At 46.4% G+C, this 137252-nt stretch overlaps 1 protein-coding gene, 2 long non-coding RNA genes and 1 pseudogene across 9 annotated transcripts; 3 read left to right on the forward strand and 1 right to left on the reverse strand.

The window, feature by feature from the left end:
• Positions 1 to 19678: 19678 nt before the first annotated feature.
• Positions 19679 to 50357, forward strand: LOC309668324. Its single transcript, XR_014268187.1, has 3 exons — positions 19679 to 19971; positions 22439 to 22518; positions 44805 to 50357. It is a non-coding gene; the product is annotated as an uncharacterized lncRNA (long non-coding RNA).
• A 2955-nt stretch (positions 50358 to 53312) lies between these two features.
• LOC309668323 lies at positions 53313 to 89731 on the reverse strand. Of its 2 annotated transcripts, none has more exons than XR_014268185.1 (3): positions 83894 to 89731; positions 75705 to 75884; positions 53313 to 55732 (listed from the first exon to the last, which is right to left on the reverse strand). It is a non-coding gene; the product is annotated as an uncharacterized lncRNA (long non-coding RNA). The 2 variants fall into 2 exon arrangements; XR_014268186.1 differs by having other exon boundaries at positions 53313 to 56277; positions 83894 to 89730.
• On the forward strand, positions 56293 to 59875 carry LOC309668317 (SKA complex subunit 2 pseudogene; annotated as a pseudogene). The gene has a single exon. The product of its transcript is annotated as an SKA complex subunit 2 pseudogene (transcript).
• On the forward strand, positions 89710 to 116693 carry INCENP (inner centromere protein). Of its 5 annotated transcripts, none has more exons than XM_082477894.1 (19): positions 89762 to 89868; positions 91047 to 91250; positions 92985 to 93135; positions 93519 to 93632; positions 94465 to 95261; positions 99341 to 99392; positions 100235 to 100292; positions 100374 to 100491; positions 101584 to 101635; positions 102096 to 102213; positions 102283 to 102417; positions 108839 to 109050; positions 109216 to 109336; positions 109693 to 109815; positions 111127 to 111257; positions 112904 to 112982; positions 113162 to 113269; positions 114533 to 114683; positions 116164 to 116693. In XM_082477894.1, exons 2-19 carry the CDS (start codon positions 91247 to 91249, stop codon positions 116376 to 116378), a joined length of 2739 nt encoding a protein of 912 aa, XP_082334020.1. In that variant the 5' UTR covers positions 89762 to 89868; positions 91047 to 91246; the 3' UTR covers positions 116379 to 116693. The 5 variants fall into 5 exon arrangements, with proteins under 5 accessions (XP_082334023.1, XP_082334020.1, XP_082334022.1 ...); XM_082477896.1 differs by having other exon boundaries at positions 108941 to 109050; XM_082477895.1 differs by having other exon boundaries at positions 94468 to 95261.
• Positions 116694 to 137252: the final 20559 nt, after the last annotated feature.

The raw sequence follows: 137252 nt of genomic DNA on the forward strand, positions 1-137252 counted from the left end.
CCAAAATCCGAGGATGCTCCAGTCCCTTGTATAAAATGGTGTAGTATTTGCATATAACCTATGCACATCCTCCTGTATTCTTTAAATTGTCTCTAGGTTACTTATAATACCTAATACAATGTAAATGCTATGTAAATATTGCGAGGCACACGACAAATTCATTTTGCTTTTCAGAACTTTCTAGATTTTTTTTTTTTTAATATTTTCAATCCAGTTGGTTGAATCTGTGGACATGGAACCCACAGATATGGAGGGACGATTGTAGTCTCTTTTCTGCTTGTCCCAGCTTTATGAAATGCAAAGGTAGGCACTTCACTCCTCCGCTTAAAACTCCTCCCAGGCTCTCCTCTGCCCTTGGGATAAAAGTCCAGGTCTACCGTGCAGTGAGAGGCCCTGCTCATCTGCCAGCCACTCTCCTCCTGGGCCTCCTCTTCAGCTATTCCCCGCAGCCCAGTGGCGGTCCCCTTGGACTTGGTACATCTGGTCCCTCTGCCCGGACTGCCCTGCCCTGACTTTTCTGCCTGAAAACAACCCAGCCTTCGACACCCAGCTCACATATACTCTGTGAGGCTTCCCTCAGCTACCCCTGCAGAGGTGAGAATTTCCATTCTTGGTGCCCTCCAGTGCTCTGAACATTTCTCTGTGGCCACAAGTACTGCAGTGACTTGTTTTGTATTTGTGCCCGCCTCCCGCACCAGAAGGGGAGCTCCTGCCCTATTCATCTTGGCAGTGCCTCCCCTTCCCCACCTCGGTACCCACAAAGCGCCAGGCTCCCAGACTACCGAGAACTGTATGTTGGATTCATTTAAGAGCCCAGCTCTTACTCACCTTTCCTGTTATTGATGGATAGGCCTCCCCACCCCTTGCCTCATAGGTTTGCTTTTTCCATCTTTAGTTAGGTAAGACTAGCTCTTCCTACTTCCCACAAGGAAGACACAGAGAATACTTGAGCTTCTCTGTGGTCTGAGGACACTGAGAACACTACAAGGCAGAGTGGTCTGTGACCAGCTGGGCCATGGAAATAGTGACACCATGGTCACAGGCTCCCTGCTCTGCTGACCGGTTCCCTTTGCCTGCGTTGGTGGCCACAGAGTGTATCCTTGACTGGAGGAACTTGTGGGAGGTCACAAGGGGCCAGGGAGGAAGAGTAGAAGGATGGATTCTCTCTACTAAAAAATGTGCCACGCAATTTTGTATGGAAATGCAAAAGACCCGGAAAAGCCAAAGCAATCTTGAGAAAGAAAAACGGAGCTGCAGGAATCAGGTTCCTGGACTTCAGACTATACTACAAAGCTACAGTAATCAAGACAGTATGGTACTGGCACAAAAACAGAAATATAGATCAATGGAACAGGATAGAAAGCCCAGAGATAAACCCACGCACATATGGTTACCTTATCTTTGATAAAGGAGGCAAGAGTATACAATGGAGAAAAGACATCCTCTTCAATAAGTGGTGCTGGGAAAACTGGACAGCTACATGTAAAAGGATGAAATTAGGGGCTTCCCTGGTGGCACAGTGGTTAAGAATCCGCCTGCCAATGCAGGGGACACAGGTTCGAGCCCTGGTCCAGGAACGTCCCACATGCCGCGGAGCAACTAAGCCTGTGAGCCACAACTACTGAGCCTGTGTGCCACAACTACTGAAGCCCACGCACCTAGAGCCCGTGCTCTGCAACAAGAGAAGCCACTGCAACGAGAAGCCCGTGCATCGCAACGAAGAGTAGCCCTTGCTCGCCGCAACTAGAGAAAGCCCGCACACAGCAACGATGGCCCAACGCAGCCAAAAATAGATAAATAAATTTATAATAAATAAATAAAAGGATGAAATTAGAACACTTCCTAACACCATACACAAAAATAAACTCAAAATGGATCAAAGACCTAAATGTAAGGCCAGACACTATAAAACTCTTAGAGGAAAACATAGGCAGAACACTCTATGACATAAATCACAGCAAGATCCTTTTTGACCTACCTCCTAGAGTAACGGAAATAAAAACAAAAATAAACAAATGGGACCTAATGAAACTTAAAAGCTTTTGCACAGCAAAGGAAACCATACACAAGATGCAAAGACAACCCTCAAAATGGGAGAAAATATTTGCAAACGAAGCTACTGACAAAGGATTAATCTCCAAAATATACAAGCAGCTCATGCAGCTCAATATCACAAAAACAAACAGCTCAATCCAAAAATGGGCAGAAGACCTAAATAGACATTCCTCCAAAGAAAACATACAGATTGCCAACAAACACATGAAAAGATGCTCAACATCACTAATCATTAGAGAAATGCAAATCAAAACCGCAATGAGGTGTCCCCCTTTCAGACATCCCTGCCTTTTGTAATTCTTTGGAATCACTAGCTGGAATTCAGCAGCTCTAATTTTTTTCCAGCTTGCTCATCTGTCCAACTGTCCTTTCAGTACTGTGGGTGTGTATGTGGTGGTAGTGACAGGAATCCAGAAATTTTGCGTTTTCTGGAATTGGTGATTTCTCTAAGAGCCACACCTACTTCCTCACATCCATCCCCCCGCCCCCCCACCCCACTTCTGAGTACTGGATCCAGATTTTCCTCTTGGGAGACGTCTCCTCCCCTTCAGCCCCTGCCCTGTACTATGGTTAGAACAGCCTCTGCCCCCCACATTCAGAGGGAGACACATATTCTGTCACTTGCAACACATTTTCCAGTCAATTTACCTTTTAAATCACCTAAAGGGCAACTAATTCCTTCATGGGTCACAGAATTTTCAAGCCAGGAAGTTGGTTTTGAGACTATCTAATCTAATACTTTCATTCAGCCACTCAAGCAACATTTTAAAATGCCGGCTTTGGGCCAGGCCCTAGATGAAGAGACTGAGACCTGGAGAGAGGAGGGGCCTGACTCAGGGTTTCACAGGAAGTTTGTGGCTGAGTCAAGGACCAGAACCTAGGCCTTCTGACCCCCAAGCCAGCATTCTCTAATTATGCTCCTCTGCTTCCCGAGATTAAATCCCAGTGGCAGTGTTTGCACATGGATGTGTGAGTTTGAAAAAGATGGAGGACTATATGCTAAGCAGTGGTCACTGCTTTCCGGGCAAAGCAGAGGCGGTAAAGCCTGCAGAGAAAGGGACAGAGATGAAGGAGAAAGGAGAAAATAAAGAGCTGTCCATGATCAAAACTACATTTATGGGGGGCTTCCCTGGTGGCGCAGTGGTTGAGAATCTGCCTGCCAATGCAGGGGACACGGGTTCGAGCCCTGGTCTGGGAAGATCCCACATGCCGCGGAGCAACTAGGCCCGTGAGCCACAATTACTGAGCCTGCACGTCTGAAGCCCGTGCTCCGCAACAAGAGAGGCCGTGATAATGAGAGGCCCGCGCACCACGTTCAAGAGTGGCCCCACTTGCCGCAACTAGAGAAAGCCCTAGCACAGAAACGAAGACCCAACACAGCCATAAATAAATAAATAAATAAATAAAAAATTTTGAAAACCCACTACATTTATGAAAAATTCAGCACACATATGTACATGAAAATTACACACACACACATACATGAAAATCACACACATGAAAATCACACACACACACACACACCCCTTGCCTTGTAGAGAATGACTAAAGGAAACTACTGAACAATTCACTTATGCTTTCAGTACTGGGCTGAGCCGTGGCAATACAGTGACAAGTGGGACTCCGTGTCTGCCCTCAGGAGCTCCAGCTGTGTCTGACAACGTTCCCTGTGAATGTCTGTAATGACCACCTTGCCTGCCATACCTGCTGGCTGCAAGGGCTGCAATGAGCCCAGATGTCACCTCCCCGTGGGGCCCCGGGGCAAGCAAGCAGCAATTAGTAGCTGTGGAATGGGGCCTGTTGAAACATTGCCCAGAACTGATCAGAGCAGATTCCAGATGCCCTGTGTTTCTATCCAGGAGTCAGAGGGAAAGGGAAGCTGTTATCAAACCAATTAGGCACCTGTGGAGGGGCCGTCAAGGATCCTTGCCCCCGACTCCCCACTCTGGTTCACCGTTGTGTTTCTTTTTTTTTTGGCCGCACCTTGTGGCATGCGGGATCCTAGTTCCCTGACCAGGGATCGAACCAGTGCCCCCCGCAGGAGAAGCGTAAGGTCTTAACCACTGGACCGCCAGGGAAGTCCCTCACTCTTGTCTTTCTGAGCTTTACTAACCTTTCACAGCATTTACTACCAGCAGCTGCCCTGCGTGCCAGGCACAGTTGCCTGACAGGTGGCAGAGCAGGCTGAGGCTGCGAGAGGTCTCAGTCCCTGCTGGCGTCCCTCCTGCTGGTCCCATCAGCTCTCTGCCTCATCCACACCCGGCCCTGCAGTGCCCCACAGGTCCTGTGTGGGCCCCACCTCTGTGCCTTTGCTTATGTCTTTCCTTCCAAAGCTGTGCCCTTCGAGTTATGAAAGACCTACCCTTCCTCCAAACAGCGGTCCAAATCCTGCTTCTGCCGAGGAGTCTTCCAGGATTCGGAGCTAATCTCTTTCTTCCTCTGACATTGGTCCCTTCAGCTTTTACTGAGTGACAGTAGGCACTTGTGCCATTGCATCACCATCCCTCCATGGCCACTGGGAGACCGAGGGCTCAGTGGACACAGGAACTTTGTTTCTTCCGTGCTCCCGGTACACAGGCCCGTGCTCTGGCACACTGCAGGTGCTCAGTGTAAACTCTGGTTGGATGTAGTTGAATTGTTGTGAAAAGGAGGAATCCTTGCCCCAGGAGCATCCTTCATTCCCTCAGACATGGTTCTTTGCACTTAACTAAGGGTTAGGGAGGACCCCTCCTGCATTTTCTCCTTAGGAGCCCACAATGGGAACCTCAGAGGTGGAATTGGAATTGGTCTCTGGAATTTGCTTGAACCCACCCTCCCTCTTTTTATTTTGGCTGCTCCACGAGGCGTGCAAGATCTTAGTTCCGCAGGGATCAAACCTGTGCCCCCTGCAGTGTAAGTGCGGAGTCCTAACCACTGGACCACCAGGGACGTCCCTGCCTGAAGCCCTTTAGCTGAAAACTCCTGTGTTCCAAGGTAAGGGGTCCTCAGGCCCAAGCTCCACCCAGCCAGGTGGGTTAAAGTCAATTCCTTGTCTTAAAATGAATCCAATAATAATAAAAATTAATGCTCAATAATAAAAACAAATAATAATAAAAGCTAATACTTTTGAGCCCTTACTAGATATGCCAGGCATGCCATTTGCCAGATGAGAAAACTGAGGCACCGAACTACACAGTAACTCGCCCAAGGACACCTGCAGTTCGGTTCCAGAGCCCACACCCTTTTTAAAAATTTTTTTTGGGCACACAACTTGCAGGATCTTAGTTCCCCGACCAGGGATTGAACTCGGGCCCCGGCAGTGAAAGCGCTGAGTCTTAACCACGGGACCGCCAGGGAAGTCCCAGACACACTCTTAACCGCTCCTCATCCCCCTTCCACGGCCCAGATCACTCATCCCTCTGCTCCAGCTCGTCCTCTGCTCATCACTCCACTCTGTTTGTCCGGGGTCCATCATGGGGTGTCTCACCCGGGGGTTTAGTAAGTGCTTATGTAACAGGTGAATGGAGTTTGGGAATTCTGTCTGCTTACCCAGGTTATCCCTAGGAGGGTATGGAGGGCATGAGAGGGAAGAACAAAAATGCTGGGTCCCACAGCACAAACACTCCCACCCCAAGCCCAGCTTCCTGGACACCCTGATACTCTCTGCCACATCTAGGGAAAGGAAAGTTTCTGAAAAGTTCCCAGATTTTAGATAGGCTCTCGTCACTGTTAGTGTAAGATCAGAGGGCATGAGTACAGTTGCCTCTTGGCCAGCCCCTATGAAAGTACTCCAGGGAAAAACACTCTGGAGGCTTCCGAGGTTATACCTGAGGTAGGATATAGATGGGCCCCTGGGCTGGACAGCTGGTGTTTGTCAAGTGGAGTAAAACTTAAGTTTGTTCTCCCCCAGACACTCTAAGGACAAAGCTAGTGGCAGAAGCTGAGCTCTGCTGGAATAAAGAGATAAAGTGACCACTCTTGAGGTCAAGGAAAACTTCCCTGTCTGCACACGCACAGGAAGGCTCCGTGGGGGTCAAAAAGGGATGGGGCGCCACCCCATAATAAGTGTGGACATACCCCCATAGGCCTCTGCAGTGGGATCCATCTTAGCGGAAAGTTGCGCACGCATGTTGGGGAGAGTCCTAGGACAGGTCAGGTGTGAAAAAAGAAACAAGATAATTGGCCAAAGGTAAACAAAGACCAGAAGGACTGTCCTATGTGAGTGATTTCAATCACTCCTTTACTGTGCTCCTCATTCAGGACACCAGCTCTACTCTCTGGTGTGTATTTCTGCCTAGCTTCTGACTTAAATAAATAAACTGCTTCTCTGTGTGCTCTCCCATACTTTGTGCTGTGTCTAATAATAAACTTTGTACCTGGTTTTTACATTTTTTGCCTCCTTGCAACATTCTTTCAAACCGAGGAAAGAGCCAGAGCTACTTTGCTCCTAGCCTCTAGCCCCCGGTGGTCTAGTGGCTAGGAGTCCTGGTTTTCATCCAGGCTACCCAGGTTCAATTTCTGGGCAGGGAATTGAGATCTCTCTTCAGGACTGCTCACTGCTGTCTCTCCGAGATCAGATGGATGAAAAAGCTGGGAGGTCTACATCAGTCAGGATGATTTTGATTTAAGGCAATAAAACCCAAGACACACTAGCTTAGCAACAAAAGGGATTTGTTGGCTCTTGTAGCTGTGAGAGATCAAGAGAAGATGGGTTTCAGGCATGGTTCCATCAGGGCTCTGCCCCTATTTCTCTGTGATTCTCTCTGGGATCTGCTCCCATCTGTGGAGCTTCATCCTCAGGCTATCTTCCAATAGCATCCAGTGTTGCAGATCTTCTTCTTCTTCCAGAGGTAATGTTAGACATGCCACACACACACACTCCGCACCCCCCTCCCCGCCCCCCACAGCCCTTCCATTTCACAAGCATTGTCTGATCGGGTCTCACCTGAGTCAGTTGGAGTGTCTGATTCTAAATAGCTGCTTAAGTAAACCTAGAAGATGGAGTTGATGAGTGTTTTTAAGTGGGATTTTGGCCCCAGGGCTCACTGGAGACAGGAGGAGTTTCTGCCAAGTGCTCTCTTGTCTGGCTTGCTGGTATCATTTTACCAAATAATACAGTTATCTTAGAGGCAGGACATTGGAGCTGGCGCACCCAGGCCTGTGCCCTACAGAGTTCTACCACCATGTGTCTGTTTGAAGACCTATGAGGGGCCTAGCACTCTGATTTTGCATACCACTGCATACCACAGCAAATACATTAAAATGTACCTACACGCCTCATTCAACTTAATGGAAAAGTAACTTAAAAAATAGTTGCGCTCAATTGCAATTGAATAGGTGACAGTGTCACAGTTTATAAACATTTACTTTTATTTTTTTATTTTTTATTTTTTTGGCCGTGCCACGTGGCTTGCGGGATCTTCGTTCCCCTACTAGGGATTGAACCTGGGCCCTCGGCAGTGAAAGCACGGAGTCCTAACCACTGGACCACTAGGGGATTTCCAACATTTACTTTTACTGATTTTGCTATTTTCTTTTTGAATTTAGGAACCAACACATTTTCTTGGGCCTTTGCAAAGCTCATGAGCACTAGGCCCGGGGCCTGTGGTGCTTATTATGGAGAACCGACTGGGTGGAGGCTAGTGATGGTGATTTGTGTGCATGTGCCTGAAAGGACACCAGGCCTGGAGCCAGACCAGCGGAAGTTGGTCCCAGCTCTGCGACTAACTAGCTACATGACCTTGGGCAAGCTGCCAACCTCTCTGGGCCTCCGTGTGGTCAATTGTCAATTGGAGATAAGGATGCTTGCATTTCTTCACTGTGTACTTCCTGGAGGAGCATTCCTTCCAGCTGCAAGAGCAGAGGGGATGAACTGAGAGTTACTTTAGAGCCACGTAAACCCAGTTCCTTTGGGATCCGATTAACAGACACAAGTTCACTGTCCTCTCTAAGCCAAGCTCCCAACAGGTTCTGAAGGGGTGAGCTTGCTGAGTTCACAGCTGTGTTCCCAGTGGTCCAGGCACATGACTTAGCATCAGCAGAGACATGAGATAAGGGATGGTGGGATTCAGGAGAGCGGGCTGAGAGCCTGAGAGCCATGTAAGAGCCCAAGAATGGAAGTGCCCTTTGCTTGTGGAGGAAGGTAATAGATCCACACGGAGTTAATTCTGCAATAACTGGGGAAGGCCTGGGACTGCAGAGGTGAAAGGGCAGGGCTGCACCAGCATCTTAACCCCAGGGCAGTCACTCCCTTCTTTCTTGGATTTGCCCCTGGCTGCTTTCACTGTGCACCAAGGGTACCATGCGTGGCCTGGGGCAGAACAGGGTGGGATCCCCTTTGGAGTTCAGGTGTGGGGAAGGTTAGGTTAACCAAGGCTAAGGATCAGCCTCTTCACCATAGGAATCACTTTAAAAAAATTGTGGTAAAAAACACATGACATAGAATATCTTTTTCCATCCCTTCACTTTCAGCCTGTATGCGTCCCTAGGTCTGAAGTGGGAAAAAGATATTCCATGCAAATGGAAATCAAAAGAAAGCAGGAGTAGCAATACTCGTATCAGATAAAATAGACTTTAAAATAAAGACTGTTACAAGAGATAAGGAGGGACACTACGTAATGATCAAAGGATCAATCCAAGAAGATATAACAATTATAAATGTTTATGCACCCAACATAGGAGCACCTCAATACATAAGGCAAATGCTAACAACCATGAAAGGGGAAATCAACTAACACAATAATAGTAGGGGACTTTAACACCCCACTTACACCAATGGACAGATCATCCAAACAGAAAATAAATAAGGAAGCACAAGCTTTAAATGACACAATAGACCAGATAGATTTAATTGATATTTATAGAACATTCTACCCAAAAGTGGCAGAATACACTTTCCTCTCAAGTGCACACGGAACATTCTATAGATCACATCTTGGTCACAAATCAAGTCTCAGAAAATTTAAGAAAATTGAAATCATATCAAGCATCTTTTCCAACCACAACGCTATGAGATTGGAAATCAGTTACAGGGAAAAAACTGTAAAAAACACAAATACATGGAGACTAAACAGTGCTCTACTAATAACCAAGAGATCACTGAAGAAATCAAAGAAGAAATTAAAAACTACATAGAAACAAATGACAACAAAAACACGACGACCCAAAACCTATGGGACACAGCAAAAGCAGTTCTAAGAGGGAAGTTTATAGCAATTCAACCTCATCTCAAGAAAAAGAAAAATCTCAAATAAACAATCTAACCCTACATGTAAAACAACTAGAGAGAGAAGAACAAAGAAAACCCAAAGTCAGTAGAAGGAAAGAAATCATAAAGATCAGAGCAGAAATAAATGAAATAGAAACGAAGAAAACAACAGCAAAGATCAATAAAACTAAAAGCTGGTTCTTTGAGAAGATAAACGAAATTGATAAACCCTTAGTCAGACTCATCAAGAAAAAAAGGGAGAGGACGCAAATCAATAAAATTAGAAATGAAAAAGGAGAAATCACAACTGACACCGCAGAAATACAAAGGATTATAAGAGACTACTACAAACAACTATATGCCAGTAAAATGAACAACCACAAAGAGATGAACAAATTCTTGGAAAGGTACAATTTTCCAAGACTGAACCAGGAAGAATTAGAAAATATAAACAAACCTATCACAAGTAATGAAATTGAAACCAGAATTAAAAATCTTCCAACAAACAAAAGCCCAAGACCAGATGGCTTCACAGGCGAATTCTATCAAACATTTAGAGAAGAGCTAACACCCATCCTTCTCAAACTCTTCCAAAAAATTGCAGAGGGAGAAACACTCCCAAATTCATTCTATGAAGCTACCATCACCCTGATACCAAAACCAGAAAAAGATATCACAAAAAAAGAAAATTATAGACCAATATCACTGATGAACATAGATGCAAAAATCCTCAACAAAATACTAGCAAACAGAATCCAGCAGCACATTAAAAGGCTCAAACACCATGATCAAGTGGGATTTATCCCAGGGATGCAAGGATTCTACAATATATGCAAATCAATCAATGTAACACACCACATTAACAAATTAAGGAATAAAAGCCATATGATCATTTCAATAGATGCAGAAAAAGATTTTGACAAAATTCAACCCGATTTATGACAAAAACTCTCCAGAAAATGGGCATAGAGGGAACCTACCTCAACATAATAAAGGCCATATATGGCAAACCCACAGCAAGCATGATACTCAGTGGTGAAAAACTGAAAGCATTTCCACTATATCAGAAACAAGACAAGGATGTCCACTCTCGCCACTCTTATTCAACATAGTTTTGGAAGTCCTAGCCACAGCAATCAGAGAAGAAAAAGAAATAAAAGGAATACAGATTGGAAAAGAAGTAAAACTGTCACTGTTTGCCAATGACAGGATACTATACATAGAAAATGCTAAAGATGCCACCAGAAAACTACTAGAACTGGGCTTCCCTGGTGGCGCAGTGGTTAAGAATCCACCTACCAGTGCAGGGGACATGGGTTCAAACCCTGGTCTGGGAAGATCCTACATGCTGTGGAACAACAAAGCCTGTGCACCACAACTGCTGAGCCCGCGTGCCACAACTACTGAAGCTCACACACCTAGAGCCTGTGCTCTAGCAACAAGAGAAGCCACTTCAATAAGAAGCTCGCACACTGCTACGAAGAATAGCACCCACTCGCCGCAACTAGAGAAAGCCCGCGTGCAGCAATGAAGACCCAACGCAGCCAAATATAAATAAATTAATTAATTAAAAAAAAGAAAACTACTAGAACTAATCAATGAATTTGGTAAGGTTTCAGGATACAAAATTAATGCACAGAAATCTCTGGCATTCCCATACACCATCAATGAAAAATCAGAAAGAGAAATTAAGGAAACACTCCCATCTACCACTGCAACATAAAGAATAAAATACCTAGGAATAAACCTGCCTAAGGAGGTGAAAGACTTGTACTCAGAAAGCTATGTAACACTGATGAGAGAAATCAAAGATGACATAAACAGATGGAGAAATATACCATGTTCTTGGATTGGAAGAATCAATATCGTGAAAATGACTATACTACCCAAAGCAAGCTACAGATTCAGTGCAATCCCTGTCAAACTACCAATGGCATTCTTCACAGAATTAGAACAAAAAATTTTACAATTCATATGGAAACACAAAAGACCCTGAATAGCCAAAGCAATCTTGAGAAAGAAAAACGGAGTTGGAGGAATCAGGCTCCCCGACTTCAAACTATACCACAAAGCTACAGTAATCAAGACTGTATGGTATTGGCACAAAAACAGAAATATAGATTAATGGTACAAGATAGAATGCCCAGAGGTAAACCTACGCATATATGGGTACCTAATTTACGAAAAGGAGGCAAGAACATACAATGGAGAAAAGACAGCCTCTTCAATAAGTGGTGCTGGGAAAACTGGACAGCCACATGTAAAAGAATAAAATTAGAGCACTACCTAACACCATAAACAAAAATAAACTCCAAATGGATTAGACTTAAATGTAAGACCAGACACTATAAAACTCTTAGAGGAAAACATAGGAAAACACTCTTTTATATAAACCACAGCAAGATATTTTTGACCCAACTCCTAGAGTAAAAGAAATAAAAACAAAAATAAATAAATGGGACTTAATTAAAAGTAAAAGCTTTTGCACAGCAAAGGAAACCATAAATAAGACAAAAAGACAACCCTCAGAATGGGAGAAAATATTTGCAAATGAAACAACAGACAAAGGATTAATCTCCAAAATATACAAACAGCTCATGGAGCTCAATATCAAAAAAACAAACAATCCAGTTAAAAAATGGGTGGAAGACCTAAATAGACATTTCACCAAGGAAGACATACAGATGGCCAAGAGGCACATGAAAAGATGCTCAACATCACTACTTTTAGAGAAATGCCAATCAAAACTACAATGAGGTATCACCTCACACCGGTTAGAATGGCCATTATCAAAAAATCTAGAAACAGTAAATGCTGGAAAAGGTGTGGTGAAAAGGGAACCCTCCTGCACTGTTGGTGGGAATGTAAATTGATACAATCACTATGGAAAACAGTATGGAGGTTCCTTAAAAAACTAAAAATAGAACTACCATATGACCCAGAAATCCCACTACTGGGCATATACCCTGAGAAAACCATAATTCAAAAAGAGTCATGTACCACAATGTCCATTGCAGCACTATTTACAATAGCCAGGACATGGAAACAACCTAAGTGTCCATCGACAGATGAATGGATAAAGAAGATGTGGCACCTATATACAATGGAATATTACTCAGCCATAAAAATAAAAGAAATTGAGTTATTTGTAGTGAGGTGGATGGACCTAGAGTCTGTCATACAGAGTGAAGTAAGTCAGAAAGAGAAAAACAAATACTGTATGTTAACACATATATATGGAATCTAAAAACAAAAAAAAATGGTTCTGATGAACCTAGTTGCAGGGCAGGAATAAAGAGGTAGACATAGAGAATGGACTTGAGGACATGGGGTGGGAGGGGAAAGCTGGGGCGAAGTGAGAGTAGCATCAACATATATACACTACCAAATGTAAAATAGTTGGATGGTGGGAAGCAGCAGCATAGCACAGGGAGATAGGCTCGGTGCTTTGTGATGACCTAGAGGGGTGGGATAGGGAGGATGGGAGGGAGGCTCAAGAGGGAGGGCATATGGGGACATGTGTATGCATATGGCTGACTCGCTTTGTTGTGCAACAGAAACTAACACGGTATTTTTTTTTAATTAATTAATTTATTTTTGGCTGCATTGGGTCTTCGTTGCTGTGCACGGGCTTTCTCTAGTTGAGGCAAGCAGCGGCTACTCTTCATTGCGGTGCGCTGGCTTCTCATTGCAGTGGCTTCTCTTGTTGCAGAGCACAGGCTCTAGGCGTTCGGGCTTCAGCAGTTGTGGTTCACGGGCTCTAAAGCGCAGGCTCAGTAGCTGTGGCGCACAGGCTTAGTTGCTCTGCAGCATGTGGCATCTTCCCAGACCAGGGCTCGAACCCGTGTCCCCTGCATTGGCAGGCGGATTCTTAACCACTGTGCCACCAGGGAAGTCCCACTAACACAGTATTGTGAAGCAATTATATTCCAATAAAGATCTGTTAAAATAAAAAAATTTTTAAAAAACGACATGAATTTATCGTTGTTTAAAGTATACGTGAAAATACTGTTACCTAAATGCACATGGTTATACAACAGATCTCATGAACTTTTCATCTTAAATGACTGAAACTTTACACCCATTGAATAGCTCCCTGTTTCCCCTTCCCCCCAGACCCTGGCACCCACCGTTCTACTTTCTGTTTCTATGAGTTTGATTACTCTAGGTACACCACATAAGTGGAATCATGCAGAAATTGTCTTTTTGTGACTGGCTTATTTCACTTAGTATAGCATCTTCCAGGTTCATCCAGGTTGTGCAGATGAGAGGGTTTTCTGCTTTTTTTAAGGCTGAATAATATCCCATTGTGTGTCTATGACACATTTTCTTTATCCATTCATCTATTGATAGGCATTTAGGTTGCTTCTATTTCAGGGCTATTGTGAATAATGCTGCACTGAACATGGGAGTGCAGATATCTCTTTTTTTTTTTAATATTCTTAATTGTATTTATTTATTTAGACTGAGCTAGGTCTTCGTTGCGGCGTGCGGGCTTCTCTATTTACGGTGCGTGGGCTTAGTTGCCGTATGTGGGATCTTAGTTCCTCGACCAGGGATTGAACCCAGGCCCCCTGCATTGGGAGCGTGGAGTCTTAACCACTGGACTACCAGGGAAGTCCCGCAGATATCTCTTTGAGATCCTGTATTTCATGTAGCATAATGTCCTCAAGGTTCATCCATGTAGCATATTGCAGATTTTCCTTTGCTTTTAAGGCTGAATAATATTCCATTGTATGTATAGACCACATTTTGCTTATCCATTCATCCATCAGTGGACACTTCGGTTGCTTCCGTGTTTTAGCTATTGCGAATAATGCTGCTGTGAACACAGGGTCCCTTCGAGACCCTGCTTTCAATTCTTTTTAGTATATACCCAGAAGTGAAATTGCTGGGTCATATGGTCATTCTATTTTTAATTTTTTGAGGAACATTCCTCATTCCTTTTATGGCTCCAAAGTATTCCATTGTGTGGATATACTATTGTTTATTCTGCTGGGACTTATTGATGGGCATTTGGCTTTTTTTCCAGGCTTAGGCTATTACAAATAGAGCTGTAATAAATAACCTTGTCCCTGTGCCTTTTTGTATTGTTTGCAGTGAATCTTTAAGACAGATTCCTAGAAGTGGGATTGCAGGATCAAAGGGCAAATACACATGTAGGTATTACCAAATTCCCTTCCATCAGGACGGTTACACTCCCACCAGCAAAGTGTGAGAATGCCTGTTTTCTCACAGACTAGAGAAGAGAGTATTTGTTAAACTTTTGGATTTTTGCCAATCTGATCAGCAAGAAATAGTTCCTTGGAGCAATTTGCATTTCTTTAACTACAAGTGTGGTTGAACATCTTTTCGTATAGTTTTGAAATATTTATTTGCTTTTCTTTTTCTGTAAACTGTTTATATTTTTAGTGCATCTTTCTCACAGATAGTTGGCCTTTTAATTTGTATTAGAAGCACTTTATATTTATTCTAAGAATGTTAACTCTTTTGTGTTGTAGTTGTGAATCTTTTTTTTTTACCAGTCTGTCATTTGTCTTTTAGATTTTTGTTTATTTATTTATTTAAATTAAATTTTTTTTTTTTTGGCCATACAAAAATGTCAATTCCATGAAACTTACTAATCTTTCCCCTATTGCTTCTGGATGTTGAGTCAGAATTAGGAAAGATTTCTCTGGTCCCAAATTATAGAAGGATTTACCCATGTTTCCCTTTAGTGCTTGGATGGTTTCATTTTTATACTGAAATCTCCAGTTTTTTTGGAATGTGTCCTGGTAATACAAGAGGAATGCCACCAACTGTTTCTGATTCCACAAGGCTCTCTAGTTATCCTAACACTAACTGTTTTTGTGTGTGTGTGTGTGTTTGTTTTGTTTTGTTTTTTTTAGGCCGCACTGTGCAGAATACGGGATCTTAGTTCCCTGACCAGGGATGGAACCCATGCGCCCTGCGTTGGGAGCGTGGAGTCTTAACCACTGGACTGCCAGGGAAGTCCCTCCTAACACTAACTGTTAAGTCACCCATTCTTTCCCCACAATTTGTGATGCTGCCTTTATCATATACAAGCTTTCCATAGGCAATGGGGGCTGTTTCTGGATTTTGTACTTTGTTGTCAAGGGGAATCACTTTATCTCATTCACCACTGCTCAGGACCCTCCTTGCCAAGATCATCCTTGGGGAAGGCTCCCACCTGACAACAAAGCCCTTTTCTCCAGGCTCAGAGGTCAAGCTTTGGAGGCAAATGCTCTGAGAGGGAGATCTATGGGAGCCAAATTCACACTAACCCAGCCTCTGCAGATAAAGAGGTGTTTCTGGAGAATGACCTTCAGAGAGGAGAGCTCTCTGGAAGTAGGTGGTCCCTATTCTGCCCCTGGGGAAGGGGTGGGTGGGACCAAATATTCTATCTTTACTACAGAGCTGGGGCCGGGAGAGAATCTAGTGCTTGGCTAATGGTGGCCCTTGAAGGATCATTTCTTTAAACAAAAGACAGAACGACCATTTATCACCTATCCACCCACTCATCTTATCGATATTTACTTAACTTCTACTTCATAGCAAATACCATGCTCTGTGCTGGGGGAGAAGAGAATCAACACACTGTTCTTGCTTCTTTGGGGAATAAAGAACAGATGTTCTGAGAGCTAAAAGCATCACGAAAAGAAGCGTGGGTCTTGTTTTCTGAGCAGTGGTCAACACATCTGCTTCAGTAAACCAATGTCTCTTGTCAAAACTCTGCTGGCCAGAAATACAAGTTCTAGGAGGAGGAGAGGACCAGGGGACAAGCCTTTAATGATAAGTTAAGCTCTCACCTTTTTTTTTTTTTAAATTATTTATTATTTATTTATTTATTTTTGGCTGCATTGGGTCTTCGTTGCTGCACGCGGGCTTTCTCTAGTTGCGGCGAGCGGGGGCTACTCTTCATTGCGGTGTGCGGGCTTCTCATTGCGGTGGCTTCTCTTGTTGCAGAGCACGGGCTCTAGGCACGCGGGCTTCAGCAGTTGTGGCACACGGGCTCAGTAGTTGTGGCTCGCGGGCTCTAGAGCGCAGGGTAGGGCCACAGGAAGTGGAAGCCATGGTACACCTCCTCCCACACCCGGACACCTGCATGACGTCATACCTGCTCCACTCACTGCACAGGGTCTCTGGGAGGGTTGATGTGTGTGTTGACACCGTATAAAGTGACTTATAGGCAAGTGTCCCACAATATTGTTATTGTTCATATGCCCTAGATTTTGCGACCTCTCTCCCCACCATCAAACAGCCATTCCTGGCTTAGTAGCTCTGACTCCTGTGTTTCCCTTAGCCCTCCAAGTTGACCTTGAAGTCCCAGGTTCATAGAATCAGACATTGTTTAAGAGTTAAAGTAAAAAAAAAAAAAAAAAAAAAGAGTTAAAGTGACCCTAGAAATCCTGGTATCCAGTGATTCTCAGTGTTGGAAGCACTTTGGTTTAGTAAAGAACAATGGCGGCAGTGGGTCCTGTTTGCAGCTCTTGTTGAGATTTACTTTCATGGGAAGTGGGGGATGCTACGGAAGTATGTCCCGCCCTCAGATGTGTGTGGAGGGCGGATTTGCCCAGCCTGCCCCGAGTATGGGCCTCCTCCAGGTCCAGGACCACCGGCTCTCCTGGATGGCCTGGTCGGGCCTGAGAACCTGAGGCTCAGCGATGTTGAGGGGTGGACCTGGCCACCTGGGGTAGCCCCTTCCTCTGCTGGGCTGCAGCAGAATCAGGCTGTTCCTTATTACAATAAAATGACTTCTGCCCACTCCTGGAGCCCCGGGAAGTTGCGCCCACGTCATCTGAGTGCCCCCTGATCTGACGCCCGCCCACTCCCACTCTCTCCATCTCCTTCTCCTGAACACTGCTCCCTGTGTCCCACATGCCACGCTTTCCAGCCTCCTCTGTGTCCTGGCCCCTCACCAGCCCCCTCCCCTGCCTGCCAGAGGGGTGCCAGGTGCAGAAGAACAGAGGGACAGGTGTCTCGCTGACGTGGGGTCTGGGCCTCTCTTCATGTTGCCCATGGTGGCTGGAGGAGAATGGCCTTTGAAGGACCCTAAAGAGAAAATGTCAAAAATCTCCACAAAATGGTGAAGCCAAGTAGACATCACGCTGTGACTTGGGAGGGGTTCGAATGATTCTCCCTCCCCCTCCATGTAATTATTATGATTATTTTCATAAAGAAAACCAAGCCTATGGGATCAGATCTCATAGTCCTGATGTCTGGAGTTAATTCAGGGGCCATTAGCTAAAGGGACGAGAGGGTGACACTGGGGCTCGAAGTTCCTAAGCCCATCTGACCTGCCGAGACCCCTGAGCATCTTCCTGACCATATAATAAAATAAATTGTCATGAGGCAAGCCAGTGACCAAGCAGCCCAGAGGCCAGTGGAGGAAGGAAGCCAGCTTTGGGGCCCAGCTGACCCATTAGGGAAGCATGCCTTCGGGGGAAGGCTTGGCCGGGAGTCTGGTGGGAGGTTAATCAGTACGTTGTCTGGCTCCACATCTCCTGGGAGAAGAGATGGGGGCCCCTGTTCCCTCGGCTCTAAGAGGTGTTTTGGACCTACCTTGCCGATAGGACAGTTTCAGTTCGTAAGTTTGCCATGTGTTTGTGTGTCCGAAGAGAAGGAAGTTGAAGCCTTTGCATCCAGACAGGAAGTTTCATCATCCCTGGCACATGGGAGTCAGCGGTCCAGTACAGGGAGTGACCAGGATGTCCGACTCCACGAGGCACTAAAAAGAGAACGCAAGGCTGTGCTCCATCCTGAAAGCCTTGGGTTACTATTGAAAACCCAGCTCACTGTCTGGAAGAGGAGAGGATACCCCAGCAGAGAGCTCTGCTTGGTCAGAATGCCACTCAGTGTAAAGGTGTAGAAACTTCAGGCAGATAAATTCGATTTGCTCCCTCCATGATCATCCTTGCAAGGACCAGACGAAAGGGAGAACAACCTGAGATTCCCCAGAGATCCCCCTGGCCCTCCCAGCTCCGTCGTATTCAGTGCACACCAGGACCTCCTTACTTGCTGTTCGCCCTGCCTGGTTGTTCTTCCCCCAGATCTTTGCTGGACCAACACCTTCTCAGCACTGATGGCTTAGCTCCTAGAGGCCCTCCCTGACCCCTACCCAAGGTGGCCCATCCCCCTAGGAGCCAGCCTCTCTCTAAGCCATTGCTGTATATTCTTTATAGTCGTTAATACTATTTCTGTTTAATATACTTCCCTTTTCCAGCCTCCACTGACTAGAATGTGAAGTCTCTGAGAGCAGGCCCTCACTGTGGTGATCACTGCCGTATCCCAGTGCCGAGAACTGTGCCTGGCACCTGGTGGATGTTTAGTTGAATTGGTGGGTGGTACTTGGAATAGATGGGGAAAGGAAGGAGGTGGCTTGGAGACAGAAGGGGTCATGTAGGGGGGCGATGGCCTTTCCTTTCTATTGGCTTTCTTCTTCATATGCCTCCTGAGGGGCTGATCATGTGAAGAAAGAAACACCTCACCAGTCTCTCTCCCTTTAAGCGCCTTCACCAACAAGGAGGCTGACACTCTTCCTTGGGCTGGGGTCTGGCAGATGGACCACCCCCCAACAGAGGTGTTTCTGGGGCAGCAGGATCACACCTGCCCCTGTTCTTTAGCTAAACCAAAGAACTTCCAGCACCATGAGCAAATCCATTAGAAATTCTTCTCTGTGTGGGGCGGGCACTGAAGATAAAGTGGGGTGGGCCACTTTGACTTGCTGAACTTTAAAAGTAAGTGGCACAGGTGGGAACAGGTTGAAGGAGCCAGGTTTCCTTCTATTTGGTCTGCCTACAAACCAAACCTTCAAGCATCCAAGGACCCCTTAACTCTGCCTTGTGCTGATCCCAGCTGGTGGGTTCCTTAGAGGCAGCGTCTGAGATCGGGGTTTTTGCACAGATGATGTGTTGTGGGAGAACCCACGGGATGGAAACTGGTAAGGGAGTGGGGGAAGCAGCATAGGGCAGGTGAAGAAGCCAAGCAGAGTTGTTTTTGGCTCAAGTCTGACTTCAGCCTGATCCCATGGGGGCCCTGGAGTGTGAATGGCCCCACAGAGCTGTTCCACCTGAACGCGAGGGGGCGGGCCTTCGTAACTGTGCATCACCCCGTCATCGGCTGCCGGCCACCCCTTGGGGGTGTGATGACCAGGTGGCTCCTGGTCAGCCAAAGGCGATTCTCTGGGGAAGGGTGCAGCTATGGGGCGGCAGCAGTCGACATTCACAGCTCTGGGGAGTGGGTGATGGGGATCTGGGTGGGGCATCTGTAGAGTCTCCTACGGCCTCCAACCGTGCCTCCTACTGCCCTGGATGAACCACACCCCTCCCCCCAGGTGCCTTGGCCTCTGCCACCTCCCCTGCCTCCAAGGTCCCCTTCCTGCTCCTCTGAAAGTCCTCCTCAAATACCAACATCACACCCTTTGATTCTTACAGCGCTTATTGACCTGAATCACATCCTCATCTTCTACACTCCCGTCTTATCTAGTGTGTGGGCCACGTCTCCGCATGCCCTTGGAAGCAAGGACCACCCCCATCTTCCCCTCTGTGTCTCTAACGGGGCCTCACACAGACCTGGGCATCTATGAAGTGACTCAGAATGAACAACAGGACTCAGAGGACCCTAAGCTCAGGAGCCCGCAGTCCAGGGTCTGTCCAAGGTCTCCGGGCTGTCTGCAGAGCTGGGATTCGAGCCTGTGACACCACGCGAATCTCCCCTGATGCCAAGTCCAGGTGAGAGGACATAGTTTCTAACTCACACACCTGGCCTCAGTGTTTTGTGTTTCTGGGTGCTAGGCTTCTCGGGATTGTAACCTTTGCTCTCCTGGGTCAGAAAGCTCTAACTTTGTGTGTCATCTTACTGAAGTTGATCCATTGCTCAGAAAAACCCGTCAACCAAAACTCCCAGGGGAATTTAGGGTCTATGCATATTGGGGAAACCTCAGAGGCCAAGTGTGTGGGATTTCCAAAGGAAGTGAAAGCTGGCCTTCAGCACCAATTGGGACATCCAGACCAGCTGGCCACAGCCCAACCCCAAAGCTAACTTTTTGCCCTGGAACCCAGAACAAGCTCATTTTCCCTGAGCCAAGGCTCACAAGCCTCCCAGAAGACAACGGAACGGGGTCACTTGTCAGTGGCACTGCCACAGTGTGTCCCCTAAGGGTCTGGGAGGCGTTGGAAAGACTCTGGCCATGGACTTTGCACTTTGAAATCAAAGACTCTCTCTCCCCCCCACCTCCTCTAATGAGCAGTTGCCCTAGGACCCTGCCCTAGGCCACCCAGGAATGGACAGAAGGATAGACAAAAGACAAAAAAGACACTCCTAGGACAACTCAGAGGCCAGTGTTGTATCTGTTCCCTAATGGTGCTAAGAAAGGATGTGCCCTTTAATAATAATTTTTAAAAATATTTATTATTTGGCTGCGTCGGGTCTTAGTTGGGGCACGCATGATCTTCATTGCGGCATGTGGGATCTTTCATTGCGGCGCGCAGGCTTCTGTCTAGTTGTGGTGCATGGGCTCTAGAGTGCGCGGGCTCAGTAGTTGAGGCGCACGGGCTTAGTTGCCCCACGGCATGTGGGATATTAGTTTCCCGACCCGGGATGGAACCTGCATCCCCTGTATTGGAAGGCTGATTCTTAACCACTGGACCACCAGGGAAGTCCCTCAATAATAATTTTGAACAACAGAGAAGGCAGCAGCTGGGGTGTCCCTCTAAGCCAATCTGGAGAAACAAAATAGTGCAAAGAAGGATGTTATTCAGAGCCACAAACGGCCTCTTCTGCTCGGTCTCCCCATTGGTCTCTGGAATTCTTCTTCCCACCCTCAGGCACCAGCCTTTCTGCCCTGCAATTGTGTATGAGGGCAATAGTATAACTGGCCGCCTGACCGTGCCTGGCCAATTGGCTGCAAATTGTAGGTCACGGAGCACAAGGGGCTCGAGGCTCAGAGTGATATTCCCCAGACCCTTTGTGGTCTTCCATTTGTTACCATCCAGGGGACCAAAGATTTTTCTTTCCCTCAAACCATAAATTTAGACTCAGGGTCTTTCTTTCAGGAGGGCTTATGGGAGGTTGATGGGAAGAGGACCTGACAAAATATGGGGTTACCAGCTTCCCCAGGGAAAGCGACTCCTAGATCAAGACCTATAGAGTCTATTTGTGTTTATCTGACTTGGACAGTTGGTTGGGATGAAAAAAGAGAAAGCCATTTTCAGCAAGTGTATACTCCTGGGCAATAAAAAGGAAGAAACCATTGATACGCACAACTTGGATGAGTCGCAATGGTGTTTATGCCAAGCGAGAGAAGCCAGTCTCAGATGTTTATATACTGTGAGATTCCACTTATAGGACATTCTTGAGGATAGAACTATAGGGAGGGAGGACAGGTCAGTGGTTGTCAGGGAGTTATGAGTGGGGCAGGGTACTGGATAGCAGGAGAGCAGTTTGGTTGTTTTCGGGAGGGTGGGATAATGGAACTGTTGTGTATCTGACTATGGTGACGGTTACGTGAATCTATACAGGCGCAAAAATTCAAAGAATCGTACACCAAAATAAGTCAATCTTACTGTAGTGATACTTTTTAAAATAAAAACTTAAAAAGTTAATGATGATAGTGGTTGACATTTGCTTCCCATGTACCTGATTCTGTGCTAAGTGCGGTATATACATTGTCTCATTTTTTTCTTCTCAATAAACCCATTTGGCACCAGGTTATGCAACTTGCTCAAGGTCATGTAGTAAGTGGAAACTTGAACGCACGTTTGTCTGACTCAAGAGCCCGTGATCAAACCACTGTGTGGTGGTGCCTCTTTTGGGGGGTAAGAGTGGGAAATGATCACACGGTGTCTGAGACCCCAGTCTGGGGAGAACACCAGCAAGAATCAGGTTCTCTTATTTTTTTATAGTTTTTTTTTGGCTGCGCTGGGTCTTAGTTGCGGCCTGCGGACTTCTTAGATGTGGCGTGCATGCGGGATCTAGTTCCCCAACCAGGGATCGAACCGGGGCCCCCTGCATGGGGAGGGCAGAATCTTACCCACTGGACCACCAGGGAAGTCCCAGGTTCTCTTCTAATGGAGGGAAACTGTTGGGGGGTGGGGAGGGTTAGCCCTGGTTAAAGACGGGGCCACGGGGTTGAATCTACATCCATCTGCTTCAGATGGCTCTTCCAGACCCAACCCCATTTCTCTGGTTCTCCCCCAGGGTCGGGGGCTGGGAAGCTGAGTGGAACCACTGTCCACTGGAAGCCACACCCACCGTGAAGGAAAAATGAGATTGGAGAGGTTAGAGCCCTCTGCCCAGGGCCAGGGATGGAGAAGCAGGGATTGGGAGATGAGGGGTATTTTTTGTTTTCTTTGTATTTATACGTTCCCTAAACTGACTTCTTTTCCTATTTTGTTAAAGAATGTTTCATTTGTTGAACCACACAGGTGGGTGTGGGACAGTGGGTAGATAGGCTATCTGTAAATTGCTGAAATTGTTCTATGGGAATCAATGGTACTATAGAGCCCTGTAGGATGAGTGGGAGTTACTCAGCGCAGGCCAGGTATGAAGTATTCTAAGAAGAGGAGACACAGATGCAGAGGCCCGAAGTGGAACAGCATGTATGTAGCAAACTGAAGAGTTCAGTATATTTCAGGAGAGCCCAGCATCAAGCTGAGCATGGAAGCCAAGCCGGGGGTGGAGGTGGGGTGCTGGGCCATGCAGGACTCCTGGGCTGACCAGAGGACTTTGAACAATTCCAGCTGGATACTGTGGCCTGCTTTCTTTGTTTGAAAAGGAGATTCTCAAATGTTAGTCGTGCTTGCAAGACATACCCACACACCCAACTGAGACTTGCTCCTGGAAGAAATCAGGATTGGGAGAGAGCTGAAAAGGGAATGACGTGCTTGCTGACACCTAAAATCAGCTCAGATCTCACCTACAATCAGTGCACTTGGCACCAGTGGGAGCCACGCCCTTTGTTTAAAGCAGGGGTCCTCAAACTTTTTCGGTAAATGACCAGAGAGGAGATATTTTAGACTTTGAGGGCCACTTGCATCCCTGTGGCATATTCCTCACCCCTTCCTTCTTCTTTTCTTGCAATCCTTTAAAATCATTCTCAGTTCTGGGTTGTATAAAAAGAGGCCCAGGGCTGGATTTGGTGCACAGGCCGTAGGAGAGAAGAGCAGACCCCAAGAGAGATAGGAGCCTGTGATGTCTCAAGGGGTTCCTTGGTGCTCAACTTCTTCTTCTTTTTCTTTTTTTTTAAATTTTCTATTTTACGTTGGAGTATAGTCGATTAACAATGTTGTGTTAGTTTCAGGTGTACAGCAAAGTGATTCAGTTATACATATACAAGTATCTGTTTTTTTTCAAGTTCTTTTCCCATTTAGGTTATTACAGATTATTGAGCAGAGTTCCCTGTGCTGTAGAGTACGTCCTTGTTGGTTATCTATTTTAAATATAGCACTGTGTACATGTCAATTCCAAACTCCCAATCTCTGCCCTCCCCCACCCTTCCCCCTGTAACCATAAGTTAGTTCTCTAAGCACTTAGCTTCTGAACACAAATAATCATCCCCTTCCCAGCCATGAATGGCCCTTCACCACCTCTGTTTTTAGGCTCCTCCCACAGCATAATTCCTTATCCCCCATGATTCCGGGGGGAGATTTGGCCACACCTCCTTTGCTGATAGTTTCACAGCATCAGAGACTCTCAGAACCCGTTGTTCAGGGACCCACGCTTGGGGTAACCCTTTGGGCTGGGTCAGCATTTCAGCGCCAACATCTCCCTCTGGACCCCACAAGTTCCTCTTCTGATGTCACTCCTTCCCTTCAGGGCCTCTCCGTGCCTTAGCCTAAGGCCTCACTGTCCCTCCTTCCCCACTGAAGAGTAGCCACATTGAGATCACCTTATGACCCCTGATCTCCGAGGGCTGCCATCAAGCCTTCCCTCCCTCATGTCAGGAGATGGAGTTCAATGACCCCTCTTCCACCTTGGGTGTGAGTGGCTCTTTCATCTGAGGTGGAAGGGGTGTTCTAGGTCTTCTAGGGCAAGGCTGTAAGAAGCCTTGCAGGTTCTGATGGAACCTGTTTTTTCTTTTTGGCTGCACCGGGTCTTAGTTGTGGCACACAGGATCTTCATTGTGACATGCGGACTCTTAGTTGCGGCATGCGTGCAGGATCTAGTTCCTTGACCAGGTATTGAACCCGGGCCCCCTGCATTGGGACCGTGGAGTCTTACCCACTGGACCACCAGGGAAGTCCCAAAACCTGTCTTTGGACACTTGTTTAGAGTGGGGCCAGCTGCCTTGAAAGAAGTTCGACAATCCCAGGACCACCATGCTGTGAGGAAGCCCAAGCTAGTCAAGCAGAGAGAACACATGGAAAGAGAGATGCTCGATATCCTCCAGCTGTCTTATTTATTTCTCCAAAATAGATCACTTTTTTAATATAAAAATACCGCCAAAAATTCATGAAATGTGTGTTAGGGGACAAAATCAATATAATTTTAATACTATAACCATGTATTCAACTTCACAATGTCTCTGGTGGTTAGGTTTTGGCACACATGTTGTGATAAGTGTTATACTTAAATCCATATTGTAACAAACTGGGTTACAATGGAGTCCTATCGTAACAACCTGGAATGCTGCAGAGTCAAGGTGAATTGTCCATGCAATGGCACAAATGCAATTTCGGTACGCCTTGTTAGCATACATGTCAGCTCTGTTTGGGGTTTTCCTTTTCATCCGGTTATTACCATCTAGGAGAGACATATGGTATGCCAATGGTACAGCTTATTAAGGTGTTTGAGGAGAAAATATTAAGAATGTGCACAGATGGTATTTAACTCCATAAGAGCACAAATTATTACCAGGTAGTTGCTATTGTCTTTTCCCCTTGATAATCATATATAACTCATAGTATTTGTGGAAACAACATTTAAAAAATACCAATGTATTATCTTTTTTATTTTTATTTTTAAAAAATTTTTATTAGAGTATAGTTGATTTAAAATGTTGTGTTAGTTTCAGGTGTACAGCAAAGTGAATCTGTTATACATATATATGTATCCACTCTTTTTTAGGTTCTTTTCCCATGTAGGCCATTACAGAATATTGAGTAGAGCTCCCTGTGCTATACAGTAGGTCCTTATTGGTTACCTATTTTATATAAAGTAGTGTGTATATGTCAATCCCAATCTCTCAATTTATCCCTCCCCTCCTTACCCCCTGGTAACCATAAGTTTATTGTCTACATCTGTAACTCTATTTCTGTTTTGTAGATAAGTTCATCTGTAGCCTTTTTTTTTAGATTCCACATATAAGTGATATCATATGATATTTGTCTTTCTCTGTCTGACTTACTTCACTCAGTATGACAATCTCTGTGTCCATCCATGTTGCTGCAAATCTTTTTTAATGTAGTTTTTTTAGTTTGTTTTTATTTTTTTTTACTGAAGTATAATTGACCAACAACACTATGTTAGTTCCAGGAGCACAACATAGTGATTTGCTATTTCTATACATTTCAAAATGATCACCACAATAAACCTAGTTACCATCCATCACCATACAAAGATATTACATAATTATTGACTTTATTCCCCACACCATACATTTCATACCTGTAACTCATTTATTTTGCAACTGGAAGTTTATATCTCTATTCTCCCTCACCTATTTCTTTTCTTTCCTCACCTCCCGCCCTTCTAGCAACCACCTGTTTGTCCTCTGTATCTATGACTCTTTCTGTTTTGTTATGTTTGTTCATTTGTTTTGTTTTTGGATTCCACACATAAGTGAAATCATATGGTATTTTGTCTTTCTCTGTCTGACTTATTTCACTTTGCATAATACCCTCTAGGTCCATCCATGTTGTCACAAATGGCAAGATTTCATTGTGTTTTGTTTTTTTTTTCCACCGCACCACGCTGCTTGTGGGGTCTTAGTTCCCCAACCAGGGATGGAACCTGGGCCCTCGGCAGTGAGAGCACAGAGTCCTAACCACTGGACCGCCAGGGAATTCCCCCAAGATTTCATTCATTTTTCTGGATGAGTAATATTCCACTGTATACCTTCTTTATCCATTCATCTGTTGATGGGCACTTAGGTTGCTTCAGCCTCTATGTCTTTTGATTGGAGGATTTAGTCCATTTACACTTGAAGTAATTATTAATTGGTATGTCCTTATGGCCATTTTGGTAACTGTTTTCTGGTTGTTTTTGAAGTTCTTTTTTGTTCCCTTCTTCTTCTTTTGCTCTCTTCCCTTGTGATTTGATAACTATCTTTAGTGCTATGTTTGGATTCCTTTCTCTTTTTTGTATATCTATTATACTTATAGATTTTTTTTGGTTTGTGGTTATCATGAGGTTTATATATAACAACCTATATGTATGTGATTATTTTAAGTTGATAGTTTCTTAAGTTTGAACACGTTGTAGCAACGCTGCATTATCACTACCCCCCACCGCTGTGTTTTTTTGGTTGTTGTTGTTGTTGTTAATTAATTAATTAATTAATTTATGTATTTATATTTGGCTGCGTTGGGTCTTTGTTGCTGCGCGCGGGCTTCCTCTAGTTGCAGTGAGTGGGGGCTACTCATCGCGGTGCACAGCCTTCTCACTTTGGTGGCTTCTCTTGTTGCGGAGCATGAGCTCTAGGCACGTGGGCTTCAGCACTTGTGGCACACAGGGTCAGTAGTTGTGGCTCACGGGCTCTAGTGCACAGGCTCAGTAGTTGTGGCTCACGGGCTTAGTTGCTCCACAGCATGTGGGATCTTCCCGGACCAGGGATCAAACCCGTGTCCCCTGTATTGGCAGGCGGATTCTTAACCACTGCGCCACCAGGGAAGTCCCTAATGTTTTTGACATCATGTTTTACACCTTTTTGTTTTGTGTATTTCTTAACTACTTACTGTGGATATAGATGATTCTTCTAGCGCTTTTAGCTATCCCAGCCCAGGAATCAGACATTTAAGTAAAGACAACTTCGGATGGCTCCAGCCCACACTGTGATGTCAAGAGATCCTGAGTAAGAACTGCCCTGCTGAGCCCAGTCAACTCCCAGATCATGAGAGATAATAAAAAGTTATCCTTTTAAACCTCTACATTTTGGGGTGGTTTGTTACACAGCAATTGGCAACTGAAACACCACCTGAAAGTGATGTGTCATCAGGAAATTTTCTGTCTCACTCAGGGATAGGGTTTAAATTCTCTCTTCTCTAGTCCAAACTGGAAGATTTTTCCTTAGCTTTGCAGGTCAATCTCTGGTCCTCTCACCAGAAAACCGTAAGAATTTTTCACCTAAGTCTAGTTACTCAAAACCAGGAGTCCTCGAGCTAGTCAGCTGTGGCAGGTACTTTTTGTTGCCTAACCCAGAGTCATTGCCCAAACCTTTCTTCCTGTCCTCCTCTCACTGTAAAGCCTGGGACGGCCAGATACACAGTCTGGGTTTTCTGGGGAGCACTTTATAACCCCTCTTTGGCCAATAATGTGAGGTCAGCTGTTGGGTTCTTGAAAACAGTCTTTGCTTGCTGATAAGGGGGAAGCTGGGGGAAGAAGCTGCCTGATATCACCACCTGCTTCCTGCTTCTGAACATGGTGTGAGGATGTGATGTGATGTGTGGGGCTCCTGCAAACATCTTGAAACCATGAGGGGAAAGCTAAGAACCCAGAGCCCTGTCGTCTTCTTTATGAGAAAAATAAACAACTCTTTCGTTAAAACATTGTTGGTCAGGTTTTTTATTTTTTGCAGCTGAATGCTTTCCTAACTGTGACATCAGTCATGTCCACTTTAGAGACCAAAAGATCTCATTTTTCCCTATAAAGGGGCTCTCCCTTTGGAGTCCCCCAAGTTGAGTTTTTGTCTCCCGGAGCTGAAGACTTGGGGTGCGGCTGATGTGTATTCTCCCCACTGCAGAGCTTAACGGCCTTCCCTAGCCTTAAGACGGGGCTCTGGTCCCAGCTCTGCTACTAACTGCCTTTGTGTCCCTGTACCTCAACCAACTCCCTGAGGGCAAGTGCTCAGAGCCCTCATCCGTGAATAGGACGCTGTGTTCATAGGGACCCCGCTGTCCCCAGGCCCCTGGTCTCTGAGCATCTCAGAAGCACAAGTAATCCTGGGCCATGAGGGGCCCACATCCAACAGCAAGTGCCATTCTGGGAGCGTCCAACTTAACGGGTCTTTGGGAAGGGAAACCCGAGCCCCTGTTGGGCTGAGAGCTGCTCAAAGCCACGTGGCTTCCTGAGAGCCAGGTGCAGTGCGGGGAGGGGGCAAGATGAATCAGAGGAAGAGCCTGACTTGAGCCACACAGAGTGAGGGAAGGATCCAAATTCCTAAGCTCCCAGATCTGCTGCCGGCTCTCTCCGGCTTGCTTCCTGCTGCTGGGCCGGGGCGACGGGGGCCAGGCTACACAGTGGGGACGCCGATGGTGAGCTGGAAAGCTGGAGTCCTGGCCTCTGGAACGGCATGGTTCAGGGTTTCTCTTTGGCTCCCTAGGAGGCTGAGCTGCCGGGGAGTTCCCACCACCCACCATGCTTCCCGGCTTTCCTGGAACCTTCTGTGGAGTCAGCCAGGAAAGGATCTGCCTGTGGGCCCCTGGAGCTGCAAATCCTCTCTCCTCCCTGCACCCGGGGAGACTCTCCCACCTGGGTGAATGCCTTCAATTACAATACAGCAAATAGGAGGATGATTGTGGCTCAGTGAAGGCTGTCAGGGTTCCAGGCAATTTTTCCAAACCTTATCTCATTTAGTTCTCTCAACAAGTCTAGGAAGTGCTCTGTTGGTATTATAGATGAGGAAACAGGAGCAAAGAGGCTGAGTGACCTCCAAGGGGTCACACCAGCCAAGCGACGACAGGGTCACAATTCCCACTCGGGCTTGTTGACCTTAACCCCCACTTCAGGCTGACCGTCCATCACCTGGAGAGTAAAACCCATGCAGCTGGGCGCACAGGGCCCTACGGGGTGATCCCCACAGGCTGTCATCTCTTGAAGCAAGGAAGACATCGGGGAGAGCTACCCAAGGGGCTTCAACTGAATCTGCAATGTTTTAACATTTTATTACTTAAAAACATAAGAAGCAAATACGATACAATGTCAAGATTGGACAAAGCTGGGTGGTGGGTACATGGGTCTCTTTAACATTGTCTGTGCTTTCCTGTAAGCTTGAAATATTTCATAATTAAAACTGTCCTCCTGTGGGGCATTGTGGTGGGGTGAATAATGTTCCCCCAAAGATGTTCCATTCCTTATCCCAGGACCTGTGAATATGTGACCTTACATGGCAAAAGGGGCCTTGCAGATATGATTGAGTTAAGGATTTGGGGATGGCGGGATATCCGAGTGGGCCTGCTGGAATCACAAGGTCATTCTTTGTGAGAGGGAGGCAGGAGCCTCAGAGTCAGAGGAGACATGAAAATGGAGGCAGAAGTTGGAGTGATGTGGTCACAACGAGCTGATGAACACGGGCAGCCTTTAGAAACGGAAAAGTCAAGGAACTGATTCTCCCCTAGAGTCTCCAGGAGGATCGTTTCTAGCCCCTGTAAGACTCCTTTGAGACTTCTGACCTCCAGAGCTGTGAGGTAATGAACTTGTGTTCTTTGAAGCCACGAAGTTTGTGGCAATTTGTTGCAGCAGCAAAAGGAAATGAATCTGGGCATGGTCAGCAATGACGTGAATTGGTGGTAATACAGTTTCTCAAAGCAGGAACAAGAAGTCCAGGAAGGGCCCCCTTCCCACCCAGGATGGCACAGCTGGCCTTCCTGAGTCCTGAATCCCCAGTCCTGGGCTTCCCCTAGAGTCCAGTCAGCTCTATGGAACTTCAGCAGGAAAGCAAGGAGGCCAAAGGCTCATGGAACCAAGAGCCCTGACCTGAGTGGTCAACATCAACACTCTCATGGCCTCAAGTACCCAATTCCTCCCGGGCTCCCGGTGCCAAGGTACAAGATACTCCTGGTCTGGGGTTTAACTGCCTAGGCCTTCTCTTCTGGGTCTTGCAAATGAAAAGACTGATTTTTCAGCAGGTGGACACCCAAGTATTTCTGATCCCTCCCCCTGTCCCCTTAACTTCCTTGTTCTCCTGCAGCCCTAGAGGTCACTGGGCAGAGAACTGTGTCTTCTGACCTCCATGCCAATTTGACAACTTTTGGTGAATGCTCAGTCTGCAGTGGTGCCGAGTTCTGGGGGGAGATGGGATGAGGTCCTTTTGGAGACACCCCGCTCCAATCACCTTAGGAGCTTACAGTCTAGTGGGGGAAACTATAACATATAACTGGACAGCCGTAGACCAAGGTGGCCTGTGAGTATAGCAGGAGGGAAGGGTCCGAGATTCCACATCTGTTCATTCAGATACTTGTTAAGGACCCAAAATCATTCCCCATCTGCCCATCTGGACTCTAAACACCGAAAATGTCATCCTTTGCCTCGAAGGCGCAAAGAATCTTACTAGAGAGACAAAAACACAGACAAATAAAAAATGTCCTAGCAATACCAGGTAGTATCAGTAAGGATGTGAGTGCCCTTACATTGCTGGGACGACTATGGGCACTCAGACAGCAGAGAGCCGGGAGGGCTCTTCAGGGGAGGTGGGACTCAAGTCGGGTCCTGGAAGACCCTCAGGACTTGTGCTGGGAAAGGCCTAGAGGCAGTCTCAGCCGTGGGGATGAAGTGGGAGAGCTGAGGGGAAAAAGGACAGAATGAGCAAAGGGACGAAAGTGCTGACAGCAAAAGGTGTTCACATTTGCGAGGGGGTCAGGACTGGCTGGCGTTAGCTGTTGGCAGAGGTCAGGTTTTGTGTCGGGAGATAAGCTGTGTACATTAGAATAAGCCCATGTCCAACCCACGTGCGCCTTTAATAGCATATCAGTGCCCCTGAAGGACCTTCACGGGTGAGTCTGTTGGGGCAATGCAGGACCTCAGGTATCCCAGAACACCTGGCAAGAGCAGGTGCCCTGGACAAACAGGATGAGGAGGACATGTCTGATAAGGTGGGACAGTCTTATACTTAAATGTGCTCAAAGACATAGTCGGGGACGGTGGGGGACGAATTAGAGGTCAGACAGGAGGGGCTGAAGTGACAGGGTTAACTGGAAAAGCTGAGTAAAGGAGACTGTTCCCAGGAAATGAAAGCGATACCAACAAGGATTCATGCCCCATCACCTTCCCTGCAGAAGAGAAATTGATCAGAGCTCCAGCAAGGAGCAGCCAGATCTGTCTCGTTGCTTACATTCAAATCTGACCAAAGGACAATTTAGAGCCACTGTCGCACAGTCGGGGGGTGGGGGCTGCCCTCGGAGTGGCTGAGCTTGCCCGGAGGATGGGGGGCTCAGGAGTCAGTGTGGAGGAAGGAGGTGAGGACAGGGAGGGAAGCAGAAGAAGTGACTGCACAGAACCAGCTCCAAGGTGGGTTTAGGATGAAAGGGTTAGAGAAAAAAGAAGGGCAAAGAAAGGACAGGTAGATAAGATGTCTTTTTGAACATGAGACGGAAAGAGGTAGAGAGAAGTGATAAAAGCTGGAGGCAAGAGCGAAGGATGGAAGAAAACATGATGACGATGAACAGAACCAAGATGGGCTAAAAACAAGATGATAATGCAGAAAGCAAAGGATCTGAGAACAATGGGTCACGGGAGAGGAGAACAGAGCCCAGGACAGAGCCAGCACAGGCTGGGAAGCGGTCATACTGACGCCCCCCTGATTCCGTTACACAAAGAGGACTAAGAGATTCTGCCAAAAACAGTGACAAGCGCCATGCTGTGTGGCTGGGCTGGGAACTGCAGCTCTACAGTTAGCGGAATGCTCACTTAATAAAAAGTTGTGCTGCACAGCAAGCCCTAATGAATCAGGTGGGCTTTCTTGCAGAGCAAGATGTTTGAGGTCTTTCGCTCCAGCAGGGATGTGAGGTAAACAGGCCACCGCGATGACTGCAAGTCTTCATCCAGGCGATTCTGGATGCTGGAATGTCAAATTGCAGCGTTTGTTACAAAGATGCTCGAAATGAAAGTCACAGCCTTATTCAGGTACCTGTATTTTATAGTTTCTGGAGTTGTACTTGATCTGGATAGGCTGGTAATGTACCTTACAAGAGACAGTATGATGCAGTGGTTGGGAGTGCAGGCTCCATGCTCGGTGGCTTGGGTTTATATCCCCGCTCTGCTACTTATTAAAAGTGAGAACCGTGGCCTTGATTTTATGATCTGCAAAATGGGTACAATGATAATACCCACCTCATAGGGTACTTATGAATAGTAAATGAGTGTCTACACCTTAAGTGTGTAGAACAGTGCCTGGCACTTGGAAAATACTCTCTATATCTTAGAGTTTCTTAGATTTCTTAGCGTTCATAAGCACAAATTACAAGGACAGGAAGTAGAAGGAGACCTTAAGCTGAGGGAGGAGAAGCTACTTTGGAGTAGGCTGCGTGTGTGGCCTACGTGGTGCAGGGGTCAGAGAGATGGGAAGGGGCTTCCTACTGAAGCTGGGGGTTTGAGTGTGCCCCTTCCTGGGGGTTTGTTGGTATTTCTGATTGAACTAAGTCCAAGAGACCAAACTGAGGGCCTCATCCATCCACCAAGTAATGAATAATGCCTATTCTAGGTGAATTGTGTTCTGGGTCGCAGGCTTCATTGCTCCCCTGCCCCGGAACTCTGTAATACAGTCCAGCTACTTGACATTTGAAGAAACAAAATCAGATTTGGATTTTGCCACTTGCTAGCATTTTGACCTTCCTTGCCCTCAGTTTCTTCCTCTACCTCAGAGAGCTGTTATAAAGGTCCACTGAGTAGGGTAAGCAAAGACAAACACAAGTGGATCCCTGATAAACATCATTTACAGAGCTGCTGTGCAGATGAACTGCAGCCCTACCTGTGAAATACTAACTCTGCTGGTAATAGAAGAACTGTAAATAGTGTCTTTACGGACTAGAGGCAAAGAAGGACTTCTTTAAAAAAAGTCGAAAAGCACAATCATAAGACTCAAGGTTAATGTGATCCCTCCAAATACAGGATTTCTGTAAAACAAAGGGCACAGTGGTCAACGATAATGACCAGATAACAGATTGGGCAAAGATACTGCAATATCAAGCCAAAAAGTGACTAGTATCTAGAATAGACAGGACGTCCTGCACATCAACAAGAAAGAGAGAAGAACCCAGTGGAAAAATAGGCCAAGAATAGGAACAGGTCATTTTGAGAATAGGAAACCAAAAGGACTAAACAACTATATGGAGAGATGTTCTTTGGTTATAAGGTAAATGCAAATTAGACCAACCAGATATTACTTGCCACCTATCTGGCAAAAATTGAAAAGCTGAGTAATGTCAAGTGGGTTAGGATGGGGGGCTATAAGCTTCCTACATTACTGCAGGTAGGAGGTAGGTGGTGTAAGCCATTCTACAGGCAATCCGCCTTCCTTAGCCTGACCACCTGTATGTGTACCACATAACCAATAATCCACTCCTGGGAATATATATATAGATAGATAGATATATCCTGAAGTGTCTCACACAGGGGCCTAAGGACACCTACACGAGGACGCTCATCGCGGCAGAGGGCTGCTGGCGGGGGCAGGGCACTGCGCGCAATTCGCAGCCCTTCCGTGGGGTGGCGGACACGTGAAACACAGCGGCTGCCCTCTGTGAGTCATTTATGGCCCTGAGAAGGGGGCAGATGCACAGCTAGCAGCACAGATGGCTCATACTCACACACGCTGGAAGCAAAAGGGCACCCACCCTCATTTACGCAAGCATATCCGACCTAAATAGAAATTAAAATGCATGCATAGAAGCAACAACTGAAGATTCCACAAACACAAACAAGGGCATACACAAAACATGTTAGGATGGTTGCTTAAAGGGAAAAGGGGAGTGAGAATTGTGATAAAAGGAAATAGCTGTTTTTGAAACAGCTATTTAGCACGGAAACTGGCATGCAGTAAGCACTCCCTAAGTGTTCGCTGTTATTAATTAAGTGAAAAAGAATGGTTCAAGGTTATAGGTAAGTCAAATCATTATGTTGTATGCGACAGCACAGACGAACTCTGAATACATTACGCTAAGTGAAAGAAGCCAGGCACAAAGGACAAATACTGTATGATTCTACTTAGGTGAGGTCTCTAGTAGTCAAACTCATAGAGACAGAAAGTAGAATACTGGTTACCAGGAGCTGGGGGCAGTGGAGAATGGGGATTTAGTGTTCAATGGGTAGAGTATCAGTTTAGTAAGATGAAAAAGTTCTGGAGATGATGGTGGTGATGATTGTACAACAATGTTAATGTTCTTTTTTAAAAAATATTTATTATTTATTTATTTATTTAGGCTGCACCCTGTCTTTTTTTTTTTATATAATAATTGAAGAAATATCCTTGAATATGTGACAACAATTTCTACCGCCTTGCCATTTCCACCTTCTTTTTTTAAAATTTATTTATTTATTTATTGCTGTGTTGGGTCTTTGTTTCTATGCGAGGGCTTTCTCTAGTTGCAGCAAGTGGGGGCCACTCTTCATCGCGGTGCGCGGGCCTCTCACTATTGCGGCCTCTCTTGTTGCGGAGCACAGGCTCCAGACGCGCAGGCTCAGTAATTGTGACTCACGGGCCCCGCGGCATGTGGGATCTTCCCAGACCAGGGCTCGAACCCGTGTCCCCTGCATTAGCAGGCAGATTCTCAACCACTGCGCCATCAGGGAAGCCCTGCACCCTGTCTTAGCTGCAGCACACGGGATCCTTGCCGCGGCATGCGGGATCTTTCTTAGTTGCAGCATGTGGGCTTCTTAGTTGCAGCATGTGGACTCTTAGTTGCGGCATGCATGCACGATCTAGTTCCTCGACCAGGAATCGAACCCAGGCCCCCTGCACTGGAAGCGTGGAGTCTAACCCACTGGACCACCAGGGAAGTCCCCATTGTTAATGTTCTTAATGGCACTGAATTGTGCACACAAAAATGGTAAAATAATTAAAATGGTAAGTTTTTAAAAAATCACTATGCTATACACTTTAAACTTATACAATGCCGTATGTCAATTATGTCTCAATAAAACTGGAAAAAAAAAAAAAAGAATAGTCCAAAGACAGTAAATGCTATTTCCCAAGCACACATCTTGGTAAGCTTCATGAAAAGGCAGAGTCCAGATAAAACTGAAAACTTCTGCTCTGTAAAAGACAATATCAAAAGACAAACCACAGATGGGGAGAAAATATTTGCAAAAGATACATCTGATAAAGAACTATTATCCAAAATATACAAAGAACACTTAAAACTCAACAATAAGAAAACAAAAAACCTGATTTAAAAAAATGGGCTAAAGACCTTAACAGATACCTCACCTAAGATATACAGATGACAAGGAAGCATACAAAAAGCTCCACATCATATGTCATCAGGGAAGTGCAAATTAAAACAACACTATGATACTACTACATACCTATCAGAATGGCCAAAATCCTGAACAGTGACAACACCAAATGCTGGGGAGGATGTGGAGCAACGGGAACTCTCATTCATTGCTGATGGGAATGCAAAATGGTACAGCCATTTTGGAAGATAGTTTGGCAGTTCCTTACAAAATTAACATACTTTTACCATATGATCCAGCAATGAGCTCCTTGGTATTTATCCAAGGGGTTGAAAACATGTTCACATAAAAACCTGCACATGATGTTTATAGCAGCTTTATTCGTAATTGCCAGAACTTGGAAGCAACCAAGATATCCTTCAGTAGGTGAATGAATAAACTGTGGTCCATCCAGACAGTGGAATATTATTCAGATTAAAAAGGAATGAGCTATCAAGCCATGATAAGACATGGAGGAATCTTAAATGCATATTACTAAGTGAAAGAAGCCAATTTGAAAAGGCTCCATACTGTATGATTCCAACTTTATGATATTCTGGAAAAGGCAAAACTATGGAGATAATAAAAGACCAGAGGTTGGGAGGGTGAGGGAGGGAATGAACAGGCAGAGCACAGAGGAATTTTAGGGCAGTGAAAATACTCTGTATGATACTGTAGCGATGGGTACATGTCATTATATTTGTCCAAACCCATAGAATATACAACACCAATAGTGAACCCTAAGGTAAACTACGGACTTTGGGTGATTATGATGTGTCAGTGTAGGTTCATCCTTGGTAAAAAAAAAAAAAAGTACTATTCTGGTGAGTAATGTTGACAATAGAGGAAGCTATGCATGTTGACGGGAAGGGGATATATGGGAAATCTCTGTACCTTCCTCTCAATTTTGTCGTAAACCTTTATTTGTTCTAAACAAATAAAGTCTTCCAAAAAAAAAAAAAGAGGCAGGGTCCATAATACCCATCTTGCCTCTGCCTTTTTTTTAGGAGCCGAGAACAGTTTCTGGCAGTGCATATGTCTTGAATGATTGAACCAAAGCTAGTTGGTGTCAGGGTCGCCCAGCAGAACAATCAAGTCTCCTACAAACTGAGAGAAATCTACTGGTCCTGTCCTCAAAGGTCTGAATTAGGGTTAATCGCATTTTGTATTTACAAATCTCCTTTTCTACAAACCCTCAAAGCCCAGAAATGTCACCTAGTTGTCCGTACAACTCCCCCGCCAATAGTGGGAGAGCTGGAATTTGAACTCACGGCCTTGCAGAATGGTAGTTTTCACCCCTGCTATGAATTCTGGCGCCCGCAGGGTTTGTGATCCAGGAAGCAGTAGAACTCCACAGGCTAAGGGAAGTGAGTCAGAGTCTTGCCACTTATGGATTTCAAAACAGAAGAGACAGCAGACTTCACCCCGTGAAGAAGTACATTGGACAGCTTTTTTATGACATCAAGAAAGCTGAGGTAAGCAGTCAGCAGACACCCACAGGATGTGACAGGGTGTATTTTGACCACAATTCTCAGCAGTTACAGTACAAGCCAAAGGGGAAAGCCCAGACACCATGACTGGCAGAAAAGTGACCATTTGGGGGACCTATGTTATATTTTACAAAGCTATGTTTGTTTGTTTGTTTTAATAAATTTATTTATTTATTTACTTATTTATTTTTGGCTGCGTTGGGTCTTTGTTGCTGCGCGCGGGCTTTCTCTCGTTGTGGAGAGCGGGGACTACTCTCCGTTGCGGTGCGTAGGCTTCTCACTGCGGTGGCTTCTCTTGTTGTGGAGCAACAACAGGCTCTAGGCGTGCAGGCTTCAGTAGTTGTGGCGCGTGGGCTTCAGTAGTTGTGGCTCGCGGGCTCTAGAGCATAGGCGCAATAGTTGTGGCGCATGGGCTTAGTTGCTCCGTGGCACGTGGGATCTTCCCGGACCAGGGCTTGAACCTGTGTCCCCTGCATTGGCGGGCGGATTCTTAACTGCTGCACCACCAGGGAAGTCCAAATCTGTGTTTTCAATGCAGAAGGCAGGGTCTTCACATCACTATGTGTGCACAGACCAAACCAGCTTCAGATTAATGGCTCCTGTTAATCAGAAATAGCGGATACTGCCCGTCCATGGTCCTCCCTCGTGAAACCATCATTCAGTGGTACCTGGGCTTCCCTGGATCTTTTTAATCTACATCTGCTGCAGCTCCTACCTCGCTCACTGAGGCCATAGTCTTCCTGTTTGAACTTTAGAGCAGCAGTATTCAACCTTGGTTGCACCTCATAATCACCTGGAGAGCTTTTTAAAATCCCTACGCCTGGGTTGCACCTCTCCAATTAAACCAGAACTTCTGGAATCTGGGTGTGGGCACCAGTATTGGCTAAGCTCCCCAAAGTGGTCCCAACATGCAGCTGCTTTTTTTTTTTTTTTTAAGCATAATTGCTGTACAATATTATCTGAGTTACCGGTATACAATATAGTGATTCACAATTCTTAAAGGTTATACTCTACTTATAGTTATTATAAAATATTGGCTATATTCCCTGTGTTGTAAAATGTATCCTTGTAGCTTATTTTATACCCAATAGTTTGTACCTTTTACTCCCCTACTTCCCCTCCACTGGTAACCACTAGTTTGTTCTCTATATTTGTGACACTTCTTCTCTTGTGTTATATTCACTAGTTCGTTGGTTTTTGTTTTGTTTTGTTTTCTCACCGAGCCATGAGGCATGTGGGATCTTATTTCCCCGACCAGGGATCAAACCCGTGCCCGCTGCACTGGGAGCATGGCATCTTAACCACTGGACCTCCAGGGAAGTCCCCAAAGTTTGTTGTATTTTTTAGAACGTGCAGCTGCTTTTAAGTCCTGCTTACGGGACATATTCAGAAAAGGTTTATTAAATTAAGCATGAAAAAGGTTTCCTTTTGTGGAGACCAGTGACAGGGCCCTTGTCCTGGGCCGTGTTATAAGTGAGAATCATCCGCCCAAGGCATAGGCCCGCTGGCCCTCACCTCCCGGGGTCCCAGGGGAAAACGGCTTTGCTGAGGGTACAAATGGGACCCAAGAGCCTCCAAACTTCACAGTCACCTGAGCCTTAGCCTCGCTTCTCCCAGATCCGCCATTCTTTTGGTGCTCATCGGAGGGGATGCCACCAGAAACCACTTCCGTAGCTCCCCAGCGGGCATCCGGCTTCTGGGGAGACTTTGTTCTCTGGCGCAGTAGCAGATAGGGTCAGGATAGTGTCAGCCTGGAGCTGCGGCCAGAGTTCCAGCAGAATCTGGGGGCCCCTCCGCTTACAGCTCTCACTCTTTTTCCTCCGGCTTTCCTGGATTCCACCATCTAGGCTGTTTGTTCCATAGTTCTCCTGGCCTACGACAAAGATAGGGTTGGATTTAAAGGGGAAAAGATAACTTACTGTAACTGAGAAGATCTGAGGGGAGCAAAATTTGAACCCTGTCTGCCAGAGTTACAGGGCAGACAGGAATCGCCACATCCGTTTCTGAGACTAGAGATAACAATAGCTCTTACATATTTTTAAAAGTTGTGGTAAAATACACATAACATAAAATTTATAATTTTTACCATTTTTAAGTACACTGTTCCGTGACATTAAGTACCTTCACATTGTTGTGAAACCATCACCACCATACATCTCAGAGGGTTTTCCATCTTCCCAAACTGAAACTCTGTCCCCATTAAACAAGTACCCATACCCCCTCCCCCACAGTCCCTGACAACCACCATTCTACTTTCTGTCTCTATGAATCTGACTGTCCTATGTACTGTACGTAAGTGGAATCATATGGTATTTGTCCTTTTGCGACCAGCTCGTTTCAGTTACCATAATGTCATTGAGGTTCATCCACACTGCTCCATGTGTCAGAATTTCCATCCTTTTTAAGGCTGAATAATATTCCACTGTATGTGTAGACCACATTTTGTTTATTTGTTCATCCATGGTAGACACACGGATTGCCTCCACCTTTGGGCTACATAATAGCTAATACTTTCGAGCACACTCTGTGTGCCACACGCTCTTCTAAACACTTCCCTTGGACTTCCCTGGTGGCGCAGTGGTTAAGAATCCACCTGCCAATGCAGGGGATACTGGTTTTAGCCCTGGTCCGGGAAGATCCCACATGCCGCGAAGCAACTAAGCCCATGTGCCACAACTACTGAGCCCGTGTGCCACAACTACTGAAGCCCGCATGCCTAGGGCCCATGCTCCGCAACAAGAGAAGCCACCGCAATGAGAAGCCCGTGCACCACAACGAAGAGTAGCCCCCGCTCACGCAACTAGAGAAAGCCCGTGCGCAGCAATGAAGACCCAACACAGCCAAAAATAAATAGATACATTTATAAAAAACAAAAACAAAAACAAAACCACTTCACTTACGTTAACTCTTTTAATCCTCCTAGCAACCTGTGAGTTAGGTTCTATTTTCACTGACACTTTTCAGATTTGGAAACTGAGGCACAGAGAGGGAAAGTCACTGGCTTGGGTACCCCAGCAAGTCAGGACTCCAACCTGCTAATGAGTGCTGCAGGCTTCACTGAAGCTAGTGCCTAGGACCACAGCCCGGACTTATTATTAGAGCAAGAGGCTCTACTGCGGCTACCACGTGTTCACATTTTTTACAAGTAGGAATACCAATGACTTAAGGCACTAACTGACTTGTCCCATAACTGTGGTGACTGTGTTACCTGAACCCCCAAATCAAGGTGCATGGTTTGATATTTTTAATATTTCTCAGTAAAACAAAAACAAAAGCCAAGCTGGGAGGTGTCATTTGAATGGGCCCCCAAATATCAGTGATACTGGGTCATCTTGAGGGTTTATAACGGGGTCGCCTATACAGACATTCTAAACCAGCACTGTTTTGGAGAACAGGGGCCTATCCCTCTATCTGGTGAGTGTGCCAGCACTCATTTAGAGATTTACCAAACTTTTTGACAGCCTTGAGGGTGACTTCTCTCGGCAAAAGTGAGTCATATCAGGAAGATGGCAGATTTCTGCTCCTTCAGAACATGGGTCACGGCTTCCATCCCACCTGGTCACACTGGCTCTCGGCCCTGACCAGTCTTCTTATTGTCACAGGAGACATGGGAGGAGGGGGACTTCAAATTAGCACAACCCACTACCCTCCACGGGAGGGACAGCACAGCGTTGCCCCCGTGCTGAAGAGGACGGGAAACGCACATATGAAGGATTCCCGAGTCACACTTCCTGCCTACACATTTCGCCCTGTTTCTGTCTCCATTTCAACAGCCCCCTCTAATCCCTCCTTTGCTTCCTGACAGCCGATTCATTCTTCACAGTGCTACCAGGTATCTCGTAAGATGTGAGTTTGACCACGCCACTCCCTGCCTCAAAATCCCACGGTGCAGGACTTCCCTGGTGGCGCAGTGGTTAAGAATCCGCCTACCAATGTGGGGGACACAGGTTTGAGCCCAGGTCCAGGAAGATCCCACATGCCACGGAGCAACTAAGCCCATGTGTCACAACTACTGAAGCCCGCACGCCTAGAACCCATGCTCCACAACAAGAGAAGCCACCACAATGAGAAGCCCGCACGCAGCAACGAAGACCCAGTGCAGCCAAAAATAAATATAAATAAATAAATGAATAAATTTATATTAAAAACAAAAAACAAAAAACACGGTGGCTCTCCATTGCCTGCAGAGTGTAAGCCCTAATACCCCTGGCATTTGATGTTCTCCATGCAGAGCCCCAACTTTCGTTTCCAGCCCCATCTGCAGGCTCTCCCTCCACACCCTGCCCTCCTAGACACTCCACGTGCTGCCCTACCCCCACTCACCCTTCCCAATCCCCTACTCACCCTTCCCCCACTCACCCTTCCCCACCCCCTACTCACCCTTCCCCATCCGTTTTCCAGCTCAGCCCACTCCCTAAACGCTTCCTCCTTTGTAAACCTGCCCCCTCCTTGCTCCTTCCTCAATGCCAGCACTGCAAATAGCAGGTGAATGTAGTCATCCCTCCTGTTGCCCTGCCTTGAATTCCTGTAAGGTGTTCGCAGGTCACTTCCCCTAGAGACAATAAGTTCTGCAAGGAGGCTGACCTTGGATTCACCTTTGGGCAGGGCAGAAACCCAAGCTCTTCTGTTTATCGGTAATATGATATCCTCTCTGGGTGCAGCATCCTTTCCTAGTCACCATCTCTCTGTCCTGTTTTTATAACAATGTTTCTTAAAACGGGGTTGGAGGAAGGTGAGGACCGTTGAAAGTCACCCTGTGGTGAGCAGCTGCTACTGATGACAGTGGGAAGTACTAGTCTAGTGTAGGGTAGAGGGGGGAGAAGGTTGAAAGCCTCTGCTCGGTAGCCACGCTGCGTGAAAGAACAGCCCTGTATCCTCTCCAATTGTCTCAACCCATTGCAGATGGGATTCGGTCCCTACAGAGCTGCCAAGTTCCTTTCTCTAATGCGATCTCCCAAGAGCAAAAGCCCAGCACATTGTTCCACACTCGACACCATCAGTGCCATTTGCCTTGTTCAGTTTCTTAGCCCCCTCTTCCTGCCGCTCTGCTGGTGCCTGTGTAAACCCACTTTACTGGATTACCTTGAGCCCAACTCACATTAGTGATGCTCTTGCTTCAACCCAGTACAATGTCCCCAGACAACTCAGTCCCTTGTGGGGCATTGGTTGCTACCTAAATGCAGACGAGCCAAGTCTTGGTCTGCGTTCGAGAGATTTCTGAGCTCCTGATCAGCATCTGTGACTCCTAACTTGCTGCCCCAAAGTAGCTTCGATTTCTCTCCTAACTAATGCTTCTATTGGGAGAGATATACTTGCGTTATTGGCTCCAGTTCTTCACCCCTCTGCTTCACTGTGGGCTTCACCCCCGCCCCTTGATTTTGGGCTTGGTCATTTGACTTCCTTTGGCCAGTAGGGTAGAAGTGACACTATGCCTTATTTGAGTCTCAGGCATTGCGGTGAATGGAGCTTCCCCTGCCTCCTGAGTCTGGGCCTGCAACGAACACACATGGAGCAAAGCTGCCCCAGCCAAAGTGCTGACCTAAAGCCAGAAGCAGAGCAGCCCCATGACTGCAGATGCCTCACAGCCACCGGCCCCGCTGACCCCCAGAGCTGTGAGATTAAAGGGTCGTGGTCTTCAGCCACTGAATATTGGGATGGTTTGTTACACGCCATTATTGTAGCAACAGCTAACCAATACAATCTTACATAGAGATGGAGGTATAAGACATAGACACGCAAATTAAGATTAGTTATGCAAGGAAAACCCACAAAACCACCACCAAGGGAAGGAAATAAAATATCACTCAACACCCCAGAAACCTGCATGTGCCCTTCCTGAGCACCACCCCCTCCCTCAGCCCTAGAGGTAACCACAGTTTCGACTTTAAAAGAAAATTCTTACTTTTCTTCATCGTTTACCATCCATATGTACATTCCTAAATTAGTTTGCTTTTGATTGTTTTTGATCTTGATGTGAATGGATTCTGTCCGTATTTTTTGTGTGTCCTGTTTTATTTGCTCAGTATGGCTTGTGAGAATCATCCAGATTGTTACATACAGCTATAGTTTGTTCATTTCCATCACTGAGTAATATTCGTTATGTGAACAAACTATAATTTATTGATCTATTCTACTGCCGACAGATATTTTAGATGTTTCTGGTTTTCTGTTATTACAAACAATCCTGTGTGAGCAGTCCTATAATCAGGGGTTGGCGAATTTTTTCTGTAAAGGAATAGTTTAGGTTTTGTGGCCACATATGGTCTCTGTTGCATAGTCTTCTTTATTTTGAAATAAATTTTAAAATATGGAAAAAAGGGGAAAAGTCATCCTAAAAATGTAAAATAGTTCTTAGCTCACGAGCTGTGCAAAACCAGACTTGGGGCAGGATCGGGCCGTGGGCTGTAGCTTTGACCTCTGCCCTCTGAGCTCCCCCTACACATGCATAAACGTTTCTGCAGGAGCGTAACGGCCGGTCATAGGGTTCGCACATCTTTAGCCTCTCTAGATAATGCCCAGCTTTAATGCTTAAATGTAATGCTTAAATTCAGCATGTGGAAAATGGAAATCCCATCTCCTCAAGCAAATGAGCCCATGGGCACCTGCTGCACAAAGAAATTGACATTCCTGTGGTCCCCTGGGGCCGGAAGGCTCTGCCACTCCAACCTCTTCCGCTCTGGTCCAGGTGGTGCCGAGCTGCACCGCTGTCAAGCTGGTGCCCGTCACAGTGTGCCAGGGAGGGTGGTGCCAGACAGGCCAGAACAGGGAGTCACACCGGGCATTGAGGATAGGTGGGGAGTTTGGATTTTATTCGACCAATAATAGAAAACCAGTGGACGGGGTGAAGCAACGCCGTGACAAGTCTGAGCTACTTTTAAAAGAATCGCTTTGGCTGCTGAGCGTGGATTTTTAGGGGACAAGAGAGGAAGGGAGGGCAGAAGGTAGGGACGTGACTGCAGGAGTCTCGTGAGAGTGTAGTGGGTGGTGGAGCCTAGCTGCCTGAGCCAAGTCCTTCTCCGGCAACACTGTCTGCTCCTGCTTCACACCCACAGCTCCAGCCACCCCGCTCTCATCCTCTTGCACATCCCATACCCCATTTCTGCAATCCTCTCTCCTCTAACCCAGGGAACACAGTTCACATACCCTGCCTGCTGTGAATCTTCCCCGGCACCCCCTACCCCCCCGCCCCCCCACCAGACATCTGCGACATCTGAGTTAATGATAGATGTGATATAGGCCCTAAATCTGTTTCCTCACTGAACTTTAGAGGACTCTTGTCTTCGAGCCTTATTTTTTTTTAATTTATTTAGTTTTGGCTGTGTTGGGTCTTTGTCGCTGTGCACGGGCTTTCTCTAGTTGTGGTGAGTGGGGGCTACTCTTCGTTGTGGTGCGCGGGCTTCTCATTGCGGTGGTTTCTCTTGTTGAGGAGCATGGGTTCTAGGCGCGCAGGCTTCAGTAGTTGTGGCGCGTGGTCTCAGTAGTTGTGGCTCGCGGGCTCTAGAGCGCAGGCTCACTAGTTGTGGCACACGGGTTTAGTTGCTCCGTGGCATGTGGGATCTTCCCAGACCAGGGCTCGAACCCGTGTCCCCTGCATCAGCAGGCGGATTCTTAACCATTGTGCCATCAGGGAAGTCCTTCGAGCCTTATTTTTGTCGTTCTGTCTGCCACAGGCTGTCCAGTGGACATTGAAGCAAAGAGGGTGGATTCTTAACCATTGTGCCATCAGGGAAGTCCTTCGAGCCTTATTTTTGTCGTTCTGTCTGCCACAGGCTGTCCAGTGGACATTGGAGCAAAGAGCGTGGAGCTGAATCCATTGTCCGGCAACCACCATCAGCAGGGCAGATGCAATCCTGACTGGGGTGGTTAGGAAACTGAGGGCCACACGGATGAGCCCGCAGCCTGCATCACAGGGAGAGAGACAGGTTGGTAAAGTGGCTGAGCCAGAACTGGAGCCCATGGGATATGCGGACTCCTTGGAAGATTAAGGAAGGGGCTCTCTACGCTGAGCCATAGGGAGCAAAGGTGGAAGCGCCCAGGGCTGGAACCTCCCTCAAATGGAAGCTGGGAGCACACCAACTGATTAGTTTCTCTCATCTCTCCTACAGCATTGGTGGTTGTTTCAACCACCTCTGCCCCCAGACATGACCCAAGTCACTGCTTCTATTCAGTGTGAGTTCTTGGCTCCATTACTGCCTGTTCCCCCAGAGTAGTTGCCACACACAGAGATAAATTAACTCAGAAGAAAAGGTCAACCCACCCAACTGGTTGGCTATTGGGATTCCGGAGAAAGAAAAAGAAGAATAGAGGGAGGAGAAGAGGAAATAGGAAGCGGAGCTGGTCTGGGGGGAGAGGGAGAGAAAATTGGGAAGAATAAATACTGTTTTTTAAATTATAAACTATTAGGATATTACTTACAACAGTGTAGTAAAGAATGCGTTTTATTAAAACACAGCAAATTCTTTCAAGATGGGTTAGACCAGGGCTACACACACTGTGTTCCAGGGACAGGAACTGATCCATGAAATGTGTGGCCAGTCCAAGAAGAAATAAGTGCAGAAGTTAAGAGAAATTATTAAGACAGTTTCATAGCAATTTGGCAGAATAATTTTCTGACTGTTGAGTCTAATAATGAAAACAGGACTTGTATTTTGTGAGTTTATTTTCAAAATGTCATTTTCTTAGTGTAGCGAAGGCAATTTTTACCTCTTCCCCCTTAGGGTTTTTGGCTGGGCCTCAGAATTAAATTTACGTAAGATAGATTAACAGAAGAAAAGCATACACATTTATTTAATACAAGTTTTTTGTGACACAAGAGCCCTCAGAAGGAAATGCAGACCCAAAGAAAGTGACAAACCTTAAATGTTTTTATACTAGGTTGAACAAAGAGAGGCGATTGTAGAAAAGTAACAAAAATATAAGGGAGGCTAAAGGAAGATGAGAATTATTTCAACAAGGTCTGTTTGCACAGAATTCTCTTGGGTTCAACTCCCTGGTCTTGATGATAAGAATGTTACTCTCCTCCACGTGTAGGGAAGACATCTTCCATCTGGGGTTATATCTCCTGCTTTTAGGGAGAAAAAGGGGAGAGTCACAGCACCCTTCTTGCACCTGCTGTTTTTAAAATGCATTTAGGGACTTTCCTGGTGGCGCAGTGGTTAAGAATCCGCCTGCCAATGCAGGGGACACGGGTTCGAGCCCTGGTCCAGGAAGATCCCACATGCCACGGAGCAACAAAGCCCGTGCGCTACAACTACTGAGCCTGCACTCTAGAGCGCACGAGCCACAACTACTGAAGCCCTCGTGCCTAGAGCCCGTGCTCCACAACAAGAGAAGACACTGGAATGAGAAGCCCATGCACCCCAATAAAGAGTAGCCCCCGCTCACTGCAACTAGAGAAAAGCCCGTGGGCAGCAGCGAAGACCCAAGCAGCCAAAAATAAATAAATAAATTTATTAAAAAAAAATGCATTTAGCTCAAACTAATCCTTATGCCAAAGTGGCATACTTTGGGGTGGCATATTCTGCCACCCTTCCCTAGTCATTTTTTTAAAATTTTTATTTTATATTGGAGTATAGTTGATTTACAATGTTGTATTAGTTTCAGGTGTACAGCAAAGTGATTCAGTTATACATATATATATATATATATATATATCTATTCTTTTCAGATTCTTTTCCCATTTAGGTTATTACAGAATATTGAGTAGAATTTTCTGTGATCTACAGTAGATCCTTGTTGATTACCTATTTTATATATAGAAGTGTGTATATGTTAATCCTAACCTCCTAATTTCTCCCTCTCCCCCACTTTTCCCCTTTGGTAACCATAAATTTGTTTTCTAAGTCTGTGAGTCTGTTTCTCTTTTGTAGATAAGTTCTTCTGTATCATTTTTAAGATTCCACATAGAAGTAATATTATATAATATTTGTCTTTCTCTGTCTGACTTAACTTCACTTAGTATGATAATCTCTAAGTCCATCCATGTTGTTGCAAATGGCGTTATTTCATTCTTTTTTATGGTTGAGTAATATTCCATTTTATATATGTACCACATTTTCTTTATCCATTCATCTATCGGTGGACTCTTAGGTTGCTTTCATATCTTGGCTATTGTAAATAGTGTTTTCCCTAGTAATTTTTATTTTTATTTTATTTCATTTTATTTTTTTAATAAATTGATTTACTTGTTTATTTTTGGCTGTGTTGGATCTTCGTTGCTGAGCGTGGGCTTTCTCTAGTTGCGGCGAGCGGGGGCTACTCTTTGTTGTGGTGTGCAGGCTTCTCATTCCAGTGACTTCTCTTGTTGTGGAGCATGGGCTCTAGGCACGCAGGCTTCAGTAGTTGTGGCACATGGGCTCGTGGGCTCTAGAGCACAGGCTCAGTAGTTGTGGCACATGGGCTTAGTTGCTCCACGGCATTTGGGATCTTCCTGGACCAGGGCTCGAACCTGTGTCCCCTGCATTGGCAGGTGGATTCTTAACCACTGTGCCACCAGGGAAGTCCCCCTAGTAATTTTTAATGTATCTTATGGAAGTACTGATCTGTGACACATTGGCAGAAAAGAAAAACAAACCCTGTCCTTCAGCCCAGAGGCTTTGAGAAGTGCTGAGCCCAGCTAGGGGAGGCCTGGGGGGAAGAGGCTGGGCCTTAGCTGGTCCCATGGGGGCTGTGCAGGGAGGCCCCTTAGGGGCCTTTGAAGAACAGAGAATCAAGTCCCTCTGGAGAGGCAGCACCGGGCTGTTGACACTCAAAAAAAAAAAGGAATGGCCAGTGCTGGACAGAAAAGCAGCCACAACAATGGATGGGGTCTGTTACAACAAAACAGAGAGAGGATGGCTTGCCAAGGGTAGTCAGAGAAACATTTGAATTTCCTCTCCCTGGTTCCGTTCTCAACAGAATGGACAAGAAACAAGAACCTACTGTAGAGCACAGGGAACTGTATTCTATATCTTGTAATAACCTATAATGGAAAAGAATCTGAAAAAGAATAGATACATGTACAGATGTATAATTGAATCACTTTGCTGTACACCTGAAACTAACACAACATTGTAAATCAACTAAACTCCAATTAAAAAAAGAAGAAGAAGAAGCACAAGAGCAGAAGAACGTGAGGAAGAAGATGACCCTCCTCGCTCACCTCCACCCGCTCCCTCCAAACCCAAGCCACTGCTTTTTGGATGGTGTTAAGAGGAGATTTGAGTCCAATGAGACTGAAGTGCTTAAATATAGAAAGTCTTCGTAACCAAAATGTGACTCTCAGAGCAGGTTGACCTGGGGCCACATCTACCCAAGGCAGCACATGCCCCCTGGGCTGCCCTCAAGATCCCCACGGGTGTCACAGCTGTGGAAGTCAATTCAAAAGTCCTAGATTGTGCTGGGGATCTTCACTACCTTAGGCTTCTATCTCAACATTCAGGGCAGAATAATTTTCACCAAAACTAGATGAACCACCTCTGAATGAATCTAACTTGGGGAACACTACATGGTTGCCACGGGAGGGAAGGGAAGAAGCAAGTCCTCCAGGAGCTCTGAATCCAGCTGGGGAGATGACACAGCACCAAACCTGCCAGATGGCAACTTGATGACAGCTCCAGGTAGAGTGCCATGGGCTCTCGGACCAGCACATCCGGGAAGTTCAAATTAATGGGAGAAATTTCTGTGCAAAGAGACGCCTCTTTGAAGACTGCGCTGGGTCTAGAAGGCTGGTAGAAGTTTAATAGAGAGGGAGCGATTTGTTTGTTTTGCTTTTGCTTTTTGGCTGGAAGACAAAGGAAAAACCGCAACAGCCTAGGACTGGCCAGAATGCCAAAGGGCTTCCTGGGTAATGAGCGCACAGGAGGTGACTCAGGCCTGTGTCTCAGATTCATGGACACTTCAGGGGAGATAAAACCAGACCCGCAGGGCACCCTTGGTGTGGCCCATAATTGCTGGAATGGCGATAAGGAATTTTGAACAACAGCCAACCAGGGTGGTAACATCCCTGGTTGTAAACAGTGGAGGACAAGTTGGAACCTCTGCAAATCAGGACCAAGCAGTGTCATCCTGACCTAAAATGAGACAGGCTCGGTCTGGAACATGAGAAGGGGACGGCTCCCCATCCCGGACCCTCTGTAGATCAGGGTGACCCACCATGGGACACCTCTTGTCCCCTCCGCCGTGCACTCTAAGTCTATTCCAAGACACACACAGTGGAGGGTGAATGTGGGCACCTTCGAGGTAGAGCTGAATTCTCATGCCCGGAAAAGAGTCCCCTGGGGCAGAGCCTGGGCAGCTCCCTGAAGGGTGGAACCGTCAGCCTTGTTACATCACTGGTCTCTTTCCAGAACACCCTCTTGCATCCTTCTGTTCATCTGCAAAGCTTCTCTTTTTCTGGGAAAAAGGCTAGGTGGTTATTTTTCATTTTCAGAAATTCTCTGGGATGGGGGGGATGGTGGGAGGGAGGTCTAAGAGGGAGGGGATATAGGTATACATATAGCTGATTCACTTCATTGTACAGCAGAAACTAACACAACATTGTAAAGCAATTATACTCCAAAAAAAGAAAGAAAGAAAGAAAAAGAAAAAGAAAAAAAAGAAATTCTCAAGGGGTAAAACCAAGGTTTAAGGATTAGAGAGGAAAGAAAGCAAACGCTCTGCCAGCTCCCCCTGGCTCAGCCCTCAGGAGAGCCCCTGGTTGACCCTGCCGCCCGGTGTCCTTTGCTCATTCCTTTAGTAGGTAGCCGTGTAAGGAACTGGGGGGTGCAAACAGCACAGTCCCCACGCTGCAGAGAGCCCCTGCTCACCCAGCTCATCGTCTCCCTCCAGACTGGCTCGGCTTCTTCCCTTGTCTACCTGACCAAGCCAGAGGCCCAGGATCATTCTGGATTCTTCCTTCTCTTTTGCTCTCCATCACCATCCTCTCTCCCCCACCACCTAATCAATCCCCAAGTCCTCTCCGCCTCACCTTCTACAACTTCTCAAATGCACAGTGTTGATAACCGGTGAATAGGGGGTTGCTGGCTACATGGAGGTTCATTATACTAGTCTCTCTATTTGTGTGTCAGTCTGTTTCCAAAACAGAAAGTTAAGTAACGCAAGATAAATAAGATTTCTCAAATTGTTCCCCTCTGCTCTGTTCCTTCTGGAATCCAGCCTCTCACCATCTCTTGCCAGGATGACTTCTCTGCAGTCTCTCTGTCTCCTGCCCTTGCCCACCTCAGCCCCAGCCTCCACCTACTCCCACCAGCCACCCTTAGATGGACAGACGTCCTTCCCTCAACGCTGACTGTAGACGGTGGCAGGCTCTCCTCCTTCTAGGCTAACAGTTAAACTGCTTTTTTTTTTTTATATATATATTTTTTGGTGGAGCCACACGGCATGCTGGATCCTAGTTCCCCAACCAGGGATCAAACCCGTGCCCCCTGCAATGGAAGAGCAGAGTCTTAACCACTGGACCACCAGGGAATTCCCAGTTAAACTGCTTTTAATTGAAGGAGTTGCAAGACATGAGACCCAACTAAGCACTTGGCCGGGCAGCCTTTACCCCAGGCTGGGGGTCAGAACCTGGATTCTGGTTCCAGTACAGCCACCAGCCAGGCCTGAGGACAAGCCGTTTCCTGTGCTCCTGGTCTGTAAGAAAGAAATACACAAAAACTCCACTAGCCCCTGGCCAGTGCTTTCACTTTCAAAGGGATTCGAAGCACCTTATCATCTTGGTTGAACCTCAGAAGAGACCCTTGGGTCTGTTTTTGTGCCAAGAAACAACAAGGTCCTACTGTATAGCACAGAGAACTATATTCAGTATCCTATGATAAACTATAATGGAAAAGAATATATACATATATGTATAACTGAATCACTTTGCTGTACCGCAGAAATTGATACAATGTTGGAACTCAACTATACTTCAAAAAAAATTTTTTTTTAAATAAAACAAAACAGACCCTTGGGGAAGGCAGGGCATGTTTTGAGGTTATTTCAGCCAGGGTGTCCTAGGCGAGGTATGAAATGAGCGCCTTCCTGCTCCTTCCCCAGAGTAGGGCTGACACATGTCTGGCTCGAGTAAATTGAAGACCTCATCTCAACTGACTCATCTGTCTGTAACACATTCGAATGCCAAAGCAAATGGAGAAGAGGAGAAGCCTTGTAGGAAGAAGGAGAGCAGACACATATTTCAACTTATTAAGATGTATTTTTAAAGGCATATATTTTTAACTGTGCAACCAAAAGGGACTGATTCTTTGGATGGCCAACCTGAAGTTCGCAGAGGTGAACTGATCTTCCTAAAGTAATTCTTAGTGTAATAGGGAAGAACCTTTGTATTCTATTACAAGTTAATCTCTAAAGGGATGTTGCCCATAAGCTTAAATTACACATCATGGCCCATCTCTGGGAACCCTGCCTCCCATGCAGTGAGCATTAAGCTAAATTACCTTTGTTTAGATCACAGGAAACATCCTGACCAGGACCACCTGTGAACAGCTGCAGGAAGGAAGAATTAACACATTCCCTCTGGAGTTTGACTGGAACCAGCACTTTACCCCTTCCCTTTTATTTATTTACTTATTTATTTATTTTTAAGATTTTTTTTTTAATGTGGACCATTTTTTAAAGTATTTATTGCATTTGTTGCTATATTGCTTTTATCTTGTATTTTGGTTTTTTGGCTGTGGGGCATGTGGGATCTTAGCTCCCCGACCAGGGATTGAACCTGCACCCCCTGCATTGGAAGGCAAAGTCTTAACCTGGATCGCCAGGGAAGTCCCTCCCTCCCCTTTTAGTATAAAAGAAGCCTGTATTCTAACTTGGGAAAATGGTTCTTTGGGACACAAGTCCACCATCTTCTCGGTCTGCTGGCTTTCTGAATAAAGTCGCTATTCCTTCCCCCAACAAATTGTCTCTTGATTTATCGGCTGTTGTGTGGCAAGCAGAGCGAGCTTGGACTCAGTCACATTAGTAATAATAGTGAGAGTAAAAATAATAAGAGCAGCATAACATATTCATTATCTATCAGGAGCAGCAAAAAGAGCTTTCCCATCGACTCCCTACAATGACCCTGTGGTATGAAGAATGCCCTCAAACAGATGAGGAAACAAACCAAGACAGTCCTAAGTCCTGGAACCAGGAGCGGATCGCTGCTCTGCTGGACTCCGTGGCCCATGTCCCTGTAACTGCTCCACCATATGTCTCCTGGCTGCACCAGATTGTTTCCCAGTTAGTGTCAGAGCTGGGGTGACACTCAGGTCCCCGCCCAGGGGGTCTTTCCATTATACCCACCATCCCCTCAAATAGTAGTCAAGGGCTTCACCAGCACTGCAAGGGTGCGAACGGCAAAATCCAGACTGCGGGACGCTCTTCAGGTCAGCCACAGAGAAACTGTAGGGAAGGGGAGGATCCAGGGGGATATCCAGAATTTAAAGAGAGTCAAAAGACACGTCCAATTAAAACATGAGCAAGACTAAATAAAACATGGTGTCTAGTGATGCACAGCCGGGTGATAAAACTATAAAGAGCTCAAGTTTGCGATTCCTATAAACGTCAGGAGAGAGGCTACTACTGGGGGAAGGAGGGGTGTGGGTTGGGAGGGGACACAGAAGGGTCGTCCGGGGGTCGCTGGAAAAGTCTACCTTTAGACCTGGGTAGTGGTTACAAAGGTGTTCACCTTAGAATCATTCGTTAAAGTCATACCTTTGTTTTCTGTACCTGTACTTTATTTTATTTTAACATTTATTTTATTATTGTGCATATACTTATGTTTTACTTAACAACAAGATAACTTTTAAAGTTGTACCCCAGGGCTAGTCCTGGTACCACCACACAAAGGCCACCCTTCCAGTGTCTGATGTCCCATACTGCCTTTGCCACGGTCATGGTCCACTGAGAACCTTTCTAAGACAAGTCAAGGCCCAGACAGACTCATTCTAAGCCAAAGTGTGTGTGTGTGTGTGTCCATGTAAAAGCACGTGTGTCCGTGTGACCCAATCATACGCATCCCCTCCTCACTTCTCAGATTGTACCTGCTGGGGCAGGTGGAAGCCTCTTTCCTTTCAAGTCCATTTTCTTCAGTGGCCTCAGAGGCCATTTTCAATCTTCAGAGCCCAAGGTTGAGAAAATCTACTCCTGAAGGCATCCAACCTGAGTCTTAACTCTCTAGAAGGTACTTAGCACCCCTGATCTGCTTACTGAACAGCTGTTCCTTACGTAAGTTGCTTGTACCGACTTTGCGCATCAGGTAAGCCTCACCTTGTTCCCGCGGGGGCACCACCTTTCCCCCCTCCCTCTGCTCTTTCCCCCTCTTTACCTTCACTTCTTTTATTTATTTATTTATTTATTTATTTATTTATTTATTTATGGCTGTGTTGGGTCTTCGTTTCTGTGCGAGGGCTTTCTCTAGTTGTGGCAAGCGGGGGCCACTCTTCATCGCGGTGCGCGGGCCTCTCACTGTTGCGGCCTCTCTTGTTGCGGAGCACAGGCTCCAGACGCGCAGGCTCAGTAGTTGTGGCTCACGGGCCTAGTTGCTCCGTGGCATGTGGGATCTTTCCAGACCAGGGCTCGAAACTGTGTCCCCTGCATTGGCAGGCAGATTCTCAACCACTGCGCCACCAGGGAAGCCCCTTTACCTTCACTTCTTGCTTCACACTAAATTTTGCTCCTTTCTGAGTTTGGAAAGAAAATGGGGGGAAGGGTGAATCCATAAGAGGAAGTGCAGAGAAAGGGAAAATAGAGACACTTCCCATCATCTCTGTCCGGGATGCTGTCCACATGGCCACACCTGCCCTCCGATGCCCCAGGGCAGGAAGATGAACTGTCCCTGCCCTCATGCTTCAGATAGGCACAGGAGGAGTGGGGGCACGGGGGGGGTGTTCCTGCTGCCTTCTGCGGGGAGGGGGTCCTGGGCACCCCCTGGAGCATTTATGGAAGTCGTTCTTGGCAGCAAAGTCACAAGAACCTTGTTGCGAAGGAGCACGAGGCTCCCCAGAGACACCGGGCAGAAATGACGAAGTGGAAAAACCCACAGTCAAAAAAGGAAAGAAAAACACGAGGTGCCCTCTTAGGAAAAGACCAGCATCCTCTGCCCCCTAACGTGGCTGCCAGTGCCTTCGGTGCCCGCAGGTCAGCGCTGAGTCTCTTTTTGTCCAGAACCAGTTTTCAGTGACTAAACAACTCTGAAGTCCTTGCTTTTCCCTTGGGCCTGCTATTTCTCCCGCTTTCTTGTGGGCTATTTTTTCCCCTTTGATTCTCTCTCCCACTGTCCCTTCCTCCTTCACCTGGGAAGGCCCCCAGCGAAGACCACCAGACTTGGGTGTGTGCCCAGAGATGGAGCAAAAGAGGACCAAGAACAAAGCCATTAACTCCCGCACCATCTGGGTGGTCCCCTTCCCAGAACTCAGTCGTTTTGACAAGCTTACAAGTTCCAGCCAGAGAACAAGTTTTCCACGGTAGTCAAGCTCAGGGGGGACTGAGGTAACAGGAGCTAAATGCTGTTGTTGTTTTTTTAATTGAAGTATAGTTGATGTACAATATTATATAAGTTACAGGTGTACAATATAGGGATTGACAATTCTTAAAGGTTATACTCCATTTATAGTTATTATAAAATATCAGCTATCTTCCCCGTGTTGTAAAGCCTGGGTTTGAAGGATGGCAGATTAGCGTAGACAAAGCCAAAATTATACCCAAACCTGTATCAAGTCAGGGCTTCAACAGGCAGCAAAGTTCCCTGGATCCCTGATGATGCCAGAGTCTTTGCTTTGTAACCCCGATCTGAGCAGTGGGTGTATCAGTATTCCCCACCATTCAATCAATACCGACTTGCTGAGTGCCTGCTCTTACCCTAGCGTTCTGCAAACTGCTGTGGACAATGCCAAAAAGCAGAACAATAACATCCTTCCCTTAGTTATTAGGCGGTGGAAATAGGACAAGCACGTGGGAGAGAATCACGTACTGTTTTTTTTTTTTGTTCTTTTTGTTTTGTTTTTTTAAAGGGAACGCTATTTATTTATTTTATTTTATTTTTGGCTGTGTTGGGTCTTTGTTTCTGTGCGAGGGCTTTCTCTAGTTGCGGCGAGCAGGGGCCACTCTTCATCGCGGTGCGCGGGCCTCTCATTATCGCGGCCTCTCTTGTTGCGGAGCACAGGCTCCAGACGCGCAGGCTCAGTAGTTGTGGCTCACGGGCCTAGTTGCTCCGCGGCATGTGGGATCTTCCTGGACCAGGGCTCGAACCCGTGTCCCCTGCATTGGCAGGCAGATTCTCAACCACTGCGCCACCAGGGAAGCCCTCACATACTGTTTTATGTGGTTAATTTAACATCAAAGGGAACACACAGTTAATTTGTGCCAGAAGAGTTCAGAAGAAGGTAAATTTGGGGAGTGTACTAGCATCCTAGGGTGTGCTGTAACAAATCACCACAAATTGGGTGGCTTAAAGCAACAGAAATGTATTCTCTCACCATTCTGGAGGCCAGAAGACTGAAGTCAAGGTGTTGGCGGGGCCATGCTCCCTACGAAGGTTCTAAGTGTGAGGATCCTTCCTTGCTTCTTCCAGATTCTGGTGGCTTCAGGCAATCTTTGGGTTGTGTCGGCATCACTGCAATCACTGCCTCTGTCTGCACATGGCCGTCTCTGCTGTGTCTTCTAAGGACACTTGTCCTTGGATTTAGGGCCCAGTCGGGGAATCCAGGACACTCTCATCACAAGATCCTCAACTTAATTACATCTGCAAAGACCGTTTTTCTGTTAATATTTATTGCAATAGAGTTGATTTACAATGTTGTGTTAGTTTCAGGTGTACAGCAAAGTAATTCAATTTTGCATAGAATTACACATACACATAATTGAATTATACATTCAATTATATAAATATATGTACTCTTTTTTAAAAAAAATTCTCTTCCCTTAAAGGTTATTACAAATATTGAATATAGCTCCCTGTGCTATACAGTAGGTCCTTGTTGGTTATCTATTTTATATTTAGTAGCGTGTATATTTTAATCCCAGACTCCTAATTTATCCCTCCCTCTCTCCCCCCTGCCCTGTTTTTCCAAATAAGGTCACATTCACGGGTTCTGGGGCATGGCCATATCTTTTTGGGTGCCACCATTCAGCCCGCTACGAGTGATATTCCCGATGTCTGGGAAATACACTTTAATTCTTCACTCATTCACTCAGTCATACGTGTTGTGCACCTGCTATGTGCCAGGCGCCATTCTAGATGCTGGGGACCCACCCGTTCAGGGTCCTACTCTTCGTGGAGTTTCCATTCTAGGGGGAGGGCATGGACAGTGCATGATTACAAATAAACAAGAAAATATTAGGGAATAATACAGGCTGTAAGGAAAATGCACCAGGGACATGTGATGGAGAGATTTGGTGGCTACTTTAGACTTAGAAGGGAAAGGCCTTTCTGCCGAGGTGACATGAAGCTGAGGTCTGCCAGGAAAGAGCCAGCGTGTGGAGACTGGGCAGAGGAAACAGCAAGAGCAAAGCCCTGATATGGGAGCAAGCTTAGCATCCTCAAGGAGCAGAAAGAAAGGGGCTGGGACGTGGTGAACCAGAAAGGAAGTGGCAGGAGGTGGGGCTGGAGAGGCAGATTGTGACAGATGGTGTGAACCCTGGAGGCTGGATAGGGAGCTTGGCTTTTATGCCAAGAGCCAGGGGAATCCATTCAGTTTCAGCGAGGAGAGCACTGTCAGTTAAGTTATGATCTGGGTGCTGAGAGGAAAACGGGCTGCAGAAGGGCAAGAGTCGATTAGGGAGGTGAGTTACAGGTTAGGAGGTTACTGCTGCTGTAATCAAAGGTATGAATGGTAGCTTGAACCAGGATGTGGTACGGAGATGGAGAGGACAGATTCTGGAAATCTCCTGGAGGTAGAGGTGACAAGATTTCCTGATAGATTGGTCATGTGGGGTAAGTAAAGGAGAGAATCAAGAATGGATCTTAGGACTTCCCTGGTGGCACAGTGGTTAAGAATCCACCTGCCAACGCAAGGGACACGGGTTCAAGCCCTGGTCCGGGAAGATCCCACATGCCACGGAGCAACTAAGCCCGTGAACCACAACTACTGAACCTGAGCTCTAGAGCCTGCGAGCCACAACTACTGAAGCCTGCACGCCTAGAGCCCGTGCTCCGCAACAAGAGAAGCCAGCGCAATAAGAAGCGCGCGCACCGCAACGAAGACCCAGTGCAGCCAAAAATAAAATACAATTAATTAATTAATTAAAAAAAAAGAAATAATGGATCTTAGGGGACTTTCCTGGTGGTCCAGTGGTTAAGACGCCATGCTTCCACTGCTGGAGGCACTAAGATCCCACAAGCTGCATGGCCCACCCCACCCCCCCCAAAAAAAGGATCTTAGTAGCCAAGACATGGAAGCAACCTAAATGTCCATCGACAGATAAATGGATAAAGAAGATGTGGTACATATATACAATGGAATACTACTCAGCCATAAAGAAGAATGCAATAATGCCATTTGCGGCAACATGGATGGACCTAGAGATTATCATACAAAGTAAGCCAGACAGCAAAAGACAAATATCATATGTAATTGCTTATATGTGGTATCTTAAAAAAAAATGATACAAATGAACTTATTTACAGAACAGAAATAGACCTACAGACATAGAAAACAAACTTATGGTTACCAACGGGAAAAGAGGGGAAGGGATTAATTAGGAGTTTGGGATTAACATACACATACTACTATATATAAAATAGATAACCAACAAGGACCTACTGTATAGCACAGGGAACTATGTTCAATATTTTGTAATAACCTATAAGGGAAAAGAATCTGAAAAAGAATAGATACATATATATGTATAATTGAATCACTGTACTGTACATCTAAAACTAATGCAACATTGTAAATCAGCTATACTTCATTAAAAAAAATTAAAATTAAAAAAAAAGAATGGAGGAGGAATGTCAACTATTCAACATGGAGACGAAGGTCGATAAGCTGCAACTGATGTTCCAGAAAGCTGACTCTGATCTGGATTACATTCAGTACAGGTTGGAATATGAAATCAAGACTAATTATCCCGATTCAGCAGGCAAGAAAAGTCCAGTTACACTCTTAAAGGAATTGTCAGCAATAAAGTCTCGATATCAAACTTTGCACGCACGCTTTAAACCAATTGCTGTCGAGCATAAAGAGACTAAGAGCCGCATTTGTGCTACTTTCAATAAGACTATGACCTTGATACAAGAACTACAAAAGCAAACAGACCTGAAGCTCTTACCACTGACTGAAGAAGAGAAAACTGTGGCAGAGCAATTAAGAGCTCACATGTCAGACTTATGATGAAGAAATGAACTTGCAAAAGGGAACTCTAATGGGGAAGAGATCAATTCCAGAGAGATTTAGGAAGATGTCTTGTTCGCATTTGATGACTGTTGGTGGGGGGATGACAAAGAAGATTTGGCTTGGGTTACTGGATAGTGATGCCTGCCACAAGACAGGGGAATACGGGAAGAAGGGCAGATATTGTGCTCATAATGTTCAGCCAAAGGGATGGAATGGAAATAGAGAGATTTTAAAAAATATATGTATATACACTTAGTCTTGTAATTTCAGGCAAGTAAGTCTCAACACCATTTTGTATCTGTTTTTGTATAATCAGGATAACACAGATGTCCTGGCCTACTGTAAAAGAAAATTATGTACTATCAGTCAGTCAAATGTGAATGAACATGCTTTGGAAATTAAAGGATAGAAAAAAAAAAAAAAGAAAGGAAGAATGGATGTGGCGATCATTTTGCAATGTACACCTGAAACTAATGTTATATGTCAAATATAGTTCAAGATAAAAGAAAGTCGGGCTTCCCTGGTGGCGCAGTGGTTGAGAATCCGCCTGCCAATGCAGGGGACACGGGTTCGAGCCCTGGTCCAGGAAGATCCCACATGCCGTGGAGCAACTAAGCCCGTGTGCCACAACTACTGAGCCTGCGCTCTAGAACCCACGAGCCACAACTACTGAGCCCGCGTGCCACAACTACTGAAGCCTGTGCGCCTGGAGCCCGTGTGCCTGGAGCCCGTGCTCCACAACAAGAGAAGCCACTGCAATGAGAAGCCCGCGCACCACAACGAAGAGTAGCCCCCACTCGCCACAAATAGAGAAAGCCCGCGCACAGCAACGAAGACCCAATGCAGCCAAAAATAAATAAATAAATGAATGAATAAATAAAGATTAAAAAAAGTCAACATCCTAAATGAAAAATAAAATGAATGGCTCAGATTTTAGAAGCAAGCAACAGAGCTTCTGGCTTTTGTTTTTAATTGTGATTAAACACACACAGTGTCAAATTTACCATTTGAACCACTTCATGCACAATTCAGTGGTGTTAAGTATATCCACAGTACTGTGCAACCATCACCGCTCTCCAATTCCAGAACTGGGGTGTGTATGTTTTGCGCACTGAACAAACTGAGTATTCATCAGATTCTGCGGAAAGCAGAGAGCGTGGAGTTTCTTGGCAGTCAGCGTCACTGCATCTAAAGGCCCGTGTCTGATGGGGGCTCCCGTTTCCTCCTTTCCAGTGGGCTCCCGCGCACGGGGCGTGTGACGGCATGCTTTATTTTCCTCTCGATTTTGCTTCGGCTGAGCCTAGGAACAGTCCTGGGCACGGTGCTGATTAGTAACTTCCGCTTGACCCTAATTAGGACCGAGGCTCTTATAGTCCATCAACCTGACGCAGGCGGCTTCTGGGTGGAGCAAGGGTTAAAATCCTTTTGACATGAACCTGAAGCTTCGCTCCCTCTCGTCCACGGGGGACATCAGTTACAGAAGGGTTGGCTGACGGACAAGAGGGCTGTTGCCTCCAACTGAAACCCTGGAGGAGACGGACGCGCTGCAGAGGCCTGCGGAGAGGGAGGGGGAGGGCGGAGGGAGGGCGGAGCTGAGTGGCCTGGTTTGCAAAGAGACCTTGGTCTTTAACAGCTGACTTAAGAGAACTCTCTACGATTAGAACAAACAAACAAAGGCCACCTATGGTGAACTCGACGTTTTCCCATCCTCAAGATTGGGCTCCCCTGAGTTAACGTGTGTGAATCAGTAACAGCTTCTTCTATAGTTTAAGGATTTATAGAGGATTAGGACAGTGCATCTCTATTTTCTAAATGGTTGCGTTTTTATAACCCTCTGGGGAGAAGCTTAAGGGAATCCTCTAGATACTCCTGTAGAGGAGAAATCCTATAGGTAAATTGGCAAACTAGTTAAGAGACTGGCCCAGCAGGAAGTTAACTAATTACCTTTACCATCTTACTAGTGTAAGGAGCTGAAATGGGTTTTTTTTTTTAAACTGAACTATAGTTGATTTACAATGTTATGTTAATTTCTGCTGTACAGCAAAGTGATTCAGATATATATATATATATATATATATATATATATATATATATACACACACATTCTTTTTTTATATTCCTTTCTATTATGGTTTATCAGAGGATATTGAATATAGTTCTCTGTGCTATACAGTAGGACCTTGTTGTTTATCCATCCTATACATAATAGCTTACATCTTAAATGGTTTTAAGATGTAAACTTTAAGATGTAAACTCCATCTTAATTCCTGTTTTAGTTTGCTATTGCTGCTATAACAATTTATCACACACTTGGTGCCCTGAACAATACCATTTGTTATCTTACAGTTCTGTAGGTCAGACATGTCATTGGGCTAAATCTGGGCATCACCAGGGCTGTGTTCCTTTCTGGAGGCTCTAGGGGAGAATCTATTTCCTTGCCTTTTCCAGCTTCTAGAGGTGGCCTCACTCCTTGGCTCCTGGCCCCTCCCTCCATCTCCAATGCCAGCAATGGCTACGCATCTTATCACTCTAATCTCTTCTGCCTTCCACTTCCAAATTTAATTATCCCTGTGATTATATTGGCCCCACTGGATAAAACAAAACAATCTTCCTATTTTAACTTCAGCTAATTATCAACCTCAATTCCATCTGCTACCTTAATTCTCCTTTGCCACCTGAGGTAATGAAACCCAGCAGGACCCTTTAGGGCTCCCACGTGCAAAACGTTTCCATGTCCCCTGTTTCTTGTTTGTAGGCAATAGGCTTCATTCAGCCTCCATGACCTTCTCTGAGTTCCAAAGGGCAGATTCAAACAGTTGCTAATCAGGAAAGTCAGGGAATACAGAAACAAGGGAGGAGCAGTCCAGACATACTTGGGGCAAGGTCCTGGTTCCTCCTCAAGGAATAGACATAACAATATCTTTGAGTTCTTCTGCAGAACTAAGGCCCCCACTAAGGTGGAGGATGGTATTGATAACTTCTGGCTGAGCCCAAGATTCCTGGAGCACTGCCCTGTTACCTCACCACCAACCAATCAGAAGAAAGTCACACGCCCCGCAGCCCTCACCCCAAATTTTGCCTCTAAGAAAACTCCCCCCCAAACCATTGGGGAGCTCGGGGTTTTTGAGCGTGAGCCACCTGTTCTCCTTGCTTGGCCCTGCAGTAAACCTTTCTCTGCTCCAAACGCCATCATTTCAGTTTTATTTGGCCTAACTGTGTGTCGGGCACAGGAACTTTGTTCAGTAACACCTGTAAAATAGATCATCAGAACAGCTGGCTCCCTCAAGTGAAGCCCATGCATCAGTGGCCAACAGTCCTTGCCCATGGACAGAAGTCATAATCTCTTTAGGAACCACTGAAAAAAAAATCACCTTTACTGAAGTATAATTTACATACAATAAAATGCACCCATTTTTAAAATGGACACTTTAATGAGTTCTGACAAACATTTATACTCATGAATCCGTCAACATAATCAAGATATAGAACATTTCCACCGTCCCAGAAAGTTTCCTCATGCACCTTTGCAAGCCATCCCACCCCATTCCCACCACTGGGCCAGGAAATCACCGATCTGCTTTCTGTCACCATACAATAGTTTCTTTTCTAGAATTTCATTTAATTGGAAACATAGGTATTTTTTGTGTCTGGCTTCTTTCACTCAGTTTAATATTTTGAGATTCATCCATGTTGTTACATGTATCAATACTTTGTTCATTTTTCCTGATGAATAGTATTTCATTCTATGGCTATACCACATTTTTAAAAATCCATTCCTTTGTTGATGGGCATTTGGGTTCTTTCTAGTTTGGGGCCATTATGAATAAAGCTGCTAAGAACATCTGTGAACAAGTCTTTGTGTGGACACATACTTTTATCTCTTTGGGGTAAACACACCTAGACGTGAATTGCTGAGTCATGTAGTAAGTATATGTTGAAATTTATAAGAAACTGCCAAACAGTTTTATAAAGTGGTTACATCATTTTGCATTCCCACCAGTTCTGTATGAATGTTCCAGTTGTTCTACATCCTTGTCAACACTTGGCGTTATCCATTATTTTACTTGAAGCCAATTTAGTGGGTGTAAAGTGGTATCTCATTGTGGTTTTAATATTGTATTTCTTTAAATATAAATTGAACCTCTCCCCTCCCCCTGCAAAAGTATCCCTTAGAAAAGAGAATTGCCTTATATATGTGTCCTTATAAAGTATCCCATGTTATGCAAGGGCTATCTCAATTATTTTATATAACAAATCTTTGGGGAAGACACATTGGTTAGTAATGGAAAACAGGAGTGGCTAAAAGTCTATTTAAGATGAAACTAGATCCCCAGATCCCCTCCTCTATTCTGAGCAGATGGGCAACTGCCCCTTTCTTCACCCCAGCTGAAGCCTGGAAATTTATTCTCTGCAGACAGTAAAAGCAGAGTCTTGAACTGGGCCACACCAGAAGTGGTTAAGGGTCAGGATCCTGTGCTCTAAAACCAGTGGACTAAATAAAGGATTTAGTCCTGACCACTGGGGCCTCCAGATTGCTGGAGCTGGGCATATGCCCTCTAGAAGGAGAGCAGAGGAGGCGCATATCACCCTACACCCTGCCCAGGCTGGACCAGCCCTATCTGTGAGCCCTGAGCATCCAATCAGCTCTTTGATGTTTTACTATTACATAGGAACTGAGAGGCAGAGATTGTCAGACATTTGAGGATGATGATCTCTTAGATGAAAGACAGAAGCAAGATGAACAAGAATCAGAAAAAAATCAACTTGAAGGAAACAATAAGACAGGAAGTACAGAAGGGAGAGGTGTGAGAAGATACTGCATCTATGGAATAAAGGGATGCTATGAAAAAGGGACAGAGAGCAAAACAAAGCTCCCCAAAATATATTATACTAAATATATTACATTATGTAATGTTAACATGTTATAATAATATATAATGGTAGAATTAGAAACTCAAAGGAGGTGTTGGAAGATGAAATTGAGGGAATCTCCCAGAAAGTAGAGAAAAAGACAAAGAGCTAGAAAATTTTTCAGAAAGGATATGAAAACTAGGGCACAAGCCAGCAAGCCCAGAATCTGAGAACCAAGAGAATGGAGAGTAGAAATCATTGGAAAATAACTCAAGAAAAAATTTCCAAAACTGATGATGTGAGTTGGTGGAATAAAAGGGCATTTTTGTCAATGGATAAAAGCAGACCCATACCACAGACATCACCATGATACCTCAGAGCAATAGGGACAAAGAGAAGCTCCCTTCTAAAAGCTTCCAGGGAAAGGATAACAAATCAAATTGGCAGCAGACCTCTCAACAGGACACTGGAGGCTAGAAAACAATGGAACAACACCTTAAAAAGATCTGTAGGAGAATGACTTGTGACCAAGAGTTCAATTCCTACACAGATCATCAATCAAGGATGGGGCTGAATGAGAGCCATTAACAGACATGCAAGGGTTTCAAACATTTTAGCTACCATGCACCCATTTCCAGAAAGTTTTTAGAGGATGTGTTCCACCAAAATGAAGGGGTAAACCAAGAAAGAAAAAAAGCCATTTGATCTGGGAATCTAGGTCTCAACACAAGAGCGAGGAGAAGGGAATCCTCAGGGTGATGATGGTGCAGGGAGATCCCAGGATGACAGCTGGGCTGCAGTGCAGAGAGCAACCTGTCCCCTTAGGGGCCAGTCACCAGGCTCTCAGGAAAACACCCCAAAGAGGATGATGTTGGTAAAATGCATATTGTGTTTAAATCTATAATAAGGAGTTTTACATTTCCAAGGGAGATTTGGGGGAAAATGACACTAAAGTATGCAACTAGGTCGGGGCAACTAGGAAAAAGATTAGAAGGAAATATTTCTAAGTGGTAGGACTAGGTATAATTAAAGTTTTCTTCTTTATATTTGCCTAGATTTTCTCATTTTTATTTGACAGTTGGCATTTATTCGTTTGTAATTAGAATTGAAAGCTTAAACAAAGATGCTGTGTCAGTGGCTGTCAGCTTTGCAAGACCAATGTTCTTTCACATCATTGTCTCTCCACTTGGGATTTCTTCCAACTGAAAGCTTAACCATTGTATGAAGGCTCAGCTCCTGGGTCAAATGTCTCCCTCTTCATGGAATTTTCCCTGGAGACGACACCTCGCTGTCTCTGCTCTGTTGAATCTGGTGTTTTGCCTGTGTTATTGCACAAGCTGCCATGTGGGTTTGGAAGGATGTGCTCTCAAGTGCTTACACTGCCGTACCTCCTTGGGAGCAAGGATCACGCCTTATGTACCTCCATATCTCCTTAAGGAACACCCAGACGCATCCCTCCCTGCAGGCACTCAACAAGTTTATGAACCATATTTTACAGGTGGGGAGCTTGGCTGTGAACACAGCAGGTTAACTCACTCACACCACTTTATTATCTGCTTTCAAGTGCTGTACTCTGCAGCAAGGCAGGTAACTCTTGGCTGGCGCGATCGGTTTTTGGGGTAGGAGGGTTTACATGCCCAGTAGGAAGACAAGCCCCCATGCAGCAGCGGCTCGACACCACCTAAAGGCATCCTGGTGTTGCACAGATAAAGGCTCACGTGCTCAGTAAACTCAGCTCTTTGTCCCCATTGGACAAGTAAAGCAACTTAAAGGCATCCCGTCAATTACTGAATGTAGCACAAAGGATGTGTTCAAGCCCTAAGACCAAAACTAAGGACAAAGCTGTTGGGGTGTCTTTTAGATGAATTGAATGCTTATTTTAAACTGAATTTATTTAGGTGGGGGAGATAAATTATGAGTTTGGGATTAACATATACACTCTACTATATATAAACTAGGTAAACAACAAGGACCTACTGTATAGCACAGGGAACTCTACTCAATATCTTGTAATGAACTATAATGAAAAAGACTCTGAAAAAGAATATCTATATCTATATATATCTGAATCACTTTGCTGTACACTTGAAACTAACATAACATTGTAAATTAACTATACGTCAATTTTTAAAAACTTTATTTAAAGCAGAGAGATTCAACAGCAGGCTCTGAAGTCAGCCCACCTGGTTGGGAGCCTTGAAACCCTGACTCTCCCACTGCCTCTGCTTGAGTTTTGCAAAGTACACGTTAATCTTTATGTATTTCAGAGAATTCATCTGTAAAATGGAATGATATCTACCTCATGGGGTTGTGAGGATCACATGAGATAATGCAGGTAATGTGTTTAGAATAATAACTGTCCATTATTATCCATTCAACAGAGGATACTCCAAGTATTAAAAATGATATAAAGTTCTGGTATGGGGAGATGTTCCCTGTATATTACTTTTTTAAAACATTAAAAGCAATATGTTAAGTATGATCCCATTTTGAAAAGAAAAACGTGTGTATTTATAAGTATATTTGACATCAGTAGGGAAAAATTTAGAAGTATCTACACCCAAATTTGAATTTAACATGCATCTCATTTTCTTTAGTGCATATGTTAGTGGTACAACACAAAAATAAATATTTAAAAATATCTAGACTTGCACTGTCCAATTCAGTAGCCACCAGCCACATGTGGTCACTTAAATTGAAAAGAACTAAAATTAAATAAAATGTAAAATTTTATTCTTCATTCTAGCCATAGTTCAGCACGTTGCAGCCACACATGGCTAGTGGCTACGTCATTGTACATCACAAATGTGGACATTTCCATCATCACGAACGTTCTAATGGACAGCACTGGTCTAGGGGACCCAGGGGAGGGGACTTCTTGGTGATCTTTTCTCTTCCTTTGCTATAAAATGGGAAGAATTCCTCCAAACTTGGCTGGATGAGTTTAACAGGACCTCTCAGAAGACCCTCCGATTAGGTAAGGAAAGCCGTTCACACTCCATTTTCACCAGGCATCAACCCATCTACATGTAATTTTCTTTGTAATATTGGGTAACAACCTCGATCATCCTTTTTTTCTTTTAAATTATTTTTAATATATGGCAATTCCTCAAGAGATGACAAAAGCACGTTTATCAAGCAGCCTCATTTCCTGCTCAAGAGGATCCTGGGGGTGTCAGAAAGTACAGAGTTTCAGCCAAATTAATTTTTCATAACCCTGTGCAATGGAAGAACCATTGCCACCTGACTCAGCTTGCAAAGTTCTAAGTACTCAGGTCAAAAATAAGCTGCATTTCAGGGGCTCCGCAAACCCTTACTATGTCAAGTCCAGGGCGTTAAAGACAGCACGTGCTACCGTCATCACGAGACACTTCAGGAGGTAAGAACCCACCAGATGTTTGATTATTAACCAGTGTGGAACAGGTGAACCCGGCCGTTCTGTTCCCCTGGGAGAACCTGGGATCGGCTGGCTTGTGCTGTCCTCTGGCGCCCCCAAACGGCGCCTCATATAGGAAGCTAAAACCCCAATATTTACTCTATGAACTAAAGACTTTCTGCCTTCGTTTCTCTACAAGGTCACGAGCTTTCTCTTTAAAGTGACAGTTTACAAAACCAGGATAAGTGGATCAAGATTTCACACCAAAAAGTCTGTTGTGGTGCTAGAGGATTAGCCCCCCCAAAGACGCTATAACTAAGTTTTAGATTTTTCAATAATTTTATAATATTGTAATTAATTTATTTATTTTTGGCTGCGTTGGGTCTTTGTTGCTGCACGTGGGCTTTCTCTAGTTGTGGCGAGTGGGGGGCTACTCTTTGTTGTGGCGCGCGGGCTTCTCATTGCGGTGGCTTCTCTTGTTGTGGAGCACGGGCTCTAGGCACATGGGCTTCAGTAGTTGCAGCACGCGGGCTCAGTAGTTGTGGTGCACGGGCTTAGTTGCTCCGCGGCATGTGGGATCTTCCTGGACCAGGGAACAAACCCGTGTCCCCTGCATTAGCAGGTGGATTCGTAACCACTGCGCCACCAGGGAAGTCCCTATAATATTTTTAAGCATACAAAAAAGTATAGATAATGATACAACAGACATTCATGTATTTATGATTCAGTTGAACACCTAAAATATTATAGATTTATTTGAAATCCCAATCCTATTTCCCTTTCTTCTTAGAGGTAAAAATAAAACTCAGGATAGTGTTTTTCAGACCCATGTGTGTATTTATACTTGTACAGTCTTTATTAATGAACACATATAGTGTTGACTTGTGTGTTTCAATTTTTTTCAGGAAATTGGCGTCATACGGTATCATTCTGAAGGTCTTGTTTTTATTGATCAACATTGTTGTAAGAGTTATTTATCTTAATACATATGTATGTATGAACATATGTAAATGTGTATATATGTTAATACATAGTTGATTCATTTTTTTTTACTGCTGAAAAGTTCCCTATATAACTCTGCCCATTTTATTTATCTATTCTCCTTACAAAAAGTAATGGTAATTAGATAATTCATCTTTTTCTTTTTCTTTTTTTTTGAATTTTTGAATTTTATTTTATTTATTTTTTTATACAGCAGGTTCTTACTAGTTATCCATACACATCAGTGTATACATGTCAATCCCAATCTCCCAATTCATCACCCCACCACCACTTTCCCCCCTTGGTGTCCATACGTTTGTTCTCTCAATTTCTGCCCTGCAAACCAGTTCATCTGTACCATTTTTCTAGGTTCCACATATATGTGTTAATATATGATATTTGTTTTTCTCTTTCTGACTTACTTCACTCTGTATGACAGTCTCTAGATCCATCCACGTCTCTACAAATGACCCAATTTCGTTTCTTTTTATGGCTGACTAATATTCCATTGTCTATATGTACCACATCTTCTTTATCCATTCATCTGTCGATAGGCATTTAGGTTGCTTCCATGACCTAGCTATTGTAAATAGTGCTGCAATGAACATTGGGGTGCATGTGTCTTTTTGAATTGTGGTTTTCTCAGGGTATATGCCCAGTAGTGGGATTGCTGGGTCATATGGTAATTCTATTTTTAGTTTTTTAAGGAACCTCCATACTGTTCTCCATAGTGGCTGTATCAATTTACATACCCACCAACAGTGCAAGAGGGTTCCCTTTTCTCCACACCCTCTCCAGCATTTGTTGTTTGTAGATTTTCTGATGATGCCCATTCTAACTGGTGTGAGGTGATACCTCATTGTAGTTTTGATTTGCATTTCTCTAATAATTAGTGGTGTTGAGCAGCTTTTCATGTGCTTCTTGGCCATCTGTATGTCTTCTTTGGAGAAATGTCTATTTAGGTCTTCTGCCCATTTTTTGATTGGGTTGTTTGTTTTTTTAATATTGAGCTGCATGAGCTGTTTATATAATTTGGAGATTAATCCTTTGTTCGTTCATTCATTTGCAAGTATTTTCTCCCATTCTGAGGGTTGTCTTTTTGTCTTCTTTGTAGTTTCCTTTGCTGTGCAAAAGCTTTGAAGTTTCATTAGGTCGCATTTGTTTATTTTTGTTTTTATTTCCATTACTCTAGGAGATGGATCAAAAAAGATCTTGCTGTGATTTATGTCAAAGAGTGTTCTTCCTATGTTTTCCTCAAAGAGTTTTATAGTGTCCAGTCTTACATTTAGGTCTCTAATCCATTTTGAGTTTATTTTTGTGTATGGTGTTTGGGAGCACTCTGATTTCATTCTTTTACATGTAGCTGTCCAGTTTTCCCAGCACCACTTATTGAAGAGACTGTCTTTTCTCCATTGTATATCCTTGCCTCCTTTGTCATAGATTAGTTGACCATAGGTGCATGGGTTTATCTCTGGGCTTTCTATCCTGTTCCACTGATCTATATTTCGTTTTTGTGCCAGTACCATATTGTCTTGATTACTGTAGCTTTGTAGTATAGTCTGAAGTCAGGGAGTCTGATTCCTCCAGCTCCATTTTTTCCCTCAAGACTGCTCTGGCTATTCGGGGTCTTTTGTGTCTCCATACAAATTTTAAGATTTTTTGTTCTAGTTCTGTAAAATATGCCATTGGTAATTTGATAGGGATTGCACTGAATCTGTAGATTGCTTTGGGTAGTATAGGCATTTTCACAATATTGATTCTTCCAATCCAAGAACATGGTATATCTCTCCATCTGTTTGTATCATCTTTAATTTCTTTCATCAGTGTCTTACAGTTTTCTGCATACAGGTCTTTTGTCTCCCTAGGTAGGTTTAGTCCTAGGTATTTTATTCTTTTTGTTGCAATGGTAAATGGGAGTGTTTCGTTAATTTCTCTTTCAGATTTTTCATCATTAGTATAGGAATGCAAAAGATTTTGTGCATTAATTTTGTATCCTGCAACGTTACCAAATTCATTGATTAGCTCTAGTAGTTTTCTGGTGGCATCTTTAGGATTCTCTATGTATAGTATCATGTCATCTGCAAACAGTGACAGTTTTACTTCTTATTTTCCAATTTGTATTCCTTTTATTTCTTTTTCTTCTCTGATTGCCATGGCTAGGACTTCCAAAACTATGTTGAATAATAGTGGTGAGAGTGGACATCCTTTCTTGTTCCTGATCTTAGAGGAAATGCTTTCAGTTTTTCACCATTGAGAATGATGTTTGCTGTGGGTTTGTCGTATATGGCCTTTATTATGTTGAGGCAGGTTCCCTCTATGCCCACTTTCTGGAGAGATTTTATCATAAATGGGTGTTGAATTTTGTCAAAAGCTTTTTCTGCATCTATTGAGATGATCATATGGTTTTTCTTCTCCAATTTGTTAATATGGTGTATCACATTGATTGATTTGCGTATACTGAAGAATCCTTGCATCCCTGGGATAAACCCCACTTGATCATGGTGTATGATCCTTTTAATGTGTTGTTGGATTCTGTTTGCTAGTATTTTGTTGAGGATTTTTGCATCTATATTCATCAGTGATATTGGTCTGTAATTTTCTTTTCTTTTACTATCTTTGTCTGGTTTTGGTATCAGGGTGATGGTGGCCTCATAGAATGAGTTTGGGAGTGTTCCTTCCTCTGCCATTTTTTGGAAGAGTTTGAGAAGGATGGGTGTTAGCTCTTCTCTAAATGTTTGATAGAATTCACCTGTGAAGCCATCTGGTCCTGGACTTTTGTTTGTTGGTAGATTTTTAATCACAGTTTCAATATCATTACTTGTGATTGGTCTTTTCATATTTTCTATTTCTTCCTGGTTCAGTCTTGGAAGGTTATACCTTTGTAAGAATTTGTCCATTTCTTCCAGGTTGTCCATTTTATTGGCATAGAGTTGCTTGTAGTAGTCTCTTAGGATGCTTTGTATTTCTGCAGTGTCTGTTGTAGCTTCTACTTTTTCATTTCTAATTTTATTGATTTGAGTCCTCTCCCTCTTTTTCTTGATGAGTCTGGCTAATGGTTTATCAATTTTGTTCATCTTCTCAAAGAACCAGCTTTTAGTTTTATTGATCTTTGCTATTGTTTTCTTTGTTTCTATTTCATTTATTTCTGCTCTGATCTTTATGATTTCTTTCCTTCTATTAACTTTGGGTTTTGTTTGTTCTTCTTTCTCTAGTTCCTTTAGGTGTAAGGTTAGATTGTTTATTTGAGATTTTTCTTGTTTCTTGAGGTAGGATTGTATTGCTATAAACTTCCCTCTTAGAACCGCTTTTGCTGCATCCCTAGGTTTTGGATCATCGTGTTTTCATTGTAATTTGTCTCTAGGTATTTTTTGATTTCCTGTTTGATTTCTTCAGTGATCTCTTGGTTATTTAGTAGCGTATTGTGTAGCATCCATGTGTTTGTGTTTTTTATGTTTTTTTCCCTGTAATCGATTTCTAATCTCATAGCGTTGTGGTCAGAAAAGATGCTTGATATGATTTCAATTTTCTTAAACTTACTGAGGCTTGATTTGCGACCCAAGATGTGATCTGTCCTGGAGAATGTTCCGTGTACACTTGAGAAGAAAGTGTAATCTGCTGTTTTTGCATGGAATGTCCTATAAATATCACTTAAATCTATCTGGTCTCTTGTGTCATTTAAAGCTTGTGTTTCCTTATTAATTTTCTGTTTGGATGATCTGTCCATTGGTGTAAGTGAGGTGTTAAAGTCCCCCACTATTATTGTGTTACTGTCGATTTCCTCTTTTATAGCTGTTAGCAGTTGCCTTATGTATTGAGGTGCTCCTATGTTGGGTGCATATATATTTATAATTGTTATATCTTCTTCTTGGGTTGATCCCTTGATCATTATGTAGTGTCCTTCCTTGTCTCTTGTAACATTCTTTATTTTAAAGTCTATTTTATCTGATATGAGTATTGCTACTACAGCTTTCTTTTGATTTCCATTTGCATGGAATATCTTTTGCCATCCCCTCACTTTCAGTCTGAATGTGTCCCTAGGTCTGAAGTGGGTCTCTTGTAGACAGCACACATATGGGTCTTGTTTTTGTATCCATTCATTGAGCCTGTGTCTTTTGGTTGGAGCATTTATAGATAATTCACCTTTTTCTTACTAACACGTTTGAATTCTTTTATACTCTGAATACTAATCCTTTGTTTGGTTATCTGATTCTCAAATTACTTCTTTCAGACTGTGGCTTATCTGTTCTCTTTGTTTATGGCATCTTTTCAAACACAAGATTTTTACACATCAAAGGCAAATGTATCCATCTTATCTTTTATGGTGTATGCATTTCTAATCTCATGAGATCCTTCCATATCCCAAGGTCATGTGGTAGTTTTAACCTTTTTAAAAGAATTTTAAAGATTGACTTTTTACATTTAGATGCTTAATCTCCCTTGGTTTTACGTGTGTATTTGGTACCAATTGGATGTCTCTTTGTGTGAGTTTCTCTCTGGCAGAGTGCACATTAGAATAGCCTTGGGAGCTTTGTAAAAAACCAGTTTCTGGGCCTCATCCCAGAATTGATGAAATCTTAATCCCTGAGGGTAGAGCTGAGACATTAGCGCGTAAAAAAAACCCCAACTCCCCCAGGTGGTTCTAACATGCAATCAGGGCTGAGAACTTCTGCTCCAAGGTCAGACCAAGAATAGAATTGCTGGGGTGTCTATCATGGGGTGGGTATTACATCGTTAGCTATACTGGATATTGCCAGTGCTCTGTAAAGTGATTATAACTATTTACGGTCCTTCCAGTAGGAGAGGTCCAGTTGCTTCACATCTCTGAAAACACGTGGGCATTACTATCCCAAGTAAATAATAAGGAAGCCACACCCAGAAAGTGTAGGTGATTTGGGGACTTGCCTAAAAATCACACAGCAGGTGCAGCTGTGTCTCCACCACCTTTGACATCCTGTCTCTCTGTTTACACATATTGCTTCTGTCCAATGTGCTTCATTCACTAGCATCCCTGGACAAGGACGCTGGCAATATTTTTGATTCTGTATATACGCCTATTTGGCTCCTATTTGGACTCCAAATTCAACCTCAGCGTGGAGAGATTCACCCTACAACTGAGTTCTCCTAAAATTCTGGAGTCAGCCACTCCCATAAGCCCAGGCTTTCAAAACACACAGAAACATCAAATTAAGAGGGCGGGGTTGGGGGGGAGAGGGGCTGGATATTAACCAATGTGTTACTCTTCAAATGCCAGTTAACAATTTGTCAAGTTTACAAAAATGTATGTATTCCTAACTCTGTGCCAAGGAGCAGGCGAGATGTCCTAAGAGTTTCAGAAGCACAAGGCAGGGTTTCTGCTCCTGGGAGATACGGAGGCTCTAATGCAAATGAGACAAGGCTTATGCAACTCAGTTTTAAATTATCAGTAGAGAGTTTGAGGTGATATGATTTTAAAGATGTGATTCCTGTGAGCTAGATGTTTGGACTAACCTTGGAATTTCCTTCCTACTCTGCATCTCTAGGGATTTATGAGATAAGGAAGGCTTTAAGGCTGATGACTAAATAGAACCTTCTCCTTGGTCATGGTAGGCAGCCTCTAAGATAGACCCCAGAGATCCTTGCCCCCTGTTATTCATGCCCTTCTATAGTCCACTCCATGCTGAGCAGGGCTGACCTGTGTAGCCGGCTGGATGTGTGGACACGATACCATGTGACTTCTGAGCTAGGTCATAAAAGGCACTGTGGTTTCTGCCTTGCTCTCTCTTGAACTGCTTGCCCTGTGGGAAGCCAGCTGCCAGGTGGTAAACACACTCAGCAGCCCTATGGGGAGATCCTTGAGATGAGCCATGCCTTCCTGCCAATAGTTAGCACTAACTTGTCACCCGTGTGAGCGAGTCACTTTGGGAGTAGATCCTCGGCCTTAATCAAACTTCAGATCAACTGCACCATGTCCGACATCGTGACCACAGCCTCATGAGAGACTTGGGGCCAGATCTACCCAGACAGGCTGCTCTTGAAATCCTGACCCACAGAAATGATGTGAGATAATAAACATTTGTTTTGTTTTAAGTCACTAAGCTTTGGGGTAGTTTGTTTTGCAGCGATAGATAACTTATACAATGGTTTTCTTATAGAAGCATCACCAATCTGATAACAAGAAAACAATTCTAATTGCTTAAAAGCCTTTAAATATTGTTATTACTCCCACAGACTCTGAAAGAGGCAGATAGTGAAAAGGGAAGTCTTAGAGAAGGTGAGTTATTTCTTTAATTCACAGGGACTAGATGGCAGAGATAAAAAGGTATCTCAGATTTCAATTATTTGTTGTCCAGTACTTGCACTATCAGGTTACAGCTATTTCAAAAACAGTCTGGCAATTCATTTATGGCCTTACAATGTTAGGTTTATAGGTGCATACATGGTATATGTGTGATTTAGAAAAAACTTTTTTTAAAGTTTCAGTACTTTTAAAAAAATGCTGAAAGTACACTAACTAGCATTCTACACACTCCTGTCACTACCAATCTGTTTTCTCACTTTAATAAATGGTCACCATTTATTTCTAGAGAAAGGGTCCACTTGTGGGCAAATTCATGGTTGAAAGTCTTTCTCAGTTCCACACACAGAAAAGGAGGGGGAGGTTTAAAATAATCAAAAAGAAAACAGAGCAGCAACATGAGAAAAACAAAGATAGTTTCCTATTACTGCTGTAACAAATTACTGAAAACTTTGTGATGTAAAACAACACAAATTTATCTTACAGTTCTGGAGGTCAGAAATGCAAATTAGGTCTCACTGAGCTCAAAATCAAGGTGTCGTCAGGCCTGCATTCATTCTGAAGACTCGAGGGGAAAATCTGTTTCCTTGCAGCTTCTAGAGGTTGCCTGCGTCCCTTGGCTCATGGCCCCTTCCTTCATCTTCAAAGCCAGCAGCGTAGCATCTTCAAATCTCTTTCTCTGACCTCTGCTGTTTCCATCGCCACATCTTCTCTGACTCTCCTGTCTCCCCCTTTTCGTTATAAGGAACCCCTGTGATCACATCAACCCACTGGCAGAATTCAAGACAATCTCCCCATGTCAAGATCCTGAACTCAATCCCATCTGCAAACTCCCCTTTGCCACGTAAGGTAACATACTCACAGGTTCCTGGAATTAGAATGTGGACACCTCTACGGGCCATTATTCTGTGTACGGGGGGCTCAGAACCACGGATGAGAAGCAGGATGAAAACGCACTGTGGTAAGTGGGCTGAAGAGCTCCAGGCCCAGACATTCAGTGGGAGCCCCAAGTTTCATTCCTGCGGGGGTCATGGGAACTAAAAGTCTCAAATTAGATGGGGGATGGAGCTGGATCCCTGCTTAAAGTTGTGGGCTGGGCCAGGCTAGGCTAGGGGTTGAACTAAATTGTTGCTGAAACCTGCCTGGGCTAAGGTGTAGAACAAGCTGCAAGTCCAGAGACGTGGGTCAACCAGGATTCATCCTGCAGTCCAGGGAGTGAGCCAGGCTGCCTGCTGGCTCAGTGCCTGGATCTGTGTCATCCTTAATCGCTCAGTGGGGCAGCTCAACCGTCACAATAAGAGCCAGTTCTGGACTAGAGCCTTGAGGATGGGAGGGAGGCAAATGCAAAAGCATAAAACTGGGAAGGGTGAGCACAGAAAGAGAGAGACAAGGAGAAACATACAAACTCTGAACATGGTCCGTAAACCAATATTATAAAACACCGAAAAGATGTAATACTAAGGCAGTCAACAAAATCAGTAATTAGAATATGAGTTTATTTCAGATGAAATTAGTCTAATAAAATAATCTGACAAAGACTTTAAACTGAGCATGTTTAGTTTTGTTTTTGTTTTTTATTTTTTTAAATTTTGTTTATTATCATTGTTTACCAATGGGGAGATGCAGTTTATTTACACCAGCAGTCATAGGGGCAAGGGGAATACACAGTAGTTAGCAACCTGTATAGGATGGACTACTTATGCAAAAATAAGACTCTCCGAAACAAAAGACAGTGGTGAGCTTCACTGCATTTTAAACTGAGCATGTTTAGTTTGCCCAAAGAGATAAATGAAGTGGTTCCAGGGGATCCCAGGATGCTGAGGTCCTGTTTGAGTCTGGGAGGAAGTTACCAGCACTGCGATCTGGACTTCGTTAGGGAAAAGGGGTACGTCCTTACCTTGGAGCCCATTTGTGAGGAAGATCTTACTGGGATTTTGAGGTCCAAGCTTGAAAAGGTGGTCCCTTTGCCAAGTGTATAAAGATGTCCTCAGAGGCCACATTACCCACAGACAGACCCAGATGTGTCAGGTCCAAACAGGGAAGCAATTCGGAGTCTGCAACATGAACATCATTTCACCTAGAAAACAGGACAAAATTTTGTCTTTGAACGTTGAGGGATGTTAAGTATCCTACCCTTTGCTATATTCCCACTACACAGTTTACCCACAACTTATTGGTTTTTCTGTAGTAAAGAGTTTCTCAGGTCAAAAATTCTGTTCTATTCTCATTCAGGTCATTCCGAAGACTCAGATGCTCTAGTCCACTGCAGCCCCAAGGAATGTTCCCATGAATTCTCAAGGATGAGTTTATAGTTTGTAGAGAGGCAGAGAAACTACCTCGTTTGGAGACATAAAATCTTTTAAACAGGTAGATCCTCTTTTAACTCAGCAAGGATTTTTTTAAAATAAATTTATTTATTTATTCATTTATTTAATTTTTGGCTGTATTGGGTCTTCGCTGCTGCACACAGGTTTTCTCTAGTTGCTGAGAGCAGGGACTACTCTTCATTGCAGTGCACGGGCTTCTCATTGCGGTGGCTTCTCTTGTTGCAGAGCACAAGCTCTAAGCACGTGGGCTTCGGTAGTTGTGGCTCGTGGGCTCTAGAGCGCAGGCTCAGTAGTTGTGGTGCACGGGCTTAGTTGCTCCACAGCATGTGGGATCTTCCCGGACCAGGGCTCGAACCCATGTCCCCTGCATTGGCAGGCAGATTCTTAACCACTGTGCCACCAGAGAAGCCCCTCAGCAAGGATTTTACTGAGCATCTACTATGTACAAGTGTTCGGCCATATGGCATGAGATTTCAGAGTACAGTACTTTTTCAGGACCTTTGGGGTTAAACTGCAGGTTTGAGGTGACATGTTTTAGTAGCTCTAGAATCAGGACCTGAGTTCAAATCCCGGCCACTCCCCAGGCACCTCCTCTGGGTCCAGAGCAAGTTGGCTCATCTCTTTGAGACTCTGCCCACATTTGTAAAATGGGAATAATACTAGTAACTACCATATAGGGTGTTGTAAAGATTAAATGAGTAATGCCTGAAAGGTACTCAGCCCCATGCCTGACACAGGCAGTACCAGTAGATGTCAGTTAGTAATATAAAACAAATATCCATTATCTGAGAAAGAATTTATGGTGCTGATAAACTGAAAAGGTGCAAACAAAGGTGACAATGTGGCAGAAGAGTGATGTCAGAAATCTGAGGGTAAGGCCAGTCAGACAGCCTTCAAACCAGACGAAGGACATTCAATAGCAGCAGAAAAGGACCTAGGATTATACCTTTGGAATCTTTTTTTTTTAAATGTATTTATTTATTTATTTATTTTTGGCTGTTTTGGGTCTTCGTTGCTGCACGCGGGCTTTCTCTAATTGCTGTGAGCGGGGGCTACTCTTCGTTGCGGTGCGCGGGCTTCTCATTGCAGTGGCTTCTCTTGTTGCGGAGCACGGGCTCTAGGTGCGTGGGCTCAGTAGTTGTGGTGCACATGTGGTGCATATGTGGGATCTTCCTGGACCAGGGATCGAACCTGTGTCCCCTGCATTGGCAGGTGGATTCTTAACCACTGTGCCACCAGGGAAGTCCCCTTTTGGAATCCTTGAATATGTGAATCTTTTATTCAGAGGGCCCTCAGTTAATAGCATTGTATGTAACTGCTTTCTGGTCTTCACTGACCAGTGCACCGGGTCTTAGTTGCGGCAGGTGGGCTCCTTTGTTGCGGCATGTGGGCTCCTTAGTTGTGGCATGCGAACTCTTAGTTGCGGCATGAGAACTCTTAGTTGCAGCATGCATGTGGGATCTAGTTCCCTGACCAGGGATCGAACCCAGGCCCCCTGCATTGGGAGCACAGAGTTTTAACCACTGTGCCACCAGGGAAGTCCCTAATTTTTATTTTATATTAGAGTATAGTTGATTTACAATGTTGTGTTAGTTTCAGGTGTACTGCAAAGTGATCCAGTTATACATATACATATATCCATTCTTTTTCACATTCTTTTCCCATTTAGGTTATTACAGAATATTGAGTAGAGTTCCCTATGCTATACAGTAGGTCCTTGTTGATTATCTATTTTATATATAGTAGTGTGTATATGTTAATCCCAAACTCCTAATTTATCCCTACTCCCACCTTTCCCCTTTGGTAACCATAAGTTTGTTTTCTAAGTCTGTGAGTCTGTTTCTGTTTTGTAAATAAGTTCATTTGTATCATTTTTCTATATTCCACATATAAGTGATATCCTATGATACTTGTCTTTCTTTGACTTACTAGTCTTTCATTTTAAAATAACATTTCATCTATTTATAATTGTATTTAAAGTAGAATATTTGATAATTACTATTATGTATTTTAGCCCTCTCACTCCTACTCTCTATGGAATGCTCCCCCTTTGAACGTTTACTGCTAATCTCTAAAAGATTATCAATGGGAAACATCCTTCTAATTGGTTCTGCCTGAAGGACTTAACCAGGATGTCACCAAAACACAAGGCGTGGGCTTCCCTGGTGGCGCAGTGGTTAAGAATCCGCCTGCCAATGCAGGGGACACGGGTTCGAGCCCTGCTCCGGGAAGATCCCACATGCCACGGAGCAACTAAGACCATGAGCCACAACTACTGAGGCCGCATGCCACAACTACTGAAGCCCACGCGCCTAGAGCCCGTGCTCCGCAACAAGTAAAGCCACCGCAATGAGAAGCCCGCGCACCTCAACGGAGAGTAGCCCCAGCTCACCACAACCAGAGAAAGCCTGCGCACAGCAATGAAGACCCAACGCAGCCAAAAATTTTTAAAAAATTAATTAATTTTAAAAAAACCCCACGAGGTGCAAACAAAAGAATATGGGAAAGTGTTCAATTTCACCGGTAATCAAAGAAATGTGTATTAAACATGAGCTGCTATTTTCATTCAATTAATAAAGATTTTGAACAAAACAATGGCTAACATAGGCAAGGGCCTGGCAGAATGAACACTTTCATAGATTTCTGGTGAGTAACAACAAAAACAAAAGCCATACTGCCCTCAAGCTCAACAAGGAGATATTTAACTAAAATGTACCACCCACAAGAAGGAATTTCATAGCCAGTAAAAGTGAGGCTCATGAAGTGGTGACATGGTAAAACACACACACACACACACACACACCAAGTAACAAAAGAATACGAGATAGTTAGGATGCCATTACAGCTGTGCCTAAAAAATACCCAGAAGGAGTCATAGGAAGAAATACAGCCATGGTGTGATCAGACGGGGAGATTACAGTGATCACTTTCTATTTCTGTCTCAAAGTTCTTATAAATGAGGATATATTATTTTAAAATATTTTCGTTTACTTTATAGTTTATCTTAAAATTTATCTTAATTATTAAAAAATCTAGTGGTCAAACATAATCTAGTGGTGAAACCTCACAGCTCTCGGGCCCCAGTTCATATCCAGTTAAAAAAAAAACAAAAACAAGCAAACAAAACATCACAGCTCTCAAGGTGACAAAAGGCCAGGTTGCGGGGACAGTAGAACTATCCATACTATTCTCCTGAAGGATTCTAGAACATTCCTAAGAGCCTCAGCGCCTACCTGGTGAAAAAGTCTTTTCTAGTAATCTGTCCTTATCTTTGGGGAAAAATGTACTGACCCATCAGAGCTTCACAGTGTAGCAGAGACTTTATAATCCTCAACAATCTGTCTTCTTATTTCACCTTCTCCCCCTTGCTCAGTTTCTCCGAGGAAATGAGATCTTCAGGTACAACTTCAAGTTCTGGAGAGATGTCATGGCAAGAACCCCTCTCCATTCCAGTGGTTATGGTTTCCTATTTTCCTGTGGGGAGAAATCCCCTGGGCTCCTACTTTTTCCAGGAGCACACAGTGCCTAGGGAGCGTCCTGAATGCCCCTACCATCTGGGAAGAATCTTAGATTGATTTTTACCTGGCTCTTTGAAAAAGAGAGGCAGAGTGTATGAGAGAGAGCAAAATGGGGCATCATTGATAAAGCAGAACATAGATACAGTCTTACAACCTAAAGGAATGTTGGGAATTATACCCTGACTTATATATACCCAGGAAATCCCACAAAAAGATGAAGGTTGTTTTTGTTGTTGTTGTTTTGTTTTGTTTTTTAAAGTATATCTTTTCTCAGACAATATAATTTAAGAGACAGATAAAGTGAAGGGCACCAACTGCTGTGAAGAACATGGTTTGTTAACCATGGAACATTGTTTAAAAAGAAAAGCCAGGACTTCCCTGGTGGTCCAGTGGCTAAGACTCCACGCTCCCAATGCAGGGGGCCCGGGCTCGATCCCTGATCGGGGAACTAGATCCCGCATGCATGCCGCAACTAAAAGATCCCGTGTGCTGCAACTAAGACCCGGTGCAGCCAAAATAAATAAATAGCTAAATATTAAAAAAAAAAAAAAAAAAGAAGAGCCAGCATTATCTGAGCGAATATTGCTAATAATTGTATGATGTCTTTTTTTTTTTTGGCTGTGCTGTGCTGCAGGAGGGATCCCAGTTCCCTGATCAGGGATTGAACCCGCGCCCCCTGCAGTGGAAGTGCAGAGTCCCAACAACTGGACCACCAGGGAAGTCCCTGTCCTTTAAAACTGTGGACTGGGGTTAGACGTTTGCTAAAGAGCCACTGAGTAAACAAAAGCAGGAATTCTGGTTTCTCGATTTCTCTTCGGGATGATTACCTGTCCCTTAAGCACCTTCTCTGCATTTGCTGACTCTGAGTGTGAGGGGCCCACACAGCAGCTGCCTATACCATCGGACTAGGATTTAACCTTCCTCTAACTGGTCCAGCAAGTTTACATTCACAGAAGGAAACATTTTCTCTTTTTCCCGCCCCCCCACCCCCATTCAACTTCTAGTGCAGTTTAAGTCTCAAGAATGTTTTATCATATAGAAATCGAAGTTACAAATCTTCTCCCAAGAAGTTCCTTGCAAGTTCAGCTTTAGAAGACCTACTTTCCCACCCTCACTGTTTTCTCTTGCAGCTTGGAAATGTCTTCAGCCTCCAACATCTCTTGAAGGGAGACATTCAGAGGCAGAAGAGCTCTTTTGTAGAGGAATTTGGGTCACATTGGCTAGTTCCTTAAAGCAGTGGTTTCCAAGGCTGATGTGTAGGCTGGGTTTGGTGGGTGACAAGGATTCAACTGATTTGTGCAAAATGAGAAAAGTAAGAACAATGCAAGAGTTTTTCAAAGAGGAACTTATTTATCTGGCTGTGATGTATTCTGAAATTGTGTACTCTTTTATTTTTTTTTATTTTTTAAAATTTTATTTATTTATTTTTGGTTGTGTTGGGTCTTCGTTTCTGTGCGAGGGCTTTCTCTAGTTGCGGCGAGCGGGGGCCGCTCTTCCTCGCGGTGCGCGGGCCTCTCACTATCGCGGCCTCTCTTGTTGCGGAGCACAGGCTCCGGACGCACAGGCTCAGTAGTTGTGGCTCACGGGCCTAGTTGCTCCGCGGCATGTGGGATCTTCCCAGACCAGGGCTCGAACCCGTGTCCCCTGCATTGGCAGGCAGATTCTCAACCACTGCGCCACCAGGGAAGCCCTCTTTTATTTTTTGAGTTAAAATGTCTTTTATAGTAGTAGGATAATAATAAATTGTAGGTTTTAGATAAAAACATGCATATTTACTCAGTAAAATTAACACAATGTAGATGCGCAAACATTTTTGTTAATTTTACACCTTTGTGAAATCCAAAAGTCCAGAGAACCATCACTTTAATAGATTTAATCAGAGATTTAATTTGAGATAATGGACTTAATGAAACTTAATTGAATTTCATTCTGATGAGGAAAGTTTTTAATAATCTATCTCTGGACACTCAAGAAGTCAACCAACTTGAAAGCAACCAAGGTGTCCTTCAGTAGGTGAATAGATAAATAAACTGTGGTCCATCAGACAATGGAATATTATTCAGCAGTAAAAAGAAATGAGCTATCAGGGCATGAAAAGACATGGGGGAAACTTAAATGCATATTACTAAGTGTAAGAAGCCAATCTGAAAAGGCTACGTATTCTGGGATTCCAACTATATGACATTCTGGTAAAGGCAAAACTTTGAAGATGGTAAAAAATACCAGTTGCGGGCAGGGAGGAATGAATAGGAAAAGACAGAGGATTCTTAGTACTCTGTTTGATTCTATAATGGCAGATACATATCATTATAATTTTATCTAAATCCATAGAATGTACAACAACAAGAATAAGCCCTAATGTAAGGTACAGACTTTGGGTGATAATGATGTGTCAATGTAGGTTCATCAGTTGTAACAAATGTGCCATCTGACAGGGCATGTTGATAACTGGGAAGGCTATGCATGTGTGGGGCAGGAGGTATATGGGAAATCTCTGTATCTTCCACTCAATTCTGCTGTGAACCTAAAAATGCACTTAAAAATAAAGTCTTATTTAAAAAAAAAGTCAACCTACCAAGCAAAATTAATGATTAGTTAGAACCATCATAGGGGAGCAAAGATCACTGGCCAGATAATCAAGACCAAAACATCAGTCTCTTAAGCCTAAAGCTTTAGAACTTCAGAGATCACCTCTCATATAGCTGAGAAAATTGATTTTGGTGGTTTCTAGTCCTGGCCCTACCACTAAATTGCGATATGACCTTTAGCCACTTATCACTCTGGTCAGTTTCCTCGACTGCAAAGAGCCCCTTCTGGGTCTGAAATTCTGTGACTTAACAAGTTTGTGATCTCCAAGTTCAACATGTTAAGAAAAACAGAGGGCTCCTCGTGGGTAAAGGGTCAAGTCTGGGGAAATTCAGACTGATTGCAGAAAGCAGCAAAACACTCAGTGAAACAAAAAACTGAGAAACACTCAGTTTTTCTTATTGCCTTAAATGGCCATGACTTATAAGTTGTTATTCTAGAGTGGTTTGATGTTGACGGGGAAACTAAGAAGAGATTCCTACCCCATCCCCTCTGTTTTTTTTTTTCATTAACTGACTTCTAGTAAATGAGGCATCCTGCTCAAAGGGCAGTGGATCCAACGCAGACAGTCCCGGCCTCCTAGCGGACACACAGCATGGGGCTCGTCTCTAGATTCAGAGACTACCACTTGATTCCCCAGCAGCTGCAAGAATCATTAATACCGGAGGGACCTTAAAAAGCTGCCTGTTTCACTTCCTTTACTTTGCAGATGGGGATGTTGACACTTGCAGTCACACAGTGGGGCCCAGGGATTTTTGTCCCAAGTCCAGGGCCCATCCCCCTACATCACACAGCAGCTTCATTAGGCTGCACGGACTCCACCTATTTCTGTCGACGTCCTCAGAGCAGGGGAACTACTATTCATTACCTGTGGCAGGAAAAGAAAGATACCAGCCCATGTCAGTCGGCCTCCCGCTGGGACATTGGCAGTGGGAGGATGCCTCAGACACAGCCACGTGACCTAATAAGGCTAGCACAGAGGGAGAAGGTCATGGAACATGAAGGCAGAGATGGGGTGTGCCAGGATGCCCGGCAAACCACCTGGCACTAGGAGAGCAGCAGGGAACAGATTCTCCTTCAAAGCCCTCGGAAGGAACCAACCTTGTGGACACCATCTTGAACTTCTGGCCTCCAGAATGGTGAGACAATAAATTCCTGTCATTTAAGCCACTCAGTTTGTAGTACTTTGTTATGGCAGCACTAGCAAATTCATAACAGATTTTGCAAGCTTTCTCTGTCAAACACCTTCCAGTTGTCAAATAGACTTTGATTTTTGCAGAACCAAACAAACAAAGTTGCCTCTTCTCCAAAGTAGCCAATGACCGTGAAATTTCAAAACGTGAAAAGGGTGCATGTATTTAGAATTTCAGAATCATTCATTGGAAGCAACACAGTTCAACCACTCATTCTGAATAGGAATTCCTTATACAGTATCTCCTTCAGCCAGGGGCAGAAAAGAGTGCTATACCCCTAGGGAAGAGGTCCGCAACCTTTTTGGCACCAGGGACCAGTTTCATGGAAGACAATTTTTCCACAGACAGGGGGCGGGGGGGGGGGAATTGTTTCAGGATAATTCAAGCACATTACATTTATTGTGTACTTTATTTCTATTATTATTACGTTGTAATATATAATGAAATAATTATACAACTCACCATGATGCTGACAGGAGGCGGCGCTCAGACGGTAATGCAAGCGATCGGGAGCGGCTGTATTTGCTCACAGGCCTGCTGCTCACCTCCTGCTGTTCAGCCTGGTTCCTAACAGGCCAAGGACCAATACCAGTCCATGGCCCGGGGGTTCGGGGCCCCTGCCCTAGGGCACAAACAAGGCCGGACAGCCCAGATGAGATATTCTGTAATAGAATAATCTGTAATAGAATAGAGGTGTCACCTTAGAACACAGCAAAGGATTAGTGTGCTCGACTACCTTCCATACTTGAAGCTACAGAGAGGAGGGCCTTACAAACCTTAAATGAGGAAAATGGGGCTGCCATCTGTGAGCTCAACTCTAAGACCACTTATAAGGGATCAGAGCGGAGACAAGCAAAGTCCCCCAAGCAAAGCAAAAGGAACATAAGTGGCAAATGCTTCCTATTCAAGGGCTGTACGCTTCCTATCCAAGGAAGGATGAGTTTTAGGCACCAACTGTAAGCATTTCCTGTTCCAAAGGAAAGGTTCTCTCTGTTGACCTGAAACAAATAGACGGCCAGATATTTCTCCAGCTAGGATGGGTTTATTCGGGATAGCAGAGAATTGCAATTTAGGGTCGGCCACGATGGTGAGCTCTGTGCAAGTCCCCACACAGCAAGGGAAAAGAGATCATTTTTATAGGGAAGAAAAGGAAGTTGGGAGGGCTGTGTAAACAAAGGGTCCGTGGCTTTTCATTGAATGAGTCCTTGCCAGGAAAGAGGAGTCTTTCTTTCTGTTGGGCTCTGCTGTTGCTGCAGGGTGTGCGAGCTCCCCCTGCTGGTCTCCCAACTCTATTTAATTGAGGTATGTATTCAGGGAGTATGGCGGACCTTCTGGATTTCTGATCCCGCCAGCAAGGCTCTCCCTGTTATAAGCTGGATGCCTCAGGCTGCCATAGCTGGCTGCCATTAACCATTTGTCTAATTTCCCGTGCTGATTGTATTAGCAGGACAACCTTCAGGTTACATCGTGGCTTCTGCTGTACCTTAGAGAGAGAACGCACTCGATTACCTCCAGACTAAAACTGGCTACCCAAGACCGCGATTCCTCATACTAAATCCTCAATAAAAGAGCTTCTGATTGTGATTTCACTCAGTGCCCTGCTAGGAGGGAGACTGCACAGATAACACTTACACAAGGATTTTGTTTGGTGGTATTTATTCTTCACTGCACGTTGACTGAGAGGCACTCTTTCAATAAGCTTTGGTCTGCACATTTCTTATTTCATATAAATGAGTTTCTCAGCCATCAGGATCAGAGAGCAACAACAAAAAAGAGTGATTCTTTGAGACTTCAATATATAGGACCCCCCAAAAAAAAACACAGCATGGAGGACTTCAGCGTCCAGCTATGACGGAGGAACTAGTACAGAATAAGCCCTCCTATGGTAAACAGCAGTAAAGCTGGAGTCAAAAATATGAGCAACTCTTTTTAGGTGTTAGACCACAGGAGAAGGCAGACTGTAGTGCTGGAGAGAAGAGGCACACCTGGGGTTGAGCCCCAGGACCACTCAGCCTCTGTCTCCTTGGGGTGCAGCCAGCTGGAGCCCCGCTGAGCTGAGGAGGCAGGTGTCAGACCTAGGGGCAACTGGAGGGACTGGAATTTCAGAGCAGGGTCAGAAAACTGTGGGGTCTTCTACGAAGTAGGGAAGATGGGGAGCAAGTGGAATATGCATCAACTGCTTGTGGAAGTGTGAAATGGCACAACAACTTTAGAAAACTGTATCTTATAAAGTTACACATACGCTAGCTATACGCCTCAGCAATTCGACTCCTACATATTTACACAAGAGAAACGTAAACATAAATCCACAAAGAGTTCTCTATGAGTGTTCATAGCAGCTTTCTTCATAATAGCCCCACACTGGAAACAACCAAAATGATGAATGAATAGACACGTTGTGGTATACTTACACAACTGAATACTATTCAGCAATAAAAAGGGAACCGAATACTGAGACCCACAATAAGGGTGATTCCCAAAAATATAAAGCTGAATGGAAGGAGTGAGACACAAAGCACATTTTGCAGTACAAAGCGGCAGGGGGGACATTTCTGAGGGGCTGGAAGTGTGCTTATTTTGATCACAGGTGCATACATTTGCCCAAACTCACTGAACTGGACATTTAAAATATAGTCATATAAACAAGGTCCTACTGTGTAGCACAGGGAACTATATTCAGTATCCTGTAATAAACAATAATGGAAAAGAGTACAAAAAAGAATGTATATGTATAACTGAATCACTTTGCTGGACACCAGAAACTAACACAACATTGTAAATCAACTATACCTCAATAGATAATAAAATTAAAAAATAAAATATAGTCATATATAATTATACCTCAATAAAGTTGGTTAAAACAAAAGAACAAGGAGGGCCAGCCCCTGGCATTGGTAGCTGATCAGAGGTCCTCCCTGAGAGGTGCTGCTAACTACCACACTCCTCTAGTAACTTCTACACAGAAAGATTCTGGAAACTTCTCAGGAGGCAGAGTCTGCAGTTAGAATCTGACTCCCCCACTCACTAGTGTCATAGTCTTGAGGAATGACTTAACCTTCCTGAGATGGTTTTCCTCAACCCTAAAAAGGGATAATGCTATTTTTTTTTCCAAGAGCTGTTCAGAGTGTTAAAAGATTTATAGCAGCACTATTCATAATAGCAGAAATTTGGGGGAAAAAAAAACCCGTATCCCAAATATCCATCATCAGTAGAATGAATTAAAATTGCAAAATACTCATAAATTGTACTTTTATACAGCAGCAATAAGAATTAAGGAACTAGAGCCACGAACAACAGCAGGGATGAATCTCACATAATATTGAGGAAAAGATGCCAGACACAAGAGCAAACTGTATAACACTTTATTTTTTTTTTTTACACACAAACAAAACTATAATGTTGAGAGATGCATGTTTTGGGTGGTAAAACTATATGGTAGTCCCCCTTATCCATGGGGGATACCTTCCAAGATCCCCAGTGGATGCCTAAAACCTCAGATAGTACCAAACTCTATATATACCAAGTTTTTTCCTATACATACATACCTATGATAAAGTTTAATTTATAAATTAGGCACCGTAAGAGACTGACAATAATAAAATAGAACAATTACAACAATATACTGTAATAAAAGCTATGTGAATGTGGTCTCTCAAAATATCTTATTGTACAAATTTAATGCTTTTCCCAACCTAACTAAGCAGTTATTGGGCACTGTGGCTGTAACATTTGCACTTTGAGGTGTGACAGCAAAACTAGCACGAGTTTTTTTTTTTCCTTCTTCACAACTTCACAGATAGAAGATTCATTCTTACCATAGATCTTAGTAATCTTAGTATACGATTTTTTTCTTTCCTTATTAAATTGAGAACTTTCACCTTTCATTTAAAGGAAACACTTTATTGCTTCTCTTTGTCATATCCGAATTGCTCGCATCACTACTCTGGTGCTTTGGGGCCATTATTAAGTAAAATAAGGGTCACTTGAACACAAGTACTGCGATACCTCGACAGTTGATCCGCTAACCAAGACAGTAAGTGACTAATGGGTGGGATACACTGGACAAGGGTTGATTCTTGTCACCAGCTGGATAGAGCAGGTGGCGTGAGATTTCAACACCCCACTCTGAACACAGCACAATTTAAAACTTATGAATTATTTACTTCTGGAATTTTCTATGTAATATTTTTAGACTGCATTTGACCCCAGTAATTGAAACACGGAAAGTGAAACCATGGATAAGGGGAGACTACTGTACAAGCAATACTATACAATGATTACCATACTTTTTTAAAGGTTTTACTTTGGGGGAGGGAGCAGGGGGGTTTCTGGGAAGCTGGCCAAGCTCTATTTCTTGACGTTGGAGGTGGTTTTTAAGGAATGATTTTGACAAACTAATAAGCTGTATATCTCTCTTCTGTGCCTTTTTCGAGATGTGTACTATATTTCACAATTAAAATGTTGGAAAGAAGGAAGGGAGGGAGGGAGGGAGGTTGGGAGGGAGAGAAAAGAAAAAGAAACCCTCATTCAGAATAATCTGAGGTGTCTTAAGAAGCCAGGACCTGCCCCCAGGTCCATCCACCACCCGCAGCATGAAGCCCCATCAAGGGTAGCCTGTCCTTCGCTGGTCGCCAGACCCTCCGGCACAAACAGCCTGGAAACTAAACTGCCTGGAAACTAAAGTGCCTGGAACGTGCTCTTGTCAGCTCAGCAGTCAGGCGCCAAATCAGTCGCTTCTCACCACCTGCGCCTGCGCTGACGTGCCTGCGGGAGACTCGGCTGCGCGTGCGCTGTCTGCCCCGCTGGGCTTTGACGCCAGTCCAGCAGCACCTGGAGCGAGGGAGTCGCTGGCAGCTGCCCGGTGGGCAAAGTATCATTACTGGGCTAGGAGCTGCGGTCGCGTGTCCCCTGGACTGAGTTGCACGTTCCTAAGGGGGTACCCATGTTTAGTTCCAGAAATGTTGTTCTTGCGTAGGGATAAGCAAACTTCTATAAAGTCTAGACAGTAAATACTTTCGGCTTTGTGGGCCAAGAGGCAAAATCTCGGATATTACGTAGGTACTTACCTAACAAGAGAGGAAACAAATATCTACAATTTAAAAAATTGATGTAATTCAAAATATAGTAATAATAATTGAATATAATTTTTAAAGGTATATGCCTACTAATAACAATAGAATTCTATTTTGGGGGTAAGGGTGAGGCGTGGAGGATAATATTTTCTTAATTGTGGCTCAGTTAGTGTTCCCTATCATTAAAACTCGATTGCGATGTTCATCTGTTAATGCAGATCTACAGTGAGATTTTTACCCCCTTCCTTTTTGAAATGTCTTTTCACACAGATATGTACTGCCAGATGCTGATATCCACCCCTGAGCAGATGATTTCAATCAATCATATTCATCACCAGGAAGGCATTTGTAGAATTCTGTTAGATTCTTCTCTTGATATTTGCCTTTTAGCAGGTCATCACATTGCAGATTAAGCACTCCCAACTGGAGATTAGGTGGAAACTCCTGGATCGCACAGTTAAATGGATTTTGAAGTAACAGAAATTGCCTTTGCATTTGCATCAAAGTCTGAAAAACTATGCTGGAACTGCAGTTTGAGCTTGGAAAATATACCTGCTGCAAATTTGTGTGGGAACAGAGATGTGGATTCTTGTTTTAACATTTGACAGCATGGGAAGCATATAAGCAACTTGGCTTTACTTGTGACTCAAACACTGTTAATTGTCATCGACATGATTTCACTGTATCATAAATTTTGCATGTAAGTGCTGTTTCAGTTTGTAATTTTAAGTTGAAATCATTAAGAAACATTATCAAGTCTATAGCAAGTATTATTTCTCAAAAGTGGCAGAGGTCAGAAGGTTGTCATCTCTTATAGAGGACAAATTGGGTTAAGTAATGGCAATGGCAAAGCATAAGACTCCCAGAAAGAGCACGACCTCCAGGTCCACGACTTTAGGCCCCACGCACTTCCCACGCCCCCTAGGGCACTCGCAGTGCACGCTGGGACTTGTAGTTCTGGCGTGCGAGGTCCTGCGCGCGCAACCCCCACCGCAGGCGACTTCCTCTCTAGGCCGCGCGCCGCCGTTCCCGGAAGCTGTGCGGGTTAAAGTTTCAAAGCTTCCTTTCCCCGCCTCTTAGTCCCGCAGACTGCCAATCCAGGTAGCCAATAGATGGCCGGACTGGTGCTTCCTTTTACTTGATTGGCTTAGGTTTTTGCAGCCGCTCAGACAAACTTGCCGGGGATTGGTCGAGCCTTCAGTTTTGAAAATCGTAGGTTTGGCCCGCGCTGCACCGCCCCGTTGCTTCCTTGCAGCCGCGAGCTTTGGAGGCCGGGAGCGGTGGGACTTGGGCGGGCTGAGATTTGTGCTGGGAAGGTTGCCGGACTTGGATCGGAGCAGCACTTAGGAGACGCGGTGCAGTCGAGTGAGTGCGCGCGGGCGGCCGGCGGGGGTGGGGGGTAGTTAGCGATTTGTTACCCCTTCCTTCAGCCCCGGACCGGGGGCGTGACCCTCTACCCCCGTTGCGGCCTGGCAGTGGATGGGTCACCTCTTCCAAGTGACGAGGTGACCTGCCTTGGTCCTGGGGCCAGAGATGACCCCCACTCTCCATCCTAGAGAATAACCCCGTCTCTTCCCCCTCCCGCTGCCTAGCACCTTCTTTTGTGCCCAGGAGGCCCTTTGTTGATCTGGACGCGCAGGAAGCGCACACCGACGGGGTTGTGTGACAGAATTATGCCAGATGGCATTTCTGTACAGTTAACCCTCGCTCAACACCTCCCCCATCGGCTGAGCAACATTTTAAACTGACCATTTCTGGAGTCCACTGCTACCCCTGATCTTGTCATTCCCCAAGCACGTTCACTGACAGTGGCCTTCTTTGGGGCGCCCAAAGCCAGAACTTGGCGCCTGCCTTCCCGAGGTTGAAATGGAGTAGGCGGCCAAGCCTGTGGTTAAGAGCACAATTTACATCCAGGCCCTGCCCTTGACTTTACTTATCTTTGCCTTAATTTGCTCATCTGCACAAGGGTCTCCTTGAGGTTGTGGCGAGAATTAAATGAGATGATGCTGCATCCAAGCACGGAGTAGGACTCTTTAAAGAGAGCAACTGTTGTGACCCTCCTTCGCTGAGGCGAGGTCAGAGTTAGGTACCTGACTTCCTGCACCCTCAAAAGAACAGGCATTGTGAAGGAGGGCCGTGGGGCTCTAGTCTGGTGTATGATGTGAGAGAAGTATTGGGAGAGGAAAGTGAGCAAGCACCCTTCACCCTTGGTGGGGTGTAGGGTGCTCTGGGTTTGTGCCCAGGTTCTTGCAGGGGCTGAAGAGATTTTTGCTGCTTTTCCCAGGACCCTCATTCTTACACTGATCCCTCCTTTCTCAGGGTCACCTCTGATCTAACGACAGTGACCCTTTTTAAATACCCAGGCTGAGGCTGCTGAAAACAAACTTCCTCATGGAAGAAGCCCAAACACCTTTTTGCACTTTGTGAAAGAAGCTTTCGCCCATTTTGCCACTGTGAACAAATACTTTTAAAAAAAGAGCAAGTTGTTGCTTTCCATAACAGCAAAGTGTTTTGTCTTCCTTTAACATTTTTCTCTTTCCTAGCCTCAAACTGGGTTCTTGCCCTTAGCCAGGGCTGAGCTCTGGGACAGAAGGACTGGGGGGATCCAGAAGGATGGCAGCCAAGAGGCTGTGTCGGTGACTGGCTGGCTGCAGAGCTGTCTCTGCTCAAAGCCTCTGCGATCCTGCCCGATTGGCCCTGCCCCGATGAGTGCTGCCTTTGGCATCTAGGAGTAGGCCTTTGGATGAGTAAGGCATGCCCTAACCTGTGTAGAATGAGCTCATTTGGAGTTCCTGTACATGTGTGTGTGTTGGGGTGGGAGTACCTGTAGAATGTTTATTTCTAGGTATAGAGTTGATAGATGGATGAATTCATTTAACAAGTATCCCTTTCGTGCCAGGCACTGTGCCATACTCTGGGCTTTCAAAGCTGCGAGCAAGACAGACAAGGGCTTGTCCTCAGGGAGCAAATGCTTAGTGGTCAGAGACAGGCAGCAAGCAAACAGATACAGTCACCCAAGTGCCATGCGGAGAATTGAAATTGATGGATAGGATGGTAGCTGGTGGTCAGGTCCTCCCTGAGTTGCTGAGAGCCAAGTGCTGAGGAATGAGCTGCACAAAATAGGAGACAGAAGGTTCCAGACAGAGGGCAGAGCTTGCTCAAGGAACAAAGGCTCGTGTGCCCTGGAAATCAGCCCCCAGGAAGTCCTATGAGGCTGCAACAGGACCTGGCATTAAGCTCTATAAGGGGTCAGTGACTTAGCCCCTCCTTCCAGGAGTTCCCGTCTTAGGTGGGAGGCTGAGCTATGCGTGGTTCTTGGTTTTGAAGTTGTAGATCACGGTGGTGGGTTACTGCCATGGCATGAGACATGCAGTCTGTTATTGTGGCTAACGACTGTCACCCATTCATTTGTTCTTTCATTCATTCCACCAGTCGGGATATTTATTGAGCCCCTGCTATGACCAGAATAGAACACTTCTTCCTTGCCTGGGGCTTTGGTGATGATTTTATAACTGAGTTTTGAGGAGAATATCTGAGTTGCCAGTTGTTTTTTTGTTTTTGTTTATTTATTTGTTTGCTTTTTTGAGTTCCTAGTTTTTTAAGAAATTAAGTGAAGACATAGAACAAACATAGTTACCAATGGGGAAGAGGGGGAAGGGATAAATTAGGAGTTTGGGATTAAGATATACACACTACTAGATATAAAATAGATAACCTACTGTGTAGCACAGGGAATCGTACTCAATATCTTGTAATAACCTATAGTAAAAAAAGAATCTTAAAAACAATAAATATATATATATGTATAACTGAATCACTTTGCCATACACCTGAAACTAACACAACATGGTAAATCAACTATACGTCAATAAAAAATTTTTTAAAAGGAAATTAAGAGAAAACTAATTTTGTATTTTCCACTGCCTGATATTTCTAGACAAGTTTTCTTAAAAACAAGACATTGCTTATCCGCTCCCCTCGTGCTCCCTCATGCGTTTCAAGGGCATTTCAGCTCAAGGGAGAGGGTTGTAGGGGCCCCTTAGAGAAGAGCCTGTCTGTAGACCCCCGCTTTCTTACCCACTACTTTGGGACGCAGAACCCCTTCCATCCACTGGCCTCCTGAAGAGGCAGTTGGATTTGATGTTCTTTGGCCTGATGCCTGGGGTCAGCTCGTGGGTAACTCACCCTCCGGCAGTAGGAGAGGAGCTCTTAGGAGGGTAAGAGCAGGCCTTTGGGCAGGTCTAGGGGTCCTACCTAGTGGGACCCCAGTTTCTCCTGATCCAGGAAGGCAGTTGGCCGTGCCCTGTCACTTTAAGCCCCAGAGAAGGCCGTTGGTAAGGAGGTCCATTGACACCAGAATTGGCTGGTCACTGTGGGCTTCTGGGGTCAACGTGCTGTGTGGGGTGGGGAGGGGGAGGCATTTGAAGAGTGTGAAGATTCCAGCCCTGAGCCCCCGTGCCTCTTGTCTCTGCTTTCTCCAGACAGAGCCATCATGGGGACGACAGCCCCAGGGCCCATTCACCTGCTGGAGCTCTGTGACCAGAAGCTCATAGAGTTTGTCTGCAACGTGGACAATAAGGACATGGTGTGGCTGGAGGAGATCGAGGAGGAGGCCGAGCGCATGTTCACCAGGTGCAGGCAGGGGCGTGCCGGAGGGACGCACCAGGGGCTGCCTAAGGCCCCAGCAGGGGCCTCTTCCCCACCTGACAGGCAGGACAGACAGGCTGCCGGCGGTCCCTCCTGAGTGCGCAGGATGCTCAGGGCTAGGGTGATGGGAAGCGGGGGGAGAGGTGTTGGGCTGCCTGGCAACCTTGCTCCCCTGCCGTGTCTCAGGGGCGGGGGGGAGCCCTGCGTGCCTGCGGTGACTCACTTGCAGCCTTGGAGAGCTCGCTTGGTGCCAGTCACCCCAGCTTGACCAGGCACTGCCGGGAAGGGGGCAGGGGTCGGGCTGGGTGGGGAAGGGGGACCCGTGGTTTCCAGGCAGCCTCGAACATCACCCTCTTTGTACCAAACAGAGAATTCAGCAAAGAGCCCGAGCTGATGCCCAAAACACCTTCTCAGAAGAACCGACGGAAAAAGAGACGGATTTCTTATGTTCAGGATGAAAACAGAGACCCCATCCGGAGAAGGTAGGAGGGGCCGGAGGCTTGGGGCCCACGTGGAGAGTTTGATTCGCAGGCGTTAACTGAGATCAGGAGCAGTGGGTACAACGCATGCCATGCTGAGGGGAAATGACGCATGACCCGAGGCCGTGGAGTCCAGAGCTTGTGTGCGTTGGAGGTGGGATGGTGTTTGATCTGGGCCTCTCCTTCCAGAGGTAGGAGAAGCAAGAGAATCTGACCTTCTGCTTGGGGGAGAGTGACCAGAGGTGTAGATCAGGGGCTGTTCCCTAACCCCCTGTTGCTGTGCTGGTTATAACTGCCCTGGTAACGACCATGGGCTGCAAAGTACCAGGGGAAAGAGGCTGGGTCTTGGGGGTCAGGTGGTCTTGGGTGCACACTCCAGCTCTGCCCCTTAGCAACTGTATGTCCTTGGGTTAATTTTCCACGTCTCTAAGCCTCAAGTTTCTGGAATCTAAAGTGAGGATAATGGTCCCTGCCTCTCAGGGCTGTCTGGTGGTTTAGGCGACAGCATGAGTAATGCCTCCAGCAAGGTGTTTGGCCCAGTGTGACCCCGGTCAGTGGGAGGTTTAGGGGAATTTAATCTTTCCAGTGGTTCTGAGAGGACGGGCATTATCCCAGTTTACAGATAGGGAGACTGAGGCCCAGAGAGGGGCAGCCGGGGTGTCACGGCTAGAGGCAGCAGAGCCTGGACCGGAAGCCTGGTCTTCTGCCTCCTAGCCCTCCGCTTCAGACTCCACTCGAGCTGGCGGCTCCTGGGGGGGCCGGTGCCTGCAGCTGGAATTTCGGGGAGCCTCCCCGCCTTGCCGGGTCCTCTCAGCTTCTGCTTCACCTCCTCCAGCAGGTTGTCCCGCAGAAAGACGCGCAGCAGCCATCAGAGCTCCCGGCACCTCCGCAGCAAGGACAAGGTGGAGAGGCTGGCCACAGTGGTGGGGGAGAACGGCTCCGTCCTGCGGCGGGTGACCCGTGCTGCGGCCGCAGCTGCAGCGACCTCGGCGGCAGCCACGCCTTCGCCCACCCCTGAGTCTCCCACGGTGCTGACCAAGAAGCCCAAGGAGAGCCTGGCCCAGTGCCAGCTGGTACCCGTGGTGGAGATTGGCATCAGCGAGCGCCGGAGCGCTGAGCAGCACCTCAGCCAGCTCCAGTCTGCCCAGGCTCCACCCCCCAGCCCGGCTCCGGCCGCTGCTCTGGCCTCCCAGATCACCTTGACCTCGGAGGAGGACTCAACACCCCAGAAGCCAGAGGCCGGGAGACTGGAGTCTGTCACCGTGAGCTCCCTGATAACTACACCCCAGGACCCCAAGGGCCGAGGGGGCGGAGCAGGAAGGGCCGCCTCCAAGCTCAGAATTGCCGCGACCTCCCCAGGCCCGCAGGACTCGCCCAGCTCTCCGGCCTCCCCGTGGCGGGAGCGGGTGCTGGCTCCCATCCTGCCGGATAACTTCTCCACGCCCACGGGCTCCCGTGTGGACCGCAGGTCGGTGCGGCGCAGCCTGATCGCCCCGTCCTCCCCGGGTCCCCAGGTCTCGCTGGCCCAGAATTACGCCCTGGTTTCCAAAGAGGAGAGCACCGTCCGAAGATCAAGCAGAAGGATTGCCAGAAAGGCCACCAAAGAGCCGGCCGCCTCCGCCCGCATCATCTGTGAGTCTGGGGCTCAGCACTGGGCAAGGCTGCGGAGGGTGGTCCTTCGTGCCTGGCTCAGCCAAAGGGGCTCTGGGGACCATTTAGCAAGGAGCTGTCCACAGAACTCTCTGCAATGGTGTAAATGTTCCAGATCTGTGCCGCCCCATACTGTAGCCACTAGCTAGCCACGTATGGCTACTGAGCCCTCAGAATGTGGCTCGTCTGATCGAGGAACTGAATTTTTAGTTTTATTAGATTTTACTTAGTTCAGGTTTAAGTTGCCACACGTACCTAGTGGCTACCACGTTGGACAGGGCAGATCTGGTCCAACGCTCTTGTTTTACAAATGAGGAAACTGAGGTCCGGGGCCGTTGGCCGCAGTGTCGCTGTGGTTAATGCCATGCTGAGCTTGAACCTGGGCCTTTTCCCCAGGGCCCGCATGTTCCCCCTTCCTTCCTGCGGAGGCTCACTTAGATTCACCATGTTTGTGGGCTACCTCCTGTTAACGAAACTGTTTGGTCTGGGCCCAGGTGTACATTTAAACTGAGGCTTAAGGAGGCTACCAAGTCTGTAAATTGGGAAGAGCCCCACGTGTTTCGTCCCTTCTGGGATGGTGGCCGCTTGTTGAGGAGGCCAGGTGGAAAGCCACAGGGCGGGCTTGTCAGGCAGGTGAGGGCACCTCCCTGGGCCCGGTTTCTTCCCCGCCTGAGGAAGGGTTTGCTCCAGGGCCTGGGGCTCAGGGACACACAGTCGGGGGCCCGTGCAGACATGCGATCTGGCACACTGTCCATTTTTGGATTCTCAGAAGGGCCCAAGTGATTCTAACCTGCCTTGGAGATTTCCTCAGGTGTGAATCTGATCCTGGGCAGGGGCCCAAGGGGGCGGGCAAGCCTGGAACTCTAGAGGGAGGTTGGGGGAGAGACCCTAGAGGCCCTCCCCATGCTTCTGGATTAGACATCCGGAAGCTCTTAAGCCAGTCCGTTTGCTCGGCCCCCCGCCCTGCACACGGGTGGGCTTCTGATTTGATTTGCCCTTGACCCAGTCCTGTGGAAGGAAGACAGTCAGACACAGTGGTTAAGCCTTGGAGTCACACAGAGCCTGGCGGGCCTGGGGCACACCCTTCTCCGAACCTCAGTTTCCCCACGTGTTAAATGGTAAGAGCACCTGCCTTGAATGTGGGTAGAGGACCCATCTTAGTGCTTGGATATGGTACAGCTCAGTCCATCTAAATCAAAACAAAACTGGATGATAGAACTGCAGACGGCCTGGGTCCCCGAAGCTCAGTGGAGGTGTGGCCTGGGTGACCCTCCGGGGCGCTCAAGGGTGTGGAGCAGGGAGGGGAGAGGGGGCTTCCTGGAGGCCTTCCTGACGCCCAGGCCCTGGGGCTCGGCTGGGCGGGCAACTCAGAGGTTGGATTTTACTTCTGGGTTTACCCCAGAAGCAGCTCTTGATATCAGGATTTGAGTGTAACTTGTTACTGTGGGAGGGGAAGGAAGCACCTGCAGCAGGGGAGCGGGGAGGTGAGCCGGGGAGAGAGGACCGCCAGTAACGCCCATGACAGGCCTGGGGCCTCGGGGGAGCCTCTGGAGCCAGTGGGGTGCCCCTCGACCCCCCTCCAGGCCTTCTCCCTGCCCCCAGACCTGTTCTGAAGCCTGAATGGCATGCAGGCGGCACTTAACATTCCAGAGCAGTCTTTGCGCTGGTGGAATAGTTGTGCGCTGGTGGAATAGTTGTGCGGTCACATGGGCGTCTTCTCACCCTTCTGCCCCCTCATCAGCGAGCCCTGAGCTGGGATGAGAGGCAGGGGATGTCAGCTGTCTCCTGGCTACGGACCCCTCAGGTGGGAGCTAGCCCTGTTCTGCTCCCTCCCACACCTCCAGGCCTGCCTGCCTCACCCCAGGAAGGTCCCTGCTTCCGGCCTCGGCTCCCTCTCAGCCTTAACCTCTGGCCACGCACCTCTGGCCCAGATGCTCCAGCCGAGCCAGGCTTCTTCTGTGCCCAGCAAAGCCTGCTCTTTCCTGCCTCATGTCCTTTGCAGATGCTGTTCCTTCTGCCTAGACTGGCACCTCTCAACTTTTGGCCTCAGCCCGTGCTTCCAGACTTCAAAATTGTTGAGGACCCCCAAAGAGCTTTTGATTATGAGGGTGCTATCTATTGGCAGTTACTGTATTAGAAATTAACTTGGAGGATTCAAAAATTCTTAATATTCATTAATATTTTATTTTTTATATTAATATTACTTACTATTTTGATATTAAAAGTATTATTTAATACTTTAATATAAAAGTAACAAGCCAATTACCTGTTAAGGTTAGTTGGGTTTATTCTTGTTGGTTTTTTTTTTTTAAGAAAAAATAACAGTTTTCCAAACAAAAATGTGATGAGGAGACTGGCGTTATTCTGCATTTTGCAGATCCCATTCATGTGTGGCTTAAAAGAAGACAGCTGGGTTCTGCATTCAGTCTGTTGCGTTGTGTTGTTTGGGTTCAAATATATGAAGAAAATCTGGCCTTACACAGATACGTAGTTGGAAAAGGGAAGAGTACTTTAAAAGCCTTGTCAGGTAATGGTGCATATTCTTTTTTTTTTTTTTCCAGATAATTTGTGCATACTCACAAATATGTGGAGTTATGCACATCTTCCAGATGTCGACACACTTCATTATGTATTTTTTTAAAGGAGCACATTTGCTTTCTGGTCTCATCAGAAACATCTTTAGGTATTGGGAAGCTATGAAGTTCATGGTGGTGGATACAAGTTCCAAAATTCTATTTTTGGCTTTTTTGGGGGCTCAGTTTTTTATTCTTGGCAACAAATACTGTTTGTTTTATTTGAAGGGACAGACTCCCTTTGTTCATTTTTAAGAAAATGTCTGCCAAATACCCAAGCTTGATTAGCCATAGTTTGTCAGTTGTTCTTTGACTTAAAAACAGCATTCCGTTAAAAAAGGGGCCAGTTCAGCTGAGACCTCAGACCCCCGTGCTTTTCAGAGACTTGGCTATGCAGCCCAAGAGCATTTTTGCATACTTCCTACTTTATCACATAGTGTATTAGAAAGACATGTACTTAAGTTTAGATTTAATAAAATGAATAGTTTTCATTCCTTCACCAAGGACATTCTTAAGTGAAACCAGACCTTTCCGTCCCGAGTGTGGGGTGCAGTTTGGTACCCAGGCTTCGCACTTTACCTCCATTGCTTTCACTCTGTCAGGGCAAATCTCAACACCGTGAAAAGGGAAGATAACATTTTGGTGTTACGGTGGAAATAGTTAGGACCTCGTGGGTCCCCCGAAAGGGTCCTCCTCTTGGGCACTCGACTTCCAGAACCCCGGAGTACACCTTGAGAACCGCTGGCCAGGACATCCTCCTTCCTCCCCCTCCTCCTTCGCGACCTTCTTACCTTCTTATCCTTTACGTCCCAGCCTCCAGACCAGCTCGGCTTCCCATCACAGGCTTTTCAAGTCCTCTGCTCGTTTCTGTCATGGCACATGTCACATGTCGGTTACAGGATTATCTGATGATTATCTAGACCAGGTCGTGGCCCAGTCTGGTTTGCTCTCTGTTGGGTCCCCAGGGCCTGTGCATGGTAGACCCTCGACATATGTTTGTTGAATGAATAAGCTGCTTTGTGTCGGCCTGTGCTGGGAGTTGGAGGCTTGGAGCTGGACATCGTCCCTCTTCCCAGGATACTCCCAACCCAGTGAAGGAGCCAAGACGTGCCCTCAGATGGGCATGTTACCCTCTAGCGGGTAGCAGGAGCCATCAAGCCAGCAGCTCTGTTGAGGGTGTTAGGAGTCAAGGGAGTGCTGACGGCAGGGCTCTGCACCCAGGGAAGGGGGAGAGGTCTACGGGGTCGAGAGGGTCTGTGTCTAGTGAAGGGAGGGGTCTGCAGGTGGAGAGGGTCTCTGTCTAGTGAAAGGAGGGGTCTGCAGGTGGAGAGGGTCTCTGTCTAGTGAAAGGAGGGGTCTGCAGGTGGAGAGGGTCTGGCTGCAGATGAGAAGTGGCAGAGCCCCCATCAGAGCCTGGTTCCCTGGACCTCTTGGAGGGGCACCTGGCTGATTCTGAGGGCATCTTTTGTTCCTTTGTTTTCCCGTCAGGCCACAGTTACCTGGAGAGGCTCCTGAATGTCGAGGTGCCCCAGAAAGTGAGGTGAGTTCAGTTCCAGGGCTTGGGGACTTTCCCAGGGCTGGGCAGGGCACACGGGGGGGCCTTTCTAGGTGAGCCCCACAGGTGGAGGCGTTTCCTGTGCTCGAGCCTTCCCTCGTCACAGGGACTGCCCCTGGGCTGCCCACTGCTGCCCCCTGCCCCTGCCCCAGTCTTACCAGGCAGTGCCACCCGGGTGTCAGGTCTTCCCGAATTGCTTGTCAACATCGCTCGTCAGTCCTGGCCTGGTCTTGACCCCTCCAAGCCTTACCCTGGGGCCTGGGCTCCATTGATTTGTCAAATCCAAAGGCCTGTGGTTGAGCCAGTGCAGCCATGAGGAGCCAATTCAGACTGGGGTGGGTGGCAGGGGGGGTTGGTGGGGTGCTTCCTGCTCCAGGCTTACACCCCAGCACTGCTTTGAGCCAGTGCTCCTTTTCCTGGAGGCCACGTCCTGCCATCACTAAAACTATTCCACCACCACCACGACTCCCTGCTCTGGAGCAGAGGGGCAGTGCTTGGGACGGGGAGACCGGTGACTGTGCCGGCCCCACGGTGCATGGAGAACGGGCCTCAAAAGAGACGTGGCTCATTCAGGCCAAAAGGGTTGAGACGGAGCTGGGAAAGGGCCGACCTCCCGAATCAAGACCCTGATGGAATATAAGTGAAGCCAAATTCAGAAGCTGGCACCCCGTGCCTGCCCAGGCTGCAGACTTAAACCACGGAGCCACTGACTCTGGCTGCCCATCCTCCCGTCCCTCCTAGGTCGCTAGCCCAGGGCGTAGGGGAGGCGCTCCTGTGGGGAGGCTTGGGCTGGGCGGGTCCCACAGTGCCCCCTGCTCTGCTTCCAGCCCCAAGGCGGAGGAGCCCAGCAAGGAGGCTGAGCCAGAGGAGGCGGCCGAGCCAGAGGTGAGGCAGGCGGGCAGGCCAGGGAGGGGCGGGCCTGCGAGTCCCATGTGCAGACCCCTAAAGCCATGGTTCTTCCCTTAGGTCCCCAAGAACAATGGCAGTGCCTTGCGGCTCCGCAGTGCCACCAAGATCGCCATTAGCACGCCCGGCTCGCAGCCTGCAGCCGGTGGCCAGGGGACGCCCTCTGAAGGGCGGCAGGGTGAGTCTCCTGACCTACAGACACTCAGGGCCATGCAGGCCGTGGTAGCCTCGGCCTGACTTTCTCTTGGAGGAGATGCAAGCCCGGTTTTCTGGGCTGAGAGGCCGAGGGAAAATGAGACCCAGGGTGCAGCGATCTCCTTCGAGTCTGCACGTTTCATCTCGCACCTTTTGGCTGGAGCCGCTGCCGAGTGCCACTGGGTGGCCATGGCTGGTTGGTGCAGGAAGCTGGGGGTGGGACCCAATGAATTGGGGCATTAACTGTGAACGTGCCAGGTCAAGGCCTTGAGCCTCACTCCAGGGCGGAGCAGGAGGAACTGTGTCCTGGGGTGTGAACAGCTGGCCTCGTGTTCTGTCTCTGCCGCTGGCTTACTTCTCACCTCTGTGGCTCTCCTGGCTAAACGGCGTGAGAGCTGTGGGCTCTGGGGCCTGGACTGCATCTCCCTGGTGGGAGGAACACTGTAGCCATGAGATCTGGAACACGGCTCCCCCGCTGCTGGATGGGCTTAGGACAATGGCCATGCCAGCCCCATAGGCCCCAGGGGGCTGCCGGGGCCCTTTGGAGTAAAGAGTCGGAGAGCCGGGGGAGAGATCGGCGCTTCCTCCTGGCGGCAAAATGAAACATACAGACCCGCACCCCACATGTTGACCCTGCTCGGGAGGCCCCCGCCCCCGTGCCAGCCCCACCTGAAAGGGCCGGGAGGAGTGGGATTTCGAAGCCAGTCAAGGGGCCTGTTAGAGCTTGCAGCTTCTGTAGGTTTCTGCCCCTGAAAGGGCTCTGCCCCCGGCTCTCAGTGTTAGAGGTGGGTGGGATGTGGTGAGGGCCACCTCGATGGGACAGTCCTGCTGTTCTCGCCCTGGAGGCCAGGCCTGGGGGTGAGGGATCTGCGGGCTGGGAGCAGCATGCCAGCTCTGCGCGTCCCCGCAGATGGGTCAAGGCCAGGCGGTACTAAGGCTGGTGCTTCTGCTCCTGGCTACCCTGGGGTCTGCGGGGAAGAGAGCCTCGCCCCTGCCACAGCTGCTGCCGGCGGGCGCTTTCCCCTGACCCCTCCATGCTCTCCTGATCGCCCCCCTGAAACTGCTCTCTCCGCAGAGGCCAAGACTGACCAAGCAGATGGCCCCAAGGAGCCGCCTCAGAGTGTCAGGTTTGCATGTGGGAAGGCGTGTGACCTTCAGGTCAGGCGGTCCATTTTGAGGGGACCAGAGGGGCATGAACCTTGAGTCCTCCCTCGGGAAGGGTGGGCGTGTAGTCAGGGGCCTCCGTGTCCTCTCAGCAGGGGTGGGGCCTGGCGCTCTCACTTAATAACGGAGGTGGCTTCGGGCTGTGGGAGGAGCCTGGCCTGGGGGTGGGCGACGGGATCCCGGACCCCCATCCTCCTGCGTCCTCCTGGCCGTGTGACCTTGGACTGGTCACTCCCCTTCCTCTGACTGGGCGGCAGAGGGTCGATCAGGGAGACCCCACCTCTGCAGTGCCTTTCAGTCTGGAGTCCCGGGGGCTGGGCCCAGTTCCGTTCACAAGGGTGACCTTTTCTGGGGCGTGGCGGGGGGCGCTGGGGGGGCCGCGAGGGCGGGCCCTGTGACGCGGCTGCCTCCCCGCGCCGGCAGGAGGAAGCGCAGCTACAAGCAGGCCGTGAGTGAGCTGGACGAGGAGCAGCAGCTGGAGGGCGAGGAGCTGCAGCCCCCCAGGAGCAAGACCCCTTCCCCGCCCTGTGCCGCCAGCAAGGTGAGTGCGCGGCTGCCCTCCCTCCGCCCCCTGCCCCGCCCACGGGGTCTGACCCTGGTCCCGCCGCAGGTGGTGCGGCCCCTCCGGACCTTCCTGCACAGCGTGCAGAGGAACCAGACGCTCATGACCCCGACCTCGACCCCTCACAGCAGCGGCATGAAATCCTTCATGAAGCGCAACACTCCCCTGCGCGTGGACCCCAAGGTGAGGGCGGCCTGGCTGAAGGCTGCAGTGTGTCCCCAGGCTGCTGGGAGCGGCGGGGGCCTGGGCCAAGGCGGGTGTGACCTGGCACTGGGCAAGGACCAGCTTGAGCCCCTGTGGCCCTGGGCTACCTTGACGTCTGGGGACTGTCCTGACTCCTTGGGCTCTGCACTGCAGCCTAGAGGCTTGGCCGGCTCAGGGTGACCTCCCGGGTCTTGGATCCGGGGCTGGGAAGTTGCAGAATTGGCCTGGCTGGCCACCGCCATGGCCATCCATCCCCAGGCACCGCCCCCGTTCCCTCCTGGCGGCCTGAGTAGTTAAGGTGAGGAACTCACGTGGACGCTGACTTGTTGGGGATGAGGGCTGGGTGACGTGAGAGGAGGTGGTGGCGCTGGGAGAGGGCGCAGGCCCCAAGCAGACCCACTGGCGTCTTCAGGACGGCGGCCTGCTTTCCAGGATGCCCTCCACCTGGCATTAACTCTTGGCTTTTTCCTTGTCTCCTCTCCTCCACAGTGCAGCTTTGTTGTAAGTAAAGCCTTTCCCTGTCCTTGTAACCTAGCTCCACCAGCACTTACCCGCCGTAGCCCTGTTCCTGCAAAACTGACAGCACTTGTAGAGGCACTAACATCAGTGGGAGCGTTAAGGGGGCCGGGAGGTGGGAGGTGAGCTAGAGTTGCTGGCTGGCTGGCCCGCCGGCCCAGCAGTTCTGGAGCCGGCGTCCTCCCTCTGCAGAGCCTGCCCAGGAGGACGAGAGAGGGTGTGACCTGCGACTGGTCCCCAGGCAGGAGGAAGCAGAGGGGGTGTGACCTGCGATGGGTCACCAGGGCCACATCTTGCAGTGTTCCCCCCCAGCCATGTCCCTCCCACCTCCCCGGTGCCGGGCTTGCCCTCAGCGTCTGGGGCTGGAAAGAGAATAGACAAGGCATCTCTGATCCCAGGCCACTGAGATTTACAGGATCGCAGACCTAAGCTGCTGCCTTGAGGGGCGGGGCAGTGGGGGAAAGGAGATCTGGGTCTGCTGGGTAACGGTGGAGCTGTCAGTGCCATCCTCCAGAAAGAAGGCCACAGAAGCTGTTCTCTTCTCAGATACCCCAGAGCTGAGCTGGACCACCGGCTGTGTGCAAGGAGCCATGGGGGCCTGGGACCTGCTCGGCCCACAGTCCCAGCTCCCAGGGTCTCCCGAGCAGCTGCAAGGCTGAGTCCTTTAGTGTCCACTGGCGCTTTGAAGGGCCACCTACCTGGAGGGCTTCTGCCTCCAGCCAGGGGTCTTAGGGCCTCAGCAGCACTGCCGTGGAGCTTGGCAAATCAAGAGGCTGCCCAGCAGCTGGACAGGCAGATCCTGAACTGGCCTCTCCTGCAAGAAGGCTGGTCCCGTCTGGGTGGACAGGGCCACAGCGTGTCATCCAACATGCCAGCAAGCAGGCTGTGTGGTCCTTATGTACCCGTTTTTGTGCCAGGGCCCTACTAGGCACCTGGGCCCACAGCAGTGAACCAGCCTTGGACTTTTTCCTCCTACAAGGAACTACCTGTGCCCCACCCAGACTGATCGGGGCCTTGCAGGAATGACCAAGAGGTTCAGGAAGCTGCCCTTTCCTGCTTTGGGGAGCCCAGGTCCCTGCATGCGGCATCTGCGCGGGTGGGACAGTCCTCGGGAGGCCAGGGGACCTACCTAGGTAGGTCGCTGTGACATTGGACTGGTTTCCTAACCTTTGGGCCTAAATTTCCTTGGCTACAAAGTGTGGAGACAGAGGTTCATTCAGGGAGATTGGATGAACCAGGGAGTAGTAGCAAATGTCAAGCACCCAGCACGTGGCTCGGCATGAAGTGGTTGTTTGATGGATGGCAGAGAGACTGCTCATTTGAGACCCCTGGAGGCAGAAGGGGCTGCACAAGCCCCTCCCACCCTCTGCTTTGGGCTTGATGGTGGCCCCTGGGGAGCAGCCCGCCTTCCAAGGTTGGGGCAGAGAGGAAGCACGGATTCTACGACCTAAGAAACTCTTGTTTTCTTCTATAAAATTCACAGTGCAACAGGATAAATTCTCTGACCTGGGCTGGGAAATCCTAATAGTCAAGCTTCAGGACAAAAGCCTGTTTTGCTGAGCCCTGCTGAGAGCAGGAGTCTGGGGGCAGGAAGAGAGGGTGGTGAGCGCTCTGGGTGCCACGTGGCCTTTGTTTCCCAGGTGCTTTCCTCATAGGCCAGCGGGCGGTGTGGCCTCTTGCTGAGTTTCCCTGGGTCCGTGTGGTTGGAGAGCAAAAGGCCACCTGCTCCGTCCCTGAGGGGGTCCTCCCAAAGGCCAGCATCCTCCGCCAGCCTGGCTTCCTACCCCAGCTTGGCTTCTATGACTCATGATCATCTCTCTTTCCATTTCTCTTTCCATCTTTAAAAAAAAAATTTTTATATTAAAAAACATTTTACAGTAAAATTTATGTTAAAAATTATCATACGGTGAAATCTATACTTTGTGAAAGCATAGGTTTATGTAACCACTACCACAGTTGGGTTGCAGAGCAGTTCCATCACCCCACAAAACTCCCACCCCTACCCTGTGTTCTTCATCACTATAGTTTTGTCTTTTTGAGAATGTCACATGAGTGGAATCATACAACAGGTGACCTCTTGAGATTGGCTTCTCTCACTCAGCATAATGCTTTTGAACTCAGTCATTACATTTGAAGTCAGTTTCTTGTAGACAGCATATAGTTGAGTCAGGGTGGTTGTTTTGTTTCTTTTTAAAATCTAACAGTGTCTTACTTGATATATTTAGTGGTATGTTTCAATTTATGTCTACCGTTTTATTATTGTTGTCTGTTACCTTTGTTTTTTTCTTCTGTTTCCCCTTTCTTGCCTTTTTTGGGGTCCCTTGATGTTTTTTAGTATTCCATTTTAATTGTCTCTTGCGATTTGGACTCTATCATTTTGAGGGTTTTTAATGGTTGTTCTGAGGCATTAAACACTTAACTTTGACAATCACTTTAGCATCGGTATCTTATCAGTTGAAGTGGAATGTAGAAACCTTGCCACCTATAGATGCCTTGACTTCCCACTGTGTGTGATCCTTGTCTTACATATTCCATCTCCATACATCGATGACTCCAGCAGAATAATTTTTGCTTTCAACTGTCAAACACTTTAAACAAACTCAAGAGGAAAAGAAGTCTGTTGATATTTACCCAGATATTTGTCATTTCTGTTGTTCTTCATTCTTGATGCTTCACCTTTCCTTCTGGTATCATTTCTCTTCTGTCTGAAAAACTTCCTTTAGCAATTCTTTGAGACTAAGTCTGCTGGCAACAAATTCTCTAGTTTTCCTTTATTTGAGAAAGTATTTCCCTTCATTTCTGAAGGATATTTTCACTGAATATAGGTAGAGTTCCGGATTAGCAGTTCTTTCCTTTTAGCAATCTTAAAATGTGCTCCTTCTGTCTGGCCTCCATACTTTCTGATGAGAAATCCCCAGTCATTCAAATCATTGCCCCCTGATAGATAATGTGTCTTTTATCTTCTGGTGCCTGCTTTTCAGAATTTTTTTTCCTTTGTTTTAATATTAAGTTTTTAGCAGTTTGATTCTTTTGTGGCTGGACATGGGTTTCCTTGGGTTTATCCTGTTTGGGTTTTGGTGACCTTCTTGAATCTGTAGATTTATATCTTTCAGCAAATCTGGACATCTTCAGCCATTACTTCTTCAAGGTTTTGTGTTTTTTTTCAGCATTTCATAGACTTTTTTTTTTTTTTGCCACACCACATGGCTTGCAGGATCTTCCCCAACCAGGGATTAAACCCAGGCCACCGCAGTGAAAGCCCAGAATCCTAACCACTAGGCCACCAGGGAAGTCCTCATAGAACTTTTGTTATCATCTCACAGTTCCCTCAGGCTCTGTTAATTTTTCTTCAGTATATTTTCTCTCTGTGTTTAGATTGGATAAATTTTATTGATTTATCTTCATGTTTTCTCCATTCTGCTCTTGGATCTGTCCACTGAATTTTTTTTTTTTTTCAGTTATTGTATTTTTAGTTCCAAAATCGCCGTTTGCTTCTTCTTTAGATCTTCTAGTTGCTGAGATTTTCTGTTTTTCCAGTTGTCTTAAGAGTGCTGTGATTATTTGTTGGAGCATTTTTGTCAGAGAATTCCAACCGGACATCTTGGCATTGGTGTCTGTTGATTGCCTTTTCCCGTGGGAGTTGAGATTTTCCTGGTCCTTGTATGCTTAGTAATTATGGATTGCAGCCTGCACATTTTGAATATAATGTTAGGAGACTCTGGGTCTTGTTTAAATCTTATGGAGACTGTTGATAGTTTGCTTTAGCAGTAACCCACTGGTTCTGGCTGTGGTTCCAACCTGCTTTCTGTGGCCTGTGGTTCCAATGTCCATTCAGATTTCAAAGCCTTTACAGTGCTCTTTGGATCTGTCGTGGGTGTGCCAGTCAGCGGTCCGTCTGGGATCTGGCAGGTGGCCTGTGAGTTTAGTTCTCAAAGTTTCAGGTGTGATAGTTCGGGTCAAATCCAAACATCTCCAGTTTGGTGCTGCGCCCGGGAATTCATAAAAACCTTATGGTATTACTTTCTCAATCTATCCAGTACTTTCCTCTTCTCTGGGGCTCCCCCTTTCTGCCCCCCAGCCAGGAAGCTGGGGCCTTAGTTACTCTGCTCTGCTGTGTGCTCCCCTAACCACGTGGAGGGCCTCCGACTGGGAGACAGAAAGAAAGGCAACAGTGTTTCCCAGCGTTTTGGGATCACAGCTCCATAGTGTGGCATGGAAGGTTCTCCTCCTTGAGTTTTGACTCTGCAGGTTCCAGTAACTGCTGCTGTCCCCGTTGCCACAGGATTGCTTGTGGGCCAGAGCATGAGAGAAGGGAGAAAAGAGGGAAAAAACCAGTGTTTTGAGTCAGAACCAGAGGGCTCTTCCCAGAGTTCTGTCAGCACCTCGGTGATCTCTTTGGGGTCTCAGGCTTCACTGAGTTAGTGCTGGAGGGAAAAAAAAGCATTCAGCTCATTGCTGGTTCGGTGATGCTTCAAAGTTTGGTCTCCTTCCCCAGTCTCCCTGCGGCTATTTACCTTGCAGAGGCCTCAAATAACTGCTCCGTGCATTCTGTTAGGTTATACAGCCACATGTAGTGGGAGAGACAGATGTGAGTGTTTACTCCATCTCACCCATAACTGGAGCCCTTCTCTCCATCTTTAGGCTGGTATTACCTCGGGGCTAGATTTCTAGGTGGGAAATCTGCAGTCAAGGTCAGCGGCCAAGGAGAAATGGACAGCAACTAGTACAGAGAGAGGGAGGCCGATGGGTGGCTTAGCCCAGACGTGGTGTCTAGTGGGAGCCAGGCTGGGGTGAGGGGTGGGCCTCTAGTCCAGGTCCCAGCCTCTACCCTTATCCCCTGACCGTTACTGGTGAAGCACCAGTCTCGTCCTTGGCCAGGGAGGGCTTGGAGGCCCCGCCTGTCCTGCTGGTTGCCTACTGCTATGGCCATGCCCCTGGGGCTTTCTGGGCCTGTGGAGGAGGAAGGTACCAGCATCGATCTGCAGAAGCAACTAGGACTTTTAAAAAGTTGTTTTTGAAATTGGTATGTAGCCATATCACAAGAAGTTTGGAAAATGAAGGGGAAAAAAAATGCCATCCCTAATCTATGTCACCAGCCTATATAGTAGTAACCTCTGTTAGCATTTGACAGTATTTTCTTTTTTTTTCAACTATTAGGAAAGAGTCGATACACAGTGTGTGTGTGTGTGTGTACACTCATAAAAGTTATAAAGCATAATAATAAAAAATTAACACATGTGTACCCATCCACCCCCTTAAATAGAACATTAACCATAACTTTCAAAGCTGCCTTTCTGTCCCTTCCCAATCTGGTTCTTTTTTTAATTATTATTATTACTTTTGGCTGTGTTGGGTCTTTGTTGCTGCACATGGGCTTTCTCTAGTTGTGGCGAGCGGGGGCTACTCTTCCTTGCGGTGCGTGGGCTTCTCATTGCGATGGCTCCTCTTGTTGCAGAGCACAGGCTTTAGGCACGAGGGCTCAGTAGTTGTGGCTCGCGGGCTCTAGAGCGCGGGCTCAGTAGTTGTGGTGCACGGGCTTAGTTGCTCCGCGGCATGTGGGATCTTCCCGGACCAGGGCTTGAACCCGTGTCCCCTGCATTGGCAGGCGGATTCTCAACCACTGCACCACCAGGGAAGTCCCTCGTTCTTAACTCTTTTTTCAAATATAATTTTTTATATAGTTATAACCTCTGCTAACAGAGGTTACTATAGGCTGGTGAGGTAGATTAGGGATGGCATTTTTTTCCTTTATTTTCCAAACTTCTTGTGATGCGGCTACATAATAGTTTCAAAAACAACTTGTTAAAAGTACTAGTTGGCTCAGCAGGTCAATCTGGATCATCCAGTCTTGAGCCTGACTTTTGTGTTGCCCACAACTTGGCAGGGCTCAGGTGAGGGCACTCGTGACGCAGGCCCTTGGGAGGCCTTTGGGGTCGTCCTGGCCCAGCGCGGGGCTGCCCTCACTCCCCCACCGCCACCCCCCCAGGAGAAGGAGCGACAGCGCCTGGAGAACCTGCGGCGGAAGGAGGAGGCCGAGCAGCTCCGCAGGCAGAAGGTGGAGGAGGACAAGCGGCGACGGCTGGAGGAGGTGAAGCTGTAAGTGCCCGCCCCCCCCCGGCCCCCTCCGGCCCCCCTCCGGCTCCCCTCCGGCCCCTCCTCCAGCCCCCCCCGGCTCCCCTCCGGACCCCCTCCGGCCCCCCTCCAGCTCCCCCCCGGCTCCCCCGGCCTTGCTGCGCCCCCATGACCACCGTGTGCCCACAGGAAGCGTGAGGAGCGCCTCCGCAAGGTGCTGCAGGCCCGGGAACGGGTGGAGCAGATGAAGGAGGAGAAGAAGAAGCAGATCGAACAGAAGTTTGCTCAGATCGACGAGAAGACGGAGAAGGTGCTTCCGTGGGCTGTGCCCTGGCGGGACCCAGGCCCGTCACACTGGGTGGCCCGAGGGTTAGGACTGGACCCGTCCGGAAGTTACGGGTTTGACGCCCTGTATCCCTCTCCTGGCCGGCCGTGGGCCGTGGGGTCTGTTCTGAGCCAGTGGAGGGTGGAAGGGCTGCCCTGGACCGAGCACAGCCCTGCGCTCCTGGCAGGACTGGCTCCCGGGTGCCCCCTCCCCTGGGCTGTGGGGAGCAAGTCGGGGCCACAGGGACGTGGAGTGTCTGCCCCGCAGAGTACTGGGCCCCACCCTGTACGGCTGAGTGGCGGGGGGCTGCTCCAATGGGCGTCTGTGGGTGGGCTCCGCAGGCCAAGGAGGAGCGGCTGGCCGAGGAGAAGGCCAAGAAGAAGGCAGCGGCCAAGAAGATGGAGGAGGTGGAGGCGCGCAGGAGGCAGGAGGAGGAGGCGCGGAGGCTCAGGTGGCTGCAGCAGGTACGAGCGCCGGGCTCGGGCGTCAGGAGGAGGCGGGGGAGGGCGGCGCTGCCTCTGTGCCCCTGCACCGCTGGGCACACCCCCCTCTGTCGGATTGATCTTGGTGGGTCTTGCTGCCTTGAGCTCACAAGGAGGTTTAACAAAGGCCATGGAGATGGGGACGGTGACGGTGACCTGCCTTGTGTTTTCTGTAGAGGCAGCAGTTTGAGGGTTAAGTGCACGGAGTCTGGAGCCAGACTTCCGATCTCAGTTCTGCCATCTATTAGCTGTGTGACCCTGGGTGGGTTACTTGACCTCTCTGTGCTTTGGTTCCTTCAGGTAGCAGTGGTATCTACTCGATAGGGTTGTTGTGAGGATTAAACGTTCTGCCTCTAAGATTATGGGCCTACCTCTTCCTGGGAACTGTCGGTCTTATGGCTCTAGGGAACACAAAGCTGTCATTAGGGGGTTATAAGACTAATGGCTAAAATTTATTGAGTATTTACATAGTGCCAGGCACTGTTCTAAGTGCGTCATGTGTATAAACTCAGCAGTCTTACGAGGTGTGGGCGTGACTGCTGTCCCCATTTTATCAATGAGGGTAGAACCGAGGCCAGGAGGCTTCTGTGACTTGCCTCGTGTCGCCCAGCTCATGAGTTTGGCTCCATCCAGTCTGTACCCTTAACTACTAAATCTGCTGCTGCAGCAAAAGAAGTTGTCGCAAGATGCTCCTCAAGCCGGTTGCAGTGGTCCTTGTGGATGGAGCCTTGTATGGGGTGTCCCTGGGCTCAGCCCCTGCTGTTCCTTTTTTTTTAAAATTTATTTATTTTTATTTATTTTAAAAATTTTTTGGCTGCGTTGGGTCTTCTTGCTGCGCGGGCTTTCTCTAGTTGCGGCGAGCGGGGGCTACTCTTCGTTGCGGTGCGCGGGCTTCTTATTGTGGTGGCTTCTCTTGTTGAGGAGCATGGGGTCTAGGTGCGCAGGCTTCAGTAGTTGTGGCGCGTGGGCTCAGTAGTTGTGGCTCGCGGGCTCTAGAGCACAGGCTCAGTAGTTGTGGCGCACGGGCTTCATTGCTCCGCGGTGTGTGGGATCCTCCTGGACCAGGGCTCGAACCCGTGTCCCCTGCATTGGCAGGCGGATTCTTAACCACTGCACCACCAGGGAAGCCGGCCCCTACTGTTCTTGACGCAAGAGGAGCTGCTGGGAAGGACAGGCCCTCCGTCCAGCTGCTCCTCCCCCCCACCCCCCCACCCCGTTCCTCCCTCCCAGACCCGCTCTTGCCTCTCCAGCCCAGGCTGGCCTGTGGGCCCTGACCTTGCTCTCTGGTCACAGGAGGAGGAGGAGAGGCGCCACCAGGAGCTGCTGCAGAAGAGGAAGGAGGAGGAGCAGGAGCGGCTGCGGAAGGCGGCCGAGGCCAAGCGGCTGGCGGAGCAGCGCGAGCAGGAGCGGCTCCAGGCCGAGAGGTGAGGGGTCCCGGTGGCCCAGCCCCCAGGTGACCTTGCAGCACCTCGTCGTCACATCTGCTGTCGTCCTGTGCGTGCGTGTGGCTGAGAGGCAGATGGAGCCGTCACCTAGAGGCAGCTCCCGCCTTCACTCGGGAGTTTGGAGAAGAAGGACAGGCTTTCTTCCTGGCTCCAAACAAGGCGAACCACCCAGACGTGGTGTGTTGGCTGCTGGAGATTCAGGGAGTAATGGCCAGGGTCACTCGGGATTGTGTCCCTGTTCTGCTTCCAGCCGGATGAGCTGAGCCCTTCGGTTCATTTTTTTCTCAGCTGACATAAGGGGGCGGGGGGGGACACAGGACGAGCCAGCATTTCTCAGCAGCCGCTGAGGGCCTCTGGGTGGGAGAGTCAGTCCACCGCATGCTGTGATTCATTGCGGGGCCTTCGGCATCCCTGGCTCCCGCCCACCACGCGTGCTCCTCTGGTGCTGGTGCTGACTCGGGTTCCCCCACCACCATTTCCCGACTGCCCCGCCTCCCCCCAACTGGGGACCGTGGCCGATGAGCCCTCGCAGAGGCAGGGGTCTCTGCGATAGGCAAGAGTTCCGCGTTTAGTTCCACAAGCGTTTACCCAAGGCCGGTCCCTGTGCCGGGTTGTGCCGGGGCCTGGGGATGCCGAGGAGGATAAGCCTCCGTCACCCCTGGCCGGGAGATCTGTGGGATCCTGCGCCTGTGTGCAGACGCAGACTCCGCCCGTGTGCGTGTGGACTCTCGGGTGGGCCCAGGCCCAGGCCTTGCCTCTCCCCTGCTTCCACCCCCTGGGGAACACCAGGCAGCACTTTTTTCCGTGTCCGTCTTTGTGGGTGGCTGCAGGCCCAGTGGAGAAGGAGGTGGGTCACAAGCAGAGGGCTGACTGCGTCAGGGCCATCGTGTTGTTTGGCACAAAGGGGTCCCTGGTCCTGTGGGCAGAATCAGAGACAGGAGTCTGGGAGGGGGACAGAGGGTGGCAGCTGATGTGGCTTTAGAATTGGATGTGTGTCGGGCGGCGCCAGGGGCTTCAGGGGGTGATGGTCATAATGTTTGGCAGCTCGGGCGGGTACCGAGCCACACGCTTTCCACACGTTTCCTTGTTTAATCCTCACTTGAAGACACCTGCAGCGTGGGTACCAGCTGCTCCACTTCCCAGAGGGGGACACAGGTCCAGAGAGGTTCCGTGACGTGTTTAGGGTCATGAGCGCATAAGTGGAGGTGGCTCTGAGCCCGTGAACGGCCCCTCCCTGCTTCGTGTCAGGCTTGGGGCCGGGTGTTGGCATGTGGGTCAGGACGAGTGGCGGTAGCTCAGATGACCTCATTTTGTTCTCGTGGCAGCTCTGGAGGAAAGGTGTTATGCTCCCCATTGTACAGCAGGCAAGACTGAGGCACAGAGATCTAAGTTGTGTGGAGGAGCGGGGGCCCAGTTTGGGGGGCCTCGAGGCTGAGTGCTCCTGCACCCTCGGCTGTGCACTCCTAGCCCCTTGGGCGCAAGCACAGCTGCTGGCTCTTAGCTGGCGTGCCCGTCCTGCCATTCCTTCTTCTACGGCGTGTGCCAGGGGCCTGGCTTCCCTGGCAAGGATGGAACAGGGCCGGGCCTCAGCTTCCTGCCCTGACAGGCTCTTGCTCGGTCCTCAGGGAGCTGCAGGAGAGGGAGAAGGCCCTGCGGCTACAGAAGGAGCGGCTGCAGAGGGAGCTGGAGGAGAAGAAAAAAAAGGTAAAGGGGAGCCAGGCCTGTGGCTCCCACGGGGTCTGCCCTGAGCTTTGGGCTGGGGAGGCCGGGTCCAGGGGCCCTGGTGCAGGAGCCGCCCTGCCTGCCTTGCTGCGCGCCGTTGGTGTGGGGGAGGGGAGGACGCACACGTGGTCTGTGACATCCCTCCGTCTGCCGGGTCCCAGGAAGAACAGCAGCGCCTGGCTGAGCAGCGGCTGCAAGAGGAGCAGGAGAAGAAAGCCAAGGAGGCCGCGGCAGCCAGCAAAAGCCTGAACGTGACCGTGGATGTGCAGGTGAGGCCCGGGCATCAGGGTGGAGAGGGCCCCCTGGCTCTGATTATTCTCTTCCCAGTAGCTGGAGGCACAGGCTGTATATATTAGGACCATAAGAAAGTGGAAGGATACAGTTGGACCAGTTGTATTTTTACTATTTTTGAAATATATCTTCTTTCTTATTCTGAAAGTAGAATTTGTTGTAGAAAAAAAAAAAAGAAAAGAAAAGAAACTAAACTTTATAAAAGAATATAAAGCAAAAGCAAAAGAAAGCTACCCCCAGAGGGAAAGTCTAAGTGGTGTATATCTTTCTATATTTTACGTATAAATACGTTTTATACACACGCTTTCTCTCACACACACATATACATAGTTTTAAATGGGCACAGACTATGCATACTGTCTTAGTCTGTTTGTGCTGCTACAACAAATTACCCTAGACTGGGTGGCTTAAACGACAGACATGCTGGGAAGTCCAGGGTCAAGGCGCTGGCAGATCCAGGGTCTGATGCGAGCCCTCCTCTGGTTCACAGACGGCCGTCTTCTCGCTGTGTCCTCACATGGCCAAAGGGGAGAGGGAGCTCTCTTTTCTAAGGGAACTAATCCCATTCATGAGGGCTCTGCCCTCATGACCTCAGTACCTCCCGAAGGCCCCACCTCCAAATACCATCACATCGTGGGTTAGGATTTAACATGGGAATTTGGGGGAGAATACAGACATTTAGTGCACAACACATACCATTTGGCAGTTTGATTTTTTCTCATTTTTTTCCTTTCATTTAATGTATCCTAGACATCTGTCTGTTTCACCGCTTGTAAATCTCTTACTTTTGACTGCTGTGTTCCAGTTAGTGGTACCAGAATGTCTTTAACCAGTCCCTTATGACAAGCATTTAGGCTATTAATGCTGTTACAAACAAAATGTGGTATAAAGTTTTCATTGCAACACGGTTTAAGATGTTGAAAACTTGGAAGTTAGCTGAACCGCATGGTTAAATTACAAATCGTGGGGTTCCCAGTGGAGTGCCCTGCTGCGGGTCACAGGACACACACTGACACGCTAACCTAGAAGGATGTTTACAACATACTTTCACATGAGAAAGGAAGACACGGAGTCATGTATGTGGTGTGATTTTTTTTTTTTTTTAATTAAAAAGCAACCCCCTGAACCTTTTTCTTTTTTCCCGTGAAATGAGGGGAGATGGCCAGAGCCCCATGCTCCTCAGTGGCGGGAGGTGCCAGCCTGCAGGGCAGGCAGCTGAAGGCCTTGTTCATCTTTTCCAGTCCCCAGCTTGCACCTCGTATCAAATGACTCCACAAGGACACAGGGCGCCCCCCAAGATCAACCCGGATAACTACGGGATGGATCTGAACAGCGATGACTCCACCGACGACGAGGCGCATCCCCGGAAGCCCATCCCCCACTGGGCCAGAGGTGAGCAGGGCCCGGAGCTCCCCAGGAGAGCTGGGTCCCCGCTTGTGACTTCGAGCCCTGGAGGGGGTGGCTCAGCGGCTGCGGGGGTCAGGAGCCCGTTGTACCCACGGGCTGGCAGCTTGAGTCGTTGGCCGACAGGTCTGCATCGGGCCTCGGGATGCGCCTGGGGAAGGGTGGGCGCCCTGTGGCCAGTGGGCTCATCTGAGGACCAGACCTACGATGTTGGGCGCTTCCATTCTCAACAGATACATTAGATTTCAGCTGGCTGCTGGCAGACTCTTATCGGGCTGCCCCTTTGGAGTCCCACCCAGCAGGCCACAGGGACCCAAATATGCTGCCTGGGGGTGGGAATAGAGCTAAGAGTAGCGGGGTTTCGGCAGCGCACAGAGCTGGAGCAAGGGGTTCCAGCCAACTGGGGGAGGAGTTGGAGATGGAGGAGGGAGTACTTGAGGCTCAGCAGGATTGGACGCTGAGTTTACAGGCCTCTAAACAGGAGTGTGGGTAAGTGTGAAGGTGCCACCTCAGGCCTGGGTGCAAGGCCTGCGGGGAGTGAGCAGGGCCAGTGCATGCAGCGGCTGCCTTACAGAGTTGGCCGAGCTGGGGTCAGGGCGGGCTGCAGTCTCACTCCCCGGAGGAAGGGCCCAGAACCCTGGAGGGGATCAGCACTGTAAAGAAGAGAGCTTGCTTTGTGAGTTTCACCTCATCTGAACCCCACAGTAACTGGAATCTGACTTTGTCTCCTTAACATCCAGTCATTCCAGAGGTGGCAGCGGGCAGGGGTCAGCGTGGCCGGAGAGCCGTTGACCTTTACCAGCCTACTTAAACTCTCACTCAGTTTTCCCATCTGTGGAATGGGGGTGCTAAGAGCACCCAGCTGAGAAGGGCTATCAAGGATGAAGTGAGTTAGCGTAGGAAGGCCTGGTGCGGGGCAAGTGCCGGGCACACATTCTGCTTCCCGACCCCGCCGGGGTCCTCCTCAGCCTTGCTGGCCGGGCTCTGAGCCACCGGCAGTGTCAGCCTGCACCAGGCGTCGTGGGGCTGTGGTGCTGATGAGATGAGTAGCCAACCAAGGCAGTCGAGGATGGCATCAGATGCTTTGGTTCTGGAGCTGGACTTGTCCTCAAATCCCGGCTCTGCGAGTCTCTAGCTGTGTGCCTTTGGGCGGATCTCACCCTTGTAAACCGGGGCGGGTAGAGGGCCTGCCTCCGAGGTGGCTGTGGGGATGAGGGGGTCATGCCAAGCGCCTGGCTCACGTGAGTCGCTAGAGAGCAGCTGTAAGAGCGCGCAGTGAGAGGTTATCAGTGTTTGTGGGGGGGGGGGGGAGCGGGAGGAGGAGGGCCCTGAGAGGAGCTGATTTGACAGGAGGTGAAGGAATGCTGAGGTGGAGAGGGCGACGAGGGCTCTTTGTGGGGGGCAGGGGGATGGGGCGGTTCAGGGGGAACCCCAGGGCAGTGACCCAGCCCTTGGTGTCCTCCTGCAGGCACCCAGCTTAGCCAGGCCATCATCCACCAGTACTACCACCCCCCGAACCTTCTGGAGCTCTTCGGAACCATTCTCCCACTGGACTTGGAGGACATCTTCAAGAAGAGCAAGCCCCGCTACCATAAGCGCACCAGCTCCGCCGTGTGGAACTCGCCGCCCCTGCAGGGCACCAGGGTCCCTGGCAGCCTGGCCTACAGCCTGAAGAAGCACTGAGCCAGGCCCTCGGGCCTGCTCAGCCGTCTCAGCCTTCATCTGTGTCTGTATGTCTGTGTCTCTGTTGGTCTGGTGCCATCCTGCCTGGTATCCTGTCGCTGAGGGTTCAGTCAAGTGTATATAAACGTCCTCTGTGGGCTACAGGTGGAAAGCGGCTCGGGCCTGTTGGGAGGCTGAGCTTGATGGGTGTTCGGGGAAGACCCAGGCCCAGCCTTGCCTGGTCTGCTGACAGCACTCTGTAAATAGATTGTTAGAGTTCAGCTGAATTTTAGCCTCTAGTGTTTGAGAGCTAGGTTAATAAAGTCTGTTCCTTCATGCCTGCTGTGAGTGTCATGAAGACTGGGCTTCTCTGCAGAAAGCCCTGGACCCTGGCCCTGTCTCGGGCCACTGGATGGGCTGGAGGAATAGGAACTGCTTATTCTCCTGGGGTGTGTGTCAAGGTCACCTGGGTCCCACCCCCAGAGATGCCGATGGAGTGGGTGATTCTGATGCCAGCCCTGGACAACCCTGAGAAACACTTCAGTTACTTTCATGTTGGGGCCGGTGACGATACTTCCTGTTTTTCTGGGGAGCGCCCTGCCTGTAAAGGGGGACTCATTCAGTGGGTAAGACCTGGAGTTGAGGTCAGGGGAATTGGGTTCCTGACACAGCTCTGCCGCTTAAGAGAGGCCCTCAGCCCCTCCACGCCTCAGGCTCCACCCACCCTTGCTGCACGGATGGTGAAAGGACTTAAGAACGTGGACGTGCCGCTGAAGCAGGAGATCTGGGTTAGGAAGGTGCCGCCTCTTGAAACTACCTCGGGACCAGTACATGCAAGTAGTTGAGATGTTTCTCCAACAAATCCAGGCAGCTGCTAATTAAATGCTTAGTGTCCATGGAAGCTGGCCCTGCCCCATCGCTGCCAACCATGTTCTAAACGTGCCACAACTTCATCATCTACTCCAGCCCCTGGAACGGGGGTTGGTGAATTGGGGCCTATGGGCCAAATCAAGTTGCAGTCCATTTTTGTAAAGTTTCGTTGGAAGCCGCCCAGTAGAAATGAACGCCTGTTTTCTCCGGCTACTCTGCTGAGGGCAGAGTTCAGTAGTTACAACAGAGGCCTTATGGTTCGCAAAGCTGAGAATATTTACTATGAACCTTTACAGAAAATGTTTGCTGACCCTGCTTTAGGACAAAATCAAAGCTGAATATAAGAGAGCTTTTTAAAATGAGTAAAGAGTGAATGCACACAACAGGCTGAAATCTAGAAGATTCCACCATGCAAAGAAAAACATTTTGCAGTTCATTCAAATACGGTGTGAATTTAAATTTGTTCCACATGTTCTCTGATGAGAAACTGTTGTGTTGAGTCAACTGGTGAGTGTGTCTTTGCCTGAAACCACAATGTCAAAATATTACCTCTTATAAAAGCATATTTATATAGTGTGTTTGAGAAAAAAATTGTCATTCAGCAAAAAGGTAGTTACAGGTTGCACTGCATCTTCACTAGTACTTGATATTGTCAGTGCTTCTTATTTTAGCCATTCTAATAGACGCGTAGTGAATTCTCTTCGTGGTTTTAATTTGCATTTCCGTAACAGCTGGTGATGGTGAACATCTGCTCATGTGCTTACTTGCCATCTGTGTATCTTCTTTGGCAAAGTGTTTGTTCAACTCATTTGTTCTTTTTTTTTACTGGGCCACGATTTCTTTCTTCATGTGCCTTGTGTTTGTTTTTGTTTTTGTTTTCTGCCATGCCACATGGCATGTGAGATTTTAGTTCCCCAACCAGGGGACCAGGTATCAAACCCGTGCCCCCTGCAGTGGAAGCACGGAGTCTTAACCACTGGGCCACCAGGGAAGTCCCTCATTTGTTCATTTTTAAATTGAGTTGTTAGTTTTCTTACTGTTGTGTTTAGAATCTCTACGTATTATGGATACAAATCTGATGTCAGATACGTGCTTTGCAGTATTTTCTCCTAGTCTGCAACTTGTCTCTTCATTCACTTAACAGTATTTTTCATAGAGCGAAAATTTTAATTTTGTTGAAATCCAACTTATCAACTTTTTTCCTTTTATGGACTGTGCTTTTTTGGCTTCATGTCTAAGAAATCTTTGTCTAGCCCCAGTTCTCAAAGATTTTCTCCTATATTTTCTTCTAAATAGTTTATAGATTTATATATTACATTTAGACTTATGATCTGTTTTGAGTTAATTTTTTTTTAATGTGAGGTTTATGTTTTTTGTTTTGGGGAGCATATAGATGGATGTCCAGTTGTTCTAGAACCATTTGTTTAAAAGACTATTCTTTTTCACTGAATTTCTTTTGTATCTTTGTGAAGAGTCAATCAGCCATGTTTGTATGGGTCTATTTCCAGACTTTGTATTCTCTTTCGTTGATCTATGGGTCTGTCCTTTTACCAGTACCACATGGTCAGGATTACCGTAGCTTGTATAAGTCTTAAAAATCTGGTAGTGTGATTTCTCCATCTTTATTCTTTTCAAAATTATTTTGGCTTTTCTATCAATTTTGCCTTTCTGTATGAATTTTAGAATCAGCTTATCTATACAAAAACACTGTGGGATTTTGATTGAAATTATATTAAATCTATATATTATAAGTTTGGAGAGAATTCACATGTTTATGATAGTGAGTCTACTAATCCATGAACATGATATATCTCTTCATTTATTTACATCTTTGGTTTCTTTTATCAGCATTTTGTAGTTTCAGCATGCAGATCCTGTATAAGTTTTGTTAGATTTATAGCTAAGTATTTATTTTCTTGGAGCTGTTATAAATGGTATTGTCCTTCTAATTTTGGTTTCTACTTGTTCATTGCTAGTATATAGAAATGCAGTTTCTATACTTTGACGTATTGACCTTGTATCTTGTGATGCAACTAAAGCAGTACTTAGAGGGAAATTTATAACACTAAATGCCTATGTTAGAAAAAGTGTCAAATCAATGACCTGAGCTTCCACTTTAAGAAACTAGAAAAAGAAGAGCAAACAAACATATAAGCAGAAGAAGGGAAATAACAAAGGTAGAGCAGAAGTCAATGACATTGGAAAGAGAAAAATGATAGAGAAAATTTTATTAAACCAAAAGCTGGTTCTTTAAGAAGCTCAAAAAAAAAAAAAATGTAAACCTCTGTTGAGACTGATAAGGAGAAAAAGAATAAACAAATGACCTATGTCAGGAATGAGAGGAAACACTACTACAGATTCCACAGATACTAGAACTAAAAGAGAATATTGTGAACAACTTATGGTAATTTGACAATTTAGATGACATGGACACAAATTCCTTGGAAGATAAAAATTATCTCAGTTCACTCAAGAAAAAATATAAAATCTAAACAGCCCTATCTATGACAGAAGTTTAATTTGTAGTTTAAAATCTCACAAAAAGGGTCTTCCCTGGTGGTACAGTGGTTAAGAATCCACCTGCCAACTCAGGGGACATGGGTTTGATCCCTGGTCTGGGAAGATCCCACATGCCGCGGAGCAACTAAGCCCATGCGCCACAACTACTGAGCCCATGCTCCACAACTACTGAGCCCGTGTGCCACAACTACTGAAGCCCGCGTGCCACAACTACTGAAGCCTGTGCACCTAGAGCCCATGCTCTGCAACAAGAGATGCCACCGCAATGAGGAGCCCTCGCACCTCAACGAAGAGTAGACCCTGCTTGCTGCAACCAGAGAAAGCCCGCACACAGCAATGAAGACCCAATGCAGACAAAAATAAATAAATAAATTTTTTAAAAAAATAAATAAAATCTCACAAAAAACCCTCTAGGCTTAGATCACTTTAGCAGTAAATGTTCAAGGAAGAAATAACACCAATTCTACACAACCTCTCCCAAGAAATCAAAGAGGAAAAAATATTTTCCTGCTCCATCTCTGTTGCCAACATTGCTCTGATCCCCAAACCAGACAAAAGACATTGTAAGAAAGGAAAGCTAGAAGATTACCTGCCACGAACATCAAGGTTCTTTGAGTTTTAGCCAATGAAATCCAACAAATGACTCATATAAAGAGCATAATATATCTTAACCAAATAGGGTTCATCCCAGCATTGCAAAGTAGGTTTAACATTTGAAAGTCAATTAATGTAATTCAACATATTAATACAGGGGGAAAATCATGTGAGTAAATTGATAGATACAGAAAGTGAGTTGGACAGTTTAACACTGATTCATGATAAAAGCTTTAAGCAAATAAGAATTTAAAGGGAATTTCCCCAGCTTGAAAAAGCCCTTCTACCAAAAAATCTTCAGCAAACATGGTGAATGTCTGGATGCATTCCTCCTACTAACAGGTCCAATGCAAGGATGTCCACTGTCGTTACTTCTGAACATTTTACTGGAGGTTCTAGCCAGTGCAAGAGGGCAGTAAAGAAAAAAGGTACAAGAAAGAAAGAATTAAAATTATATTCAGAGATGACTTGTAGAAAACCTGACAGTGTCTACAAAAGGATTAATAAGTGAGTTTAGCATGGATGCAGGATACAAGGTTAGTATATGAAAACCAGTTGTATTTCTATACACCTACCTTGCACAATCAGAAGTTGAAATTAAAAAACAATGCAATTGATAATGTCCAAAATTATCAAAATCTTAGGAGTAAATTTGACAAAAGATGTGAAAGACCTGTATAGTAAAAAAAAAAAAAATTGCTGAGAGAAACTAATGAAGACCTAAAAGGGATATGTATAATACAATGTTCATGAATTGGAAACTCAATGTTCTTAAGATGTCAATAAGAACAAATTAGAGGGGGCTACACTGCATAACTTCGAGACTATTACAAAGCTGCAGTAATCAGGATAGTATTGTATTAGTGTAAAGATAGACAAATAGATCTATGGAATAGATCCATGGAACTGTATAGAGTCCAGAAATAGAACTACATATGTATAGTCACTTGGTTCTTGACAAAGGTGGAAGGGCAGTTCTGTGTGGGAAGGATAATTTTTTTCAAAAAATTGTCTTGGAGCAATTGGATATATTTAAAAATTTCCCACCCTTCTCATACCATCTATCAGGTTAATTCATGATGGATCATAGGACTAAATGTAAAAACTAAAAATATAAAACTAGGGGAAAAATGGGACAAAATCTTACTATCTTTGTATTTGGCACAGATTTCTTACACATGACACAAAAAGTATGAACTCTAAAAAAAGTCAAAATTTCAAACTTTTTGCCCTTTAAGTCACTGCTGCTAACCGTTCCCCTGCCCCCATGAGTGAGGTGGCGCAAATAGCCTATCCTACCATATTCCCAGGAACAGAGCTGGGAGAGGTCTTCAACACCTAGTCAGAGTAAAGATGAACAGAACAGGTTTATCTAGGCTCTCTCTTGCTTCCGTAGGACCCATCCATGCGTGCCAATCCCACCCCTCATTGTAGCCCTCCATCTTACCTCCCTGACACTCTTCCTCTGGTCAGGCCCCGTGTGGTTCCCTGCCCTATGAGACTTTCCCCATCTCCCTCAGGTAGACTAAGGCACAGCTGCTTTCTGGCTCCATCCAGGATGGCGATGCCACGGGTACCCCTGCAGCTCGGTCTGCCAAGCACCAGTGAACGCCGGGTAAGCTCTGCGTGGGGAAGAGCCACAGCAGCCTCTGCTCCCTCTGGGCTTCCCTGATGCAAACACTCCTCCAGAAGCTTCAGGAGAGAAGGAAGAGCAGGCATCAGAAGGGAAACTGGCCATAGCCTGTGTTCCAAAGGTTTGCAAACTTGATCTCAGGTTACTGTCCTGTGTGTCCATTTGGAGCTCAGTTCTGAGGTTCTCGTGGATACGTGTAGAGCAGGCAGCAGCAGCCAGAACTAGAGAAGCTGAGTTACTCGAGGCCTGAGGCACCTGCTTTGTATCCTTACTGAGGAATGCAACCTTGGTTGTCGCCGACCAGCAAAGCAGAAAATAAGTTCCATGGCCCACCCCAACCCAAGCTCCACTCCTGCCAATAACTTTGAACTTTCTCAACCAAAGCGATCTGTCCTGCATGCTGCGAAGAGGAAGTGAACTCATTTTCTTATAATGGGGAGCTTTGAAAACAGTCACGCCTTCGTTTGGTACTTGCCTTGATTGCAATTTACTAAGCCTAGAAAAGGGGACATGAAGGCCCAACGCTTTCATTCAGATTTAGTTGCCTAAATCCACGAGCCTTTAATCTTATTTGCCCACAGATACACACACAAACACACACACACAGCTGCCTATGTTACTTTCCTCTTTAAACATTCCCCATTCCTCTGCTATTAAGATATAGGAAAGCTGATCATATCAGATTAATTTCAAGATAACCAGTCTAGGGTTACACGTCAAGGGAGAGGAGATAATAACCTGTGAGAGCTGTAACAGTTCTTTGGGTCTCTGTTGTCCCTGCCAGCCCTGCCTCTGGCCTGGAGGGATTGGTGGGGGTGGAGATCCATCCCACAGAATCAGAGCAGGAGAATCTGAGGGGTGTATTTGTGTCTTTGAATTGTGATTTGAGAATAACAGAGGTAGGGGCCCCTGGGATTCTGTAACAAAACAAGTACAGGATCACCTCCTGTAAGGGCTCCTAGAAGTGATTGCTTGCACTCGGAAACCTCATGGGGGCGCTGGGAGCAGCAGGAAGGGCTTGGGAGGGTGCAGTCAGCACTGCAGGCATGGCAGGGAAACACACCAGCCTAGAAGATTCCTGCCCCAGGTGTCTTGGTCATGATGTTATTAGAATGTTTGTGATCCCACTGGACTAAATTGATTGAGAGCAGGCATGATGGCAGAGAGACAGAGAGAGAGAGAGACAGAGATTTGAGACGATGCAGGGAAAATATAAGCTCAGGGAAGAGACGGTAGTTCTGTGTGGCCAGCGTTTCATCAGAGATCCCTTCAGGGCTGAAAAGGACCTGACAATAGCCACCTGAGAAGCCCTGGTTTGATCTAGGTGACCATCACGCTTCCTGGATGGACACGTTTTGTGGCCCCCAAACCTGTCCCTCTTACCCCGGTGCCCCTCATCCCTGGCTGCCATGCCACCCTCTTCCACCCCCGGCACCCAGCCCTTGCTGGGTCTGCCTCTGCAGCATCCACCTCTGCAGGAGACCCCAGCAGGGAGGACCCTCACCATAAAGGCAGTTGCAGTGATTTTATGGAGAGGAGCCAAGAAGAGGTGGCAGCGCGAGGACGGGGGAGAGTCCAGACGCAGATGGTTAGGGTCCTGGGAGCAGGAACATGTCCCCTCTCTGGCCCAGCCCGAGGGGCTGCAATGGGAAGAGCATTGTCTCTTGTGCTGCCGTCCTCAGGACCAGGTGCCGCTGGCCCTTTGGCAGTTGTGTCTTGTGTTTTGCTGAAACAGATCAAGAAGACTGACTCAGGCAGGTAACACAACATGGCAGTAAACTCTTACTGTGTCAGGGTCAAGGATGTGGGGTTTGTATCCAGCCCCAGATAACTGCTTCCCCGGGGAACTAGTTGGAAATAAGGATAATAACTGTCAATTACAAATCACCTACTGTGTGCGAGGCACCGTGCAAGGTCTCTGCCTTTGCTGTGCTTCTCAATCACACCGGCTCTCTGTGCCGGGGGAGGGGGTGGTGATGGTGTTATTTTCATCTTCGTTTTAAGCTTATGGAAAGTGAGACCCAAAGTCATTACCCAAGGTCACGTAGGGAGTGCGGTTAGGTCGGAATCTCTGACTCAGAAGGTGTTGCTCTAGGTCAGCTCTGCCGCACCGCTGTCCAGACATGAGGAAGGAAGGTAAGGGGAGGCCCCCCATTGCCTCTAATTGGCACCCAGACTTTTCTGATGCCACTGCCGACCGCCCAGTCCTCGCCCAGCAGTGTTGGGCCCTGGCCCCAGGCTGCTGTGGCTCACCCAAACTTCCTAACGCCCGCTGGCAGCAGGGCATGGTATCTGGTATCACCCACAGGGCTGGCAGATGACATAGCCTGGAAGTGCGGGGAATTGAAGACATCCTGGGGTGGATTTTTTTTTTACTTTTTATTTTACATTGGAGTCTAGCTGATGAACAATGTTGTGGTAGTTTCAGGTGCACAGCAAAGGGTCTCAGCCATACATATGCATGTATCCATTCTCCCCCCAAACTCCCCTCCCATCCAGGCTGCCACATAACATTGAGTAGAGTTCCCTGTGCTATACAGTAGGTCCCTGTTGGTTATTCATTTTAAATATAGCAGTGTGTACATGTCCACCCCCTGGAGTATAGTTGTTTTACAATATTGTGTTAGTTTCTACTGTACAGCAAAGTGATTCAGCTATATGTATACATATATCCCCTCTTTTTTGGATTTCCTTCTCATTTAGGTCACCACAGAGCACTGAGTAGAGTTCCCTGTGCTATACAGTAGGTTCTCATTAGTTATCTGTTTTATACATAGTATCAATAGTGTATATATGTCAATCCCAATCTCCCAGTTCATCCCATGCACCTCCCTTTCCCCCTTGGTATCCGTACATTTGTTCTCTGTGTCTCTATTTCTGCTTTGTAAATAAGATCATCTATACCAATTTTTTCAGATTCCACATATATGCGTTTATATACGATACTTGTTTTTCTCTTTCTGACTTACTTCACTCTGTATGACAGTCTTTAGGTCCATCCATGTCTCTACAAATGACCCAATTTCGTTCCTTTTTATGGCTGAGTGATATTCTATTGTATATAAGTACCACATCTTCTTTATCCATTCCTCTGTTGATGGACATTTAGGTTAGGTTGCTTCCATGTCCTGGCTATTGTAAATAGTGCTGCGGGGCTTCCCTGGTGGCACAGTGGTTAAGAATCCGCCTGCCAATGCAGGGGACATGGGTTCGAGCCCTGGTCCAGGAAGATCCCACGTGCCTCGTGGGGTTGAGCCCACATGCCACAATTACTGAAGCCCGTGTGCCTAGAGCCTGTGCTCCGCAACAAGAGAAGCCACCACAATGAGAAGTCTGCACGCTGCAAGGAAGAGTAGCCCCCGCTCTCCGCAACTAGAGAAAGCCCGCGCTCAGCAATGAAGACCCAACACAGCCAAAAATAAACAAATTAATTTATAAAAATAATAGTTTTTCAAAAAGTGGCAATGTAGCAAAAAGCCATTATAGCAAAAAATCTTTATAGTAAAAAATCATTCACGAGACAGTGCTTTGCAAGGCACATCCATTTCCCTAGGACCGTATCCCTGTACTGAGGCAGCTGAGGATTTTTTGTGGTTTCCAAGCCTTCTAGACGGAAGTCACAGATATTTTCCCGATGGCCATTGGCCCCTGGGCCTGTGACATCCGGAAGCTTGTGGTCACTCCTCCCTCCTGTGTGGGAGTCTGGCTGGGAGGGAAGGGGCTGTGCTGGGGGAGCGTGGTCAGCTGGGGAAGCCTGATGCAGATCCGAGGTTCAGAGCAGAGCTCATCCACGCAGACATGTGTCCACTGCGTGTGGAGATTCCTGTGGTCAGAGGGCCCGTCCTGCCTCAGCCTGGCCGTCAACCTGCAAGATGACATTTCCCTCTTTGACCCCGGGTTCTTCATCTGCTATGTTGCTGTGAACACACTGTCCTGCCAACCTTATGGGAGCACCGTGCCAGATGCTGTGTGCTAGAGGTTCCCAAACTCTGCTGCCCAGTGGCACCCCGGGCATTCTGATGTCGTCAGTATGGGGTACCGCTGGAGCCTAGGAGCTTTAAAAGTTCCCGAGGGGATTCTAGTTAGGGAACCCCCGATGTACATAGAGGCAAACACATTTTAATTATAAAGCATGACAAAAATCATCAAGAACGATGTCCTTAGGAACTCCATGTACTAAAAGCTTAGTATGTGCCTGGAATTACGATGAGCACTTTACTTGCATTCTCCACACTCACTCTCTCAAAGCCCTGCAGGGCAGTCATGCCCATTTTACAGAGCAGCAAACAGGCTTAGGGACGAAAATCACACAGGGAGTAGACGGTGTAGTCACATCTGAGCTCGTGTCTCTGTCCCCAAAGCCCAGGCACACGGTTACCATTTGGTCTCCCATCTCCTTCCAAATCCATATGGGGATTTCTTTTGTGTCATAAAGGAACGTCCCTTGGTGATGCGCCCAGAATTTGTTCAAGAGGTCAAAGGGAGCCAAGAAGGTCAACGTGACCCATGTTCTGGTGGCAGGAGACATCTGGCTTGGAGGACACTCAGCAGGGTGAAGAGTCCCGGTGTGAGGATCAGAAAAGCCAAGGTCACGTCCATGGCTGGGCCGGCCGTGGACAGTGTTTAAAGGCCAGAACGGAGAGTCTGTGGTGTCCGCTGCTTATATCCCGGCACCTGCGCCCACCTGCCACAGCAATCCCTGGGCTCCTGCTGGTGGCCTGGGCACGCGTCGGGGATAGGCAGGGCATGGAGGCCAGTCCAGGGTGCCAGGGGAAGGGGAGTTTGGAGGGCGCTCCCTCCTGCGCAGGCTTCAGTGGGGTACAAAGGTGGGGCTGGACAGCCCTACCCTCTGGGTCCTACCTCCACCTCAACCTGCCTAAGTAGGTCAAAGCAGGCTTTGGGAGGCTACTCGAGTGCAGCTTGAAGGACGCATAGGAGTTCGTCAGGGAGGTGAGGGTGGGGGGCTGCGCGTGTATACACAGGGGCTCCAACCCCTGCAGTGAGTCGGAGGGACAACTGCTAAACTTCTTTAGGTGAAGGCTAAGGAATAATTCTTTGCCCCCCAAGCAACCTCTGCGGGATTTATCTGTAGAATGGGGATAAGAATAGAGCCCCCACCAGCAGAATTAATAGAAATCCCAAGTCACCCGCTTTGTACAGAGCTCAGCATGGAGTCTTTTGCTGGTTAAATGCTCATGGATCTGTAACTGTGATGACCTTGTTACCGACCGGTGTTCTTGGCCTCCTTAATCAATAGAAATTGATAAGAGGCCAGACAAGAAATTCAGGCAAGGCTTTACTGGGGCTCTTGCTGCAGCAGGAGGGAGCGGGAACAAGTAACAGGTTCCCTTGCTTGCCCGCTTGCTTCCCAAGGTAGGTGAGCTGGTTCCTTATATGGGGTGAGGGTAGGGGTGTGTCCAGGGCTCGGGCCGGAGGGGTGGCTTAGGTGGCCTGCCAACCCCTCTGGCAGGGGGCATGAGCAGTACCCTGCTTTTCTCCCGACCCCCTGCTTTTGCTCCAGGTTCTTCAGAAGTGGCAGTTGGGTTTTTGGTCTTTTTGTATCTTGTTGTCCATAATTTGCCCCAACTGCATGCAGTTATTTTTAGTCCCTTATAGTTTCTTTGTATTTTGTTGCTTGAGGAGACGTTTATCCAGGTGCAAGCGCTGCAGCAAAGTGTCCCAGGTCCCAGGTCCCAGCCTGTCTCCATCTGAGGAGCAGGGCTTGGGCTTGCTGGGACTGGAGCATCTCCAGGCTCTCAGAAAAGTTGTCCGTGTGTCATGGACCATTGTTCCTTTTTGGCTGCTCAGCATCTGGACCCTTCCTATTTGATGGGAATCTGAAGGCAGGTGGGAGACAGGACCCCACCTCACACTGTAGAGGCTGAGAGGGGACAGAGTCACATTTCCAGCTCTCCGGCACAGAGAGCTTGGACGTGCAGCAGGCGGCCCAGGTTGACCAAAGGCGTGTTCTTATCCAAGACTTTCAATTTTGAGGGAATGACAGGAATGTTCCAGAGCAATCATGATTAATCATGGCAGCCGGGGTGAACATGGGAATCCAGTGCCCACAGACTCCACTGGTGTGGCCACCAGCATCTGATGGTGCCAGGCCCAGGGGCACACCTTAAGGAGATGGTTCCTGTGGCTGGATCCCAGCTCTGCCCAGCCTCGCTTGTTCCAGCACGTTAAACTAGTCCTCCCTCCTCTTCATGAGTTCCCTTTTGCTTTCTTTTTAAACAGCTTATGTGGGGGAAGATACAAATCACACACTCCACAATTAACCCATTAAAATTGTGCAATTCAGCGGCTTTTAGTACATTTATTACAATGTTGTGCAACCATCGCCACTTTCTAGTTTCAAAACATTTTCATCACTCCCAAAAGAAACCTCATATCCATTAAGCAGTCACTCTCCATTTCCCTCTCCCCTCAAGCTCTGGCAACCACTAATTTGCTTTCTGTCTCTATGAATTTGCCTGTTCTGGACATCAGTGGAACCACACAATATGTGGCCTCTTGTGTCCAACTTCCTTCACCTATGTAATGTTTTCAAGATTCATCTATGTGATAGCCTGTATCAATATTCCATTGTATGGACATACCATATTTTTAATCTATTCATCAGCTGGTGGACAATTGGGTTGTTTCCACTTTGGGGCTCTTATGAGTAACGCCACTATGGACATTCCTGTACAGGTTTTAGTGTGGACATACGTTTTTAATTCTCTTGGATAAACACCTAGAAGTGGAATTGCTGAGTCATATGGTAACTCTATGTTTAACCTTTTGAAGAATTGACAGCATCATTTTACATTCCCATCAGCAATGTATGAAGGTTCCCATTTCTCCATATCCTCACAAACACCTGATATTTTCCATCTTTTTGATTATTCTTATCCTGGTGTTTGTGAAGTTGTATCTCGTTGTGGTTTTGATTTGCATTTCCCTGATGACTAATGATGTTGAGAATATTTTCACGTGCTTTTCGTTTGTTTGTTTGTTTGTCTTTTGCCATTTGTAGATCATCTTTGTTGACCTGTCTATTCAGATCCTTTGATCATTTTCTAGTTGGGTTATTTGCCTTTTTATTATTGAGTTGTAACGATTATTTGTATCATAATGTCTTAAACACTTGTCTATCCTTCCAATTCATCTCTCTTTTTTTAAAATTAATTAATTAATTTTTTGGCCGTGCCATACGGCTTGTGGGATCTTAGTTCCCCAACCAGGGACTGAACCCACGCCCTCGGCAGTGAAAGCACGGAGTCCTAACCGCTGGACCGCCAGGGAAGTCCCCAGTTCATCTTTTTTGTCTATATTAGCTAGAGGTGATTTCTCTTGTGTATAATCAAGTGTCCTGACTGGTAGATCAGGTAGGAAGAAAGGCCCTTAAGTATCACACAGTCCCCTTGAGGGATATTAAGGTTATTTCAGAAAGTAAACACCAAGCTCTTGTACACCAAGCAGTAGGAAATCTTTCAGAATGGAGGCTTTATTTTCTGTTAAAGTCTGAAGCTGACGGTGGTACAATCTCCTGCACTGATGAGGATACTGGCTGTGGCAGCATCTCAGGCCCGTCGACCTGCTGAAGGTAACAACCCCCATCCACTTTCCAGAAATTCTCATTCTTCTTCCTTCAACCTGGCGGAAACTGAATCCAAACAGTCCCTCACGTCACTCTCAGCAGAGAGACAACTCGGAAGCCTGATGTAGGTGGGGGATGCCTCAGCCTGCCCACAGTGGGAGCAGAGACTTGGGGACAGATGAGGCTTGGGGACAGATGAGGCTTGGGAACAGATGAGGCTTGGGAAGGGAGGGATGACATCAGGCTGCAGCCCCTTCTTTGAAATGCTGCCAACCTGTGGAGGGCACAGAATTCGAGGAACACAGGTGAGCCCCTGACATGGGGCTGTGTGTTGTGAATCAACCAGGGGTCCTTAAGGCAAGAAGACCTCCTGAGGATGCTGGGAACACTGACCAACCTGTGCCCAACATGCACAGAGCTCTAGTCTTTGAGGGATGGGGACCAGGAGGCACCAGGTGATCAACATCCACGACAGCACCAGGTAAGTCTGAACTGATGATGAGATGGGAGCTTCAGGTCAAATTCCTGCCTTGGGGGAGCTGAGCCCAGGATATGAGATGGATTGAGCTTGCAGTTGGGAAGGGGTTGCTCTCAGCTCTTTTGGATGTGGGGAACTGGGGTGGCAGAGGCAGGGAAAATGAAGATGGATGGGCAGGAGCCAATGTATCAGGAAGTGGATCTTTCTGGAGAGGGCCTTGGGTCTGGGCAAACAGCCCTGGTGAGTCACATGGCTCTGAAACATCTTGTGCAACCCTGATGCGAAGATCCCAGGACTGGTGTCAGGATTCTCAAGATTATGGGCAGCACGTGTGGCCTCATGTCACTCTGGGCTTCCCTTTGTCCATTGGCAAATCGAGGACCTTAGGGTGAGGTGTCAGATTCTAACTCAGTAGTTTTCACACTTTAGGTCTCAGGACACTCTTTACATTCTTAAGAATTATTGCGAGCCCCAAAGAGCTTTGTGTGGGTTATAGTTATCAATCTTTACATTAGAAATTAAAATATTTACTTATTAATTCATTAAAAAAGCAAAAGTCAACCCATTACATGTTAACATAAAAACATTTTCATGAAAAATAATATATCTTCCCAAGCAATAAATAGTGAGAAGGGTGGCGTGGCTTTATATTTTTGCAAATATTTAAAATTTCTGACTTGGTTACAGACAGCTGGAGGCTGGTCTCTGCTTCTACTGTCAATCTATTACAGTATGTTGTTTTGATTGCAGTATATGGAGAACATCTGTACTCACACAGATATTTAGCTAGAACAGGGAGGAGTATTAAAATAGTATTGCCAGGTAATTGTAGATATTCTTCTTTGATACTTCACCCATATGTGACAAGTAGTAGTTATTTTTTTTTGAAGTATAGTTGATGTACAATGTTATATAAGTTACAGGTGTACAATATAATGATTCACAATTTTTAAAGGTTATACTCCACTTATAGTTATTAGAAAATATTGTCTATATACCCCATGTTGTACAATATATTCTTGTAGCTCATTTTATACATAATAGCTTGTATCTCTTCATCCCCTAGTCCTATATTGCCCTCCTCCCTTTCCTCTCCCCACTAGTAACCACTAGTTTGTTCTCTATATCTGTGAGCATCTTTTCATGTGCCTGTTGGCCATCTGCATTTCCTCTTTGGAAAAATGTCTATTCAGTTCTTCTGCACATCTTGAGAACAGCAAGCTTGATATTTTTCTCCCTTTCTTTGTTGCCTTGTGCAAACATAGTTTATGTGCTCAATCAATGGTAAATTACTAGAATCAAATCAGACTCATTAGTTCTGCAACTGCAAGGTTCCAACCTCCAGGTGGCACTATTTCACGTAGAATCTGGGATCTCCCTGAACGCTTGCAGTTATACCACGAGTCACTAGGAGGAGCCTTTAAGTTCCACTCCTGGATGCAATGGTCGAAGTAACTAAAAGGAAATGAAAGTTTCACTGGGATTCGTACTTGTTCAAAATAACTGACCAGCTCTTCTCTTCTTGAAGAAAGAGGGTGCTGCATGACCGTGCCAGGCGTATTTAATGACTATCTTTTCAGATTTCACACCCACGGAGCAGAAGATGAGAAACTGAGGGCTACATAGGCTCATGAAATTATGAGACACAACGGAGTAGAGTCTAAAAGTTGACTATTGAGGGTGGAGATAATAGAGGGGCAGATAAATGATCATGCTGGTGGTGAAGCTAAGAAGTGAAGATGAGTCAAAAGTGCCTCGTGGGCTTCCCTGGTGGCGCAGTGGTTGAGAATCTGCCTGCCAATGCAGGGGACACGGGTTCGAGCCCTGGACCGGGAAGATCCCACATGCTGCGGAGCAACTGGGCCCGTGAGCCACACCTACTGAGCCTGTGCGTCTGGAGCTTGTGCTCTGCAACAAGAGAGGCCGCGATAGTGAGAGGCCCGCGCATCGCGATGAAGAGTGGCCCCCGCTCGCCGCAACTAGAGAAAGCCCTCACACAGAAACAAAGACCCAACACAGCCAAAAATAAATAAATAAAATTTATATTAAAAAAAAAAAAAGTGCCTCGTTTGGAGAGGAATGACACCGTCTGGATTTATGGCTCTTGTTAAAGACATATTCTGAATAAGACACAATGCTGAGTGATACATACTACTATTTAATTCCTAGGATTTCCTTGTAAATAAAGTGTATCTCCATTTATTAAATAAATAAAAGATTAAATAACTCTCGCAAGCTGACATAGTCCATATACCCCTGGGTTGGAAAGTTAGATTCCCCGCCTCAAATCCTTGATGTTACCGATTAGTTTCCCTGTCTCTTCCCTGTTGACCTTGGGAAGGCATCAGGACATGAAATCAGTGTTGTCCTACAGATAGACGAATTCAGAACTGGAATATGAAAAGCTGGACTAGTTTTCTCCCTTTAACAATACTAGAATTCTTTCCCTGCTATTACTACAATTCCCTTCTCTGGAATTATCTTTACCTTTGTCACTGCCATCAGTTACAGGAAATTAGGGTGTCTCCATACAGAAACAAATGTCAAAAGGAGATTTAGAGGGAGTTATATTTGCTTTAGGGGAAAAAAAACTCTTCATTTGCTACCACAAGCCCATGAACATCTGTCAACATCGATCAAAGCTCCTGAACACAATGGAAATCAAACACAACATCTGAGATTGGCTCAAGAACACAGATTGAGAGTGAGTTTAATCTCTACTCAACCTCCTTGGAAATCCCCCAAAATAACGAAAATGATATTAAAACAATAACAAAAGAACAAAGCAGTAAACTCACCAGTGTGGTAGAAAATAGAAAGTGACAACATATGATTAGAAGTGTTTAAAATTTCCTGGTAGATAGAGAGCAGATTGGATGAAATCTACTGAGAAGTAAATCTAGAGGAACCTGAAGTCCAATCACGTGCCAGAGACGATCCTTTAGAGGGAGGTGTTTTTGGTACAAAAGAGGAATCGAGGTTTAGTGTAGGACTTGAACGGTAAAAATTAAAGCTGAAAATAGGAAAGGATGAAAGTAGAAACACATAACCAGAACTGGACAGCTACCCCATCCCAGTTCTGTCTTTGCTCATCATGTGATGCTTCATAACTGAAAGTTTATACCTCTTAACCCCCCTCACCTATTTCTGTCCTCCCCCCTATCCTCCTCCCCTCTGACAACCACCTGTTTGTTCTCTAAGAGGTACAAACTTTCTGTTACAACATAAACAAGTCACAGGTATGAAATGTACAGTGTGGGGAATAGAGTCAATAATTATGTAGTATCTTTGGATGGTGACAATTGACAACCAGACTTATCATGGTGATCATTTTGAAATGTATGGAAATATTGACTCATTCTGTGTGTACCAGGAACTAACAGAGTGTTGTAGGTCAATTATACTTCAAAAACAAACAGACAAACTCATAGAAAAGAGATCTGATTTGTGGTTACCAGAGGCAGGGGTTGGAGGGAGGGGGAATTAAAGGAAGGTAGTCAAAAGGTACAAACTTCTAGTTATGAGACAAATAAGTACAAGGGATGTAATGTACAACATGATAAATATAATTAGCATTGCTGTACATTATATATGAAAGTTGTTAAAAGTGGAATCCTAAGAGTTCTTATCGCAAGGAAAAAAATTTGTTCTATTTCTTTAATGTTGTGTCTGTATGAGATGAAGGATGCTCACTAAACTTAATATGGTCATCATTTCATGATGGATGTAAGTCAAATGATACACCTTAAACTTACGCAGCGCTGTATGTCAATTATACCTCAACAAAACTAGAAGAAAACAATTAAAATAAATTAAAATAAAGTAGCAACACTAAAACAAAGGTGTTTCACCATAGAAGACAGAAGTAAAAAGTTATACAACTTTCCTTTAGGTACGTTAAGTTACAAGGTTACCAGATGAGACTGAAATGATACAATATCACAAAATACTATGTTGTATCAATTATCAAATGAGCCGTAGATGAGCAAATTTTTAAAGCAAATGGTAGTGATCACATGATTTGGAGGTGCCAGAGTATTTGTCCAGAAAATGTAAAATATTGGGGCCTACGGTTTGTTGACACTTTAATTTTTTTCTCTGACAGTCAATGTGACCCATAGTCCTATCCATGATGGGGCTTCTCTCTTTCCTTTTTAATTCTGCAAGCTATGATTTTCATGCATATAATCATCTGAACTATAAATATCCTTTTCCAGTGTTATCAGTAACTGTCCAATAAAAGAAATAGAAAACATTCTATGTATATTGAACAGGGAGAATTTCATCCAGGAATTGATAATAAGGGTGTTTGAAGAGCTGGAGAAACAAAAAAGGGGGGAGGAAGAATATAAAGGATACCCAACGATGGATGATTGCTTAGAAGACACTACCAGCCCTAGAACTGGAAGAGAAAAAGAAAAATGGTGCTGCCCAGATCTCATGACGGTAGGTAAAGCTGAGGCTGCTGTTGTTGGAACCAAGATGTCTGAGCAAGAAACCAGGAGCCTGTACCTGACAGCCACAGCTGTGGACGATGCCATGGCTGGGCTGCTGTGCGTATCACACACACTGCTTCTACGACCACTGCAAGACTTCATGCCAAAGCTGAAAAAACATGACATCTTTCCTCTTCCCACCTTCAAACTCCCATCAGTTTTCCAGTTTCCCCTGGAAAAGCTTTCAGGAAGGCAGTTGGCAAGAGAGTCTGTATGTATAACTCGTCAGCCTTCAGTAGTAGCAATAGAGAGATGAGTAGGACAAACAACTCTGGAACTAAGAAAACAGAGACCCTCTCAGGCACACCGTGACTGTAATCTACAGAGTCTTCATCTGGTTTTCAGCCAGTCGGAGGCCATTTGTCTCTCCTCAGAAGAGTTTGTAGTTGATGGTTTGTTACCCACAGTGTGATAAATAAATTTAATAAACAGTCTAGAGGATCCTACAGTGAGTATTAGCTCAGCAGCTTCTTGGTCCTTCACAAGTCCTGAGGTTATTTGCCTTGCTTCTCCGTGCATTTCTTCCGATTCATAAACAACTTTATTCAACCTGTTGTTGATGTCACAGGGTAACTGCATTCCTCCCTAGACTAACACCTGCGTTTGCAGAGGACTCAGGACCTTTGATGGGGTTGTGACTCACTGTCCTCAGGGGTCTCCTGCACCTGTGGGGCTGACCTACAAAGAGGAGCATGTAGCTCAAGGACACGCCAGCTCACCTTACTGACTGTGGGAGGGGCAGGAAGAGTTGTTAGCACCTGGCTTCACTGCTGCAAGGAAGCTCTCCCCACGGAATTGCTTCAGGCAACAGGAAGAACAGATATATTTGAACAGTGCCTCACCTTGGTCTGGTAGCCTTTTTTTTTTTTTTTTTTTTTAATTATTTATTTTTAAATTTTATTTTATTTATTTTTTTATACAGCAGGTTCTTATTAGTCATCAATTTTATATACATCAGTGTATACATGTCAATCCCAATCGCCCAATTCAGCACACCACTACCACCACCCCCCCGCCACTTTCCCCCCTTGGTGTCCATACGTTTGTTCTCTACATCTGTGTCTCAATTTCTGCCCTGCGGACCGGTTCATCTGTACCATTTTTCTAGGTTCCACATATATGCGTTAATATACGATATTTGTTTTTCTCTTTCTGACTTACTTCACTCTGTATGACAGTCTCTAGTTCCATCCACGTCTCAACAAATGACCCAATTTCGTTCCTTTTTATGGCTGAGTAATAGTCCATTGTATATATGTACCACATCTTCTTTATCCATTCATCTGTCGATAGGCATTTAGGTTTCTTCCATGACCTGGCTATTGTAAATAGTGTTGCAATGAACATTGGGACACATGTGTCTTTTTGAATTGTGGTTTTCTCAGGGTATATGCCCAGTAGTGGGATTGATGGATCATATGGTAATTCTATTTTTAGTTTTTTAAGGAACCTCTATGCTGTTCTCCATAGTGGCTGTATCAATTTACATTCCCACCAACAGTGCAAGAGGGTTCCCTTTTCTCCACACCCTCTCCAGCATTTATTGTTTGTAGATTTTTTGATGATGGCCATTCTGACTGGTGTGAGATGATATCTATTGTAGTTTTGATTTGCATTTCTCTAATAATTAGTGATGTTGAGCAGCTTTTCATGTGCTTCTTGGCCATCTGTATGTCTTTTTTGGAGAAATGTCTATTTAGGTCTTCTGCCCATTTTTTGATCAGGTTGTTTGTTTTTTTAATATAGAGCTGCATGAGCTGTTTATATATTTTGGAGATTAATCATTTGTCCATTGATTCATTTGCAAATATTTTCTCCCATTCTGAGGGTTGTCTCTTCGTCTTGTTTATGTTTTCCTTTGCTGTGCAAAAGCATTGAAGTTTCATTAGGTCCTATTTGTTTATTTTTGTTTTTATTTCCATTACTCTAGGAGGTGGATCAAAAAAGATCTTGCTGTGATTTATGTCAAAGAGTGTTCTTCCTATGTTTTCCTCTAAGAGTTTTATAGTGTCCAGTCTTACATTTAGGTCTCTAATCCATTTTGAGTTTATTTTTGTGTATGGTGTTAGGGAGTGTTCTAATTTCATTCTTTTACATGTAGCTGTCCAGTTTTCCCAGCACCACTTATTGAAGAGACTGTCTTTTCTCCATTGTATATCCTTGCCTCCTTTGTCATAGATTAGTTGACCATAGGGGTATGGGTTTACCTCTGGGCTTTCTATCTTGTTCCATTGATCTATGTTTCTGTTTTTGTGCCAGTACCATATTGTCTTGATTACTGTAGCTTTATAGTATAGTCTGAAGTCAGGGAGTCTGATTCCTCCAGCTCCATTTTTTTCCCTCAAGACTGCTTTGGCTATTTGGGGTCTTTTGTGTCTCCATACAAATTTTAAGATTTTTTGTTCTAGTTCCGTAAAAAATGCCATTGAGAGTTTGATAGGGATTGCATTGAATCTATAGGTTGCTTTGGGTAGTATAGTCATTTTCACAATATTGATTCTTCCAATCCAAGAATATGGTATATCTCTCCATCTGTTGGTATCATCTTTAATTTCTTTCATCAGTGTCTTATAGTTTTCTGCATACAGGTCTTTTGTCTCCTTAGGTAGGTTTATTCCTAGGTATTTTATTCTTTTTGTTGCAGTGGTAAATGGGAATGTTTCCTTAATTTCTCTTTCAGATTTTTCATCATTAATGTATAGGAATGCAAGAGATTTCT

The sequence above is a fragment of the Balaenoptera physalus genome, assembly GCF_965194825.1.
Source record: "Balaenoptera physalus genome assembly, chromosome: 10".
NCBI classification, from domain to species: domain Eukaryota; kingdom Metazoa; phylum Chordata; class Mammalia; order Artiodactyla; family Balaenopteridae; genus Balaenoptera; species Balaenoptera physalus.

What these genes read in the sequence shown, in the direction of transcription:
- INCENP (XM_082477894.1), top strand. An exon ending in GGCTCAGGTGGCTGCAGCAG is followed by an intron (nt 109,816 to 111,126) that starts GTACGAGCGCCG and finishes CTCTGGTCACAG; the next exon opens with GAGGAGGAGGAGAGGCGCCA. An exon ending in CATCCCCCACTGGGCCAGAG is followed by an intron (nt 114,684 to 116,163) that starts GTGAGCAGGGCC and finishes GTCCTCCTGCAG; the next exon opens with GCACCCAGCTTAGCCAGGCC.